The sequence below is a fragment of the Durio zibethinus genome, chromosome 4, assembly GCF_047325235.1.
Source record: "Durio zibethinus cultivar Kanyao isolate XHJ-2024 chromosome 4, ASM4732523v1, whole genome shotgun sequence".
Classification (NCBI taxonomy): domain Eukaryota; kingdom Viridiplantae; phylum Streptophyta; class Magnoliopsida; order Malvales; family Malvaceae; genus Durio; species Durio zibethinus.
Window position 1 is genome coordinate 34,472,007 of NC_143165.1, and position 144,179 is coordinate 34,616,185.

Sequence of the window (144,179 nt, forward strand, 5' to 3'; positions counted from 1 at the left end):
AGAAGGTATGAGTCTTCATAATCACCTGAATGAGTTTAATAGATTAGTTTTTCAATTGCTAGCGATTTCTATTGATAAGTTAAAAGATGAAGAGAAGGCTTTAATTTTGCTGTCATCTTTGCCCAAGTCTTATAGGCTTTTAGTTCAGACTGTGTTGGTAGGCAGGTCTACTTTAAAGTTGGATGATGTGACTGCCCTGTTGCGTGAGAATGAAAGATTTATGAGAGCTCAAAACTCATCACCTGGGGGGAGTACACTAGCTGTAGAAGGTTTTGATCGAGAGAGGACTCAAAAGAAGATTGATGGATCAAGATGGAGATCCAAGTCAAGAGACAGAGATTACAGTGATGTAAAATGTTATTATTGTGGTGAGAAGGGACATATCCAAGTGCGTTGCAGGAAGCTGAGAAGGGATATGGCTGCTTTCAAATGGACGAATGATGAGAAGAAATCAGATGAAGAAAAAAGTGATATTGCTGCTGTCATGTCTGATGATGATGATGTTGTTTTGACAATTTGTGTGGATGAGACTCAGACTTTGAAAAGTGATAAAGGTTGGGTTTTAGATTCAGCTGCTACAGTTCATATTTGCAATGATAGGAGTTGCTTTGTGGAGTTGAATGAGAATGAAAAGTATGGGGATATTGTGGTTGCTAACAAAGAAAAGGTGCAGATTCAAGGCATTGAGAGTGTTCACCTTAGATCTCACAATGGTATTATTAAGACACTTCGTCATGTAAGGTATGTACCAAATTGTCACTACAATTTGATTGTTTTAGGTGAGTTAGCTTCTCGAGGGTACACATTTTATGGTAGTAATGATTGGTTGAAAGTGTATAAGAATGATAGTGTGATTCTACAAGAGAATAGGATCAATCACTTGTACATGTTTGATGGAGGCTCAGTTGCTGGAATGCCTGTGATGAAAGAAAAGAAGAAAGGTAAGCATGTTAGCTTTGCAGATACTATTGAAGTGTTTGGAGATTCAAGTCAATGGAGGATTTGTTGGGATTTACCTTGAATCTCAGAATCTCACATCGAAAGTTAAGTGAGTTTGAGTTTGTCTTGTATCCCACATCGAGAGTTTAGTAAAAGTATAAAGGGTTTCACCTTTATAAATAAGATGTTTTGATTTTTAGTTTAGTAACCCCAGAGAGTTAGACACCAAGAGAATAGCTAAGTGAGTAGGCTATTAAAAGGGTGTAATTGAGTTTTGGGTTAAGTTTTGAGTAAGGAGTTTTAGGAGACTTTTCTCATTCTAAAAGTCTCACAATTGTAAAGATTTATTTGATAGTGAATTAGATTTGGAGTAGGCCATTTTGAGTTGGGCCGAACCAAATATATTTGTGTGTTCTTATTCTTGATTTGAGCTTGTTATTTTATGTGTGGTTGCTGTGCATGGGTGTTTGTTTTTCTCAACATGGTTTGGCATTGTGAATTGTGAATGGGTTTTTGGTTCTTGGTGGAAAGGATCATTGGTGGTGTTGGTTGCCAAATGGGGAAGGGATTCTCAACTGGTACTAGGGTTAATGAGGCTGGTAATGGGTTGATAAAGCTGGGGTCTTGTGAGAGAAGCTATAGGCAAGGCTGGTGCTAGGCAGAGGAAGGGTCTAGTGATGAGTTTTTGGCAAGGTTGGCCTTAGAATGGTAGATGTAAAGGTGATTTGGCTTAGGGTGTTGATAGAAGGGAGCTTGGATTCAACTTAGGCAATGCTTTTTTTTTTTTTCAATCGGCCTCCTCCTCGTCCTCCTTCCATACAATTTTTAAGCTCAATTTTAAAGAGCCAATTTGTGATCATATCAAAGATTTCTTGCGATTTGGAAAAGTCTCCCTTAAATTGTGCTACAAATTTTGGCCGGATAGAGAGGACAATCAGGTGGTGACCACGAATCTTGCATTCTACTATTCTTAAATTTTCAAAGTTTTCATCTTTCTTTTTGGACTCTTTTTTGTTCTAAACTAATTAATGAAATAATAATAATACATATAATAATTATACTTATGAGACAAAAAAACATGATCAAAATATCCGAATAGATTTAAATCAGACATACAAATGCAATTCGAATCTATTTCAATCAATTAAAACAAAATTAAATGTCTACATCAATCTCAAATAATATTCTAAATTGATCATCAGTAGAATTAATCATCCAATGTTATGAGTTAATTTCGCTTTCAAACGTAAGCTTTTGTGAGGTTTTTTAAAGAACAATGATGATGGTACATTTATACTTTTCAATTAGAAAAAAAATTTTTCTGGCATATATGATTGTTTTAGGAAAACTGGCATAACCAACATTCCCCAAACTTAAAGACAATCAACTTTAATATTTGATGCATTATATATCAAAATTTTCAGCCGCATTAAAAAAAATAATTCTATGTTCCAAAAGGGGAAACATAGGAGTTTTGGGTAGGACACAAAAAATTTGTCCAAATTTTCAAAAGAAAAATATGTAGTGATAATAATGATAATAAAACCATCAACGTAGACGATGCTATATGATTTCTCCATTTACGAAAAAAGTAACTATGAAACAAAAACTTAGAAAAAGACAAGAAAAAAGAAAGGTCTACTCTTCGTATGTGGTTGGGTTTTTGTTGTCAAAAGCAGCAGCTACATCCATTTTCGTGGTGGTTAAACCCTCATGCACCCGTCCGTTAGTCAAAGCTCTTGATCACGTGACAATACTTGTAGCAGATATTCACATAATTATAAGTAAATAATTTATTATTCTCCAACACCCAATGGGACAATATCAATTCGTTTCCTATTTTACCGTTTTCTTGTACATTTCAATTTAAATTACAGAAAGAATTACAGTCAAATATTTTACCCTTCATTATTTTCTCTATATAATATGCTTCAACCCTTGTTCCATAACAATCAACTTTGAAGTTTGAAGTTTGAAGTTTAGAACTTGGTCTCTTTGTTCTCTGGGGGCTTAGTATAGGTACATATTCTTCTTCTTTATCATCTAGTTTTATTATTACTATTATTATTCATCTTATTTATTAAAATTTAAAACTATAGCAACAAGTTTCTTCTTTGATGGTTTTCATCATATTGGCTTTATGATGGCAGTTTAAACTTCATTCCCAAAAGATAAGGGGCATTAGACGATCAGATAAGTTGATGGTTATTTATAATCGGGTGAGTGAATTCCATGCTATGCTTGTTAAGTGAGCAGTTTTTTTGCGTATTAATCTTTTTTTCGTTGTCTGTTCGACCTGATCATATAGTTAGGACTTATATCATTAGAACCCTAATTGAAATTAATAGGCATATCTACCATGATATTTGAGTGAACTAGAAATTAAAAGTCTAACCAGCTGATTGTTTTTGGTTCGATTGTATCGTGGTTTATTTGGGCATAAAAACATGGTGATTTTTTATCCACTTTCTCCTTCAATTAGGCGTAACCTTTAAGACATGTAAAGAGAAAACATTGTATACATCCCCCAAAGACAATCCTTTAAGGCATAACCTTCACTTGATAGTTCCATATCAATATTTATTTCTTCCATTCCAATCATATCATTTAATCACATTATCAAAAAAAAAATCATTTATTACATATTACATGTGATAATTAAATTGTGAATATTTATTCCGATACATTCATTAATTAATAATTTTAATAATAAATTGTTGATATTTCTATAAAGTGATTACATATCATGATTTTAATAAACCGAACATGTAGGTGGAAAACTTTTATACAATCATTTCTTGACTTGTAAATCATGCTGTTTTCTGTAACTTGAGTTTGATTACTGCCCCTAGCTTTGCTACTACTAACCTTATTGTTTTCTTAGTCAATAATGAAGATTGCATTAATGTAGAAAATTCATACATCAAGTTTATCCCTGACCTCATAGGGTCCAAAGGAGCTAAATTTTAAGTTGCAGCAAATCTTAATAAACAGAAACAGACCATCCAAAATTTTAACGCCAAGCGTTTAGAAGATGCACACTATCCACACCCAACTTTGCTAGAGTCTGCAAATACATGAGCTTCCCTCTGTGTAAATGAGCTTTGCTACTAACTTGGTAGATGCCATGTGAATTAAGGAAGTAAACGGAAAGTAGCAGCTCGAGGAGATTTAGTTTGGTCTAAAATATGAATCTCTCTCTTTTTTATTTTATTTTTATTTTGACCTGTTAAAGCTGTGTTTGGTTTCATTAATTTCTGGCTCGCACAGGCTTTCACTTGTAAGGATTGAACCGAATCAAACATCGCACCGGTTCATCCAAAAATTAAGATTAATTTATTGCAAAAACAAAAATTATTATAAGTTATTAATAATCAGTCTTCCATACCAAATAGCTTAAACTTATTAAAATCCGTAGGAAAAAAAATTTTTAAAATATATAATATTTTGTATTTAAAATTATCAAAATTTGAACTTTAATAATTGAAATTAAGAATTTAGTATTCTATCAATAAGACATATAGTAATTAACAAAAATACAATAATTTTGGAGATACATAAAAAGTAACATTCAGGCTATAATTTTGGAGATGGTTACTTGTGATCGTCGACTCTAGGTTTTCTTTAAGCAGATTAAATGTTTTGGTTCAATCATTTAGTTTCTAGAGATTTTATATAGAAGATATTTCCTTCTATTTTATTGAGAAATGAGAAAGTGTCATGACTTTAATTTGGTAAATAATTTTGTATGTATGACCGAATATGCTTAAGACGGTTTTTTGTTTTAGGAAAAAAAAAACACGCTTGGTTGTAATAATTTCTTATCTGTTGGGTGGATGCTTGCAAGGTGTGTGATTAAATGTGAGTTTCGCCTTTTGACCTTTTATCCTACTGGTTATGCATACGGATTTCTTTTCCAAATTTTGACCAACAATGACCCATAAATTTTGAGTTTCTGACTTTCATACTATAATTCACACACAAATATATATATATATATATGATATGGTATTTGTAGAGCTATTGATGGCAGAAATCAAATTAAGTGGTAATTAAAAGATAAATTTTGAGGTCGAAGCAGACAACGAAAGTGAGTTATAAGCAAGGGACTGTACATTTGACAAGGCATTTGCATGGAATTCAACATCTCAAGGATAAAATTTAAAACAACTTTCCCAAGGTACGTATATATATGTTCTCTGAATTCATTTTCAAATTGTAATGTCTTTTTTATGGTAAATATTTGTTCTTAATTTAGTGAGTGCTGAAGAGTGTTGCAATAGCTTATTGTAACATATGTAATATACTTGTTACATCGAAATTGACTTCTTTTAGTATGAAGAAAATTATTATTAACAAATCAAAAGTTAAAGCTGATTCACCATTTCATCTGAGTTTAATTTTAACATCCGAACATTTTGTTCAACAATTAATGTATGGTTCATAAAGTCATAAACACAAATGTCCGAGAACCAAGCTTCCAAAATATCTCCCTCTCAAACAAAATCTCCTATTCGCATGTCCACATTCCACTCGATGGTTAGAAAAAAGAAAGAACGAACTTGTTCCCCAACATTCCCGATTTCCCTTCAGTTAAGTTAAACACCAATCCGAATCAATAAAACTATTTCATTTCAGCTCAGGTATTTTCTTCCTCTACTGATCTATGTTCCTTTCCTTTATATAAACCCCCGGTCGCCCGTTCCTTTTGCTTAACACCAAGAAAGAATATTACAACAACATTCATAGACCTTGAGGTTTTCAGTTTCCAGCACTGCTTCTCAAATATTGGGTTTTTTAATGCCTGTTTGGAAACAAAAACTGGGTCGGTGATGATGGAGGCTGAAAAAGGCTTACCATCCTAGTATGAAGTTCTATGGGTCAAGGTGGATGCTTCTACTGAAGATATCAAGCGTGCTTATCAAAAGCTTGCAATGGTAAGCTCTTTTTTTTGTCAGGAACAAAGATACGATTCGTTTAGGGGTAATTTTTGGCTTTTGGTGCCGTGTTGACAACAACTTTTGAAGCAGTTTGAACAACATGAACTTATGGGTTTTTTTTTTTTTTTTGTGCATATGTTGGTGCAGCATTGGCATCCGGATAGGCGGACGAGAACAGCTTCTCTATTGGGTGAACCCAAGTATAAATTCCAGCAAATTCAGGAAGCCTATTCGGGTAAGCAAGTTGACTAGGACCTTTTATCACCCAATATTCCAGCTTAACTTGCCTTACTGGTTTTGTTGTATATTAGCTTGGTTAATTCCAGTTTGTTATAACTTCAATTTTTTTTTTCTTTTGGCAGTTTTATCAGACCAGAGGAAGAGAACTCTGTACGATGCAGGATTATATGATCCTGAAGATGATGAGGTATTTGTTCTTTTTTCGAAAGCTTGGTATTCCTTCCCTTTCACTTTTCAATAGTTGCTTAAAATTGAATGAACAATATTTTGTTTGCAGGGCTTTTTAGATTTTGTAGCGGAAATGATCTCTCTCACGGCGCAAACGAGGTAAGAGGTAATACATTTGCAGCCTTAAGGAAGAAGCTACAGAAAATATTCTGGGATGTGGCACAAGGATTTCAGCCATCTTCATGGTTTTGTGGATCATTTGAAGATTCATGGTAGCTGAAATAGGACAAAATGGGATTCGAATAGGATGAGTGATAGACATTCACATGTATACGGGGCCCAATATGTATGAAAGCATTAGTTATTAAAGTTACTCCTTTAATTAACGCGGATGAATGTGAATCATTTTCAGTTTCTCAAATCTCTGGAAAACAAGCCTAGAATGAATGGTGATGGTCACGCTTGTTAGATTTTGTTGACTGATGTTTAGTATTTGGGATTTGGACTTTCACTTTTGCCATGGCATGATGCTATTGTGAGCAGCTGGATCAGAGTGGTTAGGGTTCTACAGTTCTACACTGCATCTGTAAAACTTTGCTCATACTATTGTTTTGTGTTCACTATCATACAGTGTCGTTCAGCAAAATGCGAATGAAGTGTTTTTTCCGAAATTGATTTCTTCTCTGTGTTTTTTCAGTATGCTTCCCTCGACTGCTTTAGAGCTGTTATACTAACGAACCTAGCATTAATTTCACAATCTTGATATTATTTTGAATGCTGAAAGTAAAATAATTAAGCTAAATTTAAATTTCACCACATTTTTTATGCGATGCGATTCAATTCATTCATTATTAATTAAATTTAAATATTAATTTTAATAAAATCTATTTAGTATAAATTTTTCATTGAATTTTTTTTAATTACAAATGCAATACTTTTTTTTTTCAATTAATACAGCTATAATAACTTTTATTATTTTTTATCAAAACCAATCTCGTCACTCTGAGCCTTAAAACATGTTAGCTGACTAAAGGCGGCATGGGCAAAGTTGAACGGAGAACGCAGTGTTTGAACTTCAGAGTAACATATGAGCCCAACAATCCCACTGACCAAATCCCCACCAACTTGCTTGATTTTAAACAGCCCATTCATGTAATAAATTGGGTCAGCCTCATCAAAAACTTCAATAAAACCTTTTACAGTCCCTTGTTTTCAAGGCTTAAGCCTTAAATTTTGAGCTGGGTCTCCTCAATCATTGAAACGATGAGTATCTGTATTTTAAATGGCATATAGGAAGGTTCCAAAAGCAATGCTTTGGAGTTAATTTTGTATGATTTTAGGGAAGTTGAGCGGAAGGTATGCATACAAAATGGGTGGCAGATGCTTTAAGAAAATGGGACGGTGGCCTTTCTTATCATTAACAAGTAATTAACAAATAACAATTTCTTCTTATTCACTCATCTTCAGGTGGGCATTCCATTTTTTTTTCCCAACTTTTTTTGTTCTCCTTTTGCTTCCCTTTCTTCACGATTATGTCCACTTACTCTCAACCCTCTTCTTTGGTCCCCTATTCCCACTAGATTAATCTATAAATCTAAGTAGATTAGGTTTCATGTTCAAAGAAACTATAAACAAAAAAAAAAAAAAAATCCTCATCTCAATTTACCAATTGCAAAATAATTTTACTTTTATTAAGTGGCAGATTTCCAAATTTTTTTAAGATATCCATTTATAATATATAAAATTATCTACGATTTATAAATTTTAGAGGAAAATTTTTAGATGCTCAGCAAAAAAATTTTCTTTAAATTTTTTTATTTTTCATTTTTATGAGTGTTCATGGGCATCCTATCCAACAACATGGATTTACCTTTGCTTCTATTGCTAATTATTATCTGTCCATTTGGTTTTTTTTTTATATAAAAATAAATATAAAATAAAGAATAATACAAAACCAAAAGCAAATAACAAAAAATAAAAGGGGTAGTCTTCTGGGTGGGGATATTGACAATTGTTTGTTTTCTTATGCTTTCCCATGGGCGACGACCATTTGTTCAAACTTTTCATATTCAATTATTTTCATTTTCTTTTATGTTGTCTTTTTTTTTTTCCATCATTGCCAATAAACCTTATGCTGCAGATAAACAACTACTATACAAATTATAAAGCAAATTGTAGTAATAAAAAAATAAGTACAATACTTCTGTGATGCAAAGAGCCGTTGCAATTGATAGCCATCTCTCACCTACCAGCCTACTGATTTTGACCTCAATGTGTATATATCCCTCTTGGCAAAGAATCAAACAATTCATTTTCTGTATTTGATGTACTATTTAAGATCAAATCATACACAGCTCAAAATCCCATTAAATTCATATGCAATCCAAGCCCCAAATTAGTGGACTCTTTGACCTCTTTCTACAGTGGCTTCAAGTCCATTTTCAGTTTCTTTTTTTTTTAAATAAAAAATGAAAATTTTCTTTTGTTAAAATAGAAGAAATATTTTTGCATGCTGGATTGTGCTAAACATTTTTATTTTATGGATTTGATTGGTATCCCACATATATATTTATAAAAACTTCGATTACTAGACATTTCTTTCTAATGCATTAATCATGTGCACAATATGAAGCATTCCAAAGTAGGTTTATTGAACTCATGATCTATTTCAATTGCGGTTCAATTATTAATAAAATGTAACATATAATAGAGTTAATTTAAATTTCATCACCTATAATTTTTTTATTTTTAAATTATAATATCTTAATAAAAAAATAGACTTAATGATCATCAAACAATAATTATTGAAGCGAATTGTCTTAAAACTGTTTAGGCTGTACACATGATTAAATAATATAAAATAATATACATGTGCAAGCGAAATTTTTTGGAGTAATGAAAACTTCGTGCTTGATAGTATATCTTTTTCGTCTACTCAAATCAATCATTTATATCCTTCCAAAGACTAAAATTATTTATAAAATTCGTACATAAGCGTGCAGTGATTAAAATTTTCAAGAACCCATTTTTCTAACAATTTAAATAAATAGTGGGAAAGTGTAAATGGTGGGGGTTGGACGCTCCTTTTTGGATCATTCCATGATTCTCACATGCAATTGGATTCCCTTGTTACACAAGGCAACCAGGCTTCCTTGGTAGCAAAAAAGAAAGCCCTTAAGAACACGTCTCATTCACTCCATTTTGCCCCCTGAAATTCTAGCTTTCTTTGCATTCCAATTCACTTTTTAGCTTTTCAAAGTCTTTCATGCACCCAACAACGTAATAACACCGCTAGCTCTTCCAGACTCCTCATCCCTTGTCTTCTGTCTAAGAGATCAATATTTCCTCATCTGAGCTGAAAAAAAAAAAGGAGTTCCAGCAATCGGATTCACTACGATGTCGATTAAAACGAACCGTTTCGATCCTCTAATTTTAACACTAACCATAATCTTTGTAATCGCCACTGTTGCATATCCCATCAAAGGTTCGGAATCCAGGAAGCTTGATGAAAGCACTGCACCAGGTGATCAAGGCGTCAAGTGTACCTCATCATGTGTACAAAGTCCTCCACCACCGTCGCCACCGCCACCATGCCCTCCACCTCCATCACCACCTGCATTGCCACCACCTACACCGAAAAAGCAGCCAACCCAATACTGTCCACCACCACCACCACCACCTAGTCCTCCGTCCTTTATATACATAACCAGTCCACCGGGCAACCTGTACCCTATTGACCAAAACTTCGGGGGTGCAAGCAGGGATTTGCCACTGGGGTTATTGTCTTTGGTTTGCGGATTCTTGATCCTTCTAGCTTTTTGAATGGGATAATATTAATTTGAAATTGGAGGGTCCTAAGATCTTGTGCAAGAATTTGGAAATAGTAAGTATGATTTTTTTTTCTTTTTTTTTTTTTTTTCAAAAGAAAGTTTTAGGACCTACTAGTTTTTGTACTTGCTGTATTGCTGTATCTTGATATTGTTCAATAACAACAATTTAGAAAATTTTCCTCATTATTTGACCTGATTTTCACTTGTTATTTCATTTTCTTCTCGAAACTTAATATATATGTCAAAGTTTGAACAGTATGGTTCTGGGTTTGAACTCTGAAGAATTAATGGCTATCCAGATTCCAAAATGAGAAGAGCTTTAAAATTGAGAAATAGGAGACATTTATGTTTTGTTAATTGATAGATTTCAATAATAATTATGAGGGAATTGGGGATGGATGATCAAAGCAGAGCAGAAGCACCCCCCAGCTATTAGTAAAACATTAGATTTTTAGTTTCCATGATAATGATTTAATTTTTTGTCAATTTTAAATAGTAATGATAAATTATTATTTTTACATTTAAAATTTTTTATTTAAATGAATAAAAAAGAGTAAATAACATTTAAAAACTTGATTGACTTGGTGAATAAGAAATAAGTAAGCAGAGAGACTTGTGATAATAAGACAATTTTGATAACTTCAATCATACTTCGAGAAAATCTTATAAGAATGAACAATCAAATATTAGACAACTTATCAGTTATCCACAGGCATCTCTTTTTACAATGAACAAAGCAATTCAAGATATTCAATTTGATATATTTTATTATTCACATTTTATTTATTAAAATTAATTTACTTCAGTTATTAATTTTTTTTTTTAAATTACAGTTATTTAAAAAAAATAGCTGTTTGATACATCCGTATGGTGTTAATGAAGAGCTCTTCTCATCACACTACATCTTTATTTTTAATTGAACACAGATACCAAACGCATCTTAAATAAAAGGTTTCTAATATTTTTTAAAAGTTTTAAATCCTTTTAAAGATTATCAATTAAACAAGACAGATGGTATATCACAGTTAGAGTCGTTGTGAGTGGGAGTAGATGAGATCAACTTCGATTTCATCATGACCCTGTTAGGCAAAAGTTTTCATATCTCTAGATTGGACTCCACTCTACAATTTTTTGTTGGACCAACATGTTACTATTAGGGCGATAATCATCTTCATTTCTTAGCTAGATTTTTTTTTTTTTAAGATTTCAGGTTCAAATTATATATATAAAGAAAAGTATCTGAAGTTATAGGATCGATGGAAGAGAGTTGTATTTCTCTTTGTATAGATAAAATTTCATTCTATGAATCTATTTGTACAGTTCAACAATGTTAGGAGGGTTCGATTGAGCTTCAATGTTAGGTATGTGTTTGGATTGGACGTTTAGGAATCTTTTAATCAAATAATGAACTTCATCAAACTCAAGTTTCAAGGGATTTTTTTTTTTTTGAGGGACAAATGGTTCAAGGGATTTAATAATAAAAGAAATACAAGAAGGGTCTAAATTTTTAATGTTTCGTTGGAATCATCGTTAGTTGTAACAACTACCGCACTATACATTAAAACAAGTGCTTAAAGTGCACTATTAAAGCAAAATTAAAAAAAAAAAAATCAAAACCCTTTGTCCACCAACGCATGAAATTTAACAAAAATCTCAAATTCACGACGCTTTATTTTATTTTACGTTTGAAAAGAAAGATTTGAACTCTATTTTTAAATAAAAAATTATTGGTACAAATAATTTTAAGCCTTAAAAAGAAAATAATACCCAATTTTTTATGTGGCCAATAAGACGAAAATATGTATTGAGTTTTGATGTAGGATTTTGGCATACACTTCAATTTCACTCAAACTCCACACTTTCCCAGCCCGTTCTTTTTGTTATATTTCTTTCTTACACGAGCTTACACGAGGTTTGAGTTTGAAGAGGGTTTGCATCAGACTTCTAAAGTAAGCAAAAATAAAATAAAAAGAGTCATCAAATTTCATGCTTTCATTTTCACGTGGTATCAGATAAAATTATTGTTTATTAGTTTTAGTCATCCTGAGGTGTAGGCTTGTCACGAACGCCATCAAAGCTGAACCTTTTTGAGCTCTTCAGATTTGAGACAGCTACCACAAATTTCAACTTTCAAATTGAGCCAATTGGACTTGTGATGCTTGTATTTTAAAGAATTATATAAATTAAAAGTTAAAAAAGATAAAATATATAATTTGTATCTTAAATTTTAAAATAATATATTATTTTAATTTAAATTTTAATATTATTATTTTAATTCATTTATATTTTATATAATTGATATATTTTTATTATATGTATGTTATTTATTAAATAAAAATACTAAATATTTTGCATTATGTGAACATCACATGATAAAAAAAAAATTTGATGCATATTAAATAGTTTTAATTACAATTTAGGTAAAATTATATATTTTAATTTATATTAAAAAATATTAATAATATAGTTGATGAATACGTAACTTGATAATATTCATCAAACGTCATATATATATATATATATATATGTAAGCTGATATAATTAATAAAATTAAAATTTAGATCAATATAATATAAAATTTAAAAGTTTATGGTGTAAATTATAAATTGTTTAAAATTTTATAGAGTAAATTGTATATTTTAATTTATCTATTTTTTAAAAAATTCAAATAAAGAATATAATTAACTTTTTCAAATTCAATGCCCTTTCTAAACATACTTCAGAGCATAGCCTTCACTGCCAAGTTTCAAAATGCATGGGTCCAAATGTGACTTTTTTTTGTCCTTTTCCTTTTCAACAGCTAAAAGGATTTTTGAACAGCAAAAATTTGGCCCTGTTTGATCAACTGAACATAGGAGACAGTAAGTAGGTAGGACTTACCCTAATTTAACATTGGTTTAGAAAATTTTAATTTGAAACAAAATATATTTTAAAGTATGATTTAAAAATTTTAAATGTTTATTATTGTTATAAAAAAGTATTATTGATGCATTGAATGTTTAAAAAAATGTATAAAATTATAAAAATAAAATAATAATTTTACTTTCAAAAGTATTTTTCAACACTAAACACATCCATAAGAACTTCAGACCTTCAACGGGACCTTACTTTTCAATCCTTTTATTGGCTCTTTTTTTCCAACTTCGAGACTCGACAAAAAAAAAAAAACAAACTACTTCAAAACTATTTCAATGATGCAGTTTTCAGCCCACATTTATCACTCTCTCATGGCTACTTTTCTTTGCTTCCCTAAACTCTATCCCTCTATATTTCCTCTTTCCCTTCCATGACATGGCCAAGTAAGGGATACAGAATCCTTCAAGTATCAAACAGGGCCACCATTTATTAATTGACTATTCCAGCTAAATGTTGCATTCCACAAAGCATAATTTAAGTTGTTTTGAGTAACGAAAGTAACTAAAAGGGAGGAATACACTACTATCAACAACCTATTATTGGCCTTGCTATTTCTCTACTGCTGCATGAAATATGAATTTCAATGTAACCTGACACCATGACACTCCTGGTACAGTTTAATTCAAAGTGCATTGAAGGCAACTCGTGATTAGAATCGAGGATTCTTCTGTTGGCAGCCTAGGCCAAATTGGAAAGGAGAAGAGGAGAAGATGGGACACCATGGCAGATCATTTCAGGAAGCCACAACTGCCAAACGGCCAATCCCAGAACCACTGGCAATTCCAGCACTTTTAATATTCTTCCTCACCATCTCACTGCTATTTCTCTGGGTTCCCACTTTTGTCCCGCCACCAATCTTATGATCTTTTATAACCTTACTACTCTCCGATAATCGATGTTTGGGAAAATTACTGCTCTCTTTCCCTCGCTCTTTCTTTGAAAGGACCACATTTTGTGTCACAGATTCAAGGGAGCTGAGACTATCAGTTGGTGGAGTCGAAGATAAGGTGCCAGCTTGAGATGACTCAACTGTAGGACAGTCCAACTCACCTACAGATTCACTAGCAGAAAGGACGTGTTTATTTGCTTCCCTGGCGAGTGATGGTGATCTTGGAGTTGGTCCTATCCCTGGACTTGCTGACTTCTGTCGTACTTTAGCTGGTTTCATAGTAGAGGATGCAGCCTGACATAGAAATAGAAGAAAGCCAGAGTTAAATCCACTGACAAATGAAACAAAAATATAAAATGTGGGACTCGGAATATCAAGGACAATTAATCACAGGAAAAAGTGGCATTATATACAGGTCCAATACTAAGGTATATAAGCGCAACTTCCTATCAAAGGAGTAAAGGCAAATTAAGCATCTTATATTATATATTGGAGGTGGCAAAAAACAGTTTGTCTGGTCTAATACACACACACACATACTTACATGCATACACATGTACATATTGTATACTGGAATGACAATCAAAATAAAGAATCAGTTTGAAAGGACAAAACCATGCATAAATGTTAAACCATATAGAATGTATTTCAGTGTTCCCATATTGATAAGATGCTTAGATATTAAAATCATTTAAAATATGATGCTCAAAATATGTATCACACATTAGCTGTTACTCTTGGAGCATTCCAAAGCTCTATTAGTATTCAGTAACAATACATGCTCCATGGTTACAAAATAACCTCGGAAGATCAAAGAGATGCACCCTCTGTCCTTGAGATAGATTAAGAACAAGGATTAAGGTACTAGTGCTCACTCTCCGGTCGTCAACCAAAGTGTATCTATTTTTCCCTTCTCTGAATATTAACTTTTGATAGTTCTAATGATTTCAAATTCTACATATTATATAAGAATGGTCTAAGAACAAGGAAGTTTCTTAAACCAACATGAGAGTTGAGAGATCCAGCAGAAAACATGAAGAAAACTTTTGAAAACAAAACACTAAAGATCCAAAAGCCTATAATAATTGTGCGTAGAACAAAACATATATGCTCTATCTTTTAATGCTATTGCTTCATAAAAGTAAATAGATTATTCTGCATGCAATGTCAAAAATATTGAGCTTTTCAAGATAATTACATAAGAAATGAATGAGTAACCTAAAGCTATTAGGCTCGATTATGATTTACAAGTCAACATAAGTTCCTCCAAGCTACACATGAACTAATGCCTGAATGCTCTTCTATGATGTACACTAATCACATCTGAACACATATGAGGTGCATCATAAAATCAAGCAATAGCTGAGCTTCTATACCTTGTTTCCAGTAGATCCAGGTGTTGCAGCAACATGATAGAAAGAAGGCATGGGTTTTGCTTTGAAATGAAGACTTTTTCTCAAGTGCTTAATCTCAGCCTCTGTCTTTTCCTGCAATAACAGCGACTAAAGCATTCAATTTATTTATTTAGCAATCCATTAGTCTAGAAATGTCAGAGCAGTCCTTTTCAAATACTAACGGGGAAGCACATAAGGAAAAATCAATTCATCTTTTATTTAAAATAGTAAATTCTGAATATGCATATGCTTCCCATACCTGCGTTTTTGCTTGAATTTGGTTCAACTCAACCTCTTTGGCATGCAGTTTCTCTTCCAATTTCATATAGAACTGAAACCAATGAGTCAAAAGAAAAGAGGAAGACATTAAAGTGTATACCTTAAACTAAAGAATAACAAAGATTTGGAATGACATCATGCTTGCTTGCCTCTTTTCTCCTTTCTGCTCGTTCACCACTTCTGAATTGGAAAGCTCCTGCACTCGGCTTTCCATCTGCCTTAGTTAAATTGACAGTCTGCTTAAACCTACAAAAAAAAAAAAAATCTATTAAGGTTTAAAAGCCAAAACTTCGATGAAATAAAGCAATCCCCATGATGTTGTACGCACCTGTTCGGTGTCAGGCGAGCAACAAGTTCAATCTTCTTAGGTGAAGAAGATTGAGTTTCAATTACTTTCTTTGTCATTGGTCCTTTTATACTGTCACAAGAACGAAATAATCATGTGAAATGTCCCTCCAAATGAAACATATGTAATGTTAAAATGCAAAAATTAATAAGCACCTTTTATTCTCAACACTTAATTTTGCATTGGCTCTTTTAGAATCCTGGGCAAAAAAGACCAAGGAAAAGGAAATTCAAATAGCAGCATGAAGTCTTAATTAAAATGCTAAATAGAGAATAAAAACTAGGGTAATAAAAATGTTGTTTACAAGATGTTTCTTTTTTTTATTAAGCTTTAAGTCAAAGTCCAAATTTTCACCTCTTTTTTTGGAGATCTGTGCATTGAACATCTAGTTGGAGTGACGGTTTGTAATGGCAGTTTTTCTGCTTTTGCTCTCCCTGTAATCTCTTTTTCACTTCTTACCTGAAATTTTGCAGGTACTTTTGAAGGATCACGAGAAATGTTCTTCTGGGAATTATCAGGAATCACTGGAGACTTCAACCTTGGTTTGGTAGCTTTATTTTCAATAGGAGGCTTCAACTAGAATAAAAAATTAACGAGTATAAGCCACGAGGAGGTAAAAATAAGATAAAATTAAGCATGCTTATCAATAAAGATAAGAGATAACAAGAAATACAGACATCACATTAGAAAACAATTGCAAGCAAGTTTCTAGCTACTGCATGATTGTTGCTTTTCAGAATTTTGATTTTGGTCCTTCCAATATTGTAATTTGTTTCTTTCGACAAGAACTAATATAAATATAAACTCAGACCTTTGAAGAATCATTTTGCAGATTTTCAAAATTAGTAGAAACAATTTCCCTAGTGGTTCCAGTATTGGGGGCTGTATCCCAGGGCTCAGTTGATTCATCAATGTTAACTGAATCTTCATAAAAGTTTTCTTTTACTTCTTTCTTTGGCTTATCATTGCTTATAAGTGGCTTATCACATCCAATTTCACTTTGATAAGTTTCCTCAAGTTTAACATCTCCAGGGACCAAAACATGAGTTTCATGGGCAGATAAAACTCCAGGATATTCTCTTCCACATTCAATCAACACACTCTCACCAAGATAATCTGAATCTTCAGGTCTCTTGTCAAAGTGGGCACAAAGGCTACCTTCATTTGCATGATCAAATTGGTTCCCTGCATTTTCATGATCAAATAGGCTCCCTTCATTTCCATAACAAAAACTTCCCCCATAATCCACATCATCCAAGCCATTCTCATCAAAATGATTGTAATGGCTACCTTTACTTATACTATCAGATTCACCTCCATAACCCTCATTCTCTGCAGCATCATTCTTACCAGTTTGATATTCTCTGTAACCCTCATTCTCCACAACATCACTCTCGCAGGTTTGATCTTCTCCTCCATTTTGGCCCTCAGATGAACCTTGAAGAAGAAGTGCCTTCTTCCTGAAGTGAGCTTCAAAATAAGCTTTCTTCTCAATAACTGAACCCGGTTTTGAGCATTTCTCAACCTCTTCAAGATACCTATTGTGTGAGAAAGAGGATCTCCTTTCCCAAGCTAGAGGTTCATTCTCAAATCTTCCAAATGATATAGAACCAGAATGCCAAGATTCTGCCTGCCCAGTTCAAAAAAGAAGAATTTAAAATAAATGAAATATGTGGACAAATTATCTGCTATGTACAAAGTAAATTGTATTTTCTGAGCCAGTTCACTGATCGGAAACTCATAATAGAGGTTAGCAAGGTCAAATTCCATCAGCACTTGAAATGCTATAGGGAGGCACTTGAGATATTGTAAGTCATTATAGCTAATAACAATCTTCTATAGATTTTAATAAGATAATAGAACTTTCTAAGGGCAGAAAACTGGTGACATTGCCAATTTGAAATTTAAAAAGGAATAACAAACACTTATAATCCTATAATTGTATCTGTTGTTGTCAAAACCAGTGGCTAAAATAAATACGATATAAAAGATAACAAGCAGTTCTTATTTTAAAATAGGCATTCATCTTCTCCACATCCTTCCTTCAGATCCTCTAGATTACTTTCCAATGTTTAGGGTCCAAACTAATGTATCCATAAGTGTGAATGGTGATTATTAGTTGTTATCCCCCATAAGGATAACAAGTCTGGTGCAAATGCGGATCCTTATGCTATATGGAAAGTGTTGATAGCAAAAAATAAATAATAATAAAAATGGAAGAGGAAAAGAAGCTAGAAATTTATTAACTGAAACAGATAATGAAAGGTTCTCAAAGACAGAGGAAGAGGTTTTATATCATCAAATATTGACATAGGGAACAATGATCAGGATCAAACTACAACAAATCAACCAGTGGACTAACGGAAACTGAAACCTTGATAAAAAGTACATGGATTTAAGAAGCTTAAACTTCAATAATCCAAGGGGGAAAAACTGATAAAGATTTGTTTTTTGTTAACAGAAAATGCATCAAAAATTAAAACCAAAATAAAGATACGATGCAAGTTCACTTTGCAAATCAACTGAACCAAACAGCATTTTCTCTTTTTTTTTTTTTTTTTTTGCACTTTAATTGTTTTGCTCTTTGTTTTAGTCTAAAATTAAATGGCAAGAACTTCATCATGAGCTTATCATTTAATTACTTATGCTTTAAGACTCATCATTTCTAAACATAAAACCGTCTCATATTATTCAGTAAGCACTACAATAAATACACAATTAACAAGAATAATTCCATTAATAAACAAATAATCCAAACGCTTAACAAAAACAGAAGAGACAGAGAAGATTTACCTGAAAATTAATGCGGAAAGGCTCTTCAATCTCTCCCTCCATTTGCAACCAAAATCAAGCTCGAAACAGCAGTTACCTCAAAAATCAACAGTCGGTAGCCCACATCCTTAGCTTATCAAACGGATCAAACCAATCCAATGCAAAACACATTTCTTACAAATGTCAACAGTAATAAACAAAAGGAATCTTAACTATACGTGCTTTGCGAGCAACACACCCAAAAAATACCAAAACTAAAACTCCAAGATTTTCTTTTTCTCTTTCTTTTCTTTTCAGATCGTTCTTTTTTTTTTTTTTTTTGGTTGTGTACAGCGCAAGTGTAAAACGTTTGTAAACGTAATGAGTAGCTTAAAAGTTGTTTTCATTTTTTTATTATAAAAAAAAAAAAAAGAAGCCTTTTATCATGTGGGGTTGGGTTGTCTTTTTTGTCTTGTACTCATCCGATCATCACACTTACAATCGGACGGCTCTAATTTCAGATCAGAGGAAGAAGATTCTGATAAGGGTCGTAAGCGGATTAAAACGCCATCGTTTTATATTATGGATTTAAGAGGATGTCCCACGTATCGGCTTCGTCAATCTGTTGACTTTCCCAGCTTTTTTTGTTTCTACCACTACTCTACAGTGTTTCTAATGTTAGGACCCGTTTGGGAACTTCTAAAATGAGAAAAATTAAAAGAATTTGTTTTGACGTTTTACCAAACAGCTACAGAAATTTATTGAAGTTGATATACTATTAATATATACTAAAAATAAAAAACATAGGGAGATTTTCCAACGCCAAATCCATTATGAGTGATGGGTTTGGAGTTGGTTTGTGCCTAAAGAGTAGCCCCCAAACTATACGTAATCTTAATTAATTATTAGTTTAAAAAATTAAAAATTTTAATTAACTCATATAATCATTTTTCATTTGTAACATTTAATATATTTGGACTCCTTTAAAAAAAAATTTAGAAGCATTTGAATTTATATTTCTTGGACCAAGGTTTTATTATATTAATATAAAATCTCATTTTTTGTCCCTTTACTAATTTTTTTAATAGTTTATTGAAATTGTAATTATATTATATTAAAATATTTGATTCAATAATATTTACATGTATTTTTTAAAATCTGATTTTTTTCTAATAAAAAAAAAACATTTTAACCCTTAATTACTAGTGTTAACGAAATTGCATTAATTATGCTTGAACCAAAAACATAACGTCACTCTTTCATATTATTGTATTATACATGATTGTCATCAATTAACAAGTTAATAACGAGCTTGACATCTCACCATTAGATTACAAAATCTTAACATATATACATACGGTACAAAAAAAGGGAAATAAACAAGCTCGTTACGTTGTAATTTTCAATTGTGTTTAATTAAAGCCAACACATTGAAGTCTTAGTTATTGTTTTCTTTTTTAAAATTAAAAAGGGTAATTTTTTTTATATTTAAATAAGATTATTATTATTATTATTATTATTATTATTAATAATAAAGGTAATGTCATAAATGACACTTAAATTATAATAAAATATTTAATATGATATTTAAATTTTAAAAATTTTTAATATGATATTAAACTATTAATTTATTAACTAATATGATAACTTAAGTATTATTTATCTATTACGTGTTACATTAAATATGAATATTATATTAATTAATATATTTATAATTCAAATATTATATTAAAAATTTTTAAATTTTAAATATTTTAATATAGTTTAAAAAGCTGTTCATGACATTAACCATTATTATTTTATATACAATTGGGAAAATTTCTAAATTACATAAATTGATTAAAACAAGGGAAATTATTTAATACATAGATAGGGTTAATATGATAATAAATATCTATTTTTAATTAATTTTTTAAAATATATTTTAAAAAATACATATCATCTTATTAATTCTACTTATAAATTTAAAAAATTATATTAACAATATATTTAATAATTTTTCTTAAAAACAAATGGATAAAACCTTTTCTCAATCCCAAACTATCGCTACTTTTGGAAAGAGAGAGAAAAAAAAAAAAGGAAACGAAAGGAAAAGATAATAGAAAATGTTTAGCACTTTTTAAAGTAATGATTGGATAACTAACAAGAGCCAAAGTATGCATATGATATGGATGTGATCTCCAAGATGCGGCTCATAAACTTATTGAGAGTCGATAATGAAGGTTTTTGTATTGATGTAATGATTAGGAGCCGCTAGATTAGGGCGGTTGGAAGGATCATCTAAATCATTGTTTTCTAAAGTGGGCCCAACAAGGCATTGATAGAGACAAACACGAAGACAGGCCTTGCACGTGCACGGACCGTCCATGTCTTTGCAATCCCGACCCACATCGACAGGGAGTACCGGGTCGCCTTACATTGTTATCTCTTCAATTTTTGGATTATTTTCTAGTTCTAGCGGCATCTCCACCCTACACGTCATACACATTGGTCCTCATGATCATGGCCATGGTCGACCATTTTCTAAACTTAACAATGCTATGTGAAAAGGGACCCCACGGCCGTGTGATACGAGAATCATGGTCAATGATCCCTTGAAAATCCAGGACATTTGGTGAGAGATCCACATCAAAAAGGAAGTCCAGTACATGGGTAGCCAGCAGCTGATTGGCTTATGCCCTTTGAAAAAATTATTGGCTTCGCCCTGGGGCTTATATATCTACATATTGTTCAGCATGTATAGTTATTATTTAGTTATATTAACAAAAAATAATATCTTTTTTTTTATCTTCAAATTATATGATTTTTATTATTAAAAAAAAAAAAAAACATCAAGAGGCTTCTTGACCCAAATTTTGCTATGGTCTAAACTTTCATGCTACAAAATAGAGCCATTATTTTGCCTACTCCAAGATCTACAACTCTGGGCTGACCATTTGTTTTCATGGATAGCATATTGTTATTTGGGCCTCTTGGAGGAAAGATTTTGCATTGGGCCTTCCCCAATTCTTTTATTTCCTATATTATATTTATTACAAGCATTAAATTAAATTATATAAATCTCTAAAAGTTAAAATTTATAAAAGATGAATCAAGCAGAAAAAAAAGTGTATTTTTTTATTATCTAAATTCAAATCCATTAAAAGAATATGAAAAATTAATTTTTTATAAATTCATTAAGTTTAATATAAATATAGTTATTTAGATCAATTCATAAAACGGTTGTATCAAATGAACTCAAAAAACTTTTGTCGTTGAATTAAAAAAAATTAAAACTTAAAAGAAAGAAAGAAAAAAAAAAGAGAATCGTGTTCTAAACTAAAGATTGTTAGTTCCGTGTGAATTGGATTGAATTAATACTGGTAGACCAGTTCAAAATTAATTTCATTTTTGGGTAAAATAAATCTACTTTTTGTATTTTAGACCAAATCATGCCAACCCCCAAATAACACTATATGCTAATACTTTTTTTATTTCAATTCTAAGTCTTTATATTTAAAATAATTAATGGAGTACATGCTAATTAAGTGACTTTTAATTTCAATCTAGATGATGATTTGATATTTAATGTTGTATATTTTAATTTTGCTTCATAACAAAATATTTTTGAAATTGTTTAGATTGATAAATATTTTAAATCTTGTTATTATGTATTTTTAGCTATATATTTCTACAATTCAAACATGTAGATTAAAAAAAATTGATACTAATGAAACAATAAATAAAAACCTATACATACAACTTAAAAAAAAAAATTTAATATTTTATGGTATGACATTGACAACTTTGATTCTAATTTTAGGTACAATAGCAAAATATAGGTTTGGGAAGAGAGATAGAGATTGTGATTGAAAATTGTATTTGGGAAAAAATATTTTACTTTTTGTAAATAAAGGTAGATATAATAATTTATGTATTTATGTTATATAAAAATATTAGTAATTCGTATATTTGTATCGTATTTTATACATATAACTTTAAAATCATATATATATTTTTTATAAGAAAAAATTTGAAAGTAGATAGGCTGTTTAATCAATCAGATCAAGATAAGATATGTTGTACTTAACAGTTTAAGACAGGTGACTGCAGGTTATGTGTGTATATATATATATATATATATATATATATATATACTTTTTTTTTGTATGACATTGCAACTTTGATTATAATTCTATATATGAAAGCAAAAGATAGGTTTGATGGGAGAGAGAGCTTGTGATTGAAAATTGTATTTGGGAAAAAAAAAGTTTCATTTTTTACGAATAAAAGTAGATATAATAATTTATGTATTTATGTTATATAAAATATTGATAATTTATATATTTATATTATATTTTATATGAAAATTACGTATTAAAATTTATGTCGATATAAAAATATAAAATATATTTTTTTAGTTTTGTTAAATTTATTTATGATTTTTGTTAAAAATTTAAATTATATTATCTTTATTTTTTATTTATATTATTTTAATATTATATTATTATATTATATTTTAAATCATAAAATCTAAATAATAAGGACCAAAAACTCAAAAGATCACTGGTGAAGATTTTTTAGCCTCATAATAAATAATTTTTGTGTAAATAATATATTAATACTCGTAAGTTACTCGAGTTTGATTTAAATAAAATTTGAATTTGACTTGATTATTATCGAATCAAGCTTGAGTTCGAAGAGCTCAAGTAGCTTGACTCATTGAACTAGCCGAATTTGAATATTCTTATATCTGGCTTAAGTAGTTCGAGAATCTAATCAAATTTTTATATTTAAATATATTTTTATTATTTTAGTTAATAAAATATCTCGAACTTGAACTCGAATATAAATAATCGAGTTTTTATCGAATATAAAAATCGAATTTATTTTTATATGTTAATCGAGCTTAATCGAACGAACTCGAATAATTCAATTTTTATCTCGAGTTGAACTCAAACTAAAAAAATAAAATTTGATTAAATTCAAATTAAATTTTGAATCAAGTTTAATCTCAAATTTAATATTATATTAATTTAAATTCAATCAATTACTACTCTATCATTTAAAAAAAAAAAAATGAGAAAGGGGTTTGAATAGCCCCTTCGACGAAGCGGCCAGCATTGACTTAAATATTGCAGCTCCTATTTTTTCAGCCACATTTCCATGGGCTGAACTTGGGCCATCCCCACTTGTTAGTCACATGCCCTTTCTTCCTTTTGAATTATCCACATCATCCTTGATGTGAACAAAATCCGTCTACGCTTAATCCAAATAATTTAATTTCCTTGAGACAATGAATTTCCGTAAAATTAAAATTCGATTTTTAATATTCATAAAATTTCCTTTTTCAATTCGCCTTAGATCTTTAATTTCTCTAAAAACTCATTAATTATCAAGTATTTTGCTAGGATCTTAAGAAAGGAACAAAAAATAAAATATGATTCTTTAAAAAAATTATTATCATTCCAAAGAAAGCAATTTAAACTCATACAAGAGAATTTATAAGTGTGGACGTCAAATAAATTTTTTAAATTCGAGATATATGTATTTATAATTAAATTAAAATATTTAAATATAATGCAATGAAAGTTTTATTAAATTGATTTATTTTCGTAGTGGAGGTTTCAGCTTTCATATTATTGGCTAATATTGTTTTTGATGGTCAATAATTTATAAACTCCGTTGTACAACTTTCTTATTCCTTTAACTTCGAAAGGCATTTCCTAAAACTTTAACATAAGGCCATATAGTTTTGAATAAATGGAGTCGACCAACAACACAATATTTCTTAGTGTTCCTCCCCCACTTCCATTTAATTTTGTGTTTTGGGCTAATTACGCGAAGAAACTTACCAAGGTCCAGCCGGATGGATACACTGACATAATTTTTTTTGAGAGTAAGCAAAAATTGATTTAAATTGATTAAATTAATCAAAATCGATTGATTTATTCGGTTTATTCGATTTTGATTATAATTAATATTTTAGATTGATTAAATTAATTAATTTGATTAATTTTTTATTTTTAAAATTAATATTCAAATTGATCAAATTAATCAGTTTTTTAATAAATAAAGATAAAAAATTGTAATGAGTATTTTTATTATTATTTTTTTGTAAAATATTGTTGAAATTATTAAATTATTTAGTGCTTCAATTTGAATGATATTTAAGTTTAAATTTTATTAAATTAAATTTGTGGTTAAACAATTGTTTATAATAGAAAAAATGATAAAAAAAATTCAACTATTTAACTAAATTAATCGAACCGAACCGATTTTGATCGATTCGGTTATAGTTGATTATTTAAAATTTTTTAATCTATTAAATTATTTATTAAATAAAAATTGATCAATTTAATTATTATTTTTTTCACACAAAATCGATCAAATCATTCACCTTTATAATTTCTGACTAACAAATTGGTCCATCTATCAGTTCCGAAGCCCAGATGGATACATTCAGCATATGGTACCAAATCCAAATGCAAGCGTTCGTCTGTGTTGGGCCAAGTTGAGCCGAATTCATTGACAAAAGATAAGAGGCAAGGCAGGGGAGAGAAAGGATGAAATGAATTTTAAAATGGTGCCAAAGAGAGAAAGAAAAGAGAGGCTAAAAAAGAAGCAAAAAAAAAAAAAAAAGGTACAAGGACACGGGTTACTCGAGAGGATGCATCCCTAAAGTTTGATACCAAAATGTGGTCATGGATTGGTTTGTAAAAGGATCCTTCCCCCTTAATGGCAACGCCTCTCTCAAAAGTCTAATCCCCTCTCTCCAACCAAATGGTCCCTGCCCTCGGCTCTGGTCCATCTCACCTGACTCTTGTCCGTGGTTCACCCTACATGGACCATGACCCCTCTATCTCACCCTCTCAATTCTCAAATGTCTTGATTGGTAGTTTTTGTTGGCTTGTATTTATTCCTGTCCAAGCCATGGCTTCGTTAGCCCCTGCTCCTTGCCCCCACTTGCTCAACAAATTTAATTCACCAATGACAAACAAAAACAAAGTCAAATTTCTCAACTACAAGAAAAAGTTGCTTGCTCTCTATATATTTATATTATAATCTTATCGGAAACATGTGTTGGGCATTTCATATTCAAACCAACTATTTCACCTGAACAAATTTTGGGTAATTATTGGGGAAGGGGAATCAATTTATTTGGTTTTTTTTTTCTTGCTTTTATCTTGATCAGCTGTCAAATTTTGCCATGGCTAATGCCTAATGGCCCCAACGTATGCATAAAGAATGAAGCAACGCACAGAGGACACCACCATATCTTTCATGCTCACCTAACAGTGCAATTATTGCGAACGAGATGTTGGCTTAATAAAAGAAAGAAATGCACGGAGTGATCAACTCAATTGATTAAAAAATTATTTTTTTAATATAAAAATTTTGATTTCGAGTTTAATTGATAATTGTTTATTAAAATCATATTTAATACATGATTTTTAATCATTTATTTTAGAATTAGATTATATCTTACTATAATTTAAAGGATTAAGTGACTTATTTATTTTCAAATTTTTTGTAAAAAAATTTAAAATAATAAAAAAAATTTTAATTTTTAAAAATTAACTACATTTAATTTTTATATGTATATTTAATTCAATTTTATATTAAATTTATCTAATAATATTTTATTTTATTTATTTAATTATTTAATGAATAATGCAATTATTTTTTTATATATAACTTTCATTTTATAATTATACAGGATAATTTCAACTTGGATTGGAGGCTGTCTATTTCATTGTATTCAGATGCTTGTGCCGCACTGCTGCTCTAAAAGATATATTAAAAATTATTAGTGGTACAATATTTTTTCTTACTTGAAATTTCTAAATGTTTAAATTAATAATATTTTAATTCGTCAAAATTTTCTTAGACTTGTCTAATCTAATCTAATAATATCATCATTAAAAATTTAATCACAAGTCCGATCACTTTCGGAGATTTTTAAGTTCACATGAAAATATTTGCATCAAGTCTCATAAATGAGGAGATTAAGACTTTTGATCTTATCATATATGTGACAAACCAAATTGGCTTAAATTTTATTATCTACCTAACCAGATAGATATGAAGTAATATTTATGATTTTTGCTTTCTTTTTATTGGGTGTGAGGGTGCATGTGATATGCTTGGGCTAGATATGAAGATCTTAAAGTGGAGACTGTTGCATAATTTCTTTCTATCGAGACAGGAGAGATACATGCATGTACTAAATTCTTGGTTTACTTATATTTAAAAATAAAATGCAAGTTGTAATTAGATTTATGATTAAATTGATGTTACGTTTTTTTTTATGAAACTGTTTTTTTAAAAGAAAATTTATGATAGATAAGTTATTTAATTTTTTAAATCAAGATAAGATATATCGTATTTAATAATATAAGATAGATAATTATAGATCATATATTTCAGATGATTTCAACAAATAATCATTTACAAGACTTAAACTCAATAATTTTTCATTCAAAAAGATGAATCTAACTCATTGAGTCAACCACTTGTTGATTATTATAGTAGAATTTAAAGTTTAATTTAATTAATTTATATAATTATTTTTAAAATGGTTCAAATTTTAAGGTAGGGTAATGTATACTAATTTTAAATTGGTTTATGTAGAATATACTAATTTTAAGTTAAATATTAAAAAAAATTTAATTATTTTATTATTCTTCAATAAATTTTTATATTTTTACTTATTCAAATAATCTTTTATGTTTTAATTTGTATTAAAATAAATTTTTATTTCAAATAAAAAATAATATATTTTAAGGATTTATTTAAATATATATTTAAATTTGAAGGATTTATTTAGATATAAATTAAGTATTAAAAGTTTATTTAGATATAAATTAAAATTTTATTTAAATGTAATAAAAATATAAATTGAGGGTTTTTTTTTTGTTTTGGTTATTTTAACCCTAATTTTAAAACCAAAAGTGATTAAGAACAACTGATCAATTCTTTTTACCATAAAATTATTATAAAAAAAAGGTAAAAGGAAGTTAAAATTTTAGAGTACAGCATGATGAAAATTGCAGCAGGAACGACAACAGGGGACACATGATGAAAAATGCAGCGGTGGAGTACTGAGAATTTTTCCGTAAATTAATGATTGACGAACTTTTCCATCCGCTACCTTGCCAATCACCCCCCCCCCCCCCCCATTACAAAACTTTTACCAATTCAATTTCCAAGCAACGTGGGACAGAACTCCTACTCTTTCATTCTCTATCATCTACTCTGCCAGGTAAGAGATTCTGGGGAAAGCCACAGCCCCAACAGATTGATATGAAAAAGAAAAACTGGGTCCATATCTTTGTATTTTTAAAGCAGAAAAGAACTCCAGCAGAGTCTTGAGTTTGTTTCAAAACTTCATTCTCAAACCAATTGTCCCTACCTTAGTTGGAATTCAGATCCTCTCCAACCTTCCTTTCATTCAAATTTTCTCTTATCCCCCCACTTTGGGGTTTTTTTTTTTTATCATTGTTGCATGCCTCTTACAGCACGTGATCAAGGCATGGGCATACACATGAAAATGGGCCACGGGCAACTTTTAGCCACGTTTGCATGCACAGTACGATGGTGATGGCCATGGGGTATATGTGTGTGTATATATATATATATATATATATATGTGTGTGTGTGTGTGTGATGGCTTAGCTGTCCATGTCAGCCTATGTTTGTCCGAACTGTATTTGTTGACCAATGAGTCACATGGTCCATACGATCATTACCGTGTGGCAACCGTCGTTTCTGTTTGGATAGGTCTTTTTTGTTGAGTTTTTGACAAATTACTTAACAGCCATTGATTTCATTCTTGTTCCTGTCACAGTTTTTATTCTTTTTCCATTCTTATTCTATACTTTTCCCATTTGGGATTTGGCATTTGACATTTGAAAGGAAAACACAAGAGAAATACCAAATTTAGTGTCAAAATATGAGAGTCCTTTGAATTTACCCAAAGTTTGGAAATGGGAAATAGCAACAAATAAATGTTGATAATGATGGGGAATGCGAGAGGGACCAGAGTGCACCAATCGGGACACAGAGCAAAACTGTCCAAAACAGCCATATCTAGAGATCATATGTCTAAAGGAGTTTGGCCATTGGAAGCAAACATGGGAGATGGAGACATCAAGACTTTGAATGATATGAAAGAAAATGGGAAAAGTTACCCCCACTCTTTCTCATGTACAAAAGAAAATGCTTGGAAACCTAATTAACATGGCTCCCCAAATCTTTTTCTAGAGACATGGATGATTGTGCAAATTGCCCATTATTCTGTTCAACTTGTTTGTGTTAGTCTTGTTTGTTTTTGAAAAGATGATCCTTTTTCTACTAAGATAAATTAAGTATCAAAATATTTAAATTTTGAATTAAATCTTATCATTCGATTTAATAATTAATGCATGCTTTTTTCAATTCAAAAAATTAAATTAGAATCTATCATCTCTTTCGTAAAAAATTGAAATAGTGTATTGTTATAATGCTAAAATTGTTTCAAAAGATAATTTACTATAATTGAAATGAGAATTTATTAGAATTGAAACGAGATGTTAACATTCTGTTTGATTAGAGACAAAATGCATGCAGGAAAAGCAGATGATGGAGAAAGGGTTATTTTTACTTTTCGGATTGAAAGGATGAGAAGAAATATGCTATTTTTATAAACGGAAAATGAAAGAAAAAGACATAATAATTCATTGAAATGGATAGCCAATTTTGAACTTCAAATTCTTACTTATCCATATTATTTGTCATTCTCTCCTGGCCACTAACAAAGTGCTCGAAACTGATAAAATCATCAATCAGCACCAAGATTAAAGAAGATGCCTTTCAGAAGAGGACGGCCTGGCAGTGGCATCCTTGAAGATCGATTTGATGGGCTAAAAGCCTAAATCCCCTTCTGCATTACATGACCAGATTGGACCACAGCCCTAATTGCAAACCCAAGGGATACCGATCAACAACCATTTGGGATTAGGAGTTGACCACTTCCTAATTATTACTAGTTGTTAACTTTTGTAATTGTACCATTAGTTCTATACATTATCCTCAGCACCTCAAGATCATGCGTGCCATAGCCCTCAATCTTTTCAACACTTTTCAGTCAAATTACTAAACAAATCCGTTATGGGGTTTATATTTAATGTATTATTAATGTATAAATTTTATATAATATTAATAAATTAAATAATAATAATTTATTAATAAGATGAATTAAATAATAATATTTTATTAATAAATAAGTTATTTTAATTTATATATTTTATTTTAAGAATTAATTTATTAATATATTAATAAATTATCATCATATAATTTATTGATAGTATATAAAATTTATACATTAATAATATATTAAATATAAATTTTATATAAATACATACCAACTAAATTATGAACACATGAAATGAAAAAAAAAAAAAAAAAAAGAACACATGAGATAAAACTTGAATTACCATTCATTTTTTAATTGTGAAAAGTGAGGTTCAAATTTAGATATAGTCTTCCATTTTTATTTAGAACTATCTAAATGTTACGTGTTTTAATTTACAAATCTTGTTAATTTTTCACTTAAGTTGTGGTCCATATATATCAATATAAGTAAGGGCAAGGCTCAATTTTTTTGGTGCACTAAGGAGAGGACAAAATGAGCTTGATTGAAGCTGAAGGTGGGAGAGTGAGCCTTCGTGTTGCAATCTCCTAACAAAACCGTGTGAGACCGGACTAGCTATCTATGGTATGTGTGAAAAAAATTTAAATAAATTAAAAATAAATTTAAAATTATAGTGTTTGATTCAATTTGAATTAAGTTATTTATTTATTTATTTTAAATTACATTCAAATATTAAATATATATTAGATTTAGATCATATTTCAAATCGAAAAATAAAAAGCTAAAAAAAATCAAATCAAATTAAATTATTAGATGTACTTTCATAAAATTAAATAATATCATCTCATTAATTCATAAATATCAATTCTTAAAATAAATATACAAAAAATTAACATATTTTTAAAAACTTACTCACTCATGAGGTGATTTATTTAAATTCATTGACAATGTATAAAAAAATTTAACTATTAATTTTAATAGATACAAGAGATGAAAAAAACAAGTAAAAAAAAAAAAACTTAAATTTATCTTTTAAATCTATTAAAATCAATGATTAAATCAAAATAAAAAAAATATATAAAAATTTATTTTTATAACTTAATCTCTTCCCTATATATATACAGAGAAAAATTTTGTATAGTCAACAAGTTTCTTTTCTATGCATTTAAAGGTGAAACTCAACATTTTCTCCAATCATTATAACATTTATTTCTTTCATTTTCAACTTCATTCAAATGAATCAAATATATAAATGGTTTTCTTTTCAATTTTTTTATTCTCATCTCTAAATTTCATTATCAAACTTAAAAGTTTTAGATTATGTGGAAGGAAACCATCACTTAAGCATCGCACAGAATTGGCGTTTCATCAAACAAAAGTTGACCTTGACACCCAAACACAGTGAGTCGAAGTCCCAATCACACTAAAAGTACGAGCATCTTTCATATCGTCTCATCGTAATTTGACGTTGAAAATGAATTTTTAGTTGAAATTAAATGATTCCCTATTAATTTTGATGCAATGGTTTTGTGGACTGTGCTTTGCGATTATGATGAATCAAATTCATAATATTAATTTTGTAGAGAATGGGAACAAGAGGGTGTCCACGTGCTACTTTTGTTTTTATTAAATTTATTTTTTATTTTTTTATTTTTAATTTGTTGTTAAATAAATTTTGTAAAAAAAAAATCCATGGAGGCAAAAATGATAAAAAAATCTCGATTGGTTTTAATTCGTACCGATCCAACATAAATATATTTCTTAAACAAAAGAAATAAAGATTGGATCGAGGTTTTCTCTTGAAAATGAGATAGAATTGAAAATAAATTTAAGGTGTTTCATCTCGTCTTGAGTGTTCACGTGACACTTTCATTATTTTTTTTATTTTTTTTATATTTTTAAAGCTTTTTCTTTTTTGGATTTTTTAAAAATATTTTTTACTTTTGTTTTTATTAGATAAATTTTATAATAAAAAATTTATTTGAGATAGAGATGACAAAATAATCTGTATTTCATATATTTCGATTTACTTTAATAATTTTAGTGTATTTTCTTTTAATTCGGAATAATTGTGTTGAATTTTTTTTTTTTTTTTTGAATCAAGCCCAGATCATAGCAAGATTTTAGGTATTATACCTCAATCTTGATATCTATAAATATATATTTTATTATTTATTTAATTTTATATTTATTTATACTATTAAAAATATTATTTAATACCTTAATTTATTATTTCACTTGCCATTTCATTTGGTTTTTTGTCATTTTTTTTAAGATTTTTATTAGATAAATTTGTAAAGAAAAACTCAATAGATGTAAAAATGATAAAACAACCTATATCCGATAGATTTCGATTTGTCACGATCCAATTGATATATTTTTTAAAAATAAAGATGAGGTTAAGTTTTATCTTTTTGAATAATTTTGATCAAGTCGATACCAGGTTTGAAGTGCTTTGTCACAACCTTTCTCGGGATATATAAAAGAACATATTTAATTATTTATTTAATTTATATTTACATATATTATATTAATAAAGATATTATTGAATATTTTAATTTAATAAAAAACTATATTTATATATAATTAAGTTATAATTTATATTAAAAAATAAATATACTTATATTTTTCTATAGTAATGTTATTAATGAATTGAACCGAGCTGTGTTTTGGCTGAATCTATATTTAGTATTAATAATTTATATATTTGTTCAAACCAGACGCCTCAAATTTTTCTAAGGTTGGTCCAAGTCGAAAAATAAATTTCGACCTCACCCATTAAGCCTAATTTGTATAATAAAAAAATAAAAAATAAATTATTAAAATAAAATTTCACAAATATAAATATATATACTTATATAATTATAATATTTTAATTATATATTTTATTTGGATCAAATTCAAACTTTAAGTTTTTTATTCAAGGTTCGGATCAAAATTTAAACGAATCTAAAAATTATCTCTAAATCATTTTAATGGACCTTAATTTTTTTTTGTCTAAGTGCTCTCAAAACTTGAACAAACTTTAATGCATAAGCAGGTAATTCAACTCTTTAATAAGTCTAAATTATATGTTATCTATTAAAATTGAGTATAAAAATTTTATTTTTATCATATTTAAAACGTAATTTTAAAAAATAAAAGATTATCTCGTAATAAAGCATGGGTTTAATTCTAATTTGATATAAATTTTGTTAGACATAATGATCTGGGTATTCATATTTTGTGAAATATTAAATTTATATATTTATATCATATTTTATATGAAAATTATTTGTCATAATTTATATTAACATAAAAATATAAAATAAAATTTTATAATTTTATTAAATTTATATATAATTATTATTAAAATTTTAAATTATATTATATTTATATATATTTTTTATTATATTCGTATGATATTTTAAATTATTTAATTTAAAATTTTGTATAATCACATGGGATGCCATGCTAATGGACCACTTCAATTCCACTTAAGAAAGAATTAAAAAAAAATTGAAACAAAAAAGAAAGAAAGAATTAGTTGAAATGTTTGACCAAACTACCATACTCCAACCAGAAAGGACGACTTCTTTTTGTAGGGTATGGTTGTGGGCGCATCAAAAGCGAAAAGCAATGGTAGCTGCTTTTGACTTCAGCTTTCCCCTCTTTTCTTCTCCTTTCACCTCCAATAAAAATAAAGTTTCAGATGTTAACAATTGAAAATTTTTGCTACGTTAAGCATTCTGCGGTAATGTTCGAGTATATAAGTTTCTTGTTCTGCTATATGTTTTAATTGATTTCTTCCAGGATGATAGTGATGGTTTAATATAATTTATGAGCAATTTTAATCGCTCGTCGGCATAAAAAAATCTTATACGTAAAAGAGTTCAAAAAAACCCACCAATTAGAAAGACAATGTTCTTCCAAAAAGATGTCCCATCTCTCATTCTCATCATCTTTCTTCCATAACTTTTTTTTTTAATTTTTTTATTAATAAATAATTTATTCGATTGATTAAAATTTATTTAATTATTTTTTGAATTAAAATATTATCAATAATCACTTGTTAAAATTATTTTAAATATATAATTTATAATCATTTATCTTAAACTGTCATATACGATACATTTTATTTTGATTTAAAAAATTAAATAACCTATCTACTCATAAATTTTTTTTTACAAAAAAAAAAACTCTTTTTTTCCTTTGCGAGGAAATTCATTGGAGAAATGTCTTTGTCTAAACCAAAAATCTAATTAAAGGTGAATTAAAGGTGAATGAGTAATGAGCAATGAACTCCTTTTCAATCTTTTTTCTAATCATAATATCCTATACAAATTACAAACCAAAGAAAGACGACAAACGCAAATAATTGCCGGTTCTACGGACAATCAAAAACCAACACTAGGAACAAAAGAAATAAATACTATTATTACATTTCATGAATCATATCGATCCCTTGTCGCTTTGCAATATAGACATTTCAACTTTGAAATGGAGCTTTACAACAAAACATAACGGAGATGAAGAGAATTAAATATCATGTGACCACCTTTTTTTCCCTCGTTTTCCTCTTCAATGTCTCCTTTATCCTGGATTGGCCTTATTTTCTTCTTTTCAAAACTATAGGAAGTTGGATAGACTTGGCTTTTAATGGGGGCATGATCCTTTTATCAGGGGGAAAATCACTAGGTAAAATATCATAGCTGAGATAGCTCCAAAAATTTTGGAACCTTTGGCAAATTTTTGTGTACGAAAATCTTCTTTACGGGAAAATCCTCATGTTAACGTAATCCGATCGTGATCATTGGCCCCAAACCTGAACACACGTATCGTAAAATTCCCCTCATATTCTGGCTTATGGCTTACCGTGGAAGAAAAAACTTTACAATCCTAGAAGAATGTAGTACACGAGCGTTATCGGTAATGCTATCAGCATCCCAAAGATAACCCTGCAAATTTACCAAATTCAGACATCAGCTACTGATAACAGAGTTGTTTACGATTTACAATATAGAATTGAATTGTTCTAGCAATTCAGGTTTTACTTACGCAGTACTGAGAATTGCCGGGTGAACATTGTACTCTTTGGCAAACACAAACGGTACAATTCCTTGTGGCAGAGCGGCCTGTTAATTGGACAAAATTAGCTAACAGTATCAAACAACCCAGAATTGTTACAGTGGAAAGTGAGTTCTTTTACCTGAACAATGGCGATGCGGAGGAGTGTGCCGCGCAACCCTACTGCGATTGAAGCGGCAGCCATGACAGCCGGACCGGTCAAGAACCTAACTGCCATGGCAAAGGCGGCAACCTTGTTCCCACAAGCGATGATCTTGGGTTGCAGAGCCATGAACAGACCTTTCATCATATGAACATTCAACAATTAGGACTTTCCCTAGAAAACGATAAATATCATTAAAACCCTCAATCTTTCAATCCAACTACTTTCACTAACAGGGGCCAACCGATGCCCACCGACCCTGGACCGCTAGGCAAGGTCGCAACACTACCCCACATGCCGGCAGGTCAATCCCATTTCCAGTTCAAAGATTAACCATCAATTTCTTGCAATAACAAAGGTCACATGAAATTAAAAAATTATAAAAATAAAATAAAAAGGTGCATGGCTGCAAGCTGTGCAACCATGTCGTTGCTTAGACAGGGTATACATCACTACCCAACTACACGCCTTGCCAGACCTTGTTTTTAGGTCAAGTGCGCTTTCATCACTTGGACTTATTCACATAACAGGGTAGTGCTAATATTTCTTGAGGATGAAGCAAATAACAGAAATGCTCACCCAAGCTAAACATGGCCATTCCTAGTCCAGCATCTGACAGGATGGAGATAGACTTCTCTATTATTTTCGGCATACTCACATGCCACCTGCAATTAAAACCCCAAAGCAGTCAATTTATGACATCTGAAAATACCCAAAAATAAAGGGAACTTGTTGAATAAAGTTTGAACCTTTGTTATTAAACTTACTGCCAAATGATCAACTAACCTAAATGCAATTAGGGACCAAACAAGACCGATGAGGCTGGAATATGTGTTGGGGTTTCGGATAAGCTTGCGCCAGACCATGATCAAGATCAGGCGGGTCATTACACTCGCCGGGGGCATTTGTTTGCCACCAACCAAATCCGGTGCTCCGGCGGCTTTAGGGTGCAGCTCAGCCGTTGAACTTGACCCCAACTTATTGAGTCCAGTCGGCCCTTCTTTTTCTCTCTCCTCCTCCCCATCTCTTCCAGCAAATCTAAAGTCCTCCCTATTAAAGTCACCACTGGCTGGCATAGCTTCAAACCAAAAGCAACAATTTTATTAAATATTAGTAGTTTTAAAAAATTTTAAGAAATTCGAAACATTGTAGTACTAATCTAATACTACATTAACTTTAGTAGTAATTGTTAACTAATTAGATGAATTAATTAATCAATTAACTTATTTTACTTTTGTTTTCCCCGTTTTGAGGGTGATCAGCAACCAACATCCTGATCTCTTTAGCTCCCTGATCAGACCGTCCAGATTGCTCGGACGCTCCGAAATCTGTCCCACCAAAGGCGTGAAGTCCACCGCCTTCTGATGCCGGCGAAGCACTGGAACTCCACACAAACATGTGCAATTCCTTTGCATCATGATTCACTTTATTATTCTCCTTCTGCTGTTGAACTTCTTGTTGTTGCTGTTGCTGCTGTGGCTGGCTGTTTTTACTGTTCTTTGTCACGGACGAAAATTCAGGATTTGGAGCAGGGTACGTTGTAGGAACTGTCTGTGCTGGATAAAATCCAAATCTTGGAGACATGACGTTACAGTTTTCTTCAAAATTTGATGGTCTTGGAGTTGGTCCTCTTGAGGATTGAACAGAGTACAAATCAGCTGGACCAAAATTAGATTGCCTTCCAGGAAATCCTTGAATACCCATCATTGAATAAAAGTCTGAGTTGTTAAAATTCGAACCTCTTGGAGTGGGATTCCGAGACGAGCTCACGCTGTATATCTCAGCTCCAGTAAGGTTCGATGGCCTCGGCGTCAATGCAGGAAGCGAACAAGGCCCAAAGGATCTCCTGGAAGCATTAGATTTCCTCACAGTAACGTGAAGCTTCCCGTCTTCGCCAATTTCAGCGTCTGTTTCAAGAAAATCACCGCCATCAAGTGAAACAACATCGGAATCAACTTTAAAAGAAACTATGGAAGCTGCAGTTTCCGGAAACTGCTCCATGATAAGTATTTTGGCACCACGGTACTCGAAAAGGAAAAGAAGAAGAGTGTACCAAATAATACACTGGAGAACCACGACCTGAACCATTAGCATTCCCGAGTACTGACCGTACATAGCGATTAATAGAGGAATGCCCATGACCAGAGTGTTGGGAAGAGTGGATAAAGAGAAATTTGTGATCATCCATTCCAGGCTTCCATTCCTGGTGAAATTAGTCCACAACCCAAGAACAAATAACATGATGATTTTCTGAAGAGTATCGGCAGCTATGAACCTGAAGTTCATGGCGTAAGGGTCGTTGGTGGAAATGAAATGGAAAGACAAGAGAGGAACAGCAAAAATGGCGACAAAACGATTGATTCCAGAGCACTGGTCAGGGGAGAAAATTTTCCACCAACGTACAGAACCGTAAGCTAAGATCATAGCCACGTACAGTGGGATCACCGCTGTTAAAACGGTGTAAAGATCCTTCCAACTAATCATCTTTCTTGTTTTTTTTCTTTCAGTTTTATGTGAAGCTGAAACGGTAGAGGTACCTGGAGAAGATGTAGAGGGTTTTACTTTTAAGGTTGGTTTTGGAAGTAGGAGAAGAAGAAGAGCATTGAAAGCGAGAGGGATGTCATGGGGATAGTAAAGAACTGTTACTTAACTAACTTAAAACGGATAAAATCTTAAGTGTGTTTCTCTGACAAGTGCTGCTGCTGATACTTGTTCATATACTGCAAATTTTCTGATATATTGGGAATCAGAGAGGGAGAGAGAGAATAAGAGGACTCCAGAATATATTAATATATAGGGGGAGAGAGAGAGCAAAGAGGAAAGGGAGAGAATAGAAAAGAATAGAAGGGAGGTGGGGGATTACATTGTTGTAATGAAAAGAAGGGATTAGTAGTGAAGTGAAGCTGGGTTGGGTTAACAAGTAACCACCTTATGTGGTTAAGTTAACTAGAGAGTATGGTTACATAAGTATAGGTGGCTCTCGTCTTGTGGCATGGCTTTCTTCCTGACGTGGACACCCTCCCTTCCTTTTTCTCACTTGAACATTTTGGTTTTTCCATCTAATTCTAAATTCTCCCAAAATTTATTGGCAAAATACTCCAAAATTTGTAAAAAACTCACGTTTTATATTTTATAAAAAAAATCACAAGAAAATAAAAAATTTACAAATACTAAATTTTAATTTTAATTTATTAAATATTATATTTTAAAAATAAATTACATAAATCAATTAAGTTATAAATTTTGAATTCTTTTTTGATAACGCTTATTTTTATAAAAAAATTTATAAATACTAAATTTAAATTTATTAAAATTATATTTTAAAAATAAATTACATAAATCAATCAAGTTATAAACTATGAATTATTTTCTGATAATGCTTTCTTTTCTACTTATGTTAGCTTCGGTCAAGAGCTGATGGAGGGTTGAAAATGAATTTATCTGGATATTGGGTTTCTTTCAAATTCACCCATGCATGCTTTTTTGAATGAAGTCTCTGTAAAAGCATCTTTCTTACTCCGATCCAAAATCGATCTGTCAAGTCAAATCCTGAAATCCTTGAGATCTTGTGAGTTTTATTATTATTAATATTATTTCAATTGTAAAATTTGATTGCATGGTCAATATTTTCAAGATTGTACATAAAGAACAGAGGGGAGTCACGAGTGAATCCATGCGGTTGTTGTCTCTATCTTTGACTTGGGTTTAACAAATACATCTTAGCCAACGAGTTAGTCCTTAACCAAATCTCAATCTTAGTAGAAATGATAATAAATAGTAAATAAATAAATATTTATTATTATTTGATTAGTTTATTTTATATTTGAATAATTATAAATGAATAATTAATATATTCAAATAATTATTTTATTATTTGTGATAGATTCAAAATAAATATAAATATTATTATTAGATATTTAATATCTAAATCTATTTAAATTTTAATAAATAGTAATTGATATTTGAATTCGTATCTGAATCTATTACCCATTTACATATATAAAATTTATATTTGTAAAAAGTTTTAGACTTTCAAAAATAATTTTTATTTATTATTAATTAAGAATAAATTTAAATTTTAAATTAAATTTATGTTTATTTTTTATTTTGACAAAATTATAAATAAATAGATATTTAAACAGATAATGTATATTTAAACGGATTCAAATTTAATAGTAATATTAAACTTAAACAAATATTTAAATAAATTTAGACATTATAAATAATAAATAAATTCAAATACGAATATATAAAAAATTACGAATATCCATTCCATTATCATTCCTAAATCTTAATTATATATAATCATCAATTTACTCCCATCGTTTATCTGTTTATCTATATTTCAATATTTGAGCTCTTTTAATGTTTTTTTTTTTTTTTTTGAGAAATGATAGTTCATTATTTCTAAATATTTTTAAGAAAAATTTATGTACACATAAAAAAACGTACAAATAATTTATTTTTTCTTACATCAATTTTTTTAATCTGATAAAATTTTATATTATTTTTTTATTTTTCAAAAATATTATCTGAAAATAGTTATAAGTACATATGTATATATCTCTTTTATGTATATCTATATTCATATTTTAATGTTTATAAAAATGATCGGTTGAGCCAAATCTTTAATTTGTAATTAAAAGAAAAAAATTTCTCATTCTATTGTTAATTCTTCCATCACCTTGCCAGTAAAGGAGTTCAATGGGCTGGGCCCATATTAATCCTCCTTTTTAAAATCTAAGCTTGAGCGCAATCCAATCATTCATTCACTTATTATTTTATTATCAAAATAGTATTAATATTTTAAAATTAAGATTTAAATTAAATAAATGATTTATTTATTATAATAATCAAATCAAGTTGGGTAGCATCAATCATTTGGGCCTAAAGCTATGCCGACGCAAGAGAAGCTAGCCCGCATGGCCCATGGGTGGATACTAACTAATCCGTTCCTCCAAACCTCTGCTTGTCAATTTAAAGAGAGTTAAACATTTTTGTTGTTATATTAACCGTTATTATAAATTCACAAAGATTGGATTGATGTTTTATTGAACGCAAGATATTATTTGATAATTTAATTTAATTACTTAATAAATAAGAAAACTTGTTACTTATGATAAATTAATTGGTTTATAAATATTAAGGAGTCTTAATATATAGTAACTGGAAAATATGAGAAAATTATGGAAAGATAATAATAAAACTAGTTTTAAATCCATGTTATGCACATACATACAAATTAATTATTTTTCTACATACACTATTATTTAAAAAGTAAAGAATTATTTATTAAAAAATAAGAATTTTATTTTAAAACATAGTATATTTGTAATTTTAATAAGAAATTGTATTTTTATAATAATATATAGTATTAGAAATCTCATTTTGTAATATAGATGGTGTATATATATATATGTATATATATGAAAAGAGATCAACTTATACTAATATAATTTTTTTTAATTATTATTTAATAGATCCAAGGATGAAATTAAACTATTTTTTTATTTATCTTTCTCATCCTTTTGATCTATTAAAAGTAATTATTAGAAAATGATGTAAAAAAGTTTAAAACTTTTTTGATATAACTTGATCCTTTTCATATATATATATTCGAAAAAAAAAAAAAACTATAAATGAAAGGCAAAAATGTAAAGCAAAAGTAAAAAAAAAAAAAATCTATATTTTCTTTTCTATTTCATGGAATTTGATATTTTTATCTTGTTGTATTATAAGAATTTAAGATACAATATTTTGAAATCAAAGAGAGATTCATGCAAGTAAGAAATTTAAGCCAATAAAAAAAATAAATGACTTAAGATCATTAAGAATGAATAAATCATAAATGGAGTTTGATTAAATGTACATAAAGAAAAAACAAAAGAGAAGTAATAGCAAATACTATAAAGTAAAAATATTTATTAGTTGAAAAAAAAGTAAACAAAAGAGAAACAATACATAAAGGTAAAAACAATACATTTTTATTATTAACAGTGATTAAAAATTTAAATTAAACTAAAACTAACTAAAAGTAAAAATAATTGGTTATTGTATAAAAGATTCAATAGAATTTTTTTAGTAAAGATTTACCTAATCATAAATAAATAAATGCATTTGAAGGCTTTTAGTGAACCTTTGAATAATTTTATAATAGAGAAGCTCTTGAAAAATTTGGAATAATTTAAGCAAATCAATTACAAGAGGTTATTTAATTATCAACATGTTTTTAACTTTTATTTTAAAAAGTATGCATTTTATATTTTAAAAACTTTTGATTATGAGTAAATTATGCCTTCAAATTAAAATGTTTTAAATAGTAATTAATCACTTGTAGTATGATTTCTAAAAAAATATATTTGTATATAGCAGAAAATATATTTAAAAATAAATAAACTTTTATTTTTATTTGAATTCTTGATATTAAATGATTTATATATTTATTCAGGCTGATAAATTACCTTATTAAATATTAAACTTATATTTATTAGTTGGAAAGTTAATGTAAAAAATGGTGGATTGACAATGAAAACCTATCATATCTCAAAAAATAGAATTTAATATTGAAAAGTGAATTTTTTTTCACAAATGTAATTCAAAGTTAAATATTTATAATTGAAAAAAGTTTTAACAAAATTATTCAATATGTTAATGATGGTAATTAAACTTTTATTACCTTATTTATAAATTTAATTGAGAATGATTTAAGACAAATAAAAATAAATTTATTTAATATAGTTTTTTTGAATTATTGAAATGTATTTATTAGATAACACATGTTAATTTTTTAGATTATCTACATATAAAAAATATAGATTATTCATGTCATATTATTTCTTTTTGGTTAAAGACATTGACTTTTATATATTTATATAAGATTTACAATAATAAATTTAAATATTTTGTAGTTATGTGCGTGACCGAGCGACCTTATATGTGTGAGTTTGTATTTAAGTATTTGTTTGTTAGTATTTTGTGAGTAGGTTAAATCACATTAAAACTTTTAATCTTGTCTCTTGTGTTTAATTAATTACTCAATTATTCATTAAGAAATTAAAAAATGTCTGATACAATTCACTCATATTACTCAATCAAAATATTTTCCAGATATTAATTTTAATAAATATTCTCCAAAGGCGCAATGTAGAGTTAGGCCAACTAGACTACAGTAATTTTCAGTTTGCACCCAACCTTAATTTATGTCTTCTTGAAGTGTATATGCATTTGAAATTTCTTGTTCGGTTACTGATCATCTAATTCTTTGATTGAAAAGTTCCTATGACAAAGACATAACAGGAAAAAAAAAAAAAGGTCCAAAGTGTGGTCACCAAAGAAAAGTTGCATGATAGAATCAATATATAGAAGAGAGAGAGAGAAAAAATGGTTTTCAAAAAAAAAAAAATTATTGTCTAATGACAGCTCCATCATGCATGGAATTAAACAGACAAAACCCAGATTTTTTATTATTCACATAAAATATTTTATATATATATATTTTTTTACAAATGAGATCACAATTTAATTAAAAATAAAAAATTATAGATATTAAAATTTAAATATTAAATTTATTAAATATCGCCGTTTTATCAAACTTTATTATGATATATAAAGATCATTAGCTTGAAAAATGAATTAATATCGCCCAATGACCTATTAAAGCAATGTATTTCCTTTGTGAAAGTTCTGTTTCTTTTACTTTTGGAGAAATGTTTTTCGTCCTTTTTCACATCTTGCTTCTCTACATAAATAAGTTTATCAGAGACTAATTAAATAATTAGTGACCACTACAAGCAAAATGATTGTGTTAATACGGAGTAATCAAATTAAAATTAAGACTTAAAAAGGGTTAATTACAATAAATTAAGAGAAATCCCTTGAGGTAATGACTTGGATAATCTATTTCAATGGGAATATAAATATATATATATATATATGTGGAGCTGCTTGAGTTATAAACATCAATCACTTTCACATACCTAAAGCATCAGTATCCTTTTGACCTTGCATGACTGAATACATTACCGTATCACACAAAAGTAGCAACTTTTGACAGTGATGATTGAATGCATTACCGTATCTCACAAAAGTAGCAACTTTTGACAGTGAGGCTTACACACAATGAAATCTCTTTTTTATTTTTTAGAATTTTTTTTATAGAAAATTGTTTGATTTCTTTAAATCCCCAATTATTTATAACCCCATTCAATAGAATTTGAATATCCTAATTAGGCTAAAACCACAAGATATTAGTGTCTTTGATTTGAAAAAAAAATTACCTTCTTTTGTTTCTAAACCAAATATGTTCATTTCATATGTGAAACTAAAAACCAAAAAAATAAGATGACCAAAGGTTGTTATTTATCGATGGATCTACTTTTTTATATATAAAAAAAATCATAGTTTGAAGATAAAAGAATTAATTGTAAATACCGATACTTGAATTGCACAAATCAATTGAATATCATTTTTTAAAAGTAACTATATAAATCAATTAAACTAAATTTTAAATTTTTTATTTATGAATTTATTAATATTATGGCTGCCTGCAAAAACCTTAAGATTCCCCAAAAATCAAAAATAGAGAGGAGAGGATCTTCCAAGTTAAATGAACCTCTCTCTTTCAAATGGAAAGTGGGTTCCATCGAACAATGTAGGGTTGCTAGCCTTCGAATATATCAATAGTTAAAACTTTGTTGCAGATGGAACTTTAACATCAATACCACCTATCCAAACAGCTCAGCAGCATTTGCAAACAACAAACCAAATACTAGAATGTCAAAGAACCAAATAAGCATCTCACTAGTGTTCAATAGAATATGTTCAGTTAGTCTCAACAAATATTTATTTATTTTTTCCTAATATATAGTATCACTTAATATTAATAATCATATATCGGCAATATCATGTATATTGCAATCTTTATTCATAATTAAAAAATGCGAAGTGTAAAAAATTTGTAGTTGACAAAAGACCACAGTACTATCTTAATTTTGGATCAAATGACCATTGGCCTTCAAATCTTAACAATGGTTGAAAATTCAAATATATATCAAACTCTGTTCCGCAGAGTTTTGTCATCAATTGTAAATATATATATATCAACAAATATGCATGGACATATGTATTTATTAGAAGTATGTGTATATATATAGACATATGGGTGTGTGGATTTCAGTAGTGATTAAAGCTTGGTTAGGGGCGAAGGAATGGCAGAAATAAGTGTGAAATGTAATGAAGAAAAGCATGGGAAAGGTTTGAAGGGAATGATGGGTTCATGCAATGTGTACTTGATCAGAAAAAGCTAGCATATGCATAAAATTACGGACCCAAAAAGCCTATAAAGGCACTGTTATCACTCACTGCAATGGTAAAGTTTCCATTATAATATATAGGCACGTGCAATTTAATTCTTTGTGAGGCTCACCACACACGTGCACGTCTCTTAAACTACATGCACAGGGAAACTCTCTCTCCCTCTCTCTCAACCTTATCTTCTTTCTTGTTTCTCTCTCAAAATCGTTTTTCTCTTTTTCACTTTTTCTTTTTTCTGATTGGGAACTTACTAACTAGTTACCAAGCTCTTCTCTTGGACTTTGAATTTATATCCCTTAGAGTGTCATAAAAAATACAATAAATAAATAAAAATATATGACGACCTCTTAATATTACTTGTAAAATAAAAAATTACACTATTAATATATAAAAATGAACTCTTTATTTATATTTGTGAGCTTGAGTATTTAGCCATGGAATGCCCATTTCTTGCTCCATTCATTTGCTATCAAAATAATGATTAAAAAAAATACTATATATGGGACAAAAATTATTAATTATAGCAATATTCGTGTGCTACCCAATAACTTCATGCCAATGTTAGGTGCCTTCTAGCTAGTCGATCCATTGCTAATCTTCTTGAAAAACCCAAAACTTTGTCTGCCGGCTCATTGTGACTTATTTTACTCATCAAGTAATTTATTTATCTTTGTAAGGAAACATTTGTTTTTCAAATTCAAACTTATCTAAATAATTCAAAGAGATAAAGTTAATTTTTTTCTTTTTTAAAAAAAATAAAGTTGAATTTGAATTAATTTAATTGCCCCTAATCTGATCTCATTAAGCAAATGTTAGTTTCCAAAAAAAAAATCCCAAACGTGGGACGTACATATAAACATAATTGATGATTGATTGGAAATCAAAGTGGAAGAAATGATTAGATGTGAGAGGAAAAGCAAGGGTAAACAGAAAGGGTAGGTTTATATTGTGATTCATGGTCCAAAGGTTGAGTGGCTCGAACTTGGAAGAATGGCTATCTTTTTTGTGCAGTACGTAGTGCTTTAAGTTTAAGTGATGCGAGGCTGTGGACCCAATTTGGGCTTCTCCCCCACCAATGCACTCTCGTGCTCGTCGTACCTCTAACCATGCGTGCTCCTGGAGCCCCCCAACCCTAGTTTTCCTTTCCCAATATATTCATTACAATTAAGCTCATCATCTCTCACCCGTGGGAGACATCGATCGGACACATGCCAATTCCTTTTCTTTTGTTTCTCGGCAAATGGAGGGATAATGATAAAACCTCTACAACTTATCATAAGAGTTTGTGATTTAGAAGGTTCCCTCCCTAAAGCCAATGCCAACTTCGACTAAAGCACATGCCCTAAATTGGTCACATGCACCACATTATTTACATTTTTTTCTTTATTTGTGACAAACTTTGTCCAAGGGACTACCCTAGAGTAAATCTTAAGCATTAAATCAAATGATTCTGATTAGATCGATCTTAGGTTCATGTAACATTAATATATATTTTTTAATTTCATGTTTCTTTTTCGTCTTTCTTTAGGGAGGATAAGGTACCAATATTTAACCCCCACACAATGTTTTTTTGTTGTGAAAAGGTCCACAAAATTAACTTTAAGCAATGTTTGATATCTTAATCACCGAAGTGATCTTGTTACTAAAATAATCTTATCATTCACGATTTGAAATCACTTTATTTAATTAATAATATTTAATTTTTAGGAATTAAATATCTATGTTTTTGGTATTACTAAAAATCAAATATTATTTTATTTAAAAGTACGAAAATAATTATATATATTATAATAGTTACATAAATTAATGATTTTAATATTGTTTAAAGATAATAATTTGTAAAATATTATTAATATTTTTTATTTTATAATAAAATATAATTAAATTATTAAATTAATAAATATTTTATTAATAGGTGAATTAATTTTTATAATATAAATTATGTAAAAAAAATGTTTGAATTAAAAAAATAAAACTACTTTATTAAATTCATAATAAAAGAAAAATAACAAGATTGTATTATATGTAAAATATTATAAAAAAATTAGAAAAACACAAATTATTTTAAAACTAATTACAGTGAATATTAGTTTGAAAATATAAATTTTATAATATAAAATAATTACAATTTTGAGAGTAAATAAATTTTTAATCCACAAATTAAAAAAGGAATATTGATTATTATTAATTTTACATATTATTTCAATTCAATGATAAAATATTTTCACTATTTTCAATGGAAATTACATTATCTTCAAAAATAATGATTTAATTAGTTTTGATGATCCAAAATCACCAAATATTTATCAAATATATTAATATAATCATTATATATAAATCACCGTAATTTCTAAAATAGCTACTCAATAATAAACATTACCTAAATTATAACTTAAATGGTTAAAATAATAATTTTTTTTATTTTATCATTTTATTTAAATAAATTTATATACTTTTATTATATCCAAATAACCCTTTCATCTTTTTTTTGCATCCAAATAAATTTTTAAATTTTAATTTGTATTCAAATAAATTTTTAAATTTTAATTTATACTTAAATAAAATTTTAATATAAATTAATTTTTTTATTTAAAATAAAATTTTATTTAAATATAAATTAAAAAATAAAAATTTATTTGAATATAATAACAATAAAAAAATTCTCTAAATCAAATGAGAAAATTCAGAAACTTTTTAATATTTTAACCTAAGTTAATTGTTATACACTTACAATTAAACTTAAACAAAGATTAATTGTTGTCTTCTCAGGCACGTTATGGCTTGGACCAAAACCTCACCATTTTCACACATGCATCCTTACGTGAACAGTTAAACAAATCAACCACCATTAACTGTTGGACACTTGTGAATACGTTCGAGTTGACTCGAAACATCAATCTCAATCACGAGACATGATCTTGATTAAGATAATATTTAATCATAAATAGAAAAAATAATTAAAGATGAAAGGAAGATTATGAGATTAGCAAACATTTAATATTAGTACCAATGAGAATTTTGTTTATGTATAGAAAATAATAGGTTTGAAGATTTTGGTGCAATTGTGGGGCATTGATTAATGAATCGTGATTGTTTATTAAGTCCAAATCCTTCCATGTGAGAGAACATTCTTTTAAGATACTGTCACTCGATCACAACAAAATCCCTTGCCTGCCCTAATGCGTAATGCTAGGTAATGTTCCCTTACTTCCATAATGGGCATTTGTCAAAATTTATCTTTTATCTTTGTTTCTCCAAAAAAAAAGAAGAAACTTGAGGCTTGGCAATCCAATTTGAATTTGTCTGGTTTTGTCCAATTCGATTTTCTAATATTAATTTTTTTAATTAAATTTTGGGTTGGATCAAATATTTTTGAAAAAAGTCAATTTTATACAAAATCTATCTCGAATCCAATATATATTTTATTATTTATTTCATTTTATATTCATACTTTAAAAATATATATTTATATTTAAAATAATATTAAATAATATTATATACTGAACATATTATTTATACTTAAAAATTAATATTTTATTAATTTTGAATCGGATTAAATCAATTATGAATTTAAACATATACGAGTTGAGTCGGAATATAAAAATTATTTTAATATCAAATTAAATTCAAATATTAAAATTATAAAAATCGAATCAGATTTAAAATGAATAAAAATCCAACCTGTTACCTTCTCTAAGCAATTTCCAAAAGACAGCTAAGGTTTGCATTAAGCAATCTCATTCCCCGTGGATTTAGCACTTGGATTTTATTGAGAAAATAAGGGAAACATACTTGAATGGGAGTTGGGGACATGTTGAGTTTATGCTTTTGACAGATTTTGGGTTGGGAAGGAAATTTCGGTGGCAAATTTGCTGAGCATGTGCCACCGCAGGCATACCCCGTGAGGAACCGATTGCATTAAAGGCAGAGGTCAGAGTTTGAGGCCCATGTGATTTGATTTCTTACCTCAAATTGTTCGGTTGGAAGGGAGCCCACATTAACTGCCTAATTATGCCAATCTGTGTGTATTTCTTAAAATTATCCAACAACTTTTCTTCACTGGCTAAAAAAAAGGAAATTAACTTTTTAAAAAGAATTTAATATGATTTATGGAAGATCTTTTGAACTCGAATTGTTTGTTAATGCCAATTCAAAACAAGCTTTTCTTTTGTAAGAAACCAAGAGAAGGGAAAAGGAACCCCAATGCCTTGAAAATCAACTAGAAACTTTAATTTTAGGGTATGTCCCACAGAAATAAGACTTGAGTTGTCGGTTAAGGCCTTTGTCCGACACAAGATCATAGGGTGTCTCCTAGGGTTTATGTGAAAGGGGGGAGAACACTGTTTTCCTAGCTGTTTTGTTGCACAACCAACTTCCATATCATTAAGATTTGTCCAGTCTTTGTGTGCACCTCCTTTCGAATTAGATAATTTTAAACACGAATACGATACATAAATTATAATATTATAATATTTATATTTTATATATATTTAACACAAAATAAATACTTAATTATATCATGAATTACTAGATCTACTCCATACGCAAAAGGAAAACAGCACTTTCTTTTTCTAAGACTTTTGTATTAAAGGAAAAGGCCCAAACCCAGGCTTTTTTTTTTTTAAGGAGTGAGCCCACTTTTACTCAGGCTTACGGGTGCATATAAAATTACAGAGGAAAGGTCAAAGGATGTATAGGCCATGAGTGCTTTGGTCCAACCCAATTTATAAACAGATCTCTCAAAGAACCCATTTTTAACACCAAAGCCATTAGCCAATCCCTCAAGTTTGCCATTTCAACTTCAATAATATTGCATGAAAAGTTTGTAAAACCTTTCTACTACAAAGTTTATTTTCTAACGTTTACTTAATTAATAATGTATAAGCACCCCCAACATTATATTCAGTGATTAGTGCATGATTCTCTATTCAAAGAAACTAGAAACTTTGTCTCATTCATTTACCTCCATTGCTGCTCCTCCCGTAGGTAATTGGTATGGACGATGTATTCCCTGCACTTCTATTGTTTCAGGTTTCATTTTATTTCTACTTCAATAGCTATGTGCTTGTGTCACGGACCTAAGGGGGAGTCCTGAATCTCACATCGAACATAATAGGAAGGTCCCTAGGGTATAAAAGGGTTCACACCATCTCCGCCTTGTGAGGCGCCTTTTGTAGGACAAAACCGTGAGGTCAGGGGGGCCAGAGCGGATAATACCTCACAAGGGTGTGAATCGTGGCAGGAAGGCTGATCTGGGACGCCGGAAGGGTGAATGCCCGGGTTCTGGAGCCGCGCGGGTTCGGAGCTTGAGTCTCGACCCGTGACAAGTGGTATCAGAGCCAGCCCTAAACCGTTCGATCCACGCCGAGCGCCTGGAGGGAGGTAAGCAGGGTGGCCGGCCTCCGTGACGAGGGCGTCACGAGGTTGGGTGCGGGAGAATGTCACGGACCTAAGGGGGAGTCCTGAATCCCACATCGAACATAATAGGAAGGTCCCTAGGATATAAAAGGGTTCACACCATCTCCGCCTTGTGAGGCGCCTTTTGTAGGACAAAACCGTGAGGCCAGGGGGGGTCAGAGCGGACAATACCTCACAAAGGTGTGAATCGTGACAGGAAGGCTGATCTGGGACGCCGGAAGGATGAATGCCCGGGTCCTGGAGCCGCGCGAATTCGAAGCTTGAGTCTCGACCCGTGACACTTGCGCTTGCATCCAATCTAAGAATTGTATATCTTTTATGTTTCTAAATCTCAGATTGAAACGAAACCATTGAAGTACAGAGATTTATATATAACGGCGGATCTGTGACCTGTAGCTTAAACTTCAAGTGTTATCTGCCACCACGGTGAGAGCCATCTAGGATGAAACTGCCCTAAGAAGTCGATCTCATATATTTGAGCCTTTGCTTTGTGGATTTTTAAACTCATATCAAGCACACATCCTTTCTTTCTTTATACTAGTTAAACCATTGCTACAAAATATTCCTTTGCCGTGAGGGGCAGTTATCTTCAATTTGGTTTGATGTTGTAAATAATAATGCTTACAAATAAATACTACAAGGTTTAGTTTAATTTGTAAGGAGAAGCGCTTCAATTCTTTTGTTGATCAAAATTTAATTTTTATGAGAAACATATAAAAGAGTGTATTTTTGGTTCAAAAGATAAATTAATTATTTCTTTCATTAGAGGTTATTAGCAGATAATTAAAAAATATTTTTTACTTTTGAATTGATCTTACATATATAATATCACATCAATTTAATTACGTTATTATTTTACCTTACAAAATTTTCATTTTTTATCTATAAATAAAATTATTCAGCTACTATCAATACGCATTATTATTTCTTTTACGTTCTCTATTTTTTGCTCTCTTCCGATTTTTTATAATAAATTTCTAACTTAAACATCAAAATATAAATGCAAAAAACACTCCTCACTTTTACTTTTATCCACTCTCTTTCTCTATCATGATTTTAAAATTTTGATCCTCAACTCAGAGCTGACAGCTACAATTCCCCTTCACCGAATTAAAAAAGTGAGCATAAACCCAAATTCTTAATACAAATTTCACATACAAACCTCGCATCTTTTGTGGGAAGGCGTGATTAAAGTCCAAGTTTTCAGTAGAATTTACCAACCCCAACTTAATTAGCCGACAAAGTCTAAAGGTTAGAACTGTGGTGAGGTATCATAATCGATTTGATATGAGCTTTTTTTAGATATTAGGGTTATCACACTTTTCATAGTCCACGACCCGAAAGATGTGTCTAGCTACCAAGTTCCCGCACATTAGTGTGTTTTGTTTCTTCTGGCAAAATCATTTGAAAGTGACTTTACGTAACTTTTTGCCACAAGTCATTATTGTGATGCCAACCAGCCTCCCCCCTTCTTTGAAGACAATTGAATTTTTTTTGGGATACCATTGGTAATCGCTCAATGTTCCTGACAATGCCTGAATTAAAATTTTCACTTGGCTAACAATTTTTGGCTGATTAGGATTTGTTCATATAGCCTCAACATTTGTTGAAATTTAGCTCAAGGCGGTACAAAATCATCTTAACTTAGCAGCAAAATTAATAGCAGGATTTAGTATCATATATAATTTCCACAATTTAAACCAATTTTGAGTGAACTTTTTTCCCCTTCTTCCCATTCTTTTTCTTATTCTTTTTGTCATTTTATAGGCTAAACAATCACAAGAAAAAAAAATTGTGGGTTTTTAACAGCTTGTTGGCTTTTGAATAGGCAATAACAATAAAAGATTGATCGATAAAATAAAGACAAAGCAAAAGCAAGTAAAATCCCTATGTAGATTAGATACCAATATGTAGTATCTATCCCTTACATTGTGTGTAAACTACTATGAACATTCCCTAAATCTTTTTTCTTTTAAAACCCTCTTACGTGGGTCATTAAGCCTGACTAATTAACAAGCCGCCGAAGATGGCCTTGATTGGAGTGCTGATGTCCCAACTTTAGAGGACAATGCGGTGGCAGTGGTGGTGGCGGCGGTCACTTTAGTGGGGCCCTTGTCATGGGCAGTGGTGGCCACACGCTCGCACCGAGGGCACATTGTAAGGGTTGATGCAGGGAGAGGTTCACAGCTGTGAGGTGAAATCACTGTTGGTGGCCCTACTTTCATGGCCCTAAGCTCCTCCACCTCCCTTTGAAGTCTCCGGTTCTGTTCAGTCAGTGATCCAAACCATCTCTTCAGGTATTCACACTCCATCTCTGTCTGTTTCAACTTGCTCCTATTTGGTCAATTTGTGATGAACAAAATTAATAAACTCTATATCTACCTTGGTTTTTTGGTTTCATTCCTTTAGTTATATAAAATATGCAACAGAAACATAAAACCACAGAAATTTGAAACTTTCCCCATCTGGTACAATCTGAATTAACACAAAAAAGAATTGCTATTAATTTCAGCAACATTTTTTTATTCTTTTTTCCTTTTTCAAGTGATTGGTTAGTTCCAAAGGATTACTAATAAAGAAATTTCATTCTTACATACATACATATATATATGTATATATATTTATATGATATAACACTGACGTGCAAGGTCTTTACGCTTTCACGTGGCGTGACCAACCTAGCTTTAAAAACTTGAGAAACAGAATATCATTGCATTTAAGTATGAAATTCATAAATCTCTTGAATAAGTAAAAGCATTTTGTAATTATCTTTTTCGTTCCTTCACCCATTTTTTCCTTTAACTGATGAATGGAGAGTAGTAAATTCAAACTTGGATTTTATTCATATCTAATATAAGTGTATTTATTATCATATTAAATGCCAACCATTACATCTATACAACCAAATGATATATCTATGACTCAAAAGAAACAGCAATTTCTATTACAGTCATGTTTCTGTAATCTGTTCTCAGTTGCTTTTGGCAGTTGGCATTGAAAAAAGAACAAAACAACAAATTAATTAGCTTCAGGCCGGAAGGGGGGGGAGGGTTTCCTTTTTCCCTTTGTTGATTTCATCAATAGTGTAGTACACGTATGCAATGATTCATTAATGCATGGCTAAGTCCAAAGAATGATGGGTCAAAGCAAAACTTTATTAGAGGGGTGAGGGGTGATGATCTGACTAGCACACGAGGCTACAAACAGACATGCAATATTCTCAATTGCTGCTGCTATGCTATCATTGTTATATATTTGATGTTTTTAGACAAACCATCATTATTTTGATCCTCAAAGCTCTCGGCTCATGAAATCAAATCACACCATTAATTCTTCATAAATCTGTTCAGCTACTTGTCGGTCACGTGTCCTTTTTTCTTAACCTGTTATAGCTTTTGTTTATTGAAACTTGATAGTGTTACTATTATCCCTCTACCCCTTTATCGCTCTTTCTTAATTATCATATTCGTGTAAATTTTTTTATACATATATATTTATTTATTTGAGGTTATGAAATTAAGAGTACTGGCAGACCACGTTATTGTTATTAGCATATTCATCTAAATTTCATGCTAAGTTTTACAATGATAAAATTATTTTGAGGAAAATAATGAACTTCCATTGCAGACATTAATACTTATACCACATATGTGGAACTACAACTTCCTTTGGTAGCATCAAATAACTTTCTCTGAAACATAAGTTCTACTAGTTCTCTTCTTTTTAATTAAAGAGAAAAGGAAACCCATAAACCTAACAAATGGCAAGATATTTCCTTTGTTAATTATGTCATGCATACACAACCAAAAATAATATAGTTTAAAAAAACAAAAAAAAAAGTAGTTTTAATTTCCTCTAACTTGTTCCTTGTGTTCTTAAGGTGTCTAAAGGCTCTGAACAGCTGATTAATTGATAGTGATATATCAACTACCAAAAACAACCGTTTGTCAAGGAAGTGACAAGAGAACCCCATAAAAATGAATCCAGTTATAGTAGCATCATAAAAAACATCTATTGTTTCACTTTCTACTTTAAATTTTTAGTGTACGAAAAATACACTGGTAGAATCTGATTCAGATTTATATACTTTGTGATATTCTGTCAACGTTTTGATGATATCTACCCTATGCTACTTTTAATCCCCACCGATCAGAAAAAAACGAAAAAAAAAGGAATTGTTTTAGATGAAGCAATATATATTTGTGTACATGAAGCAGTACAAATGTATAGGGTAGAGTTACCAGTACCTGGCCCTACGGTTCTGGAACCAAACCTCAACCTGCCTTGGCCTAAGCTTCAGCTGCAAAGCCAATGCTTCTTTCTGCTTCTGAAAACACAAAACGCCAAAAGGCATTAAATAAAGAGATGATCTGATGAATTTATTGGATACTTTATGTGAAAAAAGAAAGAAATTTTCAGTGTTTGGTGTTTGTTAATAAATAGGTGATAGGTAGTAGTTTGAAAATTACATACAGGGTTTAGGGTATTATTTTGTCTGAAACTTTCTTCAAGAAGGCGAGACTGCTCTTTTGTAAGACGAAGTTTTTTGCGAGGAGGGGCTCCATTCCAGCTTTCTTCTTCAACCTCCATGCTTGCTGCGATCCATTCATCTTCTGCTCCTCCCGATGGTACTTGGTTTATATCCAAATCTCTCACTGTAGAACACCGTTCATGACCTTTAGTATAATATTTTCATTCACCAAAAAATGGGAAAAAAAAAGAAAAGGAAAATATCAAATTTGAAGCAATATCAATAAAATATTCATCAACCATGAGGACGATCATATTAAAGGAAAAAAAGACCCTTTTTTGGAAACCATGCATGGAATCCGAGTATAGAAAATCAAGCCGGAAACTTCATAAAACATGGGATTTTAAAAGTAAAAAGAAAGTTTTGATATATATCTTATCAAAATTAGGAAGTAATAAGTAAGAAAAGGGTGGGAAAAGAAAAAGTGAAGGGAAAGAGAAGAAAAGAGATGCTTTTTGCTTACCAGAAGAAGGAATAGAAGGGGAAAAAGAGAAGCCAGGAACAGATATTGTCAATTCCAAGTTAGAGGAGCAGGTGGGTAAAACCGCCATGAAAGTTGCAGGAGAAGAAAGAAGAGAAAAGGTAGAGATTTTAAAAAGATAAATAAAAAAAGGGCAACAAAAGGAGACAAATGAGAGACATAAGAAAATGAAATGAGATGAAATGAAGGAGGAAAAAAGGCGGTGTGATAGATATAAAGGTCATTATAATAAATAGATACAAGGGAGAAAAATAGGAAGCAAAATAAGAATTGAAGATCTTGAGAGAGAGAAGTACTAGGGTTTTTTACTTGGTCATTAAGTCAAAAGGCCTGACCCATTTGATCTAAGACACGTGTCAGAGAGATTGAAAATTCTCGGTGGTGTAGGAGAATAACCGGCAGGTTTTCTGTTTATAAGTGGTGGTCTGGTTGTCGGTTCAAAGGTCAGCTGGTGAAATGATTGCAAGCTTAGACTAAAGGGGGCCTTGGTTTGGAGCAGGGCGGGGCAGGCGCGCCTCTCCCACATTCATACATACATACCTACACAGACCTACTGAATTAATAGCTTCCCTTTAGAACTGACCTGAACCTTCAAGTTCAAGGGCAGGTGGGTTTTTTCATTCTACACCTCAACTCCATTCCATTCTCATAGTCTTTGGGCATTCACTTAATTTTCTGACTTTTTTGATGGAGAAGTTGGTGATTGGGGTGAGATCAGTGGTGTGGGGTAACATTGGAAAAATGTTGTGTTTGGCTTAGGAATTAAGATCAAGTCTTACCATTATTATTATTATTAGCAGAGCTAAAGTGCATTAAAGCGTCAATGAATAGTTATTGCGTGGTGATACAGAGGAATTTAATGCTGTTTCACCTGTCGACGGGTAAGACGAATTGTAACGCCCAATTTTCAACGTGGGAAATGTTAATTGCGACTAATGGCACAAATTAAAGTAATATTTTTAAAATATATATAATTTTTACTGAATTTTGTAAATATAATACATAAATAAAGAAAATTAATTTTCGAAACCGTTTTCTTTTTTTTTTTTAAATAATGTACTAATTATTATTTGTTTCAATTAATCACCTTCATGTTCTTGGTGTGAACTCTGAAGGGTGCTTTATTACCATTTCAATTAAGACAAGTAAAGGGGGTTTTGTTAGAGATCAAGTAAAATTAATCTTGTGCTTTGACTTACTAATTTTATTAATGAAAGGAAAATTGGTGTACAAGGAAACGGGGATGATACCTAGGTGTGGCCAAAATTGACCCGAATATTCCCACCGCCAATCACAGGTCAAGATGAAGTCAATTGCACATTCGAGGGGTAGGTTTTAGGTGGCAACAGAAATCCGAAAACAACTTGGACTTCAAGTTGGGATCTTGACCATGGCTGCCAAGTTTTGTATCCATATTGCAAAGCAGTTTGCTTAAGTTTGCACCCAATTTATAATTATTTGTTTTAATCCCAAACCAATGAAAGCAAATCTTGTTTAAATGAAGGGTCAAAAAAAGACAAAAAGGCAAATAATAAATCAGCAGCAAACTTAAGATTTTTTTAGATATCCTCTTATAATATATAAAAAATTATGAATAAAAATTTAATTTTTTTTCCATTTTTAATTTCTGGATTCCAATGCCAAGTAAAGTGGTAAGAATATGGGGTTGGAGAAAATTTATATCTAAATTAATCAAACATTTAATATTTTGCAGGAACATTCATTTCTAATTAAACTACCTAAGTCATGATGACTTTATCGAACAATATCCCAGTTTATAACAAGTTTGATAATATGGAAAATCTCCTGAAAAAATTCCATAAGATTAATGCAAAAGAAGAACTTTTATTATGATGATCATGTGCTTTCCTGGTAATTTACACTGAACTGCTGACTCTTTCTTTCTCTATTCCAACTGCCACTGATTTGCACAGCTCAAATCTTTGAAAAATTGTTTTACATAATTTTTCCCAACCACCCTATTGTTTTTCCCTAGCAGAAAGTGTACAAATCCTGATTTGCATTGATAGCCTTTTATAGAATCTGGTAATCTGTTAGTATTTCTTTTCTGAGAATTTTTAACTTTGTCAGACTTATTAAATTTCTCTTTTTGTTTTTCCTTTAACAAAAATTAGGGAAAATTATTTGAACTTAAATATATTATTTTTGAGTGAAATCCGATTAATTGGTATTATTGCACTAAATTATATACCTATTTTTATTAGTAAAATAATATTTTAAAACTATTCCAAACTTTATTTAAGCTTAAAATTTTATATCCAAAACTCGATTAAGATCCAACCAAACCTAAACAAACTTTAAATGCTTTCCCTTTTCATAAAACTGTTGAAACATTCAAGATGGAGACTCAAATTGTAATCAATGAGATGTTACCTTAAACAAGGATAACAAATTAAGCTTGGTATATGATGTAAATAATTGAAATTTACACAAAATAAAAAAAAAAATCTAAAAAGAACTAAATTTCTTAAAGAAATTGGTCGGTTGGGGCACATTCAAGAGATCATTTAATAATCTTTGGACTTTTGAGGCATATACTGAACAAGAAACCTCCCTTATATAATGGACTTTGATGTCCAATTTTGCAATTCTTTCTTTTTAATTTAAGCACCTTCTCTATATATCATTCATCAAAATGTTTTAGATAAAAAATTGAAGAAAAAGTGATAATTTACAAAAAGAAATTTTATGCTTAACCATAAAAAATTTTGAAGTCCGAAATTAATATTGCACGAGACGAAGATTGACTCACAAGAGTCTCTCAAAATTATTTTTCGGATTGAGATTTAATAATCTAGTTAATAAGAAAAAAAGGTTTAATATAATAATTAAACTATAAAATAATATATATTATCCAAAATCTCAGTTATTAAATTAAAAATATTTTCCATCTTTCTTTATTTCCAACCTCCTTACCATACCAAACATAGATTGGATACCTCCAAAACTTAAGACTAATATACTCTTGTTCATTAATTTCATTTGGTGGACAAATTAAAGTTGGCTATCATGTCTAAAATTATCTATCTTTCCTTTTCCTTCTTAATAAATAACATAGGGAACTTCAATTATATGAATAGTTTTTTTTTTTTTTTTTAAGTACTCAACTCATAAGAAGAGCATATCACCTACAATTAATGAATCATAATTTAAAATTATATGAGATTAATTAAAATTTTATATGAATTTACATAATTTTTTAATATAATTGAATAACGGCCAACAATCTTAGGGTTTTTTTTTTTTTTTTTGGTCACTACTAGGAATTGTTGAATATATTATATATAACTCATAACAGTTTGTTTATTCCCCAATAATTGGTTTTTATATTTTGAATTGCACTTTTTCCTTGGAATCGAATATTTTAAGTTATTATTATTATATATATATATATATATAATACAATTTTAGTGCATGCGTTGAGGTGGACACCATTGAAAGCACTTTTGTTGAATGTCTAGTAAATGCTTGATCAGTACAATGCCGACACTTTGATCACTAAAATAAATAAATAAATCAATTCTTTCATGATGTTTTGGAGTCGTCTGTTTCATAAATTTAATTCTAAATTTGCCTGTAACTGTGAATGTATATTGAAAACTTTTGTTTGTATTGTAAAAAAAAAAAAAGAATTTGTTTCTAGGTGTATTAAGTCAAAATTATTTTATTTATCGTTATTGAAATTTTTAAAATTTTATAAATAAAATTAATAAGATGGTACGTGTTTTTTAAAATATATTAAAAATTAATTAAAAAATAATTTGTTTCACGAAAAAGGTGCTGAAGATTTTATCCAAAATTTCTAAAAAGTTGAGCACTTTTAGTGGGAATAATAGTAATTATTTGACTAATTACCATTGACAATTACCAATATAATAATGAAAATCAAAATGGGTATAATTTTTTTCATTGTATGATGTAACTAAGGGCCTTTTTTTTATTTTTTATTTTGAAGTGTGCCGTAAAATGTCATACACGGGCGGACACAAGCTTTCCATGGGGGGGAGGAGGAGCAGAGGAATTGAGAAAATATATGGCAAAAGCGTGGGAGTTGGGTGGGGCCGACATTGAATGATGATTTGGTTAGGGACAAGACATGGAACATGGAAACCTTGTGGACCCCAGCTTGGATGATTGGGTAGGGAACCAGCTGTGGGCCCCTACTTGTCTGCTTGTCCACACCCTCGGGGATCCCTCATTGGTCCCTCTTCCACATCCCATGTTGTGTTATATCGATGGATAACATGTGGGACCCCTCCTTCACTATCCCTTAAATAGTTTTTTTTTAATTGACAAAATTCTTTAACATCCAATTATCCATTTTTTTAATTGAACAGTGAAAGATAATTCCTTTTAATTCATTTTTTATTTTTAAATTTAAATTTGAAACTTTCAAAGATTAATTATTCTTTAATTAAGCATTATTATTCTATGCAAAGCTTATGAGCCAAGGATTTTTGTCTGTCTGCCGAATCAAAGATGATGTGATGCAAACTCTGACTAATGCAAACTCAAGCCCTATTCATATTTATTCCTAATTACTTTTGTAATAATAAAGTATAAGTGAATACATTATATGTTTCATCATTGTAAATATGATCTTGGTTTCACATATATACAACAAAAGTACCAATATGTGGCTGTAATTGAATTTCTTGATTCATGCTAAACTGTTGTTAGTCATAACTTTTTTTCCATGTCCAGAGGAAAACAAAATGGATATCAGAACAGCTACTGCCATTGAGATGAGAAAATAATTTGTTAAACATACTCAATGGCAAACAGGTAAGTTAACTTCCACTGAAGAATCATAAATAACAGCTACAAGCTACATCAGGAGGGTCACCACATATTAGTTAATTGAAGAGCCAATAATGCAAGAGCTTTAGAAAGTTTACGCAATTTTGATGGCCTATATATGGAGACAGATTAAGAACCTTCAAAGGAAAGTTGCGGACCTAGCAAAAGAAAATAGAGCACCTGCAGATTTTCTTTGTTGAACACCCATGACCAAGCACATTAAGCTACCACCCTCTGCACTTCAATGTGCACCTGGAAAGAGGAGAGGATACCAAACCCCTTTGCGATGTGAAACATTGACAAACAGATATCGAATACATAGGCAGGAATGCATAACTCACAAGGTTTACAAATGATACCCACACACCTTGAAGCACTGATGCTATCACTTTTCAACAGGCAACGGACACTGAGTGTAGGTTTGCCAGAGGCTTTCTGAATCCCTGTCACATTTTGGTTTGCACATTCCAATTCCCCAGATCCTTCCAACTTTGCAGGGCTTTGAAGGGTTGCACAATCGGCAGAAACCACTGCATGTTTTTTTGATTGATCAGTGTGATCAGCATCGTCATTGCAGACTTGCTCCCTAAGAAACAAATGGTCATATTCAGCATAATAAAAGCAGCACATTCAAATCAAAGAAATTGCAAATAAGAAGATTTTCCTGGAATTCACCCAGGCGCAGATGTATATTTCTTTAGGAGCAGAATGCTTCTTTTTCCATATTCCTCAAACTGGCAAATTGTCTCCTAAACTGATCAACTCCACTGGGTTGACATAAAACACTTAATTATCATTCAACAGTGTTTAGAATAAAAGAGGGGGGAGGGGGCAGAAACAGTAAGTTAAGATACAAATTTCAGGTAGTCTAATCATATAGCTTAAAGATGATAAATCCTACTAGAATCTGGATGAATGGCCAGGAGATTGTTGCGTTGAATGCAAAGTTGAGGTTGTATCTTATATATTCATTTTTTGTGCCTAAGGTTTTCTCAACACTAAAGATGCTTGCTAAAACACCAGCAGTTTTTTTAACTTTTCTTCTTCTTCTTTTAAGCGACATGCTTAAAGTGAAATGAATAACCACCATTGTAATCTGCATAATAATTTTCTAAGACTGAACAAACCATCTCACAAGTTGGAGGTGGATATGCTAGAATAAGTGTTCCTTTGCTGGTAAGAAGAGAACAACATAGGGATTTAATCTGTAATTATGACAAATATTGCCATAATAAGCACATATAGAATGATACTTTAGACACTAAAAATGACAAATTAGTGTTAATAATAAAATCATTCCGTGATGGATGACAGTTTGCTCATCATGACCATCTTTCAGCACAGGCAACACTCTGTAAGTTTGTGCTATCTTTTGTAGAATAAAAGATTTTTAGTTTCACTGTCAGTTCTGCATCTAAACAAAGTAATGCTTTGATGCAAATAAAGAAAGTCAACAATTCATCACTTTCTAGTTTCAACAGCTGAGACATGGACCCTCATTGTCAGTTAGATTTTTATGAATTATGTTCTATGTAACTGTTGTAAACAACCACCAGAAGACATAGTTGGATGCCTGACCTTGGATACATGAAGCTAATCTGATATTTGCTTTGAAGATACTCCAGAAGCATCTGTGGATGTTACTCTAATATCTGTTAGCATTCTAAAGTAAGATGCGCCACAAGTAAACAATAAATGATCGAGGTCATTAAAATGGAGAATAATATCGCTAAGGCAAGAACTAATCTCTATGTAATAAACAACTCTCAGTAAATTAGCTCTCTGACATCAGCTTCCACCAATTTCCTTCTTTCAAATTCAAATTCAAATTTTGAAATGGTTTCATGGATGGTTCACTGTCCACATCTGCCAATCCATCGAAAGATGGATCAGCTAGCTAATGCATGCGTAAAGAACAATCATAAAAGTTAGGAAATAAAATAGAGTATGAGGAAAAAGGATCCTAATTTTAAACTATCAGAACTCCTAAAGTTTACCTTTTCAGCAGATGGATGATCCTTAGGATCAAATGCAACCAGACACTTAATCAAATTGAGGGCCAATTGATCTGCATTTGGAAATTTTTTTTGAGAAAGGAGTTGGTTTCTTTTTTCTCATTCTATTCAAATACTTTCTAGCTCTTTAATTCCGAATAGATATCATAAAGAATCAAAATGGTTAGGGAACAAGATCTTGGGCATGTTTAGAAAAAAGATAGGAAGCAACTTAAAAAGGTTCCTAATGCTGATGAAAATTTTCTCTAATCAAAAGGAGACAGTAGACCCTTGCAATTGTTTCAGAAGAGGGAGTACCCAGCAAATCAGTCGCAAGATCCAATCAATCGACCACATTCTTCCCAGGAAACAATGGTTTTCCTCTAAGCAACTCAGCAAATATACATCCTACACTCCAAATATCAACAGCAGGGTGTACTGCATATAACACAGGTTTTAAAATCAATTAATAAAGTTCTCAGAGGAGTTTTGCTCAAATTGGTTCATCTTAATAGAATATAATGTAAAAACCTAGCAGCAGGGTATGTGTATACGAGAAAGCACAAGTAGAACAAAATAAAAACAGAGGATTAAAATTCAAAGATATGATGAATCAACGAACATCCACATTCTTCAACCCACAAAGATTGGATATGCAAGAAAGCTTCTTCTCACTCAGGCACCAGCTATTCTAACCCCTCAAGCAACACAGCCACCATGACACAACCAGATAACTAATGATCTTATTGTTGCCTATAGCATAAAATCCCTAAACAAAACTAAAAGAAGGCAGTTTAAATTAAACCATACAGCTGAGCTGACTAACAATACTTGAACAGATTATAGTAAATCAATTGCAGTAAGAAAAAACTGCAGTACTTACCTTGGAGAAAAATGAACTGCACAGTTCAGCAGCATGATACCATCAAGTTGCCACATAATCCTTGAAAATTAAATGATGATCAGATGCAGAGGATAGTTAACATGGTATAGACAACGTCAATGAATTGCAGAGAAGTCATAAGGCAAGAAGGAAACGCTTACAATCCAAATAATAGTAGAAGGAACATCAGTAAATGATACCCGAGCAAGTCCAAAACAGCAAAGCTTCAGTTTGCAGTCCACATTAGCAAGAATATCTTTTGGCTTTAAATCCCTATGGAAAAGATGTGCTGAAAAATGAAAAAGTCATTTATTTTCACAAATTGGAGAAAACTCTACAGCAATTGATAGGTTTAAAAAAAGTAACCTATGTGAATGTATTTTAGACCCTAAAGAAGCTGGTACCAGAAAAATTGATGATGTTCAAGGGTTAGATCATCATTTATCTTTGTAACATGGTGAAGAACAGATTCCATCAACTCAAAAACAACAAATATATCTTTAAATTCTCTTCTACATGGAGGAAGCATTATGTGCTGTATTTGAACTATATCTGGGTGTTGCAGCAGCTGTAGGAGTTTGATCTCTCTAAGAATCCGTGTGGCAACTGAGATGTGCTCAAAGATATTGGTCATCTTCTCAATAGCTACCTTCTCTCCAGTGTGAGTATCTATTGCAAAAGCAACCACACCATAACTTCCTCTGCCAACTGCTTCCTTTATTTCATATTGACTTGCTTCACCATATTCGGTGAAAAAGTCTTTGTCAAATATTTTCCGATTAAATTAACTAACCATTCGATTCCATCTGAAAGAAAATCAATTTGAAAAACTTACACTACAAGTGTGCTCACAGCATGCTTGAAGTAATGCAATGAAAAAGTATGAAACCACCCAACATAGAATTAGATCTCAACCTTCTAAGCATTAGTCATTCAGGGTTGCATTCAGGAACATAAGGATTTGAATTTCAAGTAAGTATAAGTTGCAAGGTAATACTCGTGAAAATATGAGTTCTATGATTATACTCAAATCCATGGATTTGGTTAGATTTAGAATCTAGTACCTAGTGAATTTGTAAAATGGAGATGGAAAAGTGAATTTCAATTTTCAAATAAACCCCACTACACTCTTTTGAATGTATAGGTATATTGGATTTTTACCATTATTTTTATGCAGTGACTACTCTCATCTTCATAATTCACGGAAAAGATCAAATCCAAATTCACTATCCCAAAAACCTGTTTAAAACAAAGAACTAAAAAAATTTAACATTAGTTCTCGTCAAAGATATGTTTGTATGCAGATCTTTAGCAACCCCAACTTGTAAATTAGGTGCAAATTTAAGTATATTAAGCAAGAAAAGGACAAAAACATACACATCAAAAATGATCTTTCCCATCAATTTCTAAATTTTCAAAAAATAAGAATAAAAGGTATGTTTGGTGAATGTCCAAGAATCATCAAGAAAAGAATCTCAGAAAAGAAATTCCATGCACACATATTACTATTAAAAGTCAAGAAAAGAAATTCAACCAAACGAGCTTGTAGGTAAAACCTATTATTCAATTCGTTTTTATTATAAAGCCTAAAATCACCATTATATGAGCAAAACTTCAAACCTTAATATCACTCATCATCAAACAGACAGTCAAACTCCCCTCAAACAGAAATGAGAGAAAAAACAACACACACAAAAAAAAAAAAAACCCAGAACTCACTAAAAAGAGAAACAGATAAATGATTAAGGAGAAAAAAGAAATGTTACCCTTTTTTTGTCTGTAAACGACGCCAAGCCAGGAGATGAAGAAGCTTGAAGCTTCAAGATTGCAGACAAGATACGAACTGCTCAAATAGCACCTCCAACACCTCATACGTAGAAATACAGCACGACGTAAGCGTATATTTATACGTAGGCATATGTATGTACCCCGAATCTGGTGTGATGCTGACAAAACAACTTGAACATGTCAAAACTGAACTGCTGTCAGAAACTCATCGTTACTATTTACATTAAATACATTTAAAAAAGGATAAAAATTAACTGAGTCAAAAAAAATGGAAAACATTAGTAATGTATTCATTTTCTAAAAACGGTAGATATTATCTAAAAGGGTGTTTTGGGTTCGGACGAAATTCGAACCTTACCTAATACCCACATTTCCGGAGCTATAAAGAGAGAGAGTGGGGGGGATTGAGGGTGAGTGAGGTGATCATGTCGTGTCAGCCATGATAGGAATAGGATTGCTCTCACGTGTTATCAGAAGTCAGAAGGAGAAACGCAAAGCGATTTGGGTGTCAGATTGGGGGGCTGCAAATCACTGAGCTGGCTTTGTTCCGCCGGTGAGACGATGAGTTGAGGTGGGGCTGCGAATCATGGACCGCTCCCTTCCACAGCCGTCAACTTTTTTTATTCACAAAAATAAATAATAAATAAATAGTTATGATTTATGAAGCAGTAACTAATCAAAGGGTTTAATATACAAATAATGACTGTATTTTTAAAATAATCTCTTAATTATTTTTTTAATATAAAATAAATAACTTTTAAAAAATTTTAAATTAAAATAAAATATATCAATAATTTAAATCAATTTTTTTTTCTCATGCAACAATTTATTTTAAGGACGCGTTAACATGATAATGTTACGTCATTCGTCACATGACACTGTATTATCATTTTTTACGTTTAATATTACGTCAAATTAAATGATTAAATTAAAATAATTAATAATTAAGTTATTTTTTAAAAAATATTCATATAATTGAGTAATTAATTATGTATTTTATCCTAAATTAAATTAGAAAAATATATAAATTTGTGGTTTTCAAACGAAAGCTGCGTTTCATTCACTTGAATTTTAAAAATATTATTATTATTATTCTTTCCTCCGTCTCATACATTATTTTATTTACATATTTTTAATTATTTCAGATTAATTTTTTTTGAAAAATTAAAATAAAATAATTATGTTAACTTTTTCTTATTACCATAATTGCTCCTTTTATTTTTCACAATAAAAATAATCTTTTAAAAATTATAATAATGCAAATCATAATTTAAATTTTGATCAAACGCAATAATACATGAGATTAAAATGATTATTTATTATTACATAAAAGTTAATTTCATACAAAAAAATCACTTTTTACTTTGTATTTTTTTATTTCACTCTTATTTTTTTAACTCAAAATTTAGTAGAATGACAAAATAAAAAATATCAAATTAACACATTGAATTCTTCTTATGAATAAGTTACGATGGACTTAATAAATTTATATATTTATATAGATTTTTTATATTATATCAAATATGTATAAAATATAAAAAATTATCATATTAAATTTATATTTATATGTTACATATAAAACACATTTTTTATTTTTATAAAAATCATATATAATTTTATTAAAATTTTAATTTATATTATATATATTTTTTATCATTTTGGTGTAGTCTACCGTGAAAATGAAGCAAATATTGTGCTGACTTTATGTAATCAATGTAATAAATCAACCTTTAACATTATTGATAAGGTAAGAAGGGGATGATTCATTAGGTTTTTTTTTTTTTTTTTTAATCAAGTATTGCATAAATATATAGAAATAAATGAAATAAATCAACAAACAAAACAATATATAATTGCACAAAGATTTTATTACAAGGAAACAGTGATTTAAATTTGGAAGTTCTAATTTTCATATCCATTTACAGAGAGCAAAGATGGATTAAGAGAGTCCAAATATAATCACTACCAACCAAAAAAGAAAAAAGAAACATGGAAAGAAACCTACAAAAACACACCCATGGCGTTCACCATTTCGTCGATTTACATTTAGCGGCTTTGCTATTGTCACTGAAGTAAGGCCTGAAGGTCTTCATAACTTCTTCGTATGTCGGCCTTTTGTAGTCCACTGCCTGCAATCGATTTGTTTAGACATCTTAGTAAGCAGTTTCATGGGATACTCGTCACTAAAAGTTACTATAATAGTAATTCATAATGTTGCTACTGCACCATACCTGCTCAACAACTTCTTCAGGGGTTGCCCATTTCCACTCAGCAAATTCTGGGTCTGCCTCTCTATTTGCTAAGTTGATCTCACTCTCATCTTTTGTTAGTCTCATAAGAAACCTGTCGATTGTCCAATCTATTGTTAGCCCCCAGGTCATATGAAAAGATGACAAACTCTTATAATTTCTTCCTACGCATTTCATGGCCTCAGGTAAGAAATGACTACAGTGATTAGAGCACAGGTTTCGTGCACAAATTTTCATACGGAGAGGGAGAAAGAAAAGGCCAGATATTTGTAGATTGTACTGATCATGGTTTAAATACCACGTGCAGAAAGAACGATGCAAGCATCACACATGCACACAAACATCAAAACTGTCAGACAAGGTAATGAAACATATTTCAAAGACTTTAACCTAAACGTCTACAAAGGCATATGCATATGGCTAGCCACTAACTTCATATGAGGATGAATGGCGTAGCTAAAGTTGCCCCTTACAATTTCATATAAAATCCAATAAAAGAGAATTTTGAATTTGATTGTCTTACCAAATTTACTAGAAAGAATATGAACAAAAGTTAGTTATATTATATCTCAGTCTAATTCCATTACATCAGACACAAACACACACAGCCACACACACAAAAAGTATCCATGAGCTTCTCCTTAGCAGCTCTTGCAGGAAGAAATTCAAAACATCCTACTTCCATATATATATATATATTATACATCTTTCTACTACCACATCTCTACACATGCTGATATTCCATAACTCCCATCATTTCAAATCCAGTAGAATGCTGCTTCAGATAGGATATTGAGACAGGATGGCACCCAAGAATATTGCTTCTTTATGTTGCTAAAGATAGCAAGTGAGCTACTTCAAGTAATGCTCAGCCATTACCAGATAGCCCATGCAACTGTCCAATAGGGTTTGAGTTTTTCAGTTTTTCCCTAACTAGAAAATGCAATAGTCGCTTTCCTCCTAACAGCCGGTATAAAAAGAAGAATATATAAATTTATAGAAACAAGGATAAGAAATATGCCACTGCAGGCATGCCTTAGATGCACTGAATACAGTGAGAATTCTGTTGCCACTAGCTTAAAAATTAAACCAAGCTGCTTCAAACCAAACTGGCTTTCTTCTAATAGATGAGGCCACCTGTATGTGAATGTGTGCACTTGGACAAAAAAAAAAAAAAAAAAGGAATGGGAAGAAAGGAGAAACAAACCACTTCTGTGCCTGCCCATGCCATTCACCTCCCCAGAGTCGATTCACTTTGGCCTTTACCGTAGGAGGAAAATCATATGTCAACCAATTAGGAACCTGCAAAAACACAATGTAAATTAGATGTACATCAGCAATAGCATAAAGAAAGAATTAAATAGGAGAGAATGGAGGAAATTGTATTCAACGAAACTCTTGCTTGGAAGTTTAAGAATATAGCTTGAACGCTTTATACTTTTAGTAGGGATTTTTGTTTCTAGTACCTTTATTCAAGTGATCATGTAATTTGAAATAACTGTATGTATCCAATTTCTGTTATATTTGTAGACAATACATGAAGAGAGAAAATGTTGATCTGCTCTCTTTTTCTTTAGCTTGTTTCGAAATTTCTTTGCTTTTGAAACATCAAGACTTTAAATATACCATGCATGTTATGGCTAAATAAACAGTGATTTTGCTATTAATAATTCTAAACTCGGATCCATCTTATTTCATTCAATAGTTAAATCCCTCAGGTTTGAATTAGAGTGACAAAAATTAAAACATAATAGAATGATATGCGTGAAGTGCCGCTGCCAACTGTGTTTAAAAGTCCTACAGAAAAAGCTAAAGCATAACAAGACTATCCTTTTTAACAAACCTCAGCAATAATTTCAGCAGACATTACTCCAGTTTCTTCTTTCAATTCCCTGATAGCTGCAGATCTTGGCTCCTCACCTTCTTCAATACCGCCCTGAGTTCATAAAATCGAAAAATTATAATCAATTAAATTAGTCCAAATATAAGGTGCACTCTTAGGCCATCATAGGTGAAAGCAAAATGAAGCTTTTGAATAACCCAAAAAAGAAAAAAGTAAGCAGCAATATAAGAAGTCGTTTATTCTACTGCCATCAAAACTTGAAAGACACTCAAATGCGAAAAAAACACAACTGACTGGCAAATCATTCCTTCTAATTTATCATGTGCACACTCACTGAAACAGAAAATGAACAAAAGAGCTTCAGTTGGGAAGCAACGAAGTTATAGTCAGCAATACAGCGAGAAATTTTCAGCCATTAGGGTCTAGCAAGACTATATTTTGGATAAGAATTGTGCAATTACTCAGAACAGCCAGCAGGAAAAAAGAAAAAGAAAAGTCCTCCAGTTTTAACTAATAATTGAAGTTTTCATCAAGCAATGATACCTACAATAAATAGAAAATCCAACAAGGTATTACCTGAGGCATCTGCCAAGCTCCTGGAACATTCAATCTCGAAGCTACAAAAACCTGCAAGCAGCAAAACGAAGTATTTTCAGCTTTCTCTACCTATATAGTTTGCATTAAAAAACCTCAAACAACCATTAAAAAACTTAAATTTTCACAAAAAAACTCCAAAATTTACTTGAATTAATTGAACTCAGGCTCCAAAGTCCACCACCCAGAAGCTTTTTTTTTTTTTCATATAGTAAACATTTTAACAAACAAGCCAACAATGGACTTAATTCCAAACTACATTTTCCACTTATTTTTCATATTCTAAATATTTTAATCAATAAACAGTAGTACAACAGAAAGTCTATCGGTTCTGTCCAAGTTATTTATCTTAAAAAAATGAAAAACACCCAGAAAATCCACACACAGACATCCAAAATTTGACTTAATTTAATTTTGGTAACTTGAATTCAACTCTTTTTTTATTATTAGTTAAAATTTTCATACTGTTTTCTTTGCGGGCTATTAATCAACTCAATCCCTCTGCTTTAAAAATATCAAACAAATAAAAACAAAAACCCGAGAAAAAAGAAAAGAAGGGTACCTGATTATCAGAGTTGATTAGACAGACACCAACGTTAGGACGATAACCGGGGGGCAGTCCCTCCATTCTTAATTACTACTTTTTTTTTTTTTTCAGAGAAAAAAAAAAACAGAGTAAATGCTGTATTCAGTTTGAGAAATTCAGGGCGAGATCAGAAGGAGAAGAAAAATGAAGAAAAGAAGTGGGTTTTTTTTATTGATTTTATGATTTTTTTTTTTTGGTTTATAGGAATGAGTGACGCTGACCTTCAGCAAATGATAAAAATGGGTGACTTTTATAGAGAGACAGAGGACAAGGATTGCGGACTCTTATCATGCGCACCCCCTTCTTCCCTGGTTGCTTTTTTCCCTTTCTTTTTAGATTCTTCTAGCTATGCTATCATGTCATTCTCTATTTCGTCTCATCATGTACTCCACTAATAGAATTGAGACACGTGTACAAAATTTTTTCCCCTATTGCATTGTCCCTACATTAAAAATTTAGGTAATAATTTTCACTTTAAGTTTATTAAAATTTTTAATAAAATGTCTTAAAATTGTTAATTAACTCTATTAATTTTTGCAACCTTCAATCTAATGATTGTTACATATTTTTTACTTAAAATATTAAATTTCATTCTTTTCGTTTAAAAAAAATTACCTAATGTGAATTACACTTGAATGCAATAACTTGTTTTTAATTTCATAATAACTTTCATCCAACACATTAAATTTTGAAAAAATAATTATAAAAAATAATAAATTTAAAAATTTTGGTTAAAAAAATAAAACATAATTTATAAAGTGGAGAGAGTATACAAAAAAAAGTATGGAAGATGGGATTGACGGGGAAGTGGAGCTCAAGCTAAACAAATGAGAACGAGCACATAGAATAAATAACAAGCGAAAGAGAGAGAGAGAGGGAGAGTGACAGAGCGAACACGCGGAAAGGAAGGACAGCGCTGCACTAAATGACAAAAAGTTGAACAAAAAAGTAGTGGCTTGGGCGAGAGAAGGACGTTGACTTTCAGAAGAGAGAGAAAAAAATTTTCCCACTCCTTTTTTCTTTTTCTTTTTCTTTTTATGATGAGTTGGTGACATTATCACATTAATCATCATCCACCACCCGCAGGTGAAACAAAATCCTTTTAATACTTGCCATGCCATCCCCCTACTCGCCTCTGTTGGAGCGTCTCCCTCACGCTCTATTGCTGTCCCGTCGTTTTCATCGTATGACGGAGGTCTTGGGTAGCAACGTTATCTGTATTCAGTACCGTAATCGCATTGGTAGATTTAAATAAATAAAATAATAAATCACCAAAATATAAACAATCAGAAATATTATTCATGAAAAAGAAATTGTGTTTGGGTTTGACTTAATCTTTATGTTAAATTTTTAATATTTTATTATGATTTTAATTTATGTTTGTAATTTTATAACAAATTATAAATTTTTTTAAATTTGAGATTAGACTATTGTTTTAAAAAAATCTATAATTACAAATAAAAATGAATTACTACTAATTCATATAAAATAAAAAAAAAAATCAAATTCACAAATAAAATAGTGAAGGATAAGATTATGAAATTTTAAAATTTTAAATTCAAATATCATCATACGTGAATTTAATCAAATTTTTTATTAAATTTATTTGCCTATATATTAAGTTGTTCATTCCTTAATTTATCAATTTGATTAATTAATTTTTTAAATATAATATTTAAAAATGATTGGAATTTCTCTTTTACTAATAATTTATTGAAAAAATAATAATAATCTATGTATTATCAAATTAATTTTTGTTTTACTATTTAATGAACCCCTTTTGAGGCTTCTTAACATTTGCCTTAATCCAAAACCAATTTTAATAGAAAATAAAAGAATTGACAATGAGATTCATATGAGTAAGGAATTCATTTGGATGAGTGAAGAAAATGGGTTTGTGGATGATACATGTGACTAATATAAATGGCTTTCATGGTGCCAAAGAAAAATTTTATTGCCATCATCATTCAAATTACTTTTGACCTTTAGCCCTATAAAGCCAAGACGCAAGAATTAAAAGTCATGAATTTCCTACAAATTTTGGATTATTACAAACTTTGTCCGTGAAGTTTGAAGCATCTCTTTGAATGGGTTGAATGTTATAGTCAAAAGTAGCCTCCACTCTTGGAAAATAATAATAATTTTTTTATTATTTTTGGCTTATCTATTTCTATTCATGCACTTCTCAAGTTTTTTTAATAAAAAATATTATATTTGATAATAAGATAAAAAGGTCGTAGATGTTATTTATCTATTTTTATTTATTTAAAAATTTATCTAAATTAATTAAATTAAATTTTAAATATCTTAATTTAATAAATGATAAAATAAAGCTTTCCAAAAAAGACGGATACTTAAAACGCATTTGATAATATTCCCATAAAAAAAAAAAGTTAGAAAATGTCGGTACCATTTTCCTCGAAAGAAAGTCAAAAGTATTGACTTTTAGTGAATCGTACAAAAATTAGGTTTAAAGTTTGTCAGATATTTTGTTCGAAATTTATCATGCATTTCATAAGGTTAAAAAGAGTAACTTAATTAATGAGTCTTGAATTGCGAGTTTTTTTTTACAGTATTTTATTTAAAATATTTATTCATTAATAGGTTTATTTTTTATTTCATAAATAAAATTTTTTTATCACATCAATGTCATTGTCTACATTGCCATAAAACTTGTCACTTTGTAAAATAATAAAAAAAAAATTTACTAAAGTTTGATTGCGAAATTAAAAAAATTAATAAATTTTATTATAATTATAATTATAATTTTAAATTAATTTAATTTTATTAAAATTAATATTTAAATTCAATTAAAAATAAGATAAATTTATTCAATCAAAGACTAAATTTTTGTGTTTCTCTTCAAGCTTCTCTTGCGGTTTCATACTTGCAATTAATCATCAAACATTAATTCAAAGAAAAACATTATTTCAATCTGATAAGTCAGAAGAAAATTACCACTTTGATTTTTGGAGGAGATTTGACAAGCTTATCAATTCCTTTGATACCATATTCATATTCAACAAAATATAATTTTCTTTGTCTGTCATTAATTTAGACAAATTTGCAAAACCAGTGATGTTATGGATGTGGGGCTTTGCCCTAAAAATTCTTTCAACGATCCAGAGTGCATCCAAAATGATAGCGACAACTTCCATTCCCGTACTCCAGCGAATATGAGGTACCCCACCCTAGGCAGAGTTAACGAGCGACGTAATGGATGACCTCTAAATTTAGATTTGAAGGGGTATTTAAATAAATTTAATATAATTTTTGTATTATAATTTATATAATATAAAAATATAAAATATGATTTTTTAAAAATTTTTATTAAATTTATATATAATAATTATTAAAATTTTAAATTATATTATTTTTATATTATATCATCGTATTATATTGTATAATATTTCATCTATGCTTAAAGTTTGCCGCCAACGTTGAAGTGCATCCCATCTCTTTACAATTTTGGGCATTTCGTTTTCTTTCTTTTGTCAATTCAAAAAATATTATTTTATTTACACAATGAAATTTAAATAAAAAATTATGAAATAATTATTACTATTTTAAAAAATATGTTTGAAAGTGATTACAAATCAATTATAAATTTTTGTTACTAATTTTTTTTATATTACAATTAATAATGTTGGATATGAAAAAATACTTTAAATAATCTTATTCAAATTTTTTATGATTGTTTAAGGTATTTTTTAATTAAAAAATCTTAAATAATCTTTAAAAAAAATTAATCCCTAAAAATAAATACTTGAAAATTACATTATTTACAAATTTGACTTTAATAAAAAAGTTATGAAATTATCGTTATTATTTTAAAAAGTATGTTTGAAAATGAATGTAAATCAATTGTAGATTTTTATTGTTAATTTTTTTATATTACAATTAATGGCATTTGACATGAAAAACGCTTTAAAAATCTTATTCAAAATTTTAAAATATTATTTAAGTTGTTTTATGGCAAAAATGCATTAAATAAAAATTTAATAAAAAAACAAAAAAAGTAATAAAAAAAACACTAAAAATGGGTCAAACTTATAACTTTATGGTTAATAATTATATGCTCTAGCTAATTAAGTTACTTCAATTTTTTTATATTTTATTTCTTAAATCTTATAAGTAATTAAATAGATAATTAAAAATATTTTTAATTAAAAATACCTTAAATAATATTATCCAAAAAATTGAAATGTATTATTTAAGCTATGTTTTTTTTATATATAAAAAACGCCTTAAATAACCAAAAACACTTTAAATAATCATCTTAAAAAAAATTAAAACACTAAAAAAAATGAGTTAAATATACAATCTTATGATTAATAACTATATACTCTAACAAATTGAGTTACTTTAGTTTTTTTTTTATGTTTTATTTCTTAAATCTTATAAGTAATAAAAATGATTATTTAAAACGTTTTTAGTAAAAAACTTATTAAATAATATAGTTAAATAAATGAATATTATTATTTAAGATGTTTTTTACAAAAAACGTATTAAACAATTTCCTTTAAAAAAATATTAGAGATTAGTTAAGACATTTTTTGTATCCCCTTAAAAAAATTAGAGATTATTTAAGATATTTTTTGACAAAAAATTAAAAACGCATTAAATAATCATTTCATATTTTTTAAATAGCATTTATTTAAGGTATTTTTTGATAAAAATGTCTTAAATAATCATTTTAAAAAATAAAAAAAATTATTTAAAGCATTTTCTAACTATAAACGCTTTATATAATTTTAATAATTTTTTATTGATGATATTTAATAAATAAAAAAAATAATCAAATAAAATATTTATCTTTTTTTTGCTGGTAAAAATATCATTTATCATTTGAATATTTATTATTAATAAAAACTAATAAAAAATTACCATTATATATATATATAAAATTATGTTAATTATTCAAAAATTAATATATGTGAATTCACTATAATTAAAATGAGTGAATTTGAATATAAAATATCTTGAAAATGAAATAAAATCTTGGATATCATATTTTTTTTTAAATTTAATAATTCATAAACCAAATACTTCTCGAGTACAAACCAGACATATTATGATGAAGCAGGTAATTTATCATTGCCGATTACAAAGACTCAACTTTACATAATTTCAGGCCATTTCTCTCTCCGTATTATCAAAATATGAAATTATTTTTCCAAAAAAAATCCCCAAAATAATTATTTAGTGAAAGAATCGAAATTCAATTACTGATTTTCTTAAATGAAAATGAAAGATTATCCACCTGCGTTGAACGCAAACCGGTGAAAAGAAAAAAAAAAAGAGAAAAAAATAAATTTTAATTACAACCTGTCAAGTTACCACTAATTACCAAATATACAATGGTATGGCTTAAACTATATTATTTATGGAACAAAGATCATAATTACTCTTATTGAAGAAAAAGATTTTAATTAATCAGGAAAAATGCTCCTTGAATTGCCTTTTATGACGTAATTTTTTTATTACCACTTATGTGCGGAGATGTTTGATGATAGGTTTATACATGCAATTTATGTTGATACCTTATTAAATTTTAAAAAATTAAAATCAATCGAGAAGTGCAAAACCTTTATTATATTTTCGTGTTTAAGAATAATTTTTCATATTTTTAATTTCAAATGCCGTTTAGCCAAAAAAAAAAATCTTACTAATGTCTCAATGTTACAATAAAATTATTTATAAATTAAATTAGATCGAAATCGAATAAAAAATTCATTTAAAAATTTTTATTCAACAATCGACGGGAAAAAAAAAAACTTGACACAAATGAACAAATGTCGAGATCTAATTGTACGACATCAAAAGAAAATTGATAAGATCAAAATCCAAGAAAAAGTGTTTCAAACAATGCTTGGACAAAAGATTCATTCGTTGTATTGTGCCCAAAAATTGGTTAATTTCTGCAGCTGAAATAGTTTTGGGCTGCATGTTTTTGCCACTTCACTTGCTTTTTCCACTGCCGTGGTTTCTGAAAACCTATTTGATCGGATGGGTCCAAATCGCAATACATGGGTCTGAATCACATTTACATTCTCCTGTGATATCAAGAGAGAATAATTTTTTTTAAATTTAATCCAATTTTAATACTTAATCCTTGTTTAAATATTGAATTTATCTATATTATCAATTAGTACAATCAATTTATATTGAATACGAGTAATTGTAATGGTATATATTATAATATATTCAATCATGTAATATGATTTTAATTAAATGTAAATTTGATTTAATTTTTTATTTAAATTCATAATAAAATTGATCAATTTTAATTAACATATATATTATATGAAATCGATCAATTAAATTTCGTAATTTCGATTTGAGAGATATAAAATAGTTTTATTTCTTTTTACTATACAAATCACTGCTCATAGCTAGCTTTGAGGATGGCATCGGAAAAAGCAAAATGACGGTATCAAATTTGAGGATCTCGAATAGGGTTTATTTATATGGACGGTAAATTTAATTTTGATAAGATTGATAGTGAATTTAATGATCATAATAATAAAATTAGAATTTGTGATAATATATGTATTTGAATGTAAATATAATAATAATAATGATGAGATAAATTATAATGAAACAAAAAAATAATTATTAAAGATATTAAATTTAAATTTATATATAATAAAAATTTAAAATTATTTAACATTTATAAAATTAATAAATGATTAAAAATTATTTTTATATCAAATAATATATATTTTAAAATTGATAATAATATATTTATATCAATTAAAATTTAATAAAATAATATTAAAAAAATAAAATACAAAGCAATAATTAATTTATAAATTAATAAATGATTAAAAATTTTATAATAAAAAATTTTAATTATTTCACATTTATAAAATTAACAAATGATTAAAAATTATTTTTATATCAAATAACAAATTTTATATCAATTAAAATTTAATAAAATAATATTAAACAAGTAAAATACAAAACATTAATTAATTTAAATATAAATAAAAAATAAAAAATAATGGCATTATAGTAAATAGTTTAGTTCAGTAGCTCACTGGATTATTTTTTTTCGGTAAAGAATTATTGCTTCGGTGCAGTAGAGGAGCTCAATCACACTGCACTAGTGGACATCCAAACGAAATGAAATGGTACGATTGCACCAAAAAAAAAAAAATTCTCCTCACATTGATGCAGCGAGTGAATTCATATGAAGCTTAAGTAAGATAGATTTCTAGCTTGCATCAAAATCAATTTTTATTTGGGTTTAAAATTATGTTAATAACTCGGTGAGATTTCAACCAAATCCAACAGTAAATTGTTAAGAATTGAGATGGAGATCTATGAATAAAAATTTGATTTAAATTATAAAGTAGCTTTTATGGTTAAACTTGTAATTTTAATTCAAAATTTTAAAATATAAAAAATAAAATTATAAAGAAACATTTAAATAATAATAATAATAATAATAATAATAATAGAGGAGAAAAAATAATGAAACAATAACACTAAAAATATGAAAAAGAAGAATATAGGAGAAAGGAAAACAAGCGGGAGAAAAACGCGGCGAAGAAAGAAAAGCATACGTGAAAGAAAGAAAGATAAAAAGCAAAGAAAAGAAACTTTCAAATTTTCATTATCTTTTTCTTTCTCTTCCTTAATAAGATTTGATTGATTATTGATTCTTCCCAAGCGAAGCAAAGCAGAATAAGTGCAGACTCAGAACTGGGGAAAGAACAAAAATCCTACATTTTTTGATTTTTTTTAACAAAAAAAAATGGAGGATGAAGTAGTACAAAGAGTATTTCAAGAAGGAGGACGAGACTATTTCCATCAACAACCTTCAACTTCCACTTCTTCTTCTTCTTCTTCTTCTTCTTCTTCTTCTTCAATCTCTTCCTCTCCATGTGGTAAGTCCCCCTTTATTATTGTTATTTGGAAACCAAAAATAGTTGTATTTGTTTTGAGTATTTGAATTCTGGGTTATTGGGTCCTTGTTATTTCTTTAATGAAATTCGGATTATGAAGAATTTCTGTTATTGATAGGCATTTTCTTCTGTTTATTTGACTATTCACATTTTTTCGTTGCATTTGCTGTGATCATGGTTTTCTAGTTTCAGGAAACAAGTATTTAAACTTGGGAAATCAAGAAATTTGGAACCAAATGATTTTCTTCTACTTATATTCTTGAATCATGATCAATATTTGCATTTTTGGTTCTTTATTCATGTACCATTGCTGTTTTATTCTTAGATATTTTTGTGTTTTACATATGTGTTGAATTTGTAATTGTTCACCGTTGTCTAATTTGACTTGATGTCATTTTGAGCTGTTGGTACGTCAAACTAGTATTGCAGTTTTTGATGTTGCCTTTATGCCATTGATGTTTGCCCCGATTTTGCTGCATGATAAATTTTGATGGCTGTTTCTGTTATTAAAAAGTGACTATGAATTCTAGATGATATCATGCAAGGTTTCCCCCGAGTTCAACTCTTGATATAAGTATGGAAATCTCTAAATAAACTTTATAATTCCAAAGGTTGTGCTAATTAGGATTGAATAAGTGAGTTAAGCAAAAATTGGTTCATTCAAATAATGTGAGATGCTCTCCCTCTTTCTCTCTTCCTAATTTTTCTTCAAAATTCTTTTGCATGTTTGAAAGCTTTCACCTTCCTTCTATTTATTTTTCTTCACCAGTATTGTCTGTAGCATATACACAGATGGTTTGAATAACTTTAATGAATTTTGGTTACCATATGCAGTTGTTTTATTGGTTGCCTATGTTTTATATTGTGGTGCTTTATCTCATAAATTCCAAATTTTCTGTTTCAAGTTCATCCTATATGGTGTCAACGCTAGTAATAATTGGTCTCTTATGAACTTCTAATTTGCAGTTTGTTGATTGTTTGAGTTAAATGTGCAATGTTCTTTGAAAGTTTACATTGAGCCTGATGACTGTTTGGGTTGAAATGATACAGTCATTTGATCATGGCTATTATTTGCTTGTCAAATCCATACAAGCACTCAGAGAGCAAAAGGAGGTTCTTGTCACAGTAGGCATTGGTGGTCCCAGTGGATCAGGAAAAACAAGGTATTTATCTATCTATCTATCTATTTATTTTTCAAAAGAAAGTTTGTAAGAATCGGATAATTCGTGCTGCATACTTTCTTTCTTTTCGTATTATAAAATCTTTTGGTTTATCTGGTGGTCCCAATTTCCAAAAGCTTAGCAGAGAAGGTAGCATCTGTTATCGGCTGCACTGTTATACTAATGGAGAACTATCGTGATGGAGTTGATGAAGGGAATGATTTGGATTCAATAGATTTTGATGCATTAATAAAAAATCTTGAGGTTTCTATCTGCTTCTCATTTCTTTATAATGGCTGAATTTTTACTTTTTTGGTTAGATTGAACCATGATAAAATGGTTTTTAATGTTGACATCAACATCATAATTGTTCATATGCTGAGCACATGGCAAAGTGGCTAGTTGCTGGTAAATGCAATTTTTCAGTTAAAATATCCGTTGTTTGTTGACTTTTTGGGTCAACATGTTACGAAATTGTTGTTTGAGTGGTACACTCGTCTAATTTATTGCTTATGGAAATTGTTTCTTCATCTCGATGTGTTTGGTGTTGTTCTAATGTGTATACATCTTAAAATTTTCCCTTTGTTTTTGGTTGAATACAGGATCTGACAAAAGGGAAAGATACTATGATACCAGTGTTTGATTTTCAACAAAAGAAACGTGTTGGTTCCAAAGCTATAAAAAGTACTACATCCGGTGTGGTAAGCAAGTATGAAATAGGATTTATTTTGAATTATGGCTGCTTTGGACTTAATTTGCTCATCCCTTTTTTAGGTAATAGTTGATGGTACTTATGCTCTGCATGCAAAATTGTGCTCTCTGCTTGATATCCGAGTTGCAGTGGTAATATCTTTTTCCCTAAGAGTTAGGTTCGATTAAGGCTTTGTGGAGGTATCAATTTTTTACCAGATATTGACATTATGCTTCTGAATATGTCATGGTGTATCAGGTTGGTGGTGTTCATTTTAGTCTTCTTTCCAAAGTTCGATATGATATAGGAGATTCTTGCTCCCTGGATTACCTTATTGATAGCATTTTCCCTTTGTTTAGAAAGCACATTGAGCCTGACCTTCATCATGGACAGGTTTTTTGTTTTTTTTTTTTTTTTTGTTCTTACTTATTGAAAATTAACTGGCAATTCCTCATTAATTCTGCTTATCATGCAGATTAGAATTAACAACAGCTTTGTATCATCATTTAGAGAAGCAATCTACAAGCTGAAATGCAGAAGTGAGGCATGTGATTACATCTTATCTTACTGTTACATAAAATTCTAGGCATAATGTCATATATTGAAAATGTAAAGAGAACTTATAGATCTATTTGGAGTCAACAAAGAATGTTCATTATATGGTTCATTGTCATAAACACTGTCATATTATCTTGATAATATGTGGTTTTGTTAATTATGTTATTAGTTTGCATACTTGACTATGGACTTCTTTGGTCATTTGGTCTCAAACATACGAAAATTGCTCTCTCTCAACTATTTGTGTTAACTCTGTGAGGACAGTTATGATGCATTTATATATAGTTACTTGGACTCAATATTGGTCATGTTTGTAGTAGCATGTATCTTTTGTCAACTCATATCATATGGATTGCCATTGCACTAGAGGGAATAATTTGGCATAATGGTTTAGACCAAAATTGTCAATTACCTAATGATATTTTCATTGCCCATGGTTCCTAGTTGGAATAATGTCCCAATTGAAGTATGTTTTAGGACAAACAGTTTGATATTTTGTCTCAGCTTCTCTCTCTCTCTCTCTCTCTCTATATATATATATATATATATGAACGATGGATATCTTCTCTTTGTTTAGTAACTATTGCAGTTTAGGTTGGTATATATGTGCTGGCTGGAATTTTCTTGATCTTGGAATACAGCTTTATTGAGTTTCATATGGCAATAAGGCTTAAATAAGGTTTTGTAGCCATTGTGATATTACTCTAGGTTTTACAAATTCTTTCATAAAAAAACGATACACATGTGAATGAGACAAAGCAAAAGGTGTAAGTGGTTTACTTTCTTAAGTTATTAGTGTCATGCTCATAGAAAGAAATGGGGAAGAGTGGAAATGAAAGCATAGAAAGCTCTAAATATATTACCCCTTGCCAAGGAAAAAAAAAAAAGGAAGAAAAGAACAAGAAATTGATTAATTAGTTACCTGGAGCTGTCTTGAGTAAACATCCTTTTATTGTTAAGGACCTCTAGATGTTCCTTGGCTTTAATGTATAAATTATTTTTTGTATTATTAATCAGCTATACCCTTGAAAATCTCATTTGAAAATATATTGTTGTGGCAGCCACCTGATGGACATTCCACCTCTTTCTTTGAAGAAAATGAAGCACAAACTGATAAGTGAGTGGTTCTGACTATTACTACATAATATCTATATGCAGAGTGTTAGTTATGTTTGTCTCTCACTGCTTTTTTCTTTTGATGTTTTGGAACTGAAATGAAAAGTTCATCTTGCTTTCAGTTTCATTGAGATGTACCTTAGGCCCCCATCAGCTAGTGAAGAAGCACGGATAAATGATTGGATTAAGGTGCAGCAATCTGGTATTAGATATTATCTGTCACTTGGGGATCAGAGAATTGTCGACAAAAATTTCATCATCAGACCAAAAGCTGAATTTGAGGTCAGGCTTTTTGTCCTCGTTTACAACTCTAGTGCTGCCGTTGTTGTCAAACTGAAATGTGTCATGGTTTCATTCTCTGGGTTGGCTGTGTTACTGTCAAAATAGTTTACATGCTGTGGTATAGCTGGGGGGGGGGGGGGGGGGGGGGAGGCATCAGGGGTATTGACCCCCCCTTGGCTATTGAAAGCTTTGTATGGTTATATCTTTTTCTTTGAAAAGGTAAATTTTGTTTTTTTAGCCCCCTCACAAAATTTGTAATTGATGTAGTGAATTTTATAAGTTATGGGCTCTTTTCATTTTAAATCCAATTAATAACTTTTTTTTCCCTTTATTATAAGTATTATTACACTTGATTTTTTAACTCCTTAAATTAAGGATTTGTCTTTTTGATCAATGAAATATGTGTGTTTTCATTATGGAATGAAATTAGTAGTTGACACTAATTGTTATACATGTTTATCAGTTTCTTTCTAAATTTGTTATGAAAGAGGCAATGGTTAAAGGTATCTCTATCTACATATTTTGCACACAATAACTTTACCCTTTTCTTCCTTCTTTATTTCCTAAACCCTTTAAATTATGAGTTGAAAAGCTTTAATTTTTTCTCATACTTTTGAATGTATTAATTTATTTAATCTTTTATATGTGCTGTATAAGTTTTATTGTTTGAAAGTTTTATACTATCAAAAGAAATCTATATAAATTTTACTCATTATAAGGTATATTCTTTTTACTCTTTTTTTTTTTTTTTGTTATCGAAGAGCTACTCTTTAATATAAATTCTGTGCATTTCTTTCCTAATAGATGACGAAGGTTGGAATACTGTCATATTTGTCTAATGTGATAGTACCTCATTCAGATGTAACATGCTTGAGACAATTCCAAAATTCAACATGTTGAAAGTAGCACTTTAAGTGTTTATTGGCTTCTGGAAAAGTTAAATACCAGACTTTTTGATTGAACTGTGGTTATACTGTCACTTTTATCCCACTTATTGGCGTCTTTATTTCAACAAACTCTGGCCATTTATGTCATATGTAGTTAAAGTTGATGGAAATCCAGCATTATTGGGCAGAGTTGCAGTGGTCATGGCTGTGGTATAATGCCAAATCTAACTGCAATCATTTAAAGATGCAGACTTGTTTTAGTGGTATTCTTTTGTTAATTGTTTTTTAACATGGGCAATTATGTGCAGTAATACAAACATATTCTGCCACAATAGCTATATGCGACATGATGATTAAAAGTGAAGTTGCTGGTGATTGGCTCAGCTTATATTGGTCCTCGATCTATTGTTCTTCTACATCATTTAGAAGATATTTCATAACATACTTCTTGACGTTGGAAACTTATGTAACAAACCATCTAAAAAGTTAGGTCGATCTGTATTCTATGATTGTTTCTCTGCATCGCTGTAGTAGATAAAAAAACATGCTTCTTTTTGGTGGAAACTTATGTCAAAACCATCTGAAAGTTTGTTCATTGTGCCCTCTGAGATGGTGTCTTAATATTACAAATAGCTTAATGTGGTTTTCTTTACCTGTTTTGATATCTAATCTTGAGCAGGTTGGAAGGATGACACTAGGTGGACTGCTGTATTTGGGCTACAATGTTGTAGTCAGTTACAAAAGGGCATCAAAAGCAGTTAGCATTGGCAGTCTTTCCCTGTCATTTGAAACAATTGATACTCTTGAAGAAACCTTCTTGGTGCTAAGGGGCACAGATAGGAAAGTATGAACTTAATTTTCTTCCAGAGGGAAACATCTAAGGTTTTCTTTAGTTTCTTATATCTTCATCAAATTATTCTGCGCTTGCCATCAGAAAATATTAATATATATCGCAGTGAATGGTACACACTCAAGTATAAGATGTTTTGCTTTATGTACGTTGCATATCTGTCATATCTGTTGGTTATACATGGATTATGAGTTATGACTAACACTCACATGTGTGAATATGATCCTGTTAGCTTGCTCTTTGTTTTAAGAAAAGTTTTGATAATTGGAGATAATTGTGAAGAGACGTTTTGTTATCCATTAGGCATGCTTAATGAGTGAGATTATCACCTTGTGGCTTTTCATATAGAGCTGACTTTAATACAAGTAAGATATGTGAAAAAAAGGAATATATATGGACCTGCTGTGACCAATCAAAAAGTTGTTGCTTTAGTTTGGTTCAGCATTGAGTGAGAGTGATCAGATGCAATTGCTTAAGTATCATGCAAAAAACTCAAAATGAGAACTCAAGTTTCTCCTTTGTTTTATGGTAAACATGTTGTATGTTGTCGAAATCCAATGTATAACTTTTGTTATCTTCTTGCAAATTTTCAATCTTTATCTATCATGTTTGGTTCTTTGTGGTAAGTATTTGGGTTAGTGAGTAAATTTAAACTCTCATCTTCAGCATTCTATGGAAAAACAATTGATGAAAAACTTATGTTCATGTTGGTTGCTATACTGTTGCATAGACAGTTGGAGCAGAAGTGTTGAGGATGGGTATTACTGGACAATGGCTCACTAAGTCATATCTGGAAATGATTCTTGAAAGAAAAGGTTGTTCACTAGATATGATCTCCGTCTAACTTTCCTTCTGTCAGTGTAGCTATTGCTTTTTCTTTTTTGCTTAAGTTAATTCCACTCTCAGGTGTACCTCGCCTCAATACTCCTCTGCTTGTTTCTACTACATCCATGTCTAGTAATCAAGAAAAAGTGATTGCAGCACCAAAGCCTATCTGTACCACTCCAAACCTTGTTACCCCGGCTTGAGAATATATCTCAGCCTTGGACTCGATCTCCGACAAAATCTAAAATGGAACCTGTATTACCAACATGGCATTTTACTTCATCAGATCTTTCACATGGCGGTTCTGTTATAGGTACGTCTCCTCCTCTTGGACAGTTCAATAACTTTTCAAGTATTTCTTTTGGTACAAAGGGAGGGCGAAGCCTTGGGGATAAGGGAAGGGGAATTGTAATTGTTGGGGATTGGACCCCAGCCTTGTGGGAATCCACCTCGTAAGGGACGTGGGTGAACGATTTGGGCTAAGCCTCAGGTTCAACTTTTCAGTTATTTCTTTACCTCAAATATATCATGAAGAGTTGTAATTAACTTTATGTGTAGACTTTCTCATGAAGAAGCTACAGATTCTTCTGCTTTCAGGGATACGATGAAACTTGCCCCAATGCCTGATTCTTATGACTTGGATCGGGGCTTGCTTCTTGCTGTTCAAGGAATACAGGTAATGAAGAGCTCTTATATTGAAAAGGCTTGTAATGGTAAATAGTTTATGAGAATATCTGTCACGTCCAAAGCTGATTTTTTTTTTTTTTTTTTTTGGTTCTCTTTTTCAGTTTTTATTGGAGAATAAAGGTTTTCCGGTTATAGTTGGAATTGGTAATGCTCAAAAACATACATCTCTCTCTCAATTGGTGATACAAACTTCTATTCGAGTTTGTTGATAATGTTTGAGTGAATGAAACTAGTCCTAGCAAATATAGTTCTCTTTCACAAATTTAGAGTCTGGTTGGTCATGACTCGTGAAAATGTGGGACTACTTGTTGGTCAAACAGTTTGGTTAGCTCTCTTTGGATAACTGCATAGTAAATTCTTTGATAGTTATTAGCTTTAAATAAAGTATGAAAATCAATATTAATATGCTTTTACCATGATTTTAGATACTTGCCTCTGTCCCATTTTGTGAATCTTATTTCATGTAGCATAACTCTTTTGGCTTACTAGGGAAGCAATTTTGAAATCCAATGTTTCTTTTCCTATTTCTGCATTTGAGTGGCTTAGTCAATGTGATAACCAGAGTTTGAAGCTTCTAATCCACACTTCATCTTCTTTAGTTTGTAGGAACTACATAAATGACTATTAAGTTCTTGACCTATAAAAGAAGAAAGAAATAAATTCATGTAGTTTTCATAATTTACTTCCGAATTTGTTACTATTTCCCCTTCTGATTGCAAAACTCGTGCTGTTGATGTCTCACCTGCTTTTGCAGGTGGTCCTAGTGGATCTGGAAAGACTAGTTTGGCACGTAAAATGGCAAATATTGTTGGTTGTGAGGTAGTTTCCCTTGAAAGCTATTTTAAGTCAGAGCAAGTTAAGCATTTCAAATACGATGACTTTAACTCTCTTGATTTGCCTTTGCTTTCAAAGGTAAGCTTCTATTTTTGTGTGCATTTTATTAAATTGTTTCATATATTAATATGTGCCTTAAGTGTTGAGGCTAAATGACGCATTTAACTTCATGTAAACCATAGTAGTGGTAAACCATACACCTTGAAAACCAAGGAGTAACTAAAGGTTTTAAAGGGTTATGATTCAATGGTTAACTTAATTCCACTTCCAGCCTCACTTCATTTTTATAACACGGTGACCAATTTCCTTGAATGCAAAATTCCATGTTTTCATTTTCAATCATCTAGATATTGCTCTTTCACATGCTTCTTGAACAATTTAAAGTTTTTAACTGACTTTCATAGTTTTTCTAAAATTTTATTGAATTCTTCAAGGACTATGTTAATCCTCACCACTTGAGAAATATGATGGCTAAAATAAGAAGATTATTTTGTTAATTTTGGAAAAAATTTTAATAAAGCTTAAGGGTCATTTGGTAACACCAATTGTTTGTTTCCATTGGTAAACAGTGTATTGCTTAATTTTAGACATGGGACATAAAAAAAAGTCTTTGTCAATATATATATATATAATATTATTCTTTCTTCAAATTATCAAAGATATTTCACCAATATTACTTTTTTCAGTACTTTCAAGAAATGTGTATAATATATAGAAAATAATATTTGTAAATATATATTTTTACCGTATGGAAATGATTTGTAAATTGTAATAGTAATAAAGTAATAATGTATATAAATAACATTTACATTTACATATTAAAATCTACAAGTCTTTGCTATATATGTTGTATAACATATTAATTTCAATCTTGACAGGTTTTTATTTGTTATTTCAGATTAAATTCAAAAATTAGTTATAATTATAGTATTATATAATTTTGTATTGTACTCTATATTTCTGTTTGAAATATTGATTTATTATATTCATGTCATCTATATTTTATTTTTTTATATATTCATTGCAGCATATTTATAATATTATAATAGTCACCTTTTATAAATTTAGAATACTATTATTGTATAAATAATGTTATATTAATATCATTCCTATAATGAATATCAACAGCAGTGGAAACATTGTTTTCAAAACCATTAGAAGCAATAATTTCTTGTTTCCAACATTTGTGAAAACTTTGTGTTTGCTTTGACTTTTCTGGAAACAAAAATTAGTTGAAGTGTTTTTATTTTCATTTTCAAAATAGTGAAAACCAAAGTAAAAGATAAGAAATGAACTCATTAATCAAGGAGAGCTTAATGGTATCCGGATGCTGGTGCCATATGTTATACATAAATAAAAGGAATGTAGATTGAAAATATTTTCATACCTTGTGGTTTATGTTTAATGTTGATTGGAAAGTTTTAATCTGATCAATAATGCTTTGCTATTTCTATTTCATCTTTGCAGAACATTGGTGACATAAGGTATGGTCGAAGGACAAAAATGCCTGTATTCGACATGGAGACTGGTTCTCATAGTGGGTTCAAGGAGCTTGAAGTATCTGAAGATTGTGGTGTGGTCTGTTACATATTCATTTCATTGCTGTCAAACCTTGCTTTTTTTTAAAAAGTTATTTATTATATATTTTTTTAACTGAAATATAACATGGTAAAATATACCAAAGGTTTAGAAAATGAAAGATGAATTGCTAAGGTAAACCATTCATTCTCTCTAGATTCAAGTGGCCTTTTAGTTGTTTTTAAGAAAGATTGTTTTTAATCATAAATACTATCTGATATTTCTTTAATTGAAATCATCGCTAAGTTGTTCTAGTCCATTGGGATTAAATACTCGTAACATTTTAGAATTTAATTTGTTTCTGCCGACCAGATCATTTTTGAGGGGCTTTATGTTTTGCATCCTGACATCCGAAAATCCCTTGATTTGTGGATTGCTCTTGTAAGATGACTTCTCTAATCCATCTCTGGGGCTTGATTTTCTCATACCATATGTGTATTATCTTGTTTTCTTTGAGAAAAAAAAATATTAAGTTGGTTGTTTTCTGCAATACCAGGTTGGAGGTGTTCATTCACACCTGATTTCTCAAGTTCAAAGGGACAAAAGTAGAGTGGGGTGTTTTTTGTCCCAAAATGAGATCATGATGACAGTGTTTCCAATATTCCAGCAGCATGCTGAACCGCATCTTGTTCATGCACATGTCAGTTGTCTTTGAATATCTCAAACTTTTAGTACAGAGATGTGCTTTGGAGTATCAGAAAACTTCTGGTATTCTTTCTGTTTAGATTTTGTGTAGGTATACATGTTGATAAGTATTGTACTGCATGTGTATGTATTTAACCTATGCATGACAATATATGTTGAATGTACATATATGTATGTAAAGGTATGATTCTGTGAGTTACTCTGATGATTATTCAGCAATAACTCTGATCACAAGGCTAACTTTGTGTTCCGAAGCTTTTTTGTATTCTTGCAGCTCAAAATTAGAAATGACTTTGATCCTGCTCTTTCTCCTGAGAGTTCACTATTTGTTTTGAAGAGTAACAAACAAGTAAATATTACAAAGTTTCTAGTCTAAAACTTGTGTGCCTAGTCTTTTTACTGACAAACCATTCCTATTTGTTCTTGGTATCAGGTGGCCTATCAAGATATTTTAAAAATCCTTGACTCTGCAAAGTTCTGTAGTTCTGTTCAGAATTTCATTGATATATATTTAAGGCTTTCTGGAACTCCTGCAAATGGGCAGTTAGTAGAAAGTGACTGCATACGTGTCAGAATATGTGATGGAAGATTTGCATTACTGATACGAGAGGTTAGTAGTGAAATTTATGTAAAATATCTTTTAGTCCCTGCAATGCAGTTGCTTTTTCTAAAACTGTAGCGAATAACTTATATTCTGATTTCTTCTCGATTCTTTCTGTTAGCCAATAAGGGAAGGAAATTTCATCATTCAGCCCAAAGTGGATTTTGACATTAGCATTAGTACAGTGTCTGGCCTTCTTAACCTTGGGTAAGTCACATGTTTAATGTTGATGTTCACTAGAATTTTGCTATTATGGAATGTCATTTATGATAGTTATTGAATAAAAAATGGTTAATAGCGTGATATTAAAGCCCCATGTTGTCAATTAGGATGAGGTTTGAGCAGCCATTTCCGAGGCTGAATCCAAATGCCTCACAATTTTCTTTCTTTTTTTTTCCTTCTCTTGGAAAAAAGGGAGAGGGGATTAATAGGTGCAGTTGAACAAAACTTTGAATATTTCAGGGAGAGAAAGTTAAGTTGATACTCTTTCATATGATTTTGAAAATTCAAAACCCTGGTTGGGTGTATAGTTTCATGGGTAACTTATGAAAAAGTGGCATGAAATATGCAACTTGAGGGACTTTTTTCGTTGACACTGCATTTGTTAATGATGGGGCTCAAACATACATGTCTGATGTTTTAATATAGATGGTAGTCATGATTTTTGAGAGCTTGCATATTTGAAAAATTAGCATATTGGCCATAGTCTGCTATTTTCTGTTTCTTTTTTTTCTTTCCTTCAGGCATTTCTCACTGATAAGTTCATGTTCAATTGATTGGAGTTGTCTATTCCTTTCCTTGGTGTCAGGTATCAAGCTGTAGCCTGTATTGCAGCATCTGCACTCATCTACCAAGATGGCGAGGTAATATTGGTTTGGGTTTTATAATACTCGTTTTATGTTGACATGAGTGGCTTTTGGAATCAATTTAGTTGACTGAAAGTGTTGGCTTCTAGTTTTTCAATGTTCTGACTTCATTCTAATTCGTGATTAATGCCAAAATTTCCATTCTACTCTGGGTCATTTCTGAAGTTTGCTACTCTACTTCAATTTAGTTGAATTTTGCCTTTGAAATCTAACTTTGAGTAATTTTGGACAACATTAACAGAGATGCAATATTCTGTTTGTATCAAATTAAAAAAAAAATTAAAAATATGAAAAATATGATGTGGCAAGTCAGAAAGTGGACAAAATATCTGGAAAAATGACATCATAGCATGCCATGTTGGAAGTTTTAAGCAAGGTTACGCTACAGGTTCACATGACAGGACATCAGAGGTGTATCTTGAATTTAGCTAGCATTTTAATTGGGCTGAGCTTTGACTTCTCTTGTATTAATCTGATCAAGAGATATTCCTAAATTAGGCACTTTTACTTTATGTCTAGACTACATGATAAAATAGTGGACTATTTGGTAGAAGTTACTGGAAGATCCTGTTCCTATGGTGTTAATATAGCTACTTGTTAAGTACTTTTGCTGGGCAATAAGTTTATTGGATATTTGTTTCTATATCAAAGACTGGGATTGACATTACAGCAGATGGTAATTGATTTCAAAGGCTAGATGCTGCAAGTGAACCAAACGAAGAGGTTTCACATTCATCTCTATAGGGGCAAGGGCTTAGATGAGACCTACCATCTCTCAGCTCAGATTTGGCATATCCGGTGTTAGCAAGACTGTCTTTGAGGGGGAATAGATTTTCTGGACTATTTATCTTTCCTAGCTCTTTCTTGAGTGTGTTTTTCTTGTGAGTAGGTTCACATGGAAAGTTTGAAGTGGCAAAACTTTTATTCAATCTTCTATACCTGTACTAATACTGTTGAAAACTACACTGTTTATGAACTATTTTTCTCTTCCTTTTCGTTTTTTTGGTTAATCGCTATTTTTGAACTTGAGTCAATCACCTAAACATTTAGTTGTGGGAGGGGGTCAGAGAGTGTGAATTTTTCTTGACTTGAATATTTTCCATGCATGTGCAGTCTTTCTGCATGCATTAAGCATAATATTATCAGGGTGCAAAAATACTTGGAATTGATGCATTATCAGTCTTCTACTTGCTGATTAAAGATGATGTTGATGTTGTTTTTTAGATTCTCATTGAGGTTGATCATCTACAAGATGCCCCTAGCTCTTACCTACAGATCAAAGGGGTCAATAAAGAGGCTGTGGCTGCGGCTGGTTCCGCATTGAAACTGGATGGGTCATACTCAACAAAGGTTTGGCCTTTGATTGTGTGAGATAATTAGGTATTGTTGCCACTTGTCTGTAAATTAAAATTAATGTGACTTTATTCATCTTGTAGAGTTATCTCCAAATAATTTTGGAAAGATTACCGCTGGTGGAAAGAAGTTACAATGGAATTCACATTCATCAAGCTGCAAGATTGCAGGAACTTGTGGAGCATATACGATCCCAGGTGTTCATTGTTAAATAAAATTAAGCAATCAACCTATACTAGGTAGCCTTTAATATAAGCTTCTTCATATAATGCTTATGATGGATTAAAATCAGATTATAATCATGGCAATTAGTGTCTGCAATATGCATATTCATGGTGGTTTAGAGTCTGCATCTTTACAAAGATATGAAATAGAATTGGGAGGACATAATGTTAAAATCAGATTATAGACATGCCAATGTTATTTGCATATTCTTGATAATTTAGGGTCTACATGTTTATAAAGATATTAGTTTTTATGCAATAAAAATGGACGGTATCAAGGTTTATAACTCATTTTTTAATAGTAATAATGTTTTAGTGGACCAAACAGGGTGGCAGTCCACCATCAGAATCCTCAGAGTAAGGAGGCTTCCCCAATGGAAGGCATAATAGAAGACATGCAGCCCAGGATTAGAAGGCTTGAACGGTGGCATACCATCAATACGGTACTTTCCCTACTGTTTCCCATTTTTTCCCTGGTTTGATTTCTTCTTTCTTTTGGAAAAATCTGTTTTCTTTTTTCTGCTTTCTAAGAAGTTGGAATTGGATTTACTTTGGAATAAAGGTTTTTTTAGACAAGCAGATGGAGCTCCCATTTCTATTGGCTCCTTAGTTCATGACCAGCATCTTGTGGAATCATTCGATTTCTACTTATGTACTTGTCTTCTGACAGGTGCTGTCGACGTTTTTGATGTCTGCCCTTGTTGGTTATTCACTTTACCAAAGAAGGCGCCAATGACATGGCTTTTCAGTTACTTGAAATTGCCAATGGCATGGCTTCCTGCGGATTTTCTTCCCCTTTTTGCTACAATTAAGTCATAGAAACCAACCAAAACTTCTTACAAAAGTCAAAATATCTGTCTAGCAGCCAACTCACAGGGCAGCAAATTCAGGTTTGCAAAACTTACAATTCAAAGTTTATAATTGTTTTTAGTTCCTCCATTCTCATTTTGTAATTACAGCAAATTCCATTTTCAACTTGGTGTAAATCTTTCCATTGCAAATGGCATATATATATATATATATATATATTTTTTTAATTATGCGATAAGAGATTTTTGAGTTTTGTTTGGTTCGTTTTTTTTCAATCTAAGTTTATCTGTGTCGAGTTTAAACAAATTTATAGCAAATGATATATTTTGCATTTGCTGGCAGTAAAGTTTTTGCCAAGCGAATAGAAGATGTTTATATTAAATGAGACTGTACATGCGAGAAACAAATGATTATTAATGGAAATGAACATATACTTCTTGTTTCTTGAGATGAACTCCAATTGTCTGTACAAAATGCCTAGAAATGCAAATTTCCAAGTCTGTACAAAATATAGTTCTTTATATCTTGTGCTGATCCCTTATTTATATAATTCTAAGTTGGGAGTTTGCCCCTCTACTTTCGTAGAATCTTTAAACCTATAGACCTGTTCTATTTTAACTAAAAATATATCGCGCCATCATCTTTTTATTTATTAAAATAGGTAATTGTTTTTATTAATTTTAAAAAAAATTGTAGTTCATTGAAAAATTTTGATTATTTTCTCCGATAAATACAGTGTTACGAAAGTATTTTTATTTGGTCAAATGAGAAAGAGAAGTTCTAAGCACGTCTCTCTCTCTCTCTCTCTATATATATATATTTACATTTATTATTTTTAAAATTTTTTAAATAAAATTTTTTAATTATTCTTTATATCTTAATTTTGAAGTTTTTGAATATAAATTTTCAATTAATTTTATAATTTATTGAATTTTTACCTTTCGTAAATTAAAAAGAATTATAGTTAGAGTTTGAAAAAAATTTTGAAAAAAATATCTTATAAATATGTAAATCTGACAATTTTTAAAAGCTTTATCATATGTAAATATGAAGGTTTTTAAAAGTTTCTTGATTTATAATCTGAAAATTTTTTAAAATTTATAAATTTAGAAATTTAAAAATTGAAAGAGTGGGAAAAATAAAAATAAAATTAATTTTATTTATAATTTTTAAAATAAAAAAGTGTGAAAAGTAAAAAAAAATTGTGAATAGAAGCTGAAATTTTTTTGTAGGGAATACCTTTTCGATCCCAGGGTTAAAAAGGGCAACAAAAATCCGTCAAACTAACAAGGTTTAAGAAAAATAAGAAAAATGAGAAAGTTTGATCTTTGAAGAAGGAGAAAAATCGTGAGCGGCAGGATTCGAACCTGCGCGGGCAGAGCCCACATGATTTCTAGTCATGCCCGATAACCACTCCGGCACGCCCACCTGTTTGTTGTTCGTTATAGCAATAACATAGAACATGTAATTCATACATTGGGTGACTGCAACACGCTTGACCAGACCACGCTTGACCAGACCACCTCAAACAGATCTTGGATTGGACTCACATTTCATAACTCATCGTGAACAAAGTGTGTACTACAGCAACTTTCCATTGGGGACAAAAAGATGTCCTCCTATCAAAGAATCTTAAAAACCAAACATTGCCTTACAAAACCGCCTTGCTGTTTATCCAAGAAAGAGAACTCCTACTTTAAAACTACCCCTGCCAAACTCCAACTTAGGGTCATAACTTAGATTTGACATGGCAAAGGATTGAAGCTCAGGAATTAGAAAACCAGATGAATACGTAATCGGACAACCATGCAGCATCTTACCAATGTTTACTTTCCCCCATGATACTTGATTGACTGCTTGATATAATGTGAAGTTCTACTACTGCAAGAGAATACTATGCCATTTCTTCATGTCACTTCAAATGTTCTTTCTCATCTTTTGCTCATTTTGTTGAGATTAATTGATTCGATTAAAAAAAAAAAAAAACAGCTGAGTTCCGGGGGAATGGTGGCCGTGGGTCTAGGAGCAAGAGACAAGGAAGGGAGAACGATTCACTCCAATTGTCAAATTTAGACACAACAGGAAACGACAAGATCACCATTGTTGCCTTTACATTCTCTAATACTAAATTTCCTTTTATAGAAAGTGAAATAGAAGTTAGAAATTCTTTGATGCGTGAATCTTGAATCACCATATTCACCAAAATGGTCATTTATTTCTAATTCAGAATTGAAAATCTCCTGTTCAAACTCAGTTATAAAAAAAATAAATAAAATTAAGAAAAAAAAAGCTTCGATCTCCTTCTATGATGTAGCCACTAGCCAGCAAGAAAAAAAAATGCCGAAGGAACAAATATATATATTTTTTGTTTTTGTTTTTCAAATGCACTCAAAAAATAGGATTCCTAGTAGAGGCCACAGCGCCCCATCACTGCAGGCATCACCATTACGGTTACCGAGGTACCGCCACGGGAGGAAGTCGGGTCCGTTCAGACCGTTCCAACCGGGGCGGACCATAGCCCATCTTCTGGCTTGGTTACTTCTCTCGGTTCTTCTTCGTCGACAAGGGTTTTTCCTCTTTGCTTCTCTCATTTACGTCTCTGGGATGCTTCTTTACATGGGCACCGTTTCGTTTGATGTGGTTCCCGTTGTTAAACATCGACCCGCACCCGGCTCCGTTTACCGGAGTCCCCAGGTTTATGAGAAGCTTAAAATTGACAGGCGATTATTCCTGTGCTGATGCAGTGAGTAACTGGTTTTGATTTGTTCCTTTTTAGTCAAATTTGATGGATTCTTGGATTTTATGATTGCGGGTATGATTTCTTGTATGGTTTCTGTTTTGGGTCGGATTTGTTTGTTGAACCATTTCAAATTTTGAATTTTTGTTTGATTTTCCTTTTTCTTCTGGGTTTGGATCTCGTAAATTTTTGAGGAACTTGGGCAATGTGGTTATCTGAATTTTTCCTGATGATTTTATGTTGTGTTATTTATCTTAGTCTTAAGTATTTTGAATAATTCTACGAATTCTTAAAAGTTTAGAAATAGAGATTTTTAAATTTATATTCAATTTGAAGAACAAAGTTTAGATATAGAGGTTTTTAAATTTATATCTCAATTTGAAGAACACCTAAAAACAGAATGCTGAATCGAGGAATCATTTTTGGCATTGTTATTTTTCTTTTTCTTTTTTTAAGTTTCATTATTGTTTTCGGAGGAAGTAGACCCCTGTGTCTCGTTGTACATGCTTTATTTCCAGCTGTAACAACCTTTCGGATCAAATCTGGATCTGAAAAACATGGGAAGCTACATTGTCTGGCCAGTTGACTTTATTTTTTTGGATATTATGGTAAAGATAATTGTATTGTGTTCTATTTATAGTACAAATGAATTGAAGTCAGAGGCTTCATTTGAATGATTAAATCTTAAGGCAATGCAATACTGGTGCTTTGTTGATGATTTGCTTCCTTTACACTAACTCTGACAATTTGATAATTATTTGATAGTATTCTTTTACAGAATAGGAATAAGAATAACTCAATCACTCTGTTACCAGAATCCTAGGATGGTAAACAGTTACCATGGTATCATTTCATAATAGAGTTAGTTGATTTGGTGCCTAGTACAATGTATTTTTTTTTTTTTTTTGTTTCCAGCTTCTCTTATTGTGATTCTTAAGAGCAATATGAATTACAACACAATCTAATATAATTTGAAATTTTTTTATGTATTTAACTTGTATAGTTATTCTTTACTGCAATAGTTTCATGGTTAAGGCTTTGAACATTTCAAATTGATTGTTGAGATTTACATCTGATGCTGATTCATGGTTTGTGATTATATCTACCCTAAATTTATTGAATTTGGTGTAGATTTTGACTATTTGGAAAAATTCTTATAAAGGTGGGGAGTGGAGGCCTTGTGTAAACAACTCCTCTGAAGGTATGGATTCATTCCCTTTATTTTATTTTAAGCAGTTCTTGATAATATTTCTGTTGCTTCATTGATATTAATTAGGCTCTTTTAGTTTTCTGATAACTAGTTGTGTGGCAGTAAATATATTATAAGTAATATCTATATTACTGAATCTCATTGTTGGCATTACTTTTGGCGAATGACAGCAAGTTTGCTTCTTTTTGTATCTACTCCCTTTTTCTTGATGGTAACTGTTGCAAGCATCAATATTTGACTATCAAAAATTGGAAGAGTAATCATTGTCTAAGTGAATGGCTTTGGCATGTAAGATAATTTATTACATGCCACAAAGGAATTGGAATCAGACACTTGAATTATATAGAGTTACATCTGAAGGGAGTTAAAATTATTTGCAGAGCTTCCGGGTTCTCCCCTATTTATACAAATTTTATATTTTCAAGCCATATATTTGTTTAAAAGGTCAGACAACTCAGTATGTTGATTGATTAGGTTTTCACGCTGGTAAGTCAATGATCTTGGGGTGCTCAGCATTGCCAATTGGTTCTTATGTTAATGACAGTTTAAAAATCACATCTGCAATTTGACTAAGTTTTGCAATAAAGTTTTCCCATTATATCAAGGAGAATTTATAGCATTAGAAGATTCTTTCTGTCAAAGGTGTGTGAAAAGCATATACCATACCAACACTTGCATCATGTTTGGTCGATATGATTTGTTTGGCCTAAACTGTTGATTGTGAGTGACAGAATTTGAAAGTGCTACTTTGAGGCAGAGAGAGAGAGGGGGGGGGGGGGGGGAGGGAAGGAGAGGAAATGTAGAAGTCCACTATGTGAGACGGCAACTCATTAAAGTTTTTGCAAGAATCGTAGTATATTTGAGGACCTCAGGAGCCTCATTAACATGTTAGTGTAAATGTCACATATGTAGAGTTTTAGGTGCCATTTCCAGTGCTTTGCGCATTCAAAGTATTTGCCTTGCTCTCTTTATGCATGCTTCATGTTTATATGCTCGAGTATGGTTTTTTGGTTGTTGACTATCTTCAATAGTTTAAAATTTGGCTATTTCTTTAACTACTATAGGCTTACCTGAATCAAATCGTTGCATATAAATTGAGGCAAATGGAGGCTTAAATCAGTGGAGGACATCAGTTGGTTTTATTCCTAATTAGTTTCTATTATTTATGCTTTACCTCTGGTTTATATAAGCTTGCCTATTTTATGATCTTGTTAATTTATATTTTCTCTACATGTTTGTTTTGGATACTTTGTAGATATGCAATGCAGTTGCTGTGGCTGGCTATCTTAATGCAACACTTCTAATCCCTAATTTCCATTATCATAGCATATGGCGGGATCCCAGGTTTGTGACCGTCTATTTTCAGTTATCATGTTGGTTGTGTACCATCATGGAATTGTGATAAAAGTCCTAGTAATCATTTCTCTGACAAGCAAATATTTATTGAGAAGCTTAACCTGATAAATATCATATGATCTGATCCTCTAATGGAGAGTTTCATTATCGTTACTTCTAATTTGTCTCCTGATATCTTGATTTTTAGCTTTAGAAATTTTCTATATTGGTCGTGTTAGGCGGTGAAACCTTGTTGATTAAGATATTACTGAAATTAGCTATATGCTTGCATGATGATTTTAGGTTGTGTGAAATTCAATTAAATCTCAGGACTCTACTATGTTTGAAATCCGAAATGTTAATCCGAAAAGCTGACTATGCTTTCTGCTCGAAGAATAGGAGAATGTATTTAAAGCCTGATTGCAATTATTTTCTTTTCATTGCAAGCCAAGAATTGCTTTTTGAAAATTAGGATGCTTGGTGAATTATGAAGCTTTACGGTTTTCAAGTCCAATACTAAGCCTTGGAGAAACTTTGGTAGCAAGAATGAAAGAGCGCTGTGCAAACAGTAGTGGCAAGTATGTTTCTATATATCTTCGCTTTGAGGATGTTAGTATTACTTTAATAGAAAATGTATTACGATGACCTTTTTTAACCTAAAAAAGGATTACTGTTATGACTTTAAGTAGCAGTAAATTTTTTCCCTGGTCGAAACTAATAGTTATCAACTCCATTTTTGTAAGAAGCTGACAGTATACTCTTCCATATGCAGGATGTGGTTGCTTTCTCTTGTTGTGTATTTGATGGAGGGAAGCAAGAAAAAGAAGACATGAAAAAAGTGAGGGAAAGAGGCTGGAAAGGAAAATTTACAAAACCTGGTCGAGTTATATGCCCTGGAGCAATCAGGATTAATGGAAGATGCCCAATTACTCCTTTAGAGGTATTGTTTGTTGCACTTTTGTTGTTTATAAAGTTGCTTGTAATTGAAAATTGAACAGGAGCAATCTCTGCTAGATGATAATTTTATTATTGTTACTCATCCAAATAAAAAAGATAATTTTATTATTGTTAGATTGGGATGCTACTTGGTAGATTAGGGTACGTAATGGATTATTGAAGGTCTTCTTTGCTGATGGTAGTCAGAAGCTCTCAATTTGTTTTAATCCTTGATGAATTTCTCAGTTCATGCTCTAAAGTGTTGATAAATGGCATCAGATAAAAACTAGAATTTTCTAACTACTTTGCAATTAAGTTTATAGGATGTGTAGACCAGCGAAAAGTATTCATTATGTTGTAATTATGGGACTACTTTTTTCTGGTTCAGTAATGAATTGTTAGTTTCTTCCTTTACTCGGTCATGATATATAATATGATTTTTTGTCCAGTCACAGGCATTGTGTATTAGCATTCTGCTGAATCGATGTAATTAAAAAGTGAGAGAGGTTGTGGCTTTGATAGAATTAAGATAGCTTGCCACATTTAAGACTGAATTTTCTTAGTAGTTTCTTTATGCGTTAAAGATCATGAAGTGGATGAATTTGCTCTTGGTCTAATTCTAAATTTAGTCCCCGTACTGACCTGAAATGTCAGATGTAACTGTTATCGGTACAAATTGAGTCAATAGAGTAGGGATTCAATTGGTCAGTAGGGACTAAATCCAACATTTTTGTATAGTACTAGGCTGATCTCACAATTTGACTGCTTCTTTATGGATTCGATGCTGCTTGAGGTAATGGAATCTCAGGAAAGATTATTTATTGTTGCTCTTGAACAGCCTTATGGAATTTCCTTGTCTATTTGACAGTTTCATGTGTTTATTGCTTGACCTTGACCAAAAGTTGGCATATCTAAGTTACAGATTAAAACAAAAATTCACGACATAAATGAGCATTGCAACAGTGTGATGACTATGGTGTTCTTGTGTTAATTTAAGCATCCCCAAGATAGTTGTATACACACACACACACACACACACACACACAGATATTGACACTTATATCAATGATAATTCATTTAATATTTTCTTGCCCCTATTAGGTTGGATTGATGTTTAGAGGAATGGGATTTGATAACAATACATATATCTTTTTGGCATCTGGAAAAATATACAATGCTGAGAAAACAATGGCTCCATTACTGGAAATGTTTCCCAACTTGCTAACGAAAGAGATGCTGGCATCTGGGGAAGAACTTGCTCCATATAAGTTCAGAAGCATATATGAGATTTCAACTCTTTTTTTTTTTTTTTTTTTTCCTTTTTCCATTTTAAGACCTTCGGTAATGCCTTTGGCATTTGATATTTTATCATCTCTTTGACTTGGATTACTCCTTTCAGAACTTCTCTTCCAGGATGGCTGCCATAGACTATACTGTTTGCCTTCATATTGAGGTATTTGTGACAAACTCAAGGTGGAAAATTTCCTCATTTTCTGATGGGCCACAGGAGATACTTGTATGGAGGACACTCAAAGACAATTTGACCAGACAAGCGAAAGTTGGCATTGCTATTTGATAATCCTAATAATGGTTATGCATTTATCTTATATCTAAAATCTACCTATACTTTAAGGCTTTGCTTGGTAGAGAGTATGGAAATGGATGAGAATGGAAAACTTATTAATTTAATAGTTAAACTTTAAAGTAGGAAAGTGATTATGAATTTTAACTATTAGATTAACAAGTTTTTCATCTTCACCCCTTTCCATCCTCTCCACCAAGCAAAGCCTAAGTTACTTTTTTTTTTTTTCCTTAAAGTAAGGCAATTCGACCAGACAAGCAAAAGCTGGCATTGCAATTGGTCATTTTGGAAGTGTCCTTAGGGGAAATCTAGGGATAGTTGCTATGTTCTATAATGAAACACATATCATCATGGGTTCTTGTAGAATGCTTCTTATTTGTGATAATTGGAAATAAGAACTGCTGGATTCAATTTACCATCCTTATTCCAGGTGGAAAAGTTTCAAGCGACAAATGCTGAATATGTGGTCTCATAGTGACTTAAACGGGATTTGAACTGAAAAGGCCAAATGATTCAATATATACATTCCCATGCCCTGACTGCATGCATCGTACAAACAGATCAGAAGACTCAATATCATCATCAGCCACGTGATCTGCTTAGAGAAATTTTGATGGGTGTTTCTTGTTCCTGTAACCTGCTACCCCTCCCCCCCCCCCCCCCCCCCCCCCTTCTTTGTGTCTAATATTTTCATTCTTTTTATCCTCTTCATTTGGCAAGGGGGCGTACAATTCAATTTTGGGAGCTTTGAGGATTTTTCAAAGGTCACATTGATCTAATTATTTGACCGGGATCGAGTTGATGGGGAGTTGCATCTGTTTGTATATGATGCCAGAGGACACAAAAATTGACAATTTTGCAATTGGAGGGATTACCCCGGCATTAACTGGAGATTGATAGCAGCTGCTGTATCTAACCAGCTGTGGATATAACACATCAGATTCTTTCACACCCTGGTTGTGTGATTTTTTGTAAATTAGTTGCTGTTAGAATTGTAAGACTGAAAGAAAAGAAGAAATTTTGTATACATTTGTCGGAAATCAGGGTATTGTTTTTGCCTGTACAATTTTTGGTCAAGGTCTTTATCTTTTCTTGCTGGATTTGTTTTCCCTCTTATCATTTTAGACTAGTCATGGTCTATTACAAGGCAAAATAGTTACAGAGACATGATCTCGTATGTTTGTCAAAGGTTACATAACAAAAGTCCAAACTCGTTTACGTCATTTGTTAGACTACAAATTTTCATATTTCAACACTTTTTACTTTACAAAACTTTGAGAATCCTTCCTGTCTCAGCGAAAGCAACCGCCATGGGAATCGTCGGAAATCTCACTCCGGACCAGCTCCACTCCTTCAACTCTCAAGGTCACCATCACGGCCGCTTTTCGGCGTAACAATTCGTTTTATAAAAGCAATAGAGCCGGTGCTTTTTTACTCAGTTCTTTATCTGATCCAATTTCAAATCTGGGTCTTTTTTTTTTTTTCAGGCTTCCTTGTAATGGAATCATTTACGAGCCCTGAAGAAATTGAAGCTATGAGGAAGAGGATGGAAAAATTGCTTCAAGACTTTGACACCTCCACCACCGCTTCTATTTTCTCCACCAAAAATCCGGTTTTTTTTTTTTTTCTTGGAGTAGTAGTAAAATAAAAGCTAAGCTTACATTTTGATAATTTCCCAATATGGGTATTTTGTAGTTAAAGTTGACTGATGAATACTTCTACGAAAGTGCTGAAAAGATTTCCTTCTTCTTTGAAGGTATATTTTTAATTATTGTTGCTTTCTTACTTTTCTTCACTCTTCCATTGTCTCTCCCATTGCTTTTCTTTTTTCTTCTTACTTTTGCTTTCTAAAAGTCCCAAGTTTCTTTTGAGAACTAAACATTTTGGATATAATGAACCTGTTGTTACATTGAAATTGAAAGGTTTGAATAAGTTGCTAAATGCACCGTTTACTAAAGCACTTGAATAAGTTAAGTTTGCCTACCTTACATGATAAAGCTTGAATCCTTTATATTGCTTTTACATGTTATCTATGGTATAAAAGCATTAACACTTTGCTAAAATGGTTATTAGTGCGGATTATGTGGTAGAGTTTGATATTTGCTTTTAGCATTAAATTATCTATTTTCTTTTTATCACTTTGGTGCCTTTCGAGGGTGGTGCTAGTTTTCTTTGTTAACGTTAGGTACTTGTCTTTTCTTTTGTTGTGTTGGCAGAAAAAGCATTTGATGATGATGGAAACTTAAAGCAACCGAAGGAACTTTCAATTAATAAAGTTGGGCATGGTATGTGATTTGAAAGGTGTTAAATGGTTGTTATGCTTTTATTATGGCATCACGTTCATGTAAATAGGTTACATATATGTTTATTGAAGCTAATCCTTCAATGTATTTGCCTGTGCAGCATTACATGAGATTGACCCAGGTTTCAAAGAATTCTCTTGCTCTGCGAAAGTTTCGAGTTTGCTTTTCTCCTTAGGTTACAAGAGGCCAGTGATCATTCAGTCAATGTATATTTTTAAGGTATTTAACTTGTTTTTTCATTTCTTTGATCGTGAAGGCATTGTTTCTCTAGTGATAATTGCTACTAACCTGAGAATTTCAACTCCAAGTTGTAGAGAGGTTCTGATTTCAGTAACTTGAACATGATAGTTTTACTTTAGAGGGAGATGGTGCATTTTGTAATATGTGCCAAGGCTGATTCTTCTTTTATTTAGTTATAGTTACATATGTTAATTAACACATTCAGTCAATGACTCATGTGTCCATTTTGCATGGATGTTTCCCTGTAAAGGAATTTTTATTTGGCTTATAATGTGAGCTCACTAACTGGCTCTTTCAAGGTGTGGGAAATCATATTGCAGACAAAGCATAAAGATTGAGCTGAATTCTGATGGAATGGCACCTTTTTTAATCCTGGAGTTATTTTATTTTTTCTCAGGCCTGTCCCGATTTATTTCTAGTTACATGCTATTTTCATTCTTGATTATTCAGTCTTTTCTTCTCTCCTGCTACCCTATGTGTGGATCCTACAGGACCTTGCTATTGCTGCACTTTTGCTAACATTTAGGGGTATAATCTTTCCTGTAAGATTTAGGAGTTCCTAGGGCAATGAGGTTCCATTTGTTGGCTGTGTTGTTTCTTCTGGTCGAGTCTTCTCCCACTGAGTATCTTCGAAAAAAAAAGCAAGATTCTGGGAGGTGGTTAATCGAATCATTTTATTATTCATCATTCAGAGTATGCAACTTTTTTGGTAAAAGCAGATGTAAACATATGGTCTGAATTATAATATGCAGATGTGATGGCAGATTGTTTTGATGCTTTTTACTTTTTGCTGAGTTAGACTTGGTTGTATACTGAACTTCTCTTCGTTCTGCTAAAGTATGAGTCATTTTGACAGCAACCAGGTATAGGAGGCGAAGTAACTCCTCACCAGGACAACTCATTTCTTTATACTGAACCTCAAACTTGCACTGGGCTGTGGCTTGCTCTAGAAGATGCAACAGTTGTAAACGGCTGCCTTTGGGCCATTCCTGAATCTCAAAAAAGTAACGTTTTTGCCTTTCCCCCATATGTGACCTTTTAAAATAGATTGACGATATCTTATTTTGATCTGCTCTGTTTTGTTGCCAGAGGGCCTTGTTAGGAGGTTCATTAGGGGTGAAGATGGAGTTTACTTTGATCGGCCTTCGCCATCCTATGACCAGAAAGATTTTGTCCCTATCGAAGTGAAAGCTGGGTCTTTGGTTGTAATTCATGGTGATCTTATTCATCAAAGGTTAGTTTAAAGAATTTTATTCAGAGCTCATTCAGCTTAATGGCCCAATAACTCACTGTTTGTTTGTTTGTTTCTTTTTCTTTTATTTTTTAATGCTGGGACTATAGTTTTGAAAATCAATCTCCAAATTCACGGCATGCATACAGCTTGCATGTGGTAGATACTGATGGCTGCAAGTGGGCAGAAGATAATTGGTATGTACATGAGCATTTATGTGTATCTTTTCCCTTTTTTGAGATGATTCTTCACCTCTTTATGCTCCACAATTTCATTCTTTTATTCTTCATAGTATAGACGTAATAGTATTTATCTAGAAGGTGCTCGTAATAAACATTTTTTGCTATTAAGAATCATATTTTTTTCTGGATGATATATGGTCAACAGACGATGCTCATGCTACCATCATCGACAATATTTCCCTCTGGTCATATTGATATGCTAGGGGAACCTATAAAGAACTTATCCTTTGTATATGTATGGAGATTATATCCTCACAGGGAAACAATATTCAAAAATGGAAATTGAATTAGTTACGTCCTATTTTTCTGTCCAAAAGTGTCCTAGAGAAACACATCCATTACGATCTGCCATACATGGGAGAGATCAAGAAAGGATCTCATTCATTTGATATAGTAATCATGTCTTTCACTATTTTTCATTATGTTGGCGATAAATGTGATGCCATAGATGCAAGACGATAGAAATGCTCTAAGGAGATAAGGATGAGTTGATCTATGGTAGTAGAAATCTGTTGTAAATATCAACGACTAATTTCTTTCCTAATTGACTGAAGTCTATGCTTGCACCTCTCTATGTGACTCATGGTTTATGTAGTGATCATTTTTCTACTTGATCTTTTCCCCTTTTCAGGATCAAAAGAAAAGTGGAGCCAGAGCCCCTCTATGCTTCTTGATCAGACCCCTGAGTTTATCCGGCCCTGGTAGTTGCATGGAAGTTTTCATGTACGTGTCTAAGCAAAAATCATCTATTCTCAGTGCCAGTATGTGTACGATTATGCTCACCCAATAATATTTACTGAAAAACCAAAATGGCTGCCCATTTTGATGTTTCTTCATCTACATTTCGGTGTTTATTGACCTCTTAACAATATAATAATATCTGTATACAAATTTAATACGTAGCCTATTTTTTAATGCTTTTTGGAATAGTTCCTTTTGTCCCATTTCCTTTTCACCCTTCCTTCCAACGGAGTATAAGAGTTGATTGATCATTCGGAAATCATTCCCAACATATGATCTGATAGTGTTGCTAACCTATAATTAAAGCATCAATGGCGTTTTGGGATGTATGATCTTCTATAAAGAGAATTATAAACTACGAAGTTTCCTACCTTATGACGCATGGATGTGTTCAAAAACGTATTTCCCCACTTCATTTCTTTTGTTGGTTTGTCTCTCCTTCCTCCTGGTTGGCAAGGTGAAACGTAAGGACCCATGCATGAATATGAATATAACAGAAAACAAACAAACCAACGCTATGCAAAAATGGAGGCAGTGAAAATTTTAAGTGTGGTATGCAGCCAGCAGCTTGTTATTAAAGTGTTGAATTCAATGATTAGGGTTTAAATCTTGACAGCTTCACTAAAAAAAAAAAGGGTCGTATAAAACAATAGTATGACAGAAAACTTGATTTCAGTGTTGTGAAAAAGAAATATATATACGTGAACATGGCATAATGTTTCAAATTGAACGTTATACCAAACAACTGGACTAATAATTGCAAAGAGTGTATGAACTTTAAGATAATAAAAAACACAGGCTATGGTCTGAGCTATGGGCAAAGGGGTTTGAATTTTTTAAACATTGGATTGGAGGTGTGTGTCTGCGTTCTTTATTGAAGGATGGGGCTACAGTACCACTGCTGCAAAGAGATTTTGAAGGAACACAACCAACTGTTTTACTGAGTCATGTTTTTGTAGTTTCACGCTGTGAGATTGTATTTGTCCTGACTGGTGATGAGCAGTGCAAGGACAATCCATCCAGCCTCCCTATTTTTGGCCTAAAGGCATTTAATGCTGGGCTGCTGGCTGCTTCCAGACTCCCTAGTTGGATTTTCACTAGATAGTCGGTTTTTCTCGGCAATACTCGTTTTCTTTGCTGTATTTTGTTCATTTCTCCTTCACTTTTAATTTTTTTAACACTGTTTCTCTCTATCTCTGTCTGTCTGTCTCTCTTCCGCTAGTGCTGCCTGCCTGCTTTTTCGTTGTGCATACCAGACATTCAGTGATGAAAGCCCCGCAAAAGTTTCAGTGACAACTTCAATAGGCATCTTCCTCATCTCTTTTTCATTGTGAATTGTCTGATAATATTGCATTATTATTACAGCCTTACAGGCAAATGTTTCTAATTTTTCATGCGCTAATTTAGAGCTTATAAATGCTTATTTTTAATGGTGAGTGGATAAATGTCTGGATGGTTCAAGAGGTGAAAGGACAAAACTTCTAATCGGTGGCGTCAACCCTCGGTGAAAGGGTTTTAGGCTTTTTAGCTGCTTTGACCTTTTATTGGTAAAAGAACAGTAATGTCCTAAAATTACAGATCTTGCACGTATATTACCAAACCAATTTGGAAGTCCAAGAAACTGTCCATATTGCAAGAAAATAAGACCTGTTGATGTAATTCTGGGTTAGTTTGTTTTGTTAACGAGAAGAAGAAAGTAAGGGATATAAAAAATTAATAGACTTGAACGTTGGAGCGCATTCAGAGTACTGTCAAGAGTATTATCTCTGACGCCTCTTTACTTTCTTCTTATATTGACACGCTCTTCAACTCAGCTCCCAACAAACTCCACTCTCACCAAACCAGTAATTAAATCAACAAGACCATATGACTAATTAAAGCCATTGACAATATTAAGCAATTAAAACTCTACCACACTGCCAAATGTATGGAGAACTAAAAATTTTGTGGGAAAATTAGTTAATAAGCATTGATCTAATTCGTATATTAAGGTAACAACAATGCCAGAAAATAGTTAAGAAGAGATCAGATAATTATCTTCTAATAACATTCAAAGAATATATTATTGCACGCACGAGAAGAATATTTATTTATTCAATCTATAGATCATTCTGCCTTTTATTAAGTTGAGCAACCATTGACAATATTAAGCAATTTCCTTCTCTTCTGATTGATGATAACAGCCGCTAGGAATTCAAGATCAATGTTGAAAAGTTGAACAAGAATCTCCTTTGAATTTGATATATTTATATAGACGCATGAAAGCAACTGATCTTCTTCCAATTTCCCGAGTTCCCATGACATTTCTGCAACTTTTGATTATCCGATTCTTGCAATTAACATAATGATGTTCAAAAACACTCGCAGGGAATTAAGTTTGGTGGTTGCTAGTTGGTAACTGCTACAAATTCAATCATGCTCTTTATGGACATAGGTCTAAATGCCCTAGATTTCCCTGAGCATATTGCACTACTGTACCGTTATTCAGTCCAAATTTAATTCCCCTAGAACAAAAGGAATTGAACATACATGAGAAAAACAAAATTTTACTGACATATACCTGAAAACACCAGATATATCCAGTACAAAATTTAGGTCACTTCAACATCAAACTCTTTCACATCCTTCTTCTGTTCTATGTCTCCCAATATTGTCTTCCCATCTCTCTTTCTTTTTGTATCGTTCAATGAGTTTGTAGGAAATAGACAAAACTGTCAACAAAGAAAATTCTGCAATTGCATCGTTTAAAGAAAATGGATTGAAGCTCTACCTTGGTTTAGCCAACATGGTCCAAATGTGTTTTAAGGCAAACCCAAAATAACTACATGTGCTTATCTCACAGTTGCACCGTGCATGACAGACACAGATGAAACAGTCCCTAGTTTCTTACAAAAAAACAAACTAATACAGCTTAACCATCTTTACTTAAATGGCAAACTAGTATTTAATTGCTGCATTTGTAGCCACATGCTAAGCTACCCTTCTTCCTTAGTTCTTCAGAGGAAGAAACTCAAAATACTGGTTTGGGATGAAGGTTGTATTTATGGCTCTGATGGGCACTCGGGTGTCTTTCTTGCTGATATTAATGCCGTTGCAATTGTTGCTTCCAAGGGGAAACAGCTCAAGGGTCTGATCTTCCCTGTTTTCATCTTCAAGAGTAGTAATATTTTCTTGGTGGAGTTTGAAAGAACATAATCTTTGAGCGTTCAAAACTCTTCTGGTCTCTAATGAAGTTGTGTCCATGCTGTTTAAGAGGTAAATTGGTGAACAGGGCAACTCCATAGCTTGCCACGTACCCACTCTACTCTTTCTCTGTTGTAATTCCTTCTCCTGAATTTGTAACCACTGAGACTCATTTGGTCCACTTTTTGCTGATGCAGCTGCTACTCCTTGCGTTGAAATGAATTGCTATGCAAAATAGACGAGTTATAATTAGTTTGACTGAAGTAAAATGTAAATGTAATTAAAGCTAAGTAAAGTCCGAAAAATTTCTGAGCCATTTCATAACAACAACCCCAACAGAAAGTAAGGAATGCAGCTTTTGGACATCTTCTTTTTCCAACATAAGAACAACAACTTTTTCATAGCTTGCTGAATTGTTTTTCCTGATTCTTTTTTCATGACTTTCTTTTCAAACCTTTGACCTTTTGATCTAATAATAATTAGCTCCTATTATTACGTTATGCCTTCTAATTTTCTTTCTGACTCAGCTTGGCTAATCCATGATGAAGAGCAATATGCCATGAAACAAAGACAAAAACTGATATACAGACCTCTGAAAGTTTACTGAAGTTTAAAGGAGGACCCTTATTCTTTGTCTGCTCAATTTCACAGCCGGTCGTAACAGACCCTATTGGCAAAGAAAAGAAAGCAAATCCAAAACACTAAAAAAAAATTGAAGAATTAGTCATAACATATTCAAGTTCTATGTATATTGTTTACCTGATTCCTTCTTTTCCAAGCTTTCAGTGTCACATTGTTGTTGTTCTTGTTGTGGTCGTTCGGTCTCCATTTCGCGTCGGCGTTTTTGACGTTCTCTTGCTTTATGGTTTTGGAACCAGTAGAAAACATTCTTCCCCTCAATCTTACCAAACCTCCGAAGCCGGGTAGCGATTTGTTGGATTTGTGCAGCTGAAGGCGTCCGTGTCCCACGTCGATAAAGTTCCTCCAGGGCTAGCAACTGCTCTGGTGTTGGATTCCAACGTGAACTCCCTAAGGGCTGCTCACCGAATTCTTCCTTGTTACGTCGCTCATTTGTATTAATTGCTACAAGCAACAAGAAAATATACATCAGTGTTGAAAAGAGATCAGAAAGATGAGAGAAAAGTAAAAACAAAGAAAAAGTGGCATGCACCCAATAAATCACCATGATTCAAAGCTAACGGGTTGGTGGGGTTAGGACAACCATGGCTGGGAAAGGGTGCAGCAGTAGAGATAATGGTAGTGGTGTTGTTGAGGCAGGCAGGGTTATTACGCTTTGGAATCAAATTCAAGAGTGAATTAGGCTTTGCATTGTTGAATGGATGAGACAAGGTGAGGTCAGTAACATGGGGATATCCCATTTGAAGAAGCAAGAAAAGCAGGTTATTGGCTTCGTAAAGAAAATATAAGATGATGAGATTAAAGATCAGCTAGGGTTCACTGATCAAATTAAGGTTGCAAAAGAGTGGGAGAAAAAAGCAACCATTAATGGGTTTAAATAGGAACGCTACTTCCCAATATCATCACTCTTTGACTCTCCCTGGCGCACGCACATGCTCTTTTAACACATGATGACCAAAGAATCAAGCGACGTTATATATACAAGCGACAACATGTGAGAAAATCTAATGTTACTTTGGTCTTAACCCTAGTTAAGTTTTTATTTTTATTTTTAATTTGAACTTGTCTATTAAAAAATAGATTCATGTTTATAGATCCTTTTATTAGGATTTAATTACTTTGAAACAAAAAAAAAAAAAACGAAAATAAAACTATCCAAATTATATAACAAAATATCAATTCGAATCCCTTCGATTACTTTTTACTACACATTTAATAATTATTCACAATTCACAAATTATTATTCACAATTTATAATTGAATCTCACCCTTATAAAGGGTGATGATAAATGTATTAAAAAATAATGAAAAAATAATTCATGACATGAATAGTTGTATGTAGTACATAATAAATGAATCCACAACTAAAACAACATGATTCCAATAGTGGACTAGACATGCATATTTTATTTTACGATGCTGCATAAGTGAAAACTTGATATTGATCTTGAAATAAATATTTTAATAATGTTTCGGTAATTGAAAATTAAGAAAAATAAATTCTCAAAGTTAAATGATATGACTCAACTAGAAAGCAGGAGGTAGCTAGTTGAGGCGTGAAATTGTGGAACAAAGGACTAGGCGTGGCATGAAAAGTCTTGGTTCAGAAAACGACTTGACTTTAAAAAGAAAGATATCCTATAAATAACTCAGTTGATTTAATTAAAACCTTAATTTTTAAAGTTTAAAATTGGACGTGAAAATAAAACTTTGAATAGTCATAGAAGAATTTACACATTTTCAATACATCAAATGATAATAATTTATTAATGAGATAAATCAGATGATAATATTATTTTAAAAATTAATATGTACTTGTCATAACGTTTAAATTCAAAGACTTATTGCTCGACATTGACTTAGAGAGTTGTCACTAATTTTTTTTGTTTAGGTACGATTGATCACTCTAAAAATTTATCATTTTAAGGAACACCTAAATTTAAGGGTTTCTAAAAAAATAAGTTCGGGTCTATTAATTAGAACAGAATTTGAGAGTTTGGTTAAGAGTGAAAAATGTTATAGCACCCTCACATCGCCCATCAAAAGATGGTATTAGCTTAATTTCATGTTATTCAATAAGCCTTAAAAATTTTACCAAATAATTAACTATTAAAAATTATTCTTAATTGACTTCAATACTTTTGGCAGAAAATTAAAAAAAATCTCTTCACCTCAAGAGTATAAAAAAAAAACTACTGTTTCACTTGCAGAGACTCTATCGTCGGATTATTTAACATAAAAATTTCAAGAAAGGAAAGAAAAAGAAATAAAAATTCAACTTTAGATATAAATCATTTTCTTTAAAAAAAAAATTCATTGCTTTTGTACAATGAAAATTGATACTTTCAACATTTTCTTAAAGCATTTGAAAGTTTTTATTTTAAGAAAAATTGATACTTTCAACTTTTCCTTAAAATGTTTTTCTTGATAATTTTTATTTTTAAAGAAAATTGGTACTTTCAACTTTTCCTCAAAATATTTTTTTTCTAAAATTTTAATTTTAAAGAAAATTGATACTTTCAGCTTTTTTTCAAAAAATATTTAGAAATTTTATTTTTAAGAAAAGTTGATACTTTCAACTTTTTCTCAAAAATATATTTTTTAGAAATTTTATTTTAAAAAAAATTAATACTTTCAACTTTTCTCTAAAAGTATTTTTTTTAAACCTTTTTATTTTCAAGGGAAATTGATAGTTTCAACTTTCTCAAAAAAATATTTTTTTAAAATTTTATTTTCAAAGAAAATTGATACTTTCAACTTTTTCTCAAAAATATTTTTTTAAGAATTTTATTTTAGGAAAATCATTTTAAAAAATAAAATAAAAATAAAAAAATTAAGGAATACCAAATAATTCTAATTTAGAAATAATAATAATAATAAATAAATAAATAGAAAAAAAAACCTTAAGGCGGTTCAACTCAACGGTTGGGATTCGGTTTGGCTTCAGGAAGAAAAACGGTTCAAAAACACGGCTTAGGAGTGCGCGGCTCTGCTCGACTCGACTCGACTCCAGGGGTTAGCTGACACTCATTAGACGTGGGTCAAAAATGAGTTGATGCTCGGGTTGAGTCAGATCTTGGTAAAACGCGCAGATCCTGGGTTTATTAACGCTCAAAACAACATCATTTTTTGAAGGTATATAAGGCTAAAATCGATTCTTTCTTCAGATTTTCCTTCTCTTTTCTCTCTCTTTCCTTTTTTTTTCTCTTATTTCTCTCTCTACCCGCGAAGAACACCAATGGAATTCTCACTGATTTTTGGGTTTTTTTTGCTGGAAACTGAGTTTTTTGTCGAAAAAGTCATCGAAAAACTTGAATTTCGTCGAAAAATTGCTTGAAATCTAGAAATTTCAAAAATTTTCTAGGAAAAAAAAATCACAAAAAATTCCTAAAAAATCTTAAAAACACTTATAAACTTTCTAAACACCTTTTTTTGCGTTTCTCTTCTCTCTGTGTGTTTTCGGTGTATCTTTTTTGTGTATTCCAGCATCTATTTATAGGGATTGATCAGAATAGTTTTTGATCAATCCCGATTCCCTTTGGAATGGGATTCAATTTTTGAATCCAATCCAAATTCTACTAGCCTCAAGATTTACGACAAAAAAAGTTTTTTCTAGAACAAAAATCATGTATAAAATCAATAATAATTAAAATGAGATTTAGAATAGATAAACCAAAAGAGAAAAAAATAAAAAAAATAAAAAAATAAAAAAAAATAAAAATAAAGATTAAAATTGAACATGGGTCCATCTTACTCATTTGGACCAGGCTCAATTGATCCGGGCTTGGACCAAATTGGGTGTCTATAAGTGCCTTTCTTTGCATATTTTTTGTGAAACAGGAATTGTGCAAAGACGTAGACACTCATTCAAGACTTAACTTGATATTTTTTTTGCTTTTTTTGTTTTTTTTTGGTTAAAATTTTGATTAAAGCTCCTCTAAGCAGAGGCTCAACAACTTTTAAAAAATAAATAATGCTCCTCTAATCAGAAGCTCAACAACTTTGAAAAAATAAAAAAGCTCATCTAATCAGAAGTTCAACGACTTCAAAAAAATAAATAAAACTCCTATAAACAGAGGCTCAATGACTTTTAAAAAAATAAACAAAGCTCTTCTAAACAGAGGCTCAACGACTTTGGAGAAAATAAACAAAGCTCCTTTAAACAGAGGTTTAACGACTTTTGAAAAATAAATTGCTCCTCTAAATAGAGGCACCCCAATTTTAAAAAATAAATGCTCCTCTAAACAGAGGCATCATAACTTTGGAAAATGAATGCTCATTGACAATCATGTCCAAAGGAGTTATAGATCGTGTCTGAAGGAATTTTGTAAACTCAAAGATTCACAATTTGAGTTCAACATTCAAATGTTCAGATTCACAAGAACCTTTCAGCTTCGTAAGAATTTTACTGAAATTTGATTCTCAAAATTTCAGTTTTATAAAAATTTAAATTTGCAAGATCTCAACATTCGCATTTGCAACTTGCAAGACTTTCATCCAACATTTAAAGATCATCATTTAACTGGAAGATTCACATCCAAAAGTTCAAGGCTTTTCACTCCAATTCAAAGGTTCGTATTTGAAAAACTTGGGATTCACATCCAAAAAGTCTAAAGCTTTTCGTTTGAATTTTGAATATTCACATCCAAAAGTTTAAAACTTCTCATTCGAGTTTAGAGGCTCACTTGCAATTAAACTTAGAGTTTCACATATGAGTTCAAAGGTTCTCACTTAAAAATTTATAGATTCGTATCTAAAAGTTGAGTTTGAAGCTTTGAATTTTGGAGATTTACATCCAAAAGTTTGAATATTCACATTTAACGAACTTTAGGGTTCACACCTCAAAGATTCTCATTTTGAAACCCAAAAATTCTCATTTGAGTTTGAAGATTGACAAATTTTAGACTTCACACCTCAAAGATTCTTATTTTGAAACTCAAAGATTCTCCTTTAAAAACTCAAAAATTCTCATCAAAATATTCATAATTTATTTTTCAAGTGACTTAAAAATTTGCATGAATGAATTTCATGACCAAAGATGCAAATGCCTTCTTAATGATGCAAATGCAATAACCTAGATTCTCATAGTGCCATGCATATCCAAACAAAGTTTTAATTCATCAAATTATGTGCATGTACTATTTAAACAACGATGCTTACATGATGCATGTAATGCGGACATCAATAATGTCATGAAATCTTAAATAACTGTGATAATATAGCTCTCAAAACTTCATCATTTTGAGCTTCTTAGCGCTAGCCATCTTAGAATAAATTTTATCTTCTATCACTTGGTCGTCGTTCATAAGTTTTTCAGTACAAATTTCGTCTTTCATCACTAGATCATCGTTTATGGGCTTCTCAGTATTTCAGAGCAAATTTCATCCTCTATCATTTGATTATTGTTCATAGGCTTTTTAGCACCAATTTCACCCATTGCCTTATATTTTTTCATCATAACTCACAGGTTATGTCCATCAATTCATCCCCATATTCATTTCTTAGACATACTACTTTTTTTTTTTAAATTTGCCTCATCTTTATTTTGTTGACTAATCCATCATCATATTTCTCATTCGGTCACGCCATGTGTCTTCTCAAATCATCCTATCATCCTGGATTTTTTTTCAAAGAAATGCAAGAATCTTTTAAGCATATTGTCATTCAGTCATCATCATTTCAAATCATGACAAATATAATACACTAATACATTTTCTCGATTTATTCTAGGGATGTAACAATAAAGGAACACAGAGTGATTTGAGAGAAAGGTAATCAATGAATGACGAGTTTGGTGCAAAACAAACAAGAAAAAAAACAAATTGGATACATGTTATTGGGATGAATGTTATACCCAAACAATGAATATCCAGATAATTTTGAACATTAATTCATGATTCTTTTTCAAAAACTCATTCCATTGAATATCAAAATCATTTTGAGCTTATTAAACTTTACCCCAGCTTGAGGAATCTTCATATGTCTTTGATATTCTTTTTATGTGAATCGTTTATCCAACTCTTAGCTTAGAGATTTTTCTACTCAAATCGTCCTTTCGAGTTTTCAACTTGAGTCTCTTTTTTTTTCTATTTTTTTTACCCATTATTGATATCTCTTTCACATCAATCTTTAAAGCAACTAAGCATGATTCTGTCATTTTATCATGAGCATTCCTTAGCTTAACATATAACCATTCAATTCGAGCATTCACATTTGATCCAAATAAACTTTTAAAGGTTGTAATGTAGGCTATGATGATGGGTCATGAAAGAAATGGATAAAAGTAGGCCCAAAACATGTGTTTAAAGGATTCAAAATCAAATGATCATTTCTTATCATTTGAAATAACTTGGCATTTTGCCCATTTCTACTTCATTTCACTATTTTTTTCTTTTTCCATCGAACTCATTCTTCATAAAATGATTCCTCTTATTTGTCCCAAATCATGTGTGGCATTCATTTTTTTTCTTTGTTTATCTTTGAGACCTTTTGCGATTCTCTTTTTTTTGCCTTTTTTTTTTTAAAAAAATACCTCCCAATGTTAAGGGTGATTCTTGATCAGGGTTCTTTAGAAAAAAAAATTACAATAGGCTCAAAGGGGTAACAATGAATGATTTTTTGAATGGTAAAAGAAAGATAATCATTTTTTTATCTCAAATATGAATGCTTTTCTTGAACATCATCTATTGAGCAAAAATAAGCTCATGGATTTGTATAAAAGACTACACATCTTCAAGATATATTAATTTTATATCTATTAGTAACTGACTTTCGTTGCTTAAACAATTTTTTCAGATCAATGTGAATGAATTTTTAAAATTAAATCTCAAAATTATTGTTACATTGTCTAAACATTCATCATTTGAAATTTAAAAATAGGAATGAAAAGTAATGAAAGGTAACAAAGTATGCAATAATGGTTGAATGAAAATGAAAATGTAATTAACTTACCTTTATTAAAATGATAACAAATGCAATCCTATTGCTTAAAAGAAATCCTAACATTACTTTAAAGAAATCTTAAAACAACAAGAAACTTTCAACCAGCCTTATCATCGTTATCCAAAATTGTGTCCCTGTGCAATCAGGTGAAGGATCTTTATTGACATCTTGCCCCTTGATTCATTATAGCTCTTCAGGCCTTTTTGAATTAACATGTTCTTGATTATCATTCAGATATTGACATTATGATTAGGCAATGGATTGCCACTAACATTTGGTGTTGTTGCTCCTCTTTAATCAAAACTTATCATTCTATCCTTGATTAACCGTTGCACTTTATGCTTTAGAACAGTGCAATATTCAATGGAATGGTCAGTAATTTCATAGTGGTAGTCACAGTGAGCTATATGATCATATCACTTAGGATAGGGTGGCTTGAGCGGTTTCACACAGTTAGAGGTAATCAAGTGACTGTTATACAGCTCTTTATATAACTTCGTATAAGTAATAAGGATTGGATTAAATATGAATTTTTTTCAAGTAATTCGTTGCTCTTGTGAATCACTTGTTAGGCTAACAGAATGAATTTGAGGTTTTGCAAGAATTTAAATGTTAAAGCTACATGTGAGAGCTTGAGGGCTAAAAATGGATTGGTTTGTGGATGAATAAGGTGATTGTAGAGCTAGCTGGTATGGGTAAGATGATGCATTGTTCACAGCAGGATAATATGAAGAGTAACCTTGGAGTGGATAGGATTGATATTTCCTGAATTGTTACCTATCAAAGCTCACAGCTTGAGCTTTAGTATCTTTTTTCTTTGGGGTTCTTTTAGTGGATGCCTCCCTTTCTTTTAACTTATCATTCTTAATGACACTCTTAATAATTTTTCTTGAAATTATCATGTTGGTAAAATTCTTGGTTGCATTCCCTATCATTTTTTCATAATAGAGAGATTTCATAGTGTTAATAAATAGCACCATGATTTTTTTTTAGTTAGAAGAGGTTGCACTTGAGAAGCTACATCCTTCCACCTCTGGACGTATTTCTTAAAAGACTCATTTACTTTTTTTTTCAGGTTCTGTAAAGACAAACGATCATGAGCCAAATCTATGATATGTCAATATTGACTGATAAAGTCATGGGTCATATCACTCCAAGAATAGATGAGAGCTCTGTCTAGCTGAACATACTACCTACCAGCAGAACCCATAAGGCTATCTTGAAAAACATACATTAATAGTTTCTTATTATGGGCATGGACTGCCATCTTTCAACAGCACATAGTGATATAAGTCTTTGGGCACTTCGTACCATCATATTTCTTAAATTTTGTTGCTTTGAACTTTGGTGAAATAACTACATCTGAAACTAAGCATAGCTTAGCAGCATTAACAGAACCATAAAACCTAATTCCTTATATAGCTTGTAATCTTTGTTCTAACATACTAATCTTTGAATCTTCCTGAGATTTCATCACCTTTGTCTTTTCTTTCTCTTTTTCTTTCAAGTCATCCAAATCAGGTACTTGGATTGGTTCTACTACCTTTTTAGTAAAGACTGAATTTGTATAGTTATAGTAATGTCCTGGGTTCCAAGCTGATGGCATTCTAAGATATACAGGATATGTGAACTACTATGGTGGTATATCCTGTGTGGACTAAGGTTATTGTGGACTAAAATTGAGAGGATATAGAAGATCAACCACTTTTTGTGATGGAAGACCCTGTTAGCTTGTGTTTTTTTTTCTATCTATTTTTTTGTTTAACTTATTAAGAGCATCAAAAATCTTACTCAACTCATTCTCAATCTTTTTTTATGTTTTTTTTAGTTTTTTAAATCGATGAGAGTTTTTTTACTCTATTTGTTTGACTCTGGCTCTTGTATTATATCAATGGGTAATATTTTTGCTAGATAGAGCTATCTTTAAACCTTAAATATCATATCTTAAAATTAGCAAGTTTATATGACTATCTTATGGTTACTGTATTAAATGTATTGAATGAGAATGCAATGAATGAAAATGCATGCATGAAGAAAACATTTACCTTAAGACAATGTTCAACCAAAAGATTTCATTTATTCCAAAGAACTTTCATTTATAAAAAATTTATCATCCTAGAGTTACAACCATAAAATCATTTGATCTACTCATACTGGCTTTGACTTTTTTGATAAAGTTTAAGAGATGTTGTCCATATTCTCCTACCAGGCCATCACTTGTTTCAATGCCTCTGCCTCTTCTACCATCTCTCTTATCTTACATACCCTTTTTTAAATTTAGGTTGTTAAGTGCTCAATGTACTTTTATCTTTCTAAGTTTTTTTTTTTCTACACCAAACTTGGTATGATAACTCTATATGTTCTTTAACTAATGCAGCAATGTAGTTTTCTTGTTCATTCAACTTTTGTCTCAACCTACTTAAATAGCTGTTCAACATATATTTTTTATTTGTACTTGGGTACTTTCTTCCTTTAATTCAACATATTCTTGCTTCAATCGCTCATTCTCTTCAGTCAGCTCAACAATTGTTATCTCATTGGCCTTTACCTCACACATAACCTTTTATGTTCTTGGTGCAGCTCCGTTAGGTCCTTAATAGCTGTATCATGTTCTCTAACGATCTTGTAAACTTTAACTTCATGTTTTCAGCTCTATCTTTCCATTGATCTTTCTCCTCTTGAAGCTTCGAATCTATTATTTTAGCATATTCTTTTCGACCTCGAATTCTTTCTTTGTAAGTTTTAATTCTGATGATATCTCTTCAAGCTTTCTTTTTGTTGGTGGTTGAATGCTTTCATAAGTGAATATCATTTTCTGTATCTGTCTTACTCTCTAAACCAAGTATCCCTGAGTGACCTTATTAGTGAACGGTCTAAGACTCATTCTACGAGGGTTTTTTTATGCTTTAATCATTTCATTCATCCTCTGAAATACTTTTGGCTCACTGTAAGAAAAATCTTATTGATGAAGCTTATGTGTAATGGGAATAAACTGTTCTACCCTAAAATGCCTTATCACTAAAAGTGACGCATAACTTATTGCTCTCCATAAACCTAGAAGTGGGATCACAGTGTTATCTCTACACTAATATAGCATAGGTTCACGATTCATCCACGAGACCAACCATCTTACTTCAGCACTTATCAATTTTTGTAAGAAAGCTACCCACTCTTTTTTAAACTTTTGTTTTGACCAACCATTTTCGTAAAATTCTCTGATCGAAGCTCAATTAAGGACATAAAGCTTCGAGAAAGCACATTTTCTCCACTCAAAGTGGCTTTTCATCCATAAGTGTAATAACTGAATGCAGCCTATAAGACATCCTCCGTTTCAATGATAGTAACTCAAATATCTGATAGTCTCTGTTAATATTACCATTGAAAGGTTATAGCTATTGATCACACATTCAAAAAAGTTAATTACTACTATTTTAATATAACTCAAAACCTTTGGAAATATCACCATTCCATATATGGCTAAGGCAAATATGTTTAACCCTCGTTCTTCACTGGCATGTTGCACTAGAAAATCATGAAAAAACTTTCAAGGTAGGCAAACTTGTTCTTGTTTCTTCTTTATATGAGAATTCACAATCTATTTGTCTATCCCTATGAGATGGGCCAAATCCTTACGAAATCTTGACTTGTGTTTTTGGACATATATCTTGTCAGGAGCCTTGAGGTGCGGCCCAAAAAAAGTCGAATATTTTTCGATGGTTGGCATCATATCAACTTCATTGAAGATAAAACACTTGTATGTAGGATCTCAAAATTACACTGCAGCTCTAATTAGTTGATTGTCAATATTTATTATAAAAAAATGTGCTATATGCCTATGTTTTTGGCAAAACACCTCTTACCTTGATGGACTCATCTTTTTCTATATATCAACCAAATCTTCTAGATTATTTTGTTTGAGAAGGATAGATTGAAACAAGGTAGAAGCATATCTGATTGGTAAACAATATCCATTTTTAGTTGAATCTTTTCTGACGGGACTTTTACTTCATTTGGTGACCACAGGGAGCTAATACAGATGAAGAGCAAACTAGTCGTTCTGTGAAATCCATGAAAAACTCGTTGTTGAAGACTGTCTTTCAAGTAAATATTTTTTATGTAACTTTATGATATGAGTATGGATCATACAAACATGAATAAAAGAAAAGATTAGTACATAAAATAAAAAGAAATAAACAAATAAATAACTAAATAAATTAAAATGTCACACACAATAAGAAAAATGAATCATATGCTTTTGGTCAATTCTAAAAGAAAGAAGATGGCTATATCTATAGGTTAGGCACTTCTAAGGTTCACTATATGTGGTTCGAGGTTAAAGTCTAAAGGTTCCCAAATTGCTCTTTACATCATTGTCTATTACAGACTAGTAAGGCACCCTAATCCTCACCCATTACAGGCTACAAACGAAAAAAAGTTCAATTTAAGTGGGAATATTTCGTTAGCCACTGCAGAGGCATTAAAACCTCACGAAAGTAATAGATACTTTACTCATTCCTAGAGGGACAGAGCTTGAGTATAGAGCTCATGTTATGCACATACATATGAATGACATAATTAACAAAGTAAATAAATATGAATGAATAAAAAATCTATACAAAACGTTCAATTTTATTAGACTTTTGGATAACACAAATTCATTTGTTGGCTTGACTCTCGAAATTCTCCAGTGGAGTCGTCAAACTATCATAACATCTAGATCTAAGGACCTATCGTTCGACATTGACTTAGGGAGTCGTCACAAATATTTTTTGTTTTGGTGCGATTGGTCACCATAGAAATCTATCATTTCAAGGAACACCTAAGCTTAAGGATCCCTAAAAGAATAGGTTCGGGTCTATTAACCAGAACAGGGTTCGAAAATTCGGTTACGAGTGAGAAAGGTTATAGCACCCTCACATCGCCTATCGAAAGATGGTACAAACTTAATTTCATGTTATCCAATAAGCTTTAAAAATTTTATCAAGTAATTAACTATTAAAAATTATTCTTAATTGACTCCAATACTTTTGGCAAAAAATTAAAAAAAATCCTTTCACCTCAAAAGTATGCAAAAAAACTACTGTTTCACTTGCAGAGAGTCTATCGTCAGATTATTTAACATAAAAATTTTAAGAAAAGAAAGGAAAATAAATAAAAATTTAACTTTAGATATAAATCCTTTTCTTTAAAAAAAAAAATGCATTGCTTTTGTATAAGAAAAATTGATAATTTTAATTTTTTCTTAAAGCATTTGGAAGTTTTTATTTTAAGAAAAATTGATACTTTCAATTTTTCCTTAAAATATTTTTCTTGATAATTTTTATTTTTAAGAAAAATTGGTACTTCCAACTTTTTCTCAAAATGTTCTTTTTTTAAATTTTAATTTCAAGAAAAATTGATACTTTCAACTTTTCCTCAAAATCTTTTTTTCTTGAAATTTTATCTTTAAGAAAAATTGATAATTTCAACTTTTCCTCAAAAAAATTTTTTTTTGAAATTTTATTTAAAAAAAATTGATACTTTCAACTTTTTCTCAAAATACTTTTTTTCTTGAAATTTTATTTTTAAGAAAAATTGATACATTCAACTTTTCCTGAAATTTTTTTTTTTTGAAATTTTATTTTAAAAGAAAATTGATACTTTCAATTTTTCCTCAAAAATAGTTTTTTAGAAATTTTATTTTAGAAATTTTATTTTAAGAAAAATTGATCTTTCAACTTTTTCCTAAAAATATATTTTTTAAACCTTTTTATTTTCAAGGGAAATTGATACTTTCAACTTTCTCCAAAAAATATTTTTTTAAAATTTTATTTTCAAGAAAAATTGATACTTTTAAATTTTTCCTTAAAAATATTTTTTTGAGAATTTTATTTTAGGAAAATCATTGAAAAAAAAGAAAAATAAAATAAAATAAAAATAAAAAAAAAAATTAAGGAATACCAAATAATTCTAATTTAAAAATAATAATAATAAATAAGCAATAAATAAATAAAAACCCTTAAGGGGGCTCGGCTTAGCGGTTGGGATTCGGCTAGGCTTCAGGAAAAAAAAACGGCTTAGAAGTGCACTGCTCGGCTTGGCTTTAGGGATTGGTTGGCACCGGGTCAGATGCGAGTCAAAAGCGGGTTAGCGCTCGGGTCGATCGGATCTTGGCAAAACACGCGGATCTTGAGTTTATTAACACCCAAAACAATGTCATTTTTTGAAGGTATATAAGGCTGAAACCGATTCTCTCTTCATATTTCCCTTTCCCTTTCTCTCTCATCCCTTTTTTTTTCTCCTCCTCTCTCAACTTGCGAAGAACACCGGTGGAATTCTCACCTATTTTTGGGTTTTTCTGTCGAAAACTAAGTTTTTCGTTGGAAAAGTCACCGAAAAACTTGAATTTCACCGAAAAATTGCTCGGAATTTAAAAATTCCAAAAATTTTTCGAGAAAAAAAAATTACCAAAAATTCATAAAAAATCTTAAAAACACTTCAGAACTTTCTAAACTCCTTTTTTTGCGTTTCTTTTCTCTCTGTGTGTTTTCGATGTATCTTTTCTATGTATTTCAGTATCTATTTATGGGGATTGATCAAAAAAAATTTTGATCAATCTCAATTCCCTATAGGATTATGGGATTAAGATTAAATATTTGAATCAAATTCAAACTCTACCAACCCTAAGATTCTCGATAAAAAAAGTTTCTTCTAGAATAAAAATCATATATAAAATCAATAATAATTAAAATGAGATTTAGAACAGATAAACCAAAAGAAAAAAAATAAATAATAAAATAATAAAATAATAATGATAATAATAATAAAGATTAAAATTAAAAATAGGCCCGTTCTACTCATTTGAATCAAGTACAATTGATCTGAACTTAAATCAAATTAAGTGTTTACAATATTTATTATTATTAAATAATAATAATAATAATAAGGAACCAGTTCGGGTTCAAGTTCAATTACGTGATGCTGATCGAAGACAAAAATTCAACCTATCAAGTTTATACCTGATTCTGGTGTATAAATTTTGTTCTCCCGGCTCTCAGAATAAATGAATTATTATTTTTATAAGGAATTAATTAAGGATATAAGGATTGACCTGGGATATATAGACTACTCAAGAGCCTGTTATAGGTTCCAACACCGACAGCTGCTGCAAGGTACCATGCAGCATGAAGGAAAGGGATCCTAGGCAACACATCATCTGCAAATGAAAAGAACACTTCCCAACAATGATGACATCTTATGTACGTTTTGAGACATCCTTAATTCTGGATCTTTTATTGCTCTTTTCGCTAATGCTACCAGCTAGAGTGGATGAATGACAAGGAAAAGTTTTTCAGATTAAGAACAGCTTGAGCCTAGAATGTAAGTTAAGCGTGTGTATTGTTAAGCTGGAGCAATGATTGGGCAATTACAGATTAATCAGCCAACAATAACATGACACTGAATAGTACATGGAACTGTTATCCACATGAATTTAGTTCCACTGAAAACCACAATGCTGAAATTAAAATTTGGATAATAAACCTCTGAGCTTAATTTAATTCCATCAGAGAGGTTAATAAAATTAACTGCAACAGGATAAAGATAATCGAAATCGTGTAGCTCTTTTGACCCCAACGAGTGATAGCAACAAGTTATAATTGAAAAAATAATAGGAGCCCCAGGTTGTTCCCTAGGACATGACCAGCTAGTTAATTACCTCCATCATTCCAGTGTGAACAGCTGAAACCATCAGAGGCTGGACAGGTAGAAGTAAAGCAGAAGCTGCCATCAGTAACTTTGGGTTCTCATTCCTAAGAGCTCTTAATACACTGCAAAAAGAAGTTTTGGATTTTTGGATTCTATCCGGCACATTCTTTTTTTTTTGATCGATCTAAACAAATTTATTTAAGCTTGATTTAAGGAATTCAGTCCAAATAATCTTATCTACGTCTAATTTAAAAAATTCATGAAAAATTATTTTTTTATAATTTCTCAACGAAATTGAATTTATATCATAAAAAGATGACTTTTTTTTATCATTTGAACTAATTATAATTATTTATTGATATTTGATATCTGATTGAGTAATTTAAAAAAAGTAGAATTGTAAAAGTAGTAATTTTTTTTCTTACTCTTTATTTTCCACTAAATGTTAGAAAGAGGGGCTTATTTTTTTTCAAAGAAAAAAAATTTAGGGGGGTAAATAAGTTGGTTTACTTTCAAGTTAAGAGCAGATATTGAGAATTACCTCTCTCGAGATATAACAAAAGGACAAATCATTGAATGAGGGCTTAACCCAAAATAATTTACGTTCAAAGTGAGGTGCTGACAACTGAATCCAAATTTATGATTTATAAGAAGGATAAAACTTAAAAGAATATCTGGCAATGGGCCAATGGCCTTGTGATATTCTTTGATGATGAGATGGGCTGACAAAGAAAGTTGATAGGCCGAAACTTGAGCTTTGTAAAAAGAGGGACACCCAAGTAATGAAATTGAGAGAGATCATAGTTTGAACCATCCTTGGCCCATTAACAAAGCCTGTTAAAAGCCTGTGAGGCTAAAACTTTTAACCAATATTGGGCCTGATTTCCTCAGCCTTTGATTCATTGCTAGGGTTGGCATCAGGTCTGGTTCGGGACGGGTTTTACTCGTCCCGAACCTGACTCTATCCAAAATTTTTTTTGTTTTTTCATATCCGAACCCGACCCCAACCCGATACTATATAAACTGTACTCGATCCAACCCTACCTGAAATTAATAAAATATTATTTTTTAAAATATAAAATATTATTTTTTAAATATAAATATTTAAAAATATCATTATATAAATATATATAAATTAAAAATTAAAAAATTAATTAAAAAAATTTTTTTATATAATATCGGATCGGGTCAGATTTGCTTAAAATCCGAACCCAACTCCACCCCGATTATTTTTTAACATTACCCGATCCGACCTAAAATCTAAATTTAAAAAAAAAAAATTGACAATATAAAGTCAGATCGGATCAAAACCCGTCGAGGACGAATTGGATTACCGTCCCAATTCATTACCTAACACTTTATCGTTCTTTTTATTATATAAAAGTAGACTTCGTTTTCATATATTAAGAAATAATTTTTTAATTTCAGAAATAAAATTAAAATTTTGATATATCTCTCATTCTTTTATATATTTTAAATTTTAAATGTTATTTTATTAATCCTAGTCGTAAAATCTAAAAATTTTTGAATTAATTTCTCATTAAAGTAACAAAGAAAAAAAGACATGGAAAAAGAATTAACCAAAAAGTTGAATATAGTGTAATTGATTTTCCTCATTCACATCTGCCTCAAGGATAAGACAACTGCTTTGAGGTCTCAACTCTCAAGTTTAAGTTTCCTTTCACTTAGGTTTTTTTTTTTTTATTCAATTTTATGTTGAATTTTCTCCTTTATATATGCTAAATGGTTTATTTATTTGTTTAGTTATTATTATTTTTTTCAAATGTAAAATAATGTACTAAGATTTTGTTGTCATATTTGTAATGTTTACTTTTTCATATACACACGTGTATATTTATTTAATTTTTTAATATGTTTTTAAATAAAAATTTTGAATATATAAATGTTAATGTTTCTGAAACATAAAGTATATAATATAAATAATTAATTTTATAATTTTAATTTAGAAGTAATTTAGTATTAGTTGAATTGAAAATTTTATCAACTATTTATAACAATATATATAGGATTCATATCACATATAATTCTCTTTATTACAATATTACAATTATCCGATCACGAGAAAAAATTATGTAAAAATTCATTGCTTAAAAATGTGAATTTTACATAATATTTTATGAATTCCACACAATATTAATTATAATTAATTAATTATATTACAATAATTATAGGTGATATAATACACACATAGTAGATGATAATTGATCATTTTATGATCATTTATTTTTTTTGAACTTTCTTACTTTTAATTATCTATTGTTAACTATTATTTGGTGTAATATTTGTTTAGTATTTTATAATTGACTTTAATTAATTAAGTCATTGTCCAACATTTGCAATTTTTTTTCTTTTTTTTGGTAATGGAGTATTTGGAAATCCTTTTTAAGTACTCTTTACATTTTTTCTTTTTCAGTGCTCAGCTCCCTGTCTAAGCTACATTTGGTACAACTGTACAAGTACTAATGATGATGGGGCATTTATAATTTCTATACATAGCCACAAAAAAGTCCTTCCATGGATCATGACAATTGCAAGAAATAATTTATTTCTTTCACATTTTCTAATGAAAAACATAAAGTAATATATATTTATATCTCTTTATATATCTTTATATATTACTAAGTATGAAAATTATTGTGAAATTTGTATGGAAATAGATGAGATTATTAAGGTTCCTTGGATTGTTGCTTTTATTATTTATTTTTTTGCTGCCCCCACCTTCCCCCCCCCAAAATAAGAGTATTCAAATATAAAAACAAACGATATTTACAATTTTAATGGAAAAAAAAAACATGTATGATTTTACTTTGAGTTAATATTTGATATATAAATTTTATATATTATTAGTGAATAATAAGTAAATATCAACTTTCTAAACAAATATATAAAAAATTATATTTTTTAAAAAACTTATTAATGAATTGGTATAATATAATTTATCTTATTAATGAGATAATATTATTCGATTTACGATAGTGTATAAAATTTATATACTAATAGTATATATATCAAATATAAATCCTTTTATTTTTATATAATTATTATGTTAAAGTGATGTTATCTCATATATATTAAATTTATTGTGATCTTATTTAAAATTAGACCTTCCATCCATTGACAATTAATTTTATATTAAATGCTTAACATGATATCATGTCAAATTTTATTCTATTGTTCTTGCCTATTAGTTTTGCCTGTTACCTCTCTCAAATTTATTATCGAAGCTTCTATTTCTCTTACAAATAATGTGACTTGTTAAAATAATATTATTTTATATCTATTAAATATTAAATTTTATGTGATTTTACATTCAAATTAAATCTCTTCGTCTATTATCAACGCTATGTATTTAACAAATTAGACAGAAAAAGGCATTAACCATTAACTTTAGAGAGAGGATCAAGCTATAATTATACATGAAAAGAAAATTGCAGATCATCATCATCATGGATCATCTATCCATGTGCATGCTATTATCTATAATTGACGTAAACATGTGATCCGGCCAACTTTGACAGCATTGACTGATAAATATTGTTATCACATTTAGATTTCTATGACGAGGCAATCTATATTTATCTCACAGTTTTGTTGTGTATCGAATGTCAGTGATGATTACACGCATTTGTAATAACTGTATGAAGAGGACAGACACCTAGATACCTTATGGCATGTCAAAACAATAACAATCACCAGTCTAGCTAAGCTAGCTGTCCATTCGGGAGACATCCAATAAAATTCAAACATAAGATCTGAGCTTAGACAGAATGTAAAGAATCGATCAGGAGTAGGATTACCTGCTCTCTGTCTTAATTTTACCACTTCCTGAAACAATATTACTGCCCAATTCCCACGTAAGATTAAAATTCCGGATTGTTTAGAAACACAATTACTTACTCTAGCTCTTCTCCTAGAAAATTGCCAGCAAAATATCTTGTTTATTGGCAAATAAGCATGTGGCTTGGGGTTCATCACCCTCTCCCTTTCACTGGTGGAATACCTTTAGTGTTGGGTTCTAAATTATCTCATTAAAATTAAAATTTATTGCACTAAGAAAGAATGATATACACTCGAATATTTGATTCAATAATAAATTCATATATCTTTTATTAAAAATTGAATTTAAATTCTCATTTCTCTTAAAAAAAACACAGGATTGAATCTTAAATCCATATCCTCTTACCACCTAACTATGCCTACTAATATGTCTTATCAAATATTTGATGTGAATATTGCTTAAAAATTAATGTTAGTTTGTCTTATTGAAATGTTTTCCTAAGTTAAACATCAGTTGACATCTCTAAATATTAGATTTGAACTCAAATTTGATTTGTTCAGTTCGATTGTCTATCTAAAAATATAAAAAATTAAATTTATATTAAGATTAAAGAAAAAGTATTTTTATAAATACAATAATATCCATGGTCTAATTGAGTCTGGATATGAAGACTCCTTCCCTAAATCAACCTAAGTTCAGTCCCACATGCTATGACCATTCCATCATTGCTCTGTGTAGGCAATTAAAGAAGAAATGGAAATCAATTAAATTGGTTGACACTCACACAAGCTAGCAGCCTAGCAACAAGCAAGTAGCAAGTCAAACCATAGGACTGAATAAAGAAAAGGGTGATACAAATTAAGAAATGGAGCACAAAAACAGAAAGGGTTTTTCAGTCATCATAAGAAAGAAGAAAATTTTGACACAGATGAGATGGAAAAGAAAAAATGAAATCCATAAAACAACCTGCTGTGACAGGGCACTGGAAGTGGGTACTGGTACAATATTATTATAACACAAGAGGGTCAAGTTTTGTTTTACCAATGCTTTTGTATAAATTCATCCAACATCAATTTTTGAATATGTTCCCGCAGACAACGGCTATTAATACCGGACAGTCCCATAACACCCTCTCCCAGCAACATTGAGTGAAATTAAAGAAAAAAAAAACACAAATAGAGTACGAGAATGGCCTAATAGCAATGAAAATGTGAGCAGTGGAATGGTGGTGTGAGAGTAAAAGGTGCAAAGTCCAAAGATTTCAAAGGGAATCAAGGGCCAAGATCACGTTACCAGACCCATAAGATAAGGAGCACCCAAAGTTAAAAGGTTTTTTTCTCTTCAATTTCCTCAAATTCTCATACTCAAAGAGAGGTAGCTAGTTATGGCTATTAGCTAACCAAGTTTCCACAGCTTTGGCCTTTGAGAGATTCAGAGAATTAACTCAAAACCCACTTCCATTTGCACTATATAGAGCAAATTAGGATATCCAAATTTAGCCTTTTATGGTCCTCTCTTTCAGAATCTAAAGCTCCCGAAGCAGTACTGTTTCCCAGGTTGGTTGCCACCACAATTGAACTCAGTGCAATGACAATTTTTAGAGGAGTCAAAACAAGAGGGGGCAGGTATAATGGTGGAGCTAGAGCTGCAGTTTTCTTCTTGTGGATTATCCTGATTTTTTCTCAGTTAGGTTTGCATTTTGCTGTTCATGAAGAAGCCAGTAGTGATCAGTCTTTTAGGTCTCCCTCAAGGAAAGCCCCGTTTTTCGACACTGCTTCCTTTCATGCTCCATCAAGCTCATTTCAGTTTGCTGGAAACGAAGATGATCCAGACACAGTATATGGAGATGATAAGAGGATAGTTCATACGGGTCCTAATCCTCTTCACAACTAGGAAGAAAACCGGTACTGGTACGGTATTTTTTTTCTTTGTACTGTGTAAGTTAATTACTACGTGTTTTTAATGCTAGAATTCAAGTAAGTAAATGACTGTAAGAACTTTTTTTCTGTTATTTTTTTCCGTTTTCTTTTTTGAATTATTACTGTGAATGAGAGCATTGGCTTTAGCCTTTTCAGTGATTGTTTAATGAGGGTTTATAGGGCAGTGTAGTGTAGCTTTAGCAAATGGTGAGGAGAGAATGAGAAAAGGAAGGCGGGGGAAAGGCTAGTGTTAATGCTCTCCTTTTGTGTGTGTTTTCTTCTTCTGTACCTTCTGTGTTAATGTAAGATTCATTTGTCTTTTGAATTAAATTTGTGCAGTTACTTTCAGTCATCAACTTTGCTTTGTTCAGCAACTCTTGTGCCAGCCCATAATGAAGCAGTTTTCCCCGTCCCCCACCCCTTCTTAACTTCTTTTTCTTCATTTCTGTCACCGGCTTGGGGGGCTTGAAATTTGCCAAACCCTCCCCAAAATCAAACTAATAGACAGGCATGCAGCATGCTCAACCATTCAATTACACGAGAAATTTTGCTTTAAGTGGATCATTTAATCTTAATAGTACATATGAAAACAGGGGCAAACCGAAACCAACCATTTTTCTTACTCTGCTAACCAATATTAACTCACCAAAAAGGAAAAGCTAAAAGTTGAGACATGTTGAAGCCGAGGCATTTTGACATTGAAAATACTATTTACGTCAATCTTACTCTAACGAGAAATCTAATTTTTTACGTTGAGGATGAATATTAAATTTTGATATAAAGATAAAGATGAATATGATTTTAAATTTTTTATAAGTATAGGATAAATAATATAACATCCGCTCTATATTTGTACCCTCTATATTTATATATTTTATAAAATTAATTTTTATTTAATAATATAACTTTTATTTTTTATTAATTTGAACTAATATATTTATATTTAAAAATATATACATATTTATAAAAAAAGTACAAAAATATACAAGACAAAACTTTAAAAATTAAAAAATATATTTTTTATTTTTTTAAAACAAGTTTCTAGTATAAAAATTATTAATATTTATTAAATACCTAATGAGATGAAGATGATAATGAATTTAAAATACCTATTAGATATAAACACGGAAATTGATATAATATAAATAACTAAAGATGAAAAAAGTTACACACGTTTCATACTCTACCAGTTAACATTCTTAGAAAAAAATACTATTATTAGGGTTTTAGTTTGATAAACCAAACTGTAGCTTAGTCGAAATTTACTGTATAATGTGGGTTGTTGATATGATTCTGAATTATGGACGATTATCAATTAGCATATTCTGTAACATGAAGAATGAGAGTGACAGGGGATGATCTGACGGTTACTAGTCAGGCCACGTATCTCGTTAGAGAAACGTCTCAGGCCCAGGGAGATGTGGGAGTTGGAACTTCCTATAGCTGGGCACTTTAAAGGGGTTGCTGGAAACTCTTTTTGATTGATTATTCCCAGAAGTCCCGGTCATCTGGTCTATTGACTTAAATGCACCGATTTTTCTCAAAGAGGACGCCTGTCTCACTGGGCCAACACGCTTTCTCAAGACTTAGGACACTGCACCCTTCCAACATAATATTAATTGGTATAAATTATATGGTGTAATTTAACAATAGTACAGAAAAGACTTTTACATTCTAGTCATTTGAGCGCTCAATTCTCACGTTTGGGGAACTGCGTGCCCTGTGACAAAGTCCTTCGTGCCCTTAGAGGAACCCCAAATCAATATAGTCTTTCTCATTAATTAATTTGTTTCAATGTCGCCTATGGTCAAGGCAGTGTTCAAGCTCTCAAGGGAAAGAGATCGGAGATCTACAAACAAGTCATAGAAACTTCCTTGGAATCAGATTTGTTATCTAAACCCATAATATATATTAAAAAAAAACCCCTTTTAGAAATATTGGCAGGAGAGAGAGAGAGAGAAAGATCTTTCTTCTCTGATTAATGTATTAAGTTTTGATAAGTTCAAAAGATTCTGTGGGAAGTATGAGAAGAAGCAGACATGAAGTCAAGCTATTAGTTTCTGCAAGGAAAAGTATAGCATTCCCCATGAAATGAATGTTTGCTTGGGGAGCCATTATAGAGGGAGTTAAAGAAGGCTTGATGAGAGTGCAACTACCTCATCTCTGTCTTTGTCAACTTCCATAAAACCCCATGTTTATTGCTTCCACCCACCCCACTCCCTTGCTCTTCTTGATTGCTAAGCTTGCATTTTTTTTCCCCAATTTTCTAAATTTTCGGCACCCAAAATCTAGTTTGCATTGCTATCACCATTAATTAATTTATAACCAATATAGAAACCATGACTAATAAAAGGAGGTCCCACTCCCACAAGATTTGCCTATACTTAGCTGGAATGCTAAATTTATCAAAATATCAACCACCCAAAGACCTTGAATTAATGTTAAATCAATGTAGGTCGTATTCATGCTGCTCCTTGACGTATTACAATGGAGTGGTGTGGTTGACTTTTTTTTTTCATGATTCTTTTCAAAGGTGTATTTTAACTGATCAGCTTTTCCTTTAAAAATCTAAGTTATTGATGAGAATGTTCCCATTTCCATTGTTCATAGAGCATGGTGAGTTATAATATTGTTCGAATTGTTTTCTTTTTCTTTTCAAAAGACTACCTGAATTTATCGTAACCCTAGAGACTGAGTTGGGCGCAGTAGGCACTCCTAGTCCTAGATCTGCTTTTACGTAGCCGAAATATAAATAGGTCAATCAGCAACTCTATATTAACCACTGCACTTTCAAACAAAACATATTATATACAGAACAAAAACATGGCTGCAAAGTCCTTAGGAACTAATATTATAATCCCAGACAGATGAATTCAGCTAGTTCACCAAAAACTTTGTATCTTATTCAATGTCTCTCGATCACATGCAGCTTTTTAATGTCAGAAAACAAGCAGGTTTTGCACTTTGGACTGAAAAACGCCATAAACATGAAGCATTGGAAGACTTCACAATGAGAACAAAAACTGGCGCATACATACATACAAAACGGAAACAAAGAAGGGTGTTTAATAATCACAGACAGAACAGATTTATATGACTGTGCTTGTCTAAGGACATCGCTGTTAGGATCTTCATGTAGTGTGACTGAAACGATATGCATTTATAACCAGAGAAGTGGATGATGTTTCTCTTTTTGCAAAGCGTAGCTCTCACTTTTTACAAATATGTAAATTAAGGTCTTTGGTTAATTAATCAGAGCTTTTCTTTAACTATGAAATCCTTCATGGCAACCTCAATTCAAATATAACACTTTATGCTGTCTTCGTTATTCATGGTCTAGCAAATAAAAAATGTCGAGTTCATGTTTAGAAAAACATTAAAGCACAAAAATAATAGGGATAAAGTCTAAATTTATCACTTTAATTGAGTGATGGACGAATTTGCAGTTTATTTTTCGATGGGTACAATTTTACCATAATAATTTGAATTTGGTTCTGAAATAGTAAAAAAAAAATAAAAATAGGGGTGTTCACAATCTAACCAATCATGCGAGACTGATTCAACTCGGTTCAAAACCTAAATATGATTCTAAGTTCTGGTTTTAAAATATTTTATTAATTAAAATTTAATTTTAAAATATTAAAATATTTTTAATATTTCTATAATAAACATAACTTAAAAGAGCGGATTAGCTTAGGCTTGAATTTTAGAAGTGTCAATTAGGTTCAGTTTAGCTAGTGATCTTGTCATAAAGACACCTTTAGTCAAACGTTAATAATAGTAATAAAATTTAATGAGTAAATAAAAATAAATATCCATAAAATATTCTAATTTTTAATATTTTTCGCTAAATTAAAAAGTACAATGATAAAATTATACACGTTGAAAGATAAATGATAAATTTGATGAATCACTTTAAAATAGAGTGATAAATTTAAATTTATTCCAAAATAATATAGTAAAATAAGAAGGGTTTTAAGTAAATTTATAACAGATAGACTAGATAGAACATGTTAATGGTAATTCCAGTAAAGCCACTGATCAGTATAATAACTTCAACCATTACAAATTGGAGATGCAGCATGGTTCCCGGGATTCTCTTCTCCCAATCCCATGACCCATGAAATAATAGTAGTACTTTGACAATCCACGTAAGGACGAGCAAAAGATTAGGGGACACTATTCTTAAGTCAAAAGGTGATATAGGGGCTTGTGCATTAGTTAAAAAAAAAATCAGTTACGACTTTGACACCTCCCTGCATCAGTGTATGCTTCAGCTTCTTTATTGCTTTGCCAGAACAACTTAGAGCCAACCACTCGACTGACATTGTGCCAGGATGATTTCTTCCTCCTTGACAGTTTTCCCTCCAGGTGAATGCTTAAAGAATAAGCAGATCAAACACAAATTAAGGCATTAAACACAAACGGTAGCTAATAGCATTACCATTAATTCATTGATCTGAATCTATTTACTGAAAATGAATGAAAAGGAATCTGTGCCATGCGCCTAGTTATATATTGCTTGAAGCCTTGAACCCAAGTCAACAGTTCTTAGCCCCTAAAATAGGGATTTATGGATTATAGCCAAGTTGATTTTCGACTTCATCAGCAACTCCAGGAAGGATTTGCTAAAAAAATGATGAAAAACATCCCTACCTGTGATAATGGGGTTCTAGTTTGACAAATCAATGTCTTCTATGAAATTCAAATTTGGATTCTTTTATGTTGTGTCAGAAATATGACAGCCGAAGACAATAAGTTCAGTGGGCCTAATTAGCATTTACATTCTCCAATTGCTAGCAGTGTTTTAATGTTGGAACTTGGAACCATGCATGAACACTTGATGGCTTTGAAACACTACTTGTGGATCAGATCCAAAGCATGTATACCAAACCAAACCAAACACAAATGCAAAACTATGGATGATAAAGGCCCGGAAGGGAGGAATAAGCTAAGAAAAATCGTCCTACAGTTATGAACATAAGCCGGTTTTATTCGAGACTGTAAGATGCTGGAAGAAAATGGTGATGTGTAGCTGGGGGGATAATAAAGGGGGAGTGGAGTCAGGTAATTCCCGAGAAGAAAATGGCTAGAGATTAATTACAGAATACTGACTGCCTTTTTTGTTTACACGTTCAGGGTACACCTTGCTATTAGTTTGTATTTAATCTCTTTTTTTGACGATTGATTTAAGGGAATACTCCTCTATATCGACTAAATTTACTCTCATAATGCTCCCAACTTCCTCCTCAACATAATTCTATCTCTCCTACTAGATACACTAAGGGTCCACTCCCAGATTTGGTAATGAATTTACCCTCGCTTTGCCAGCTTGACCCTTGAGAATTTGGGGCAGTGAATATCAATGAATATGGAACTGGGGGTTTGATTTTGGTATCAAAGGACCACTTCGGATACTGATACAAATTAAATTGAAAGCTCTAGAATTTTTCAATCCAATGAAGATTATTATTTATTTATTTTTGGATATAAAAATGTGTTTGTTTTTTAGATTTATGTATACATTTTCTAATTGTTGGATCTCACAAGATTTATGACTGAGATTAAAGCTTTTATCAATTCGTCTTCTTCTCTTTCTAGCTTCTCATAATATTACGTGATAATTTTTAAATGACAGGTCATATCTACATTTGTCATTAGGAGTAGAAATGATCTATTAGCACGTATTAGCTCTTTAGTTAGAAAGAAACAACAAACAACTGAACATGAATATGCCAAGAGCTCACCAAGCTTGATGGAAACATGAAGATCACAAGAATTCGCTAAACTTTCATTTGGAATTTGACATTTTCCGTCTCAATTCCGCAAAATTGTTAATCCCATTTGAGGAAGGCCTTTGAATCTTTGAACCCCGTTGGGCAAGCGGTTAGTTTTGGTGAAAAGGACGCCACTGGATGACAATTAATTGTCAAATATCCGATCCATGGGCATGGAAGAATCTCTCTCCTTTTATATGTACATGGGTGTAAATTATTGCCATTGAGCAACTCTATATCTCCGATTCTTTTCTAGTTTCTGGTTCGTACATTAGCAGACAAAAAAAAAGGATCAGATTGCAAAAATTTAGGTCCAAACGGGGATGAAGTCCTTTGCTGATAAGGCCTACGATATTTTCAAGCGCAAAATGTACCTCATACCCAAGATCTGCACTGAACTGATAAAAGACGTAAAAATTGCTAAGGGTGACTGGGAGACAGTGGGATCAGTCAGGCAATGGAAATATGTTGCTGGTAAACGAATACTAAGTCCCTAGCTAGCTACTATATACATATATAAATATATATGTATGTAAGTATGTATGTATGTATATTCATTCTGGATGTTATAGACATGTTTGTTAGTTTGATTAATTATAATCTGCTATTTGAAACAACTGAACAATAAATGCCTAACCGATGATCTTGGGCTCGACTGCTCTTCTTCCAGGGATTTCTGAGAGTTGCTCGGAGATCATAGAGGCTATTGATGATCGAAACAAGTCAATCACTTTTAACGCATTGGACGGTGATATGATAAAATATTATAAGACTATCAAAGCCACTGTTAGTGTGACGGTTAATGGTAAGGGAAGCTTGGTGAAATGGACTTTGATATACGAAAAGCAAAACCAGAACATCCCCGATCCTGAGAAAGACTTGGAGTTTGCCTCCAGTATCACCAAGTCTCTGGATGCTTACCTTCCCAAGAATTAGGAGAAGATGTAAAGAAAAACAGCTCTGCCTACCCTAGCTTTTAAATGTAATTTCTATGTATGTTGTCAGTTAAAATTCTGCATCATATATATGTAGCCATTGCTGATGAAATTTCCACTAAATAATTCCTCGAAAGAGTAAAAATATTTTATTTTCATCTTTTAAAGTTTATATTCAACATTGGCATAGTTTCAGAATGATATTTGGCAATTACACCATAATTCACCAGACTACTGAAATGATACCCAAATATCATCGGCCTCATATTTCATTTTTTAAGATTCAAACCTAAAATCTCTAAAGAAATTGTGAATTTTAACGGTTAAGGTGTCTCTAAGAGGCCAAAGCTTGATAATTCTTTTTTGGACAAAACTTATACGATATTTTTTATGTAAAGTTTGTGAAGTTTTTTTTAAAAAAATTAATTTAATAAAAATTTAAATTGATAAATTGATAAAATTTAATATGAACATTAAAAAAAATTAAAAATATAATTTATAATTTAAATTTAATTGATATTTATTTAATCGTAATTTTGTGAAAATTTTTACGAAAAAGTATCTAAAATTTTATTAAATTTTTTTTCAAAATTTTCACATTTGATCTATATAACAATACCTTTTAATCTATCTATTTTAATTTTTAATTATAACTTTTATTTTATAATTATTATTAAAAAATTTCATAAATTTCATTTAAAAAACTTTATTTAAAGGTTTTCCACAGTATATATATAAAGAAGTAGCAATAACTTAGAAGCCGAGATTTAGTTTAATTGTTTAATGCGGTCAACCTCAATAGGAGTTATCCAACATATTTGTGGTTCAAAATCCAACATTTGCAATCTTTCTCTTATCATCATGCTACGAATTCAGTTGTATCAAAAAATAGCAATAACCACTAATAAAGTGTAGATTAAAATATAAATCTGATCATGTATTTAACATTCAAATTTCGAGACACGGGCAAATCCACATGTTTAGATAGTGTGTTTATGGATAATCTCAAAAATTTAAAAAAAAAAAAATTTAGGGCGTCCAAGAAAAAAATATTTCCTGTACACCTTTTTTATTGAAAAAATTAATAAATTTATCAGTAATTTTTATATATATATCATAAGTAGACACAAAAAAAAATTTAGATCCATCATTGTCAAGACAAAGATAATACCTGCTTCAATTTTAAAATTTTAATACCTAACTGAATGCATATTTTATTTTATATTATGTTGATAGTTTAGAATGTAGTGTATCTTACATTTAGTAAAAAGATTTAATTATTGATAAATAAAGTTAATTTTGTATTAATTTTATTCATATTTTAAATAATTATGTATGAATAAAAATAATTATAATAAAATAAATTGTCATAACTATTTAAATATAAATATATTATTATTCATAAAAGTTATGATTATACAGAAAGTCATAACTATTTGAATCATTTGAATAAAAATTTATATATGTTTATTCATTATGAATAAATATTTCAGTATAATTATTTTCACTATTTTTAATTGAAGATTTTGAGGCTTTGTTGTATCCTAAAGGCATAATTACCTTTAAGCAAGTTTTTTTTACACTTAAAAACCAAAATTTTTTTTTATTATTTTTTCTCTTATTTTATTTTTTCTAACAATTTAAAGGCTATTATGAGAAATTTATATTTCGTATGAGAAATATACAATGAAAAGAAATTAGCATGATTTGGAGATCAATATAAGATGAGGCTCAAGGTGTCAAAGAATTAATACTTTCATAGACCAAAATGTTAATTTTTATGAAGATTTACATTTCATATATGTATTGTATTTTTTGCATAATTGTTAGTAAGAAAATTGACTGAATGATATAAATATGTTAATAATTAATTTTATTTGTATGTAAAGTCAAAACACAATATGCAAAATATTGATTACATTGCATAAACTTATGCATATACTGAAATTGACTCTACAATTAGGTTTAATAAATTATATTATATCTATTTGAAAAATCATTGCTTATAAAGACTGGGATGGAAAATAGCCTGAAAACATAAAAAAAGAAATACATGAATTGATTTACCACTAAAAGAATTATCACTTGTTATCAAGTAATGAATTAAATTAAGTTTTAATGGAATGGCTGATTGTTTAATTGTCATGTTTTGATTATATATAGAACAAACAAATTGTCTCATGATTTTTATGAAAACAATCGAAAATGGGTAAAGAAATTTACCATAAAAAATTATATGTAAATGGAGAATATATGCAGAAAATAAGATTTGGTTGCAAGATTAGTTTTATTTTTAAATCACGACACCAAAATTGAAATAATAAGTTGAGTCAAACTATTTGTATGATTCTATCTTTGTTGGTCGTTTATAAATCAAAGGTTGATATTTTTTAAAATTTATTATTAGTTCAAATTTTGACTAGTGTTCAATTTTCATGAAAACCAATTAAAATTAAATTGATGTATGTGAATAGTTTTTATTAAGATATAATGTTTCATGGATTAATTGAATACATTAAGTATATATATCTATGGCATCCCTATATTTTGTAAATTTTATGTTAGTATCACTAACTAAAATTTGGCCAACAATTTGGGCTAATTAGATGATTGATTAAAAGAAAAGGCATGTCATTAAAAATATTGAAGCATTTGTCGATTACAAGCATTTTGAATTATGCTTATCAATGTCTAAATTAGCCATATTTATAAATTAGAAAAGAACTTGAAAACTCAATAATCCAAAGGCACTGGTACATGCATGTATCTAATATCATTTTGTGATGGCATGGAGAATATTGGTACAGTTTACCATATATTATGAAAATGAAATGAATAGGATGAAATTTTTTTTCTTATACGTTAAAAAAGATATGGATTATGGAGATAGAATACCATCATCCAATTAATATATTATTGGCTAAAAATAATGAAGATATTTTTACTTTTTGTACTTGAAAAATGATATTTTATAGGTTGTTAAAATGAAAAGTGCACAAGTTTTCGAAGTTTTCAATAGATTCACGACAATGAAAAGGAAGTGGCTGGTTATATATCATATTAACATATGGGCTTAAATAATAATATTAGTTTGTGAAAGTCGTAAGTCTTAGAGTTAGCCAATTAATGATTTAACTAATGCAAATTCATCACAAATTTTTACATAATATATGAGTAGAACTCATATTATAATTATTGTTTATGCTATTTTATGAAAATAATTCTTTGGATTCATATTTCATGACTTGTATTGATATGATGATCTAAATACGAACATGTTAATCACAAAATGATTGTAAAAGTATTTAAAATTGGAGTTAAATATACTATAGACTCTTATTGTACATAGGCATATTGATCATATTAGTAAAGTTTAAATTTATTATATATCCAAAAATGTTATAACCAATTAAAAGTGGTAAATAACAAAGCTATATAAGCTGCACAATGGAGGAAAAATAAAGTTCTCATAAAATTTTGAAATCAAGTTTAGATATTTCAATAGTCATAAACTTTGAATTGGCCAATGGGCAATTAATATATGCATTGGAAACTTATAATAACATTTGAGATAGTTGGTTTTCACTAAAGCCATCACTATAAATGAGATAATTTCAATAATCAAATCTATATAATTTGTAGGTATGATATAGATTATTATGGCTGGCTTAGAATAGCTATAAGTCAAAATTAATGCCACAATCTTGATCACATTGTGGTAATTTTTTCTTATATATATAGTCTAGTTCATAAATTGTACAAAGAATTTATCATTTATGATTTTATATAGTGAAATTTTCAAAATATATTTACTTTGAAAGTCATGAGTGATTCAAAGATCTTGTAAATATGAAAAATTTTATAATAGCAAAAGGAATGCTATTTGATCCATTTGAGTAATGGAAATGGTTTTTTTCATGATAATAAAAATTATTAGTAGTGTCCATAATGAAATAGATTGATATAAATATTTATGAATTGATATAAAAAATCTTAAAAGATACTATAGAAGCATGATTATATTTAAAATCTATTTATTGATGTAAACTTTTATATTGAGTTAAAATATAAAAGCTTTAGAACTTTTATAGAAATATTAAGATATTTACTACTTATTTTTCACTAAGGGTGGATTTAGAGGCTTTCTACTTAAAAAAAAAAAAAACTACCAGATATTGCAAGATAAATTAAATAGCAACTTGATTAAGTATATATGATATCTTGACAATTGAATAAGACATTCTTTAATAAAAAAATGCATACTTACACATGGTGGGGATGATAAGAATAATAAAAAAAAAATTGTCACCATAGTGTTGTAAGATTTTAATATAATTTTATGAGTAAATTATACAAACTAATAAGTTTAGACACCTATTAAAGTAAAATCATAAAAAAATCTTTAAAAATCTTTAAGGGACTTCTAGACATCGATTTTGTCCGGGTCTATTGTTTTCATTTCAATTTAATAATAATAATAATAATAATAATAATTTTAAAAAATTAATAATTAAAAAAAAAAAGATAGAAACCAGAGGGCTAGTACGGTGCTGCTGTCGCCCCCAACCAGCCCCCTGTCCAACCTCGACTAGCCCTCTGTTCAGCCTACCTACAGCCACCCAGATCCCCCTATTTAAAGCTCTTTAAAACCCTTAGCCCCTTTCCTCTTCAGTCTCTCTCTCTCGAAAAAAAAAGGGCCTATTCAATCCACCCCCACGACAAACCCTCGAGCTCAGACGAACTACCCCCCTCAAAATACTTTCAACAGCCCCAGACAGAACCTCTATCCCCACGTATAAAAAACTCAAATTCTGAACAGCTTTCACCAAACCCATACCCAAACAGAAACAAAAAATAAAGACAAACAGTTCTCCCCGTAAGGAGGAACCTCATCACCAAGCTCCCTACAAAAACAAAGAAAACATATCAGTTTTAGTCTAAAAAAAAAGAAAAAAAAGACAAAAAACTTCAAGTCCTGATCTACGACGATCGGGGTTGTATCTGGTGAAAAGAGAGTCAGATCTGGAAAAAGGACGTCGAGAGAAATTTCTGGCGACTTTCTGAACCTTTTTCGATCACCGACGACCACCGTCGACGGTGACCCACACGATGGCCAGAGTAGCGAACGACGTTGGATTCCAGCGAAAACCAGAGAAAACCCCAAAGCTTCAGTTTTTTCTGTGAAATGGTGAAATGGACTGAGAAAAAAAATATGATTTTTATAGAAAACATAGGGGCAAAACGACGTCGTTTTGAGCATAGGACCAAAACGACCCAGTTTCAAGCATAGAGGATTCGCGCATGGATCGAACTCGACTTGAGATCCGTGCAACCCGACCGGATGACCTGCTTCAGTCAGCCTTGAACTGGTTCAAACGAATCGCCAGTGAACTGATCTGAATCGTTGGATCGTCCGAACCGCTGATTGAACCGTCGAACCGGTCAGACTGGCCCAGACCAACGTTGATCGAACTGTTGACCGGTCCGGTTCAAGTAAAATTTTTTTTTTTTTTTTCTAATTTTTTTATATATATTATTATTTTTATTATTTTAAGTTTTTATATTTATGCATGATAAATATTTAAATTTATTCGAATAAATATCTAATTATTTTTAATAATAATAAAATGAAAATAATATAGGACAATAACTAAAAAAGATATTTAAAATGCTTAAATAATAATAATAATGTAATAATTTTTTTATTTTCTCTGCCTAGATGTTGGAGGAAATTAAATCATGTTTTAAAAATAATAATTTCGCCTAAATATTAGGGAATGATTATTATAAAAATACTAAATAAGTTAATAATCTTGATAATAAGTTTTCATAAAAAAAGATTTTAAAAAAATATTTTAAAATATTTTTTTATGTTTCTTAAATTAATTTTTAAAAAATTATAAAAATTGAACTTGCTCCAAAAGTTCGCCTAGATGTTGGAAATTTTTAGAGATGTTCGTGTTTTAATTAAACCCCAAACCTTCAAACCCTAAACTTAAACCCTAAACCTTTACCCTAAATCTATTTCAAAACTTTAAGAATACGTGTGAAAATCTCACATGAAATAATTTGTTCCCGAATGCTGCCTAAATGATGGGGTATTTAGAAAACTTCATTTCATTAAGTTTTTCACACGAGTTCTTAATTCACATTAATAATAAGATTAATAAATAAAAAGTATAATAGTAAATTGAGATCTTAAATATAAACAGTTGCACTTAAGCTCTGCCTAGATGTTGGAGAGTCGAGGTGTTCTTATTATACTTAAGAACCCAATTTTTAAATTGCATTTTATTTTACATGACATTCATTAGCATACATACGTTAGCATATTATCATTGATAATTGTCTGCATTATTCTCTCTTTAATTTACTGTTTGATGATAAAATATTTTATAATAAAAAAAAGAATAATACTTAAAAAAAAATTGTGATATTATAAAATAAAATAAAAATAACATTTCGAAAGAAATAATTATTGGTACTCTGCCTAGATGTTGGAGAGTCACTAATAATTATTTTCTATAAAGATTGTTATTTCATTTTAAGGATTATTGTGTTAAATCTTAAGCGAAAAGAGTTATTTTAAATTATGCGTAAATGTTGGAGAATTTTAAGATAATTCTTTAACTTAAAGATTTTTTCAATATTTCTAAATAAAAATTTTAGCAAAATTTTATTTTTCCAAATGAAGGGAATTAGTGTTAAATTTCAAATTAAAACCATTTTATCCAACACCGAAAATAGTGCGTAATTAAATGATATCAATTTATGAGCGTTGTGGGGGTGCTAATCCTTCCCCACACGTAATCGACTTTTGGACCTAATCTGATTTTTTATAGATCAAAATTTATCTTTTGGATAAACTTTAAACCCGTTTTTATAGTTTTATTAAAAAGATAAATTTTTGGGTGGCCAATCATACCCTAACAAAGATTGGTGGCGACTCTCCTCATTTATTTTGATTTTAAAACTCATTTACGTCTAGCAGTCCCAAAACTATTACGATAGCTTGGTGACTCCGCTGGGGACTAAATTCGAGAGTCAAGCCAAAATTTTTAATTATGCGCTATTAAGAATTGTTTGATTTAATTGGTTTTATTTGACATTTCATTTAATCTCCTTTATTTTGATTTTTCAAAAATATATATGTTAATGAATAAGATAAATTGTATGTTAGTTGTTATCTTATTTTAATTTTGTGTTTATGGTATTATTTTGCACACACTTTACAAATTCATGCATGAGCTTTAAACCCAAGCTCTATCCCTTTTATGAGGAAATGAAGTAGCTACGCTCTTGTGAGGTGATAACCTTCACATTTGCTAGCGAAATACTTTCACTCAGATTGAACCTATTCCGTTAATAGCCTGTAATGGGTGAGGATCGGAAAGCCTTACTAGTCTATAATGGACGATGATGTGAGGAATAGTCTGAGAAACTTTAGACATGTAAATCTTAACCCGACATATAATGAGCTGTAAGGTCCAACTTTAGGATAGAGCCATACTGTCCTTTTTACGAGAAAATTACCTAAATTAAGACACTATGTATATTCTGTTATGATGTATGTTATATTTGTTCATTCATTTACTCATTTTTATTTATTTGTTTTATTTACATTATTGATTTGTTTTATTGTCTTCAATTTTGTTGCATGCATCATATAGGTACTATATTTCTAGAGGTTATTGTTTTGGACCAATCTTCAGCAAGAAAAACTTTTAAAAAACCTAAAGGATGTCGTTTGTGTGTAAGAGTTACTTAAAGGTCAAGAGCTATTCAAAAAGTTCTCAGGGGAAAAAAGGAGATTGCTTAGTATATGGTCACATATCGGTGTTACCACAGTCAATGCATATGGATCTCAGTCAGAATGATATATTAGAATTGGAAGTTATTTGGAAATAGTGAGGAACAGAGAGAAAAGAATTTTTTTTCAAGAAATACGAAGAAGTGGTACTGCTTATGTCAGTAAAAGTTGATGAACAGCTGATGAGAGTCGTAATACAATTCTGGGATCCTTCTTATCGATGCTTTGTATTCAACCAAGAAAACTTGGCACCCACGATTGAAGAATATTCTTCTTTACTCCGGATAAAGTCTATCAATCAAGACAAGATCTATTGGAAAGAGAATAAGACTATCGAATATAGAAAGAAGTTAGCCAAGATCATGCAAGTAAGGGTTGAAGAGATAGACAAGCACAAGAAGGAAAAGAACGAGGTTGAGACCATTTCATCAGCATTTTTGGTCGAGTACATAAAAAAGTATATTGATACTGATCAGAGGTTGGATGTGTTTGCTTTGGCCATGTATGGATTGATGATATTCCCTAAGGTGTTAGGACATATAGAAGCATCAGTGATTGATTTCTTTAAGCAATTAGATAAAGGTGTAAACCACCATCTATTTTGGCAGAGACTATTAGATCACTTAATTTTTATCAAAAAAAGGGTGAATGATGGTTTACAGGGTGTGCGCAATTGCTCTTCGATTGGCTTAGAAGCCACTTTTAGGGAAAAAAATACATCATTTCGACCATTCTCCGTTCATTTTATCTCTATCAAAGAGTTTGTTACTAAAGAATGAAGAAAAGATTGGACAAAAAGTCAATGGTTGGCATTCTTTTTCAAGCTCACTAGCGAGGATGTAACATGGAGGACACCATAGATACTTCCGATGGCCATCTTGTATAGTTGTGGAGATGAGTCAAAAGTACCTTTGTTAGGAATATGAGAGGTAGTGAGTTACGTGCCTTTTATGGTTTAAAGATAATATGACTCACGGTAGTTTATCTCTATGACTCATAGGTTCGGTTCATTCAAGTTTGATTATGAAACACCCGATTATGTGAAAAGGATTCGTGAAATCATCAAAGCATAAAAATAGGTCAATCGAATGAGCCCAGCTAGATTCACAGATAATGTTGCAGAAGGTTACCTTACGTAGAGGATGAAAATGGTTAACGAAATTAAGCCTCTACCAGTCGATGTTTCAGAGAAGTTGTCAGCTCCTATTTCAGTATCGGTATTGTTAACTTTTGAGATCGCTCAACGAGAGTTTGAGATTGAAGAAAAAGGTTAGAGAAAAAAAAAGATGGCTATGATGGATCAGGTTAACCAATTGAGATATGATTTGATGATGATAGATGATGCAGTACAAAAATTAACTAAAAAATAAAAAGTATTGAAAGAGGATCTGTAAAATTTACATCAAAAAAATAAAAAATTGAGGTTAGATAGTAGACTTTTAAAGGGATCTAAGAAGGATATGAAAGAACTACGAGATATAGTGGAATATTGAAAAAACAGAGCTCAAGAGAACAAAGAAATAATCTTCACACTCACC

The 144,179-nt window shown here is 30.7% G+C and overlaps 8 protein-coding genes, 1 non-coding gene and 4 pseudogenes across 20 annotated transcripts; 6 read left to right on the forward strand and 7 right to left on the reverse strand.

Moving 5' to 3' along the window:
* The first annotated feature begins 2,902 nt into the window (after nucleotides 1-2,902).
* LOC149519358 (uncharacterized) lies at nucleotides 2,903-6,962 on the forward strand (annotated as a pseudogene). The gene is made up of 6 exons (XR_016341781.1): nucleotides 2,903-2,958; nucleotides 3,090-5,119; nucleotides 5,663-5,876; nucleotides 6,027-6,114; nucleotides 6,242-6,306; nucleotides 6,397-6,962. The product of XR_016341781.1 is annotated as an uncharacterized LOC149519358 (transcript).
* A 2,541-nt stretch (nucleotides 6,963-9,503) lies between these two features.
* On the forward strand, nucleotides 9,504-10,324 carry LOC111288543 (uncharacterized). The gene has a single exon (XM_022879467.2). The coding sequence runs from the start codon at nucleotides 9,684-9,686 to the stop codon at nucleotides 10,107-10,109; it is 426 nt and encodes a 141-aa protein (XP_022735202.2). The 5' UTR covers nucleotides 9,504-9,683; the 3' UTR covers nucleotides 10,110-10,324.
* Nucleotides 10,325-13,434: 3,110 nt separating this feature from the next.
* LOC111287505 (protein WVD2-like 7) lies at nucleotides 13,435-19,055 on the reverse strand. The gene is made up of 9 exons (XM_022878115.2): nucleotides 18,735-19,055; nucleotides 16,753-17,571; nucleotides 16,296-16,517; nucleotides 16,097-16,140; nucleotides 15,924-16,013; nucleotides 15,745-15,841; nucleotides 15,576-15,647; nucleotides 15,299-15,409; nucleotides 13,435-14,216 (listed from the first exon to the last, which is right to left on the reverse strand). Exons 1-9 carry the CDS (start codon nucleotides 18,774-18,776, stop codon nucleotides 13,767-13,769), a joined length of 1,947 nt encoding a protein of 648 aa, XP_022733850.2. The 5' UTR covers nucleotides 18,777-19,055; the 3' UTR covers nucleotides 13,435-13,766.
* Nucleotides 19,056-34,195: 15,140 nt separating this feature from the next.
* LOC111288473 (auxin efflux carrier component 7-like) lies at nucleotides 34,196-37,888 on the reverse strand. 2 transcript variants are annotated; one of them, XM_022879378.2, is made up of 6 exons: nucleotides 36,247-37,888; nucleotides 35,801-36,092; nucleotides 35,594-35,679; nucleotides 34,994-35,151; nucleotides 34,843-34,919; nucleotides 34,196-34,742 (listed from the first exon to the last, which is right to left on the reverse strand). In XM_022879378.2, exons 1-6 carry the CDS (start codon nucleotides 37,496-37,498, stop codon nucleotides 34,676-34,678), a joined length of 1,932 nt encoding a protein of 643 aa, XP_022735113.1. In that variant the 5' UTR covers nucleotides 37,499-37,888; the 3' UTR covers nucleotides 34,196-34,675. The 2 variants fall into 2 exon arrangements, 1 of the variants encoding a protein (XP_022735113.1); XR_016341782.1 differs by lacking the exon at nucleotides 34,196-34,742 and having other exon boundaries at nucleotides 34,994-35,188; nucleotides 36,247-37,643.
* A 13,688-nt stretch (nucleotides 37,889-51,576) lies between these two features.
* Nucleotides 51,577-54,962, reverse strand: LOC111287372 (homeobox-leucine zipper protein HOX3-like). 2 transcript variants are annotated; one of them, XM_022877891.2, is made up of 4 exons: nucleotides 54,739-54,962; nucleotides 54,218-54,399; nucleotides 53,992-54,071; nucleotides 51,577-52,078 (listed from the first exon to the last, which is right to left on the reverse strand). In XM_022877891.2, exons 1-4 carry the CDS (start codon nucleotides 54,824-54,826, stop codon nucleotides 51,754-51,756), a joined length of 675 nt encoding a protein of 224 aa, XP_022733626.2. In that variant the 5' UTR covers nucleotides 54,827-54,962; the 3' UTR covers nucleotides 51,577-51,753. The 2 variants fall into 2 exon arrangements, with proteins under 2 accessions (XP_022733626.2, XP_022733625.2); XM_022877890.2 differs by having other exon boundaries at nucleotides 54,218-54,420.
* A 4,592-nt stretch (nucleotides 54,963-59,554) lies between these two features.
* On the reverse strand, nucleotides 59,555-63,226 carry LOC111287370 (mitogen-activated protein kinase 17-like; annotated as a pseudogene). The gene is made up of 9 exons (XR_016341783.1): nucleotides 62,821-63,226; nucleotides 62,616-62,743; nucleotides 62,451-62,514; nucleotides 61,861-62,009; nucleotides 61,575-61,731; nucleotides 61,320-61,474; nucleotides 61,156-61,229; nucleotides 60,253-60,344; nucleotides 59,555-60,163 (listed from the first exon to the last, which is right to left on the reverse strand). The product of XR_016341783.1 is annotated as a mitogen-activated protein kinase 17-like (transcript).
* A 2,842-nt stretch (nucleotides 63,227-66,068) lies between these two features.
* Nucleotides 66,069-69,734, reverse strand: LOC111287452 (nudix hydrolase 25-like). 2 transcript variants are annotated; one of them, XM_022878029.2, is made up of 6 exons: nucleotides 69,491-69,734; nucleotides 68,911-68,961; nucleotides 68,335-68,427; nucleotides 67,699-67,793; nucleotides 66,474-66,585; nucleotides 66,069-66,371 (listed from the first exon to the last, which is right to left on the reverse strand). In XM_022878029.2, exons 1-6 carry the CDS (start codon nucleotides 69,554-69,556, stop codon nucleotides 66,267-66,269), a joined length of 522 nt encoding a protein of 173 aa, XP_022733764.1. In that variant the 5' UTR covers nucleotides 69,557-69,734; the 3' UTR covers nucleotides 66,069-66,266. The 2 variants fall into 2 exon arrangements, with proteins under 2 accessions (XP_022733764.1, XP_089616138.1); XM_089760012.1 differs by lacking the exon at nucleotides 69,491-69,734 and adding an exon at nucleotides 69,077-69,100.
* A 7,317-nt stretch (nucleotides 69,735-77,051) lies between these two features.
* Nucleotides 77,052-91,614, forward strand: LOC111286996 (uncharacterized; annotated as a pseudogene). The gene is made up of 26 exons (XR_016341784.1): nucleotides 77,052-77,409; nucleotides 78,478-78,590; nucleotides 78,725-78,851; nucleotides 79,190-79,288; nucleotides 79,362-79,430; nucleotides 79,537-79,671; nucleotides 79,754-79,822; nucleotides 80,898-80,953; nucleotides 81,075-81,234; nucleotides 82,801-82,965; nucleotides 83,702-83,786; nucleotides 83,878-84,109; nucleotides 84,378-84,472; nucleotides 84,585-84,627; nucleotides 85,238-85,395; nucleotides 86,785-86,895; nucleotides 87,208-87,276; nucleotides 87,392-87,535; nucleotides 87,815-87,889; nucleotides 87,974-88,150; nucleotides 88,263-88,348; nucleotides 88,950-89,004; nucleotides 90,232-90,357; nucleotides 90,444-90,557; nucleotides 90,913-91,027; nucleotides 91,255-91,614. The product of XR_016341784.1 is annotated as an uncharacterized LOC111286996 (transcript).
* A 1,126-nt stretch (nucleotides 91,615-92,740) lies between these two features.
* TRNAS-AGA (transfer RNA serine (anticodon AGA)) lies at nucleotides 92,741-92,822 on the reverse strand. Its single transcript has one exon. It is a non-coding gene; the product is annotated as a tRNA-Ser (tRNA).
* Nucleotides 92,823-92,943: 121 nt separating this feature from the next.
* Nucleotides 92,944-100,234, forward strand: LOC111287786 (protein ESMERALDA 1-like). Of its 6 annotated transcripts, XM_089760017.1 has the most exons (8): nucleotides 92,960-94,137; nucleotides 95,263-95,332; nucleotides 96,406-96,477; nucleotides 96,597-96,685; nucleotides 97,124-97,254; nucleotides 97,449-97,616; nucleotides 98,714-98,879; nucleotides 99,010-100,234. In XM_089760017.1, the coding sequence occupies exons 6-8, from the start codon at nucleotides 97,506-97,508 to the stop codon at nucleotides 99,186-99,188; spliced, it is 456 nt and encodes a 151-aa protein (XP_089616143.1). In that variant the 5' UTR covers nucleotides 92,960-94,137; nucleotides 95,263-95,332; nucleotides 96,406-96,477; nucleotides 96,597-96,685; nucleotides 97,124-97,254; nucleotides 97,449-97,505; the 3' UTR covers nucleotides 99,189-100,234. The 6 variants fall into 6 exon arrangements, with proteins under 6 accessions (XP_089616144.1, XP_089616140.1, XP_089616139.1 ...); XM_089760018.1 differs by lacking the exons at nucleotides 96,406-96,477; nucleotides 97,124-97,254 and having other exon boundaries at nucleotides 92,944-94,137; nucleotides 99,010-99,065; nucleotides 99,625-100,234; XM_089760014.1 differs by lacking the exons at nucleotides 96,406-96,477; nucleotides 97,124-97,254 and having other exon boundaries at nucleotides 92,947-94,137; nucleotides 99,010-99,202; nucleotides 99,625-100,234.
* A 256-nt stretch (nucleotides 100,235-100,490) lies between these two features.
* Nucleotides 100,491-104,108, forward strand: LOC111287785 (phytanoyl-CoA dioxygenase-like). Its single transcript, XM_022878459.2, has 9 exons — nucleotides 100,491-100,559; nucleotides 100,682-100,806; nucleotides 100,890-100,950; nucleotides 101,411-101,479; nucleotides 101,598-101,716; nucleotides 102,594-102,741; nucleotides 102,827-102,971; nucleotides 103,079-103,165; nucleotides 103,842-104,108. The coding sequence occupies exons 1-9, from the start codon at nucleotides 100,505-100,507 to the stop codon at nucleotides 103,882-103,884; spliced, it is 852 nt and encodes a 283-aa protein (XP_022734194.2). The 5' UTR covers nucleotides 100,491-100,504; the 3' UTR covers nucleotides 103,885-104,108.
* A 2,326-nt stretch (nucleotides 104,109-106,434) lies between these two features.
* Nucleotides 106,435-108,728, reverse strand: LOC111288474 (WUSCHEL-related homeobox 6-like). Its single transcript, XM_089758871.1, has 4 exons — nucleotides 108,318-108,728; nucleotides 107,894-108,217; nucleotides 107,725-107,801; nucleotides 106,435-107,359 (listed from the first exon to the last, which is right to left on the reverse strand). Exons 1-4 carry the CDS (start codon nucleotides 108,511-108,513, stop codon nucleotides 106,940-106,942), a joined length of 1,017 nt encoding a protein of 338 aa, XP_089614997.1. The 5' UTR covers nucleotides 108,514-108,728; the 3' UTR covers nucleotides 106,435-106,939.
* A 25,491-nt stretch (nucleotides 108,729-134,219) lies between these two features.
* Nucleotides 134,220-134,832, forward strand: LOC111289029 (kirola pseudogene; annotated as a pseudogene).
* Nucleotides 134,833-144,179: the final 9,347 nt, after the last annotated feature.

Excerpts from the sequence above, each read along its gene's own strand:
- LOC111288473 (XM_022879378.2), bottom strand. The coding sequence starts at position 37,498 with ATGATTAGTTGGAAGGATCTTTACACCGTTTTAACAGCGGTGATCCCA. Across the intron at positions 35,152-35,593 it reads AATGGCCATGTTTAGCTTGG|GTCTGTTCATGGCTCTGCAA; the intron begins GTGAGCATTTCT and ends ATATGATGAAAG. Across the intron at positions 34,920-34,993 it reads TCCGCATCGCCATTGTTCAG|GCCGCTCTGCCACAAGGAAT; the intron begins GTAAAAGAACTC and ends TCCAATTAACAG.
- LOC111287505 (XM_022878115.2), bottom strand. The coding sequence starts at position 18,776 with ATGGAGGGAGAGATTGAAGAGCCTTTCCGCATTAATTTTCAG. Across the intron at positions 16,141-16,295 it reads ACAGATCTCCAAAAAAAGAG|GATTCTAAAAGAGCCAATGC; the intron begins GTGAAAATTTGG and ends TTTTTTGCCCAG. Across the intron at positions 16,014-16,096 it reads TTAAGTGTTGAGAATAAAAG|TATAAAAGGACCAATGACAA; the intron begins GTGCTTATTAAT and ends TTCTTGTGACAG.
- LOC111288543 (XM_022879467.2), top strand. The coding sequence starts at position 9,684 with ATGTCGATTAAAACGAACCGTTTCGATCCTCTAATTTTAACACTAACC.
- LOC111287785 (XM_022878459.2), top strand. The coding sequence starts at position 100,505 with ATGGGAATCGTCGGAAATCTCACTCCGGACCAGCTCCACTCCTTCAAC. Across the intron at positions 100,951-101,410 it reads GATTTCCTTCTTCTTTGAAG|AAAAAGCATTTGATGATGAT; the intron begins GTATATTTTTAA and ends TTGTGTTGGCAG. Across the intron at positions 102,972-103,078 it reads GGTGATCTTATTCATCAAAG|TTTTGAAAATCAATCTCCAA; the intron begins GTTAGTTTAAAG and ends CTGGGACTATAG.
- LOC111287786 (XM_089760014.1), top strand. Across the intron at positions 97,617-98,713 it reads GCCCAATTACTCCTTTAGAG|GTTGGATTGATGTTTAGAGG; the intron begins GTATTGTTTGTT and ends TGCCCCTATTAG. Across the intron at positions 98,880-99,009 it reads GGAAGAACTTGCTCCATATA|AGAACTTCTCTTCCAGGATG; the intron begins AGTTCAGAAGCA and ends ATTACTCCTTTC.
- LOC111288474 (XM_089758871.1), bottom strand. The coding sequence starts at position 108,513 with ATGGGATATCCCCATGTTACTGACCTCACCTTGTCTCATCCATTCAAC. Across the intron at positions 108,218-108,317 it reads CCCGTTAGCTTTGAATCATG|CAATTAATACAAATGAGCGA; the intron begins GTGATTTATTGG and ends TGTTGCTTGTAG. Across the intron at positions 107,802-107,893 it reads CTTGGAAAAGAAGGAATCAG|GGTCTGTTACGACCGGCTGT; the intron begins GTAAACAATATA and ends CTTTGCCAATAG.
- LOC111287452 (XM_022878029.2), bottom strand. The coding sequence starts at position 69,556 with ATGGAGGGACTGCCCCCCGGTTATCGTCCTAACGTTGGTGTCTGTCTA. Across the intron at positions 67,794-68,334 it reads CTGCTGAAATTATTGCTGAG|GTTCCTAATTGGTTGACATA; the intron begins GTTTGTTAAAAA and ends GTGTTTTTGCAG. Across the intron at positions 66,372-66,473 it reads CTGAAGAAGTTGTTGAGCAG|GCAGTGGACTACAAAAGGCC; the intron begins GTATGGTGCAGT and ends AATCGATTGCAG.
- LOC111287372 (XM_022877890.2), bottom strand. The coding sequence starts at position 54,826 with ATGGCGGTTTTACCCACCTGCTCCTCTAACTTGGAATTGACAATATCT. Across the intron at positions 54,072-54,217 it reads AAAATAATACCCTAAACCCT|AAGCAGAAAGAAGCATTGGC; the intron begins GTATGTAATTTT and ends TTGTGTTTTCAG. Across the intron at positions 52,079-53,991 it reads TTCCAGAACCGTAGGGCCAG|GAGCAAGTTGAAACAGACAG; the intron begins GTACTGGTAACT and ends TTGACCAAATAG.